The sequence below is a fragment of the Trematomus bernacchii genome, unplaced genomic scaffold (genome assembly GCF_902827165.1).
Source record: "Trematomus bernacchii unplaced genomic scaffold, fTreBer1.1, whole genome shotgun sequence".
In the NCBI taxonomy this organism is placed as follows: domain Eukaryota; kingdom Metazoa; phylum Chordata; class Actinopteri; order Perciformes; family Nototheniidae; genus Trematomus; species Trematomus bernacchii.
In genome coordinates this window covers 17,664,003-17,792,018 of record NW_022987689.1, presented here as the reverse complement: position 1 = coordinate 17,792,018, position 128,016 = coordinate 17,664,003, and the positions used below count along the sequence as shown (strand labels likewise).

At 42.1% G+C, this 128,016-nt stretch overlaps 1 protein-coding gene across 1 annotated transcript; it reads left to right on the top strand.

The window, feature by feature from the left end:
• Nucleotides 1-6,418: 6,418 nt before the first annotated feature.
• Nucleotides 6,419-86,566, top strand: LOC117488285 (cadherin-12-like). The gene is given in 13 exon segments (XM_034137105.1): nt 6,419-6,544; nt 6,546-6,722; nt 23,238-23,362; nt 25,253-25,422; nt 36,093-36,212; nt 38,118-38,285; nt 38,455-38,642; nt 43,342-43,595; nt 45,258-45,394; nt 47,815-47,936; nt 48,717-48,831; nt 52,781-53,032; nt 85,806-86,566. Coding segments are annotated over 13 exon segments (2,571 nt in total). The 3' UTR covers nt 86,423-86,566.
• Nucleotides 86,567-128,016: the final 41,450 nt, after the last annotated feature.

Sequence of the window (128,016 nt, the reverse complement as noted above, 5' to 3'; positions counted from 1 at the left end):
TCCCAATTTATTCCCATAAATTCCCATTTATTCCCGTGGAAAGTTTCCATCTTTGAAAATTCCCGGAATTTTGCAACCCTAATGGTAACTCAATTCACATCGACAGTAATTGCAAATTACTTTGGTCTGGTCGACAGAACCATCTGGTAGGGCTTTGAAGCTGAACCTTCCGTTTAAAATACCTTTTCTTGAATCCATAATATTAATCTCTCTGCTCGTAGAATCTCCCGCCATCTAACTAACAACATCAATAACAACGTTAATGCTTTGCGCTCTGAAACTACGGGGCGGCCGAGGACAAAAAATAAATAAATACACATGCGTTAATCGCGTTAAAATAATTTGTGGTAATTATTTTGTTATTAACGCGTTAACTTGACAGCCCTAGTATATACCTGAACACATTATTTTAAATACACAATGTTTACCTACATATAGATGTGGAAAATGCTAATTTATAAAGATATTGCCTGCAATTTTAATATAATACATACTATGCAGCTGTATTGCTCACTGTTGCCCCGGTGCCGATGGTTGTTGCTGTTCTCATTGCAGTTGCTGCTTTCCCTCACAGCCACAGGGGGCAGTAATGAGAAGACGATAGACTTGTCAGGCGTTTCTGTTACTTCTGGCCTCGAGTCAAATCACCAGAGGTGGGAGTAAGTCCTACATGTGCAAGTCATGAGCAAGTCTCAAGTCTTGACCTACAAGTATCAAGCAAGTCCCAAGTCACTGTGGTGAGAGTCAAGCAAGTCAAGTCAAGTCATTGCTCAGGTCAAGTCAAGTCAAGTCAAGTCATACGAAATTCTGATGAATAAGCCCAGTTTCCGCATTTAAATCAGTTAAAAGACAGTGGTTATGAAAATGGATTTAACCCACACTATGATCTTCATTACATACACAGTTCATCATTTGAAATCTAATTTAGACCGATGACAATCATATTAGATTCATATTAACCCTAGAACTGCAGACAATATAGCTCGGACTCAATCAAAAAGTCTGTTCAAAAAGGCAGAATTCCAGGTAAGAAAATCATATATGGCATTTACACATATTTAATTTAAATGTCTGTTAACACTAGAACCGCCAACAGCGTCAGCACCTACATAGATATCATTTTCAAATCATTTAATTTGTTCCTCTTTATAATTTCTTTATAAACTAAGTAGGACGATTTAAAACTCACTTAATTGGGTTAATTTAGAAATTGCTTCAGTTTATCATCAAAACAGATCAAAAAGTTCAGATTCATTTTACAATAAATCAAGGAATGATGCACTTCTACAAACAAAAACATCATAATTAAAACATTTAAACAAACTACTAAAAGTAGATGAACTACATTATTCAACAGTTTACAGTAACTTCTGATAATAACACAGGGGAAATAAACGAGGCATCTCTTTTCCTCTCTCTCTCTCTCCCTCTCCTGACAGCCCGTCAGTATCAGGGTTAGTACAAATGAATCCCTTGGAGGTTCTAGTGTTCATTTACCGTTTTGTCTTCTCTTTGCAATGCTTAATCGATTTGAAACCAAGTCTAACGTAGCTTAAACTTAACGTTAGCTTTCTAGCTAACACAACACATTCACGCACCTTTCTCTGTGGGGTTTTTTGTAGTGACGAATGAAGTTGGATGTTTTGGTGGTCGTGTCACTGATCTTTATGCTGCAGACCCTGCATACCGCTGTTCTCTTCTTATTAGCGTCATCGACAACATAATCCTTGAATCCAAACTTCACTATTTTTGGAGTAACGCAAGCCGCTGCCATGTTAACTGACAGTCCTGCCGTTTAGTGGGTTGCCAGGTTTGCGCGCACGGCGCTATAATCACCCAATCACGTTTTTCGAAAAAACTAAACGTAATATCTCAATACAAAAACAAACGCAAATATTTAATTTTAAACAGACAAGTCCTTTCAAGTCATCTGTCTCAAGCTTAAGTCAAGTCTCAAGTCATGAATACCAAGTCAAAGTCAAGTCAAGTCTTTTATCAATGTTAGTCAAGCAAGTCTCAAGTCAAAAAATATGCGACTCGAGTCTGACTCGAGTCAAGTCATGTGACTCGAGTCCCCACCTCTGCAAATCACACTGTGCTAATTTCCAAATCCAGTTTCACTGTGCAAGCTGAGAAAGACGCTCTACATGAGGCGGGCCAATCACCCATTTGCAAGTGGGCGGGATCTTACTGTCACAGGGAATACTCCGGGGCTGTATTCACACAAGTATCTTTTTTATATGCCCTCTTTATGATGGATGGATGGATCATGGATGGATAGAACAATGGATGGATGAATTACTTAATTTAGTCTATGATGACCGTCATCAAAATATGGATTGAAATGATCATTCTTTTTTTAACACAAATTGAAGTATACAGTATTACTGAAAGTGTAACCTTTCTCCGACTGGGGAGGTACTTTTAGTTCAACCTATTCTAGACATATTTTTGGGGTTTTCTAAACATGCATTTATCATGTAACATCTTAAAGCAGCCAGAACTCTTGTCCTTGTGTGTTTACAGTGGGTGAGGGCTCTGTATTTCATATTTCACAACACATTTTAAAACATGTGTTGGAATGGAAAACCATGAAAGACAAGAACAAAATAGATCTTATAAAGGAATTTAATAGTATGTCAATAAGCAATTAAATTACTTTTCACTTAAGTACAAAATGAAGGCAACACTAGAGTAACACATGGGTATTATTCGGATTTATCATCAACAACAGACTTGTAATGTGTTTAGAGAGCACATTGTTGTATAAATACTAGGGCTGTCAGTCGATTAAAATAGTTAATTGCGATTAATCGCAAATTAATCGCACATTTTTTATCTGTTCTAAATGTACCTTAGAGGGATATTTTTCAAGTTTTTAATACTCTTATCAACATATGAGAGGACAAATATGCTTTATATGTTTGTTTATTATCATTTGAACAATGACAAATATTCTCATAAATATTAAACACAACAACCTCTGAACATTACAAATATTCGCCTCAATTCAACCTAGAACCTCTCTCATACAATAATGTGTGTGTGTGTGTGTGTGTGTGTGTGTGTGTGTGTGTGTGTGTGTGTGTGTGTGTGTGTGTGTGTGTGTGTGTGTGTGTGTGTGTGTGTGTGTGTGTGTGTGTGTGTGTGTGTGTGTGTGTGTGTGTGTGTGTGTGTGTGTGTGTGTGTGTGGAGACACCGTGATGGATCGTTGGAGCTATGTGCAGCTCAAGGCATATATGCTCGAACGGGAGCTGCCTGGACGCTGCAATCATGTTGCGCGCACTATCCGTGCTGAGTGTGCTGACTTTTCGTACAATGTCCCACTGTCTGGCTACCTGCATAAAGTCAAGTGCTCGGCGCAGTTGTCGGCGAAATGTCGCTCCTCTGTTTTCATTGAAACAGCTCCTTTTATCCGTTAGCGCAGCTAGCTAGCACCAGATGCTAACAACAACAACAACACGTAAGGTGTGCCTCGCTCGCCCCACACATACACACACCCTCCCGGTCCTCCCGATGGCCAGTCCGGGCCTGCCGGTGAGCGTGGAAGTGTGGTCTGCCACAAGCGGGCGGCAGGAGCGGGGCTGTCAGCATCAGCTTGTAGATGGTATTTTAAACTCGATGCGCTCTGAAACTACGGGGCGGCCAAGGACAAAAAATACACATGCGTTAATCGCGTTAAAATAATTAGTCGCGTTAACTTGACAGCCCTAATAAATACATACATATTTTCAGCAAGAAAATGCAAGACACACTTAATTATATCATGATACAAAAAATGTGCTTTGAAGCCCATAGAACAACCTGCCTGAAAGTTCTAGGACAACGAAATCTGCAAGTAGGTTATCCACTCTGAAGTACTTCTCCACTCGCATTGTCCTTTAAAATGATTTTATTACTCTGTTAGGTTACTCGCCCGACTAGGCTAAAGGCTCTGTGGAGAACACACAGACACAGACACACACACACACAGACACACACACACACGCACACACACACACACACACACACACACACACACACACACACACACACACACACACACACACACACACACACACACACACACACACACACACACACACACGAGGCAGTTCACCGTCTCTTGTTCCAAGGAGCACTGATCCATGATGTTCTGCTTGTGTGATGCTGTAAGAGGCAGCAGCAGTATGGGGGTTATTCCTTATCTTTATTCAAGAGCGTGGTCTTTAAATTTGAGAGCATAATTTATTGACTTCACGTTCAGATTATGTACTTCTTTCCCTCAAACCCTGTCATCGCACTCAAATAGTGCCTTCTTGCGCTTAGATTTGCTGTGCTTCTGCTCAAACTGTACGCTTGCATTCAGATATATAGCTGCTTGCACAGATTTCCCGTGTTCCAGCTTAAAACCTTCTCCTCGCACTCAGGCTGTTTCTGTGCGCTCGTCAAATGTCTGCTCTCAGATTTCTGCTGTCAAAATCCCTCAACCAATAGGAGGCCAGGTGTCCTTGCGGGTGCGTTCGCTTTAATATATATTTTATATGTTTGTGTTATGTGTTATGTGTAACGTTGCTGCCTTCTTGGCCAGGTCAGCATTGCAAATGAGATTTTATCTCAATGTTTTTATCTGGTTAAATAAAGGTTCAATAAAAATAAATAAATAAAAACACCGTGCTGGAGCAGAACAACAGTCTGGAGGATCGCTGTCCAACATGGAGCAAAGTCATATCGTTTTATTTGCCATACTTTTTACGCTGGCAAGGGTGTCGTGAATCAACCACGTCAGGTCTTGCTCATTGACAGCTGCATGAACTAACATGGCTATTAACGTTAGCTTAAACCAAGGTGGTAATATTTTAAATGGCTCTTAAATACACGCAATATAGTAATCGTAATGTATGCTTCTGTGAGTTTCATTTTCCCTTCATCCATGGGTGTGTAGCACATGTCCTGTTTAAGTTTAATCAGTGTGGCGAAATAAAAGACTCACATAAATAATTAGGGATGCTCCGATCGATCGGCCGCCGATCGTTATCGGCCGATATTCACTCTTAATAGTGTGATCGGTGCTCTCTATAAAGGCCTACGGTACCTGGAACAACCTAAACTAGTTATAAATATGTTTATTTTTCACTGTCGGGTCACTCATTACTGGATCAGTGAGCTGCATGAGACGATACTGACAGGCTGTCAGGAGAGAGAGGGAGGGAGAGAGGAAAAGAGAGCGCTTCCGCTCATTTCTCTTCCGTGTTATTAGCCAAAGTTAATGTCAACTTGAGTAATGTACTTCATTTGAATGTAATAATTATGTTGGTTGTTTGTGGAAGCGCATCATGTATGGAAAAATGTATCTGAACTTTTCGATCCGTTACGATTATAAACTGAAGCAATATAAAAATGAGCCCCATTAAAGGTGGGGTAGGTAAGTTTGAGAAACCGGCTCGAGATACACTTTTTGTTATATTCCATGGAATGCTCTTAACATCCCGATAGCAATGAATATATTAAGTGCTTTGACAAAAAATCCATTAAAAAATGTCATCTGTGGAAGCCGTAATACTGTAAAAAGCACGACCAATCATTTTAGCCGGCCCGGCTAAAATAACTGGATGGCCTACCTGCCTGTCAGCCTTCCATCTGTGCACAAACTTATCTCGTGCCCTCATTGGTCATGTGCGCGTTCGTGTGTGTTGGAGGAGGGGCTCTATAAGGAAGTGGCAGATTTTCTCCGGTTGTGTATTTTCAAATTCTAGCGATCTCGAGCCGATTTCTCAAACTTACGTACCCTACCTTTAACTGAGTTTTAAACATCACTTTAAATGGAAGATCCCCATTGCCATGTGTTTAGATGTGCTGTATAATTAAACTTGCTTTACATTTAGAGCTATTTCGTTGTCGAACACATTTGTCTTTTTTTTTTTAAAGGAGCAAACAAAGCTCCACTCTGTTGTCGGATCACAGATAATAAGTCATATTGATGTTTTTTGTGATAAAAAATTGCTCACTTGTTTTGAAACTAGCCCAGCAGTCATCATGGGACAGAATTATGAATATTTGTTCATGTGATATCATTTTTTGTCCCAAGGTCAATTATGGACTTTCACACTCAACATTGTCTTCTCTTCAACTTTTCCTCTAGGTGTCTAAGCTAAGGACTGAGAATACAAGGTGGTCATCTGTCTCAAGAACAATCAAAGACGTTTTTCTTCAAACACAAATACATCAACTCCTTACTTCAAACGAAGGACTTTATCGCTTCAGCAAGGACGATGTAACAACAGATTCCTCTCAACAACTCGGGTCATATCGGAATTTAAACACCTTGTCCAATGCCAACCTTCAGAACGAATCTACTTTTGGATGCATGTCCATTTCTATGCTGGAAGTAGCCAGCTTTTCAAACTTGTATTTGCTTTTTTAACAGCGATATTCCCTGATGATCACAAGGGAATATGTCTTCCTGTTTCTGGTGGGAACCTGTTTCCTGTTGGACTACAGCTCCCAGACCCCCCTGCAAGCTGAGCTCCAAAGCAGGACTAAGGCTGGAGCGATGTCAGCCAGGGGGGGGGGGCGGAGGTAAGAGAATGAGGGCTTTGGGGGACGTCCCGTCTCTGGAAGACGGGACGAGGCTGGGGAGACGTGGGAGGTGGAAGCTCCAGCGGAACAAGAGAGGATGGGTGTGGAACCAGTTCTTCGTCCTGGAGGAGTACATGGGCTCTGATCCACAGTATGTTGGAAAGGTAGGTGCATATTGTACATTTTTAAATGTGGGTTTTTTTCTAACAGAGGTACAGTATGCATGGTGCTAGACTCAAGTGCTAATCACACTGTTACATACTAAATAAACCAACGACTCGACTCACCATAATGATTTTAAATGATTTAATTTCTTCTGGTAAGAAAAATGTTTTCCGTTCCTCTGCGTACCAACAGCTGGAACTGCGGTGCAACAACGTAACTTAAAATGTCCGCGGCACTGATGGAGGTTTTCTGTAGCTGTCCAAGTCTGTTCACATTTTCTTTTCCATTAACCAGTCTTTAAACACTGCCAGAGCCCATACCGGGAAGGTTTCTAATTTCTCTAATTTCCCCTCCTCGACTCCTCGGTCCTCCGGTAGTGACCCAGAAATGGATTTCAGCGCGCCATGTTGAAGGACATCTAATTTCTCTAAATGCACATCGAGGACCGAGGATCGAGCATCGAGGAGGCTCTCTGGAGGAGCTATAACCGAGGATAGGATACACTGATGGATCCTCCACGGCTCCTCCGCGGATGTATTTACGGCAACAGTGATGTTTAAAAGAGTCGTGACGCACGGCCGGACTGATCTCAGCCAATGACAGCTTTGCATGCATCCCCTGGATATTATTTTATTAACTGCTTGAATCACGACGCAATGTTTCCAGTGAGAACAGCTGTGAGGTCCGTGCAGAAAGCAGAGCAGTGTGTATAATATATATCACTTAGTATAACAGGCCTACATTACTCTCTTTATTGGTATGCTTTAGTTTAGTAGATATCTACAAACAAAGAGTCGATATTTTTCTAAAACCATTTAGTGCTTCACATAATAAAATACACAACGGCTGTAGCCTGATTATGCTTTAGGAGCTGTAGGTGTGTGTGTGTGGTAGGCTACAGTGTGTAGGTGCATGTTGTACTGTGTGTGTGTGTGTGTGTGCGTGTGCGTGTGCGTGTGCGTGTGCGTGTGCGTGTGCGCGTGCGCGTGTGTGTGCGTAGATGCAGCGGACAGACAGGTCTAAGTTGGTTTGGTGTCCTATGCTTACTTGTAATACTTGTAAATACAACTGTTGGCCCATAATAGTGTTACGCAGGGTTCGAGTTATAATCTGAGTTTTATGGGGTCTTTAAAACTAACGTGTGCGCGTGCGTGCAAGCATGCGCACACACACGCACGTACGCACGCACGCACACACACACACACACACGCAGCAGCAGCCCTCGACTTGCTACAAACTTAAATATGAAAAGGTGAAACTCCGCACACACACATCATCTCTGCTTGTATTGCGCACCTTGGAGGTGCAGTGTAGGCATATTGTCATTCAAGAGAGAATACGATGCGTAGTTCTTTTGGAAAACGTGTTTTTCTTTTAGCCTATTTACCTCGTTAACGTAAATAATACTCATTACATTGACACATGCATTATTTGTGATTAAAATAATGGTTGTTGGTAATGTATTAGCAACCCCCACAGATGTATGATTTCACCGCTTTCATGGGAGCTCAGCTCCCATTGGCTACCACATAACTCGAACCCTGGTGTTACGTTATTATGAGAGTGCTCTCATACTTGTTTGATTCTGAAATTGTATATATATATTTATATAAATAAAAAAAAATAAAAAAAATATTAGGGCTGTCAGTCGATTAAAATATGTAATCGCGATTAATCGCATGATTGTCCATAGTTAATCGCGATTAATCGCAAATTAATCGCACATTTTTTATCTGTTCTAAATGTACCTTAGAGGGATATTTTTCAAGTTTTTAATACTCTTATCAACATATGAGTGGACAAATATGCTTTATATGTTTGTTTATTATCATTCGCCTCAATTCAACCCGGAACCTCTCTCATACAATAATACAATACAAAGTGTGTGTGTGTGTGTGTGTGTGTGTGTGTGTGTGTGTGTGTGTGTGTGTGTGTGTGTGTGTGTGTGTGTGTGTGTGTGTGTGTGTGTGTGTGTGTGTGTGTGTGTGTGTGTGTGTGTGTGTGTGTGTGTGTGTGTGTGTGTGTGTAGACACTGTGATGGATCGTTGGAGCTACGTGCAGCTCAAGGCATATATGCTCAAACGGGAGCTGCCTGGATGCTGCAATCATGTTGCACTATCCGTGCTGAGTGTGTTGACTTTTCGTACAATGTCCCACTGTCTGGCTACCTGCATAAAGTCAAGTGGTCGGCGCAGTTGTCGGCGAAATGTCGCTCCTCTGTTTTCATTGAAACAGCTCCTTATATCCGTTAGCGCAGCTAGCTAGCACCAGATGCTAACAACAACAACAACACGTAAGGTGTGCCTCGCTCGCCCCACACATACACACACCCTCCCGGTCCTCCCGATGGCCAGTCCGGGCCTGCCGGTGAGCGTGGAAGTGTGGTCTGCCACAAGCGGGCGGCAGGAGCGGGGCTGTCAGCATCAGCTTGTAGATGGTATTTTAAACTCGATGCGCTCTGAAACTACGGGGCGGCCAAGGACAAAAAATACACATGCGTTAATCGCGTTAAAATAATTAGTGGCGTTAATTTCTTTTTGCGTTAACGCGTTATTAACTTGACAGCCCTAAGAAATATATATGTGTGTGTGTGTTTGTATATGTCTGCATCTGTAGCCTGTTATTGTCTCATTATACCACGCTGTCAATGAATTAAAAGTAAATATATAAGTGTTCATGAACACATCTGTCCATCAGACAGAGGGCTGCTGTGCCTCCTGTCATCACTAACGGACGTCTCTTTAAAATGACCGCTCAGAGGAGAGGAGTTCTCATTTCTCTAAACGCCTGCTGCTTCCCCTCTCTCCTCGGCTCCCCTCCTCGACTCCTCCGCTCGCATCTCCTGTGGGCGGGACTAAGACACGAGGAGGGGAGTCAAGGAGGGGAATTAGAGAAATCACCAAAAAAAAAAAGAAGCTCGACAGCAGCTCTTCTTCTTCCGCAGGCTGAGGAGGTTCAACATGGACTCCAGGATACTCTGCAACTTCTACAGGTGCACCATAGAGAGGATCCTGACCTTCTACAGGTGCACCATAGAGAGGATCCTGACCTTCTACAGGTGCACCATAGAGAGGATCCTGACCTTCTACAGGTGCACCATAGAGAGGATCCTGACCTTCTACAGGTGCACCATAGAGAGGATCCTGACCTTCTACAGGTGCACCATAGAGAGGATCCTGACCTTCTACAGGTGCACCATAGAGAGCATCCTGACCTTCTACAGGTGCACCATAGAGAGGATACTGACCTTCTACAGGTGCACTATAGAGAGGATCCTGACCTTCTACAGGTGCACCATAGAGAGTATCCTGACTGGCTGCATCACGGCCTGGTACGGCAGCTGCACCGCCCTCAATCGTAAGACTCTACAGAGGGTGGTGAAAACTGCACAGCACATCACCAGGACGGAGCTGCCATCCATGGAGGACCTCTACTCCAAGCGGCTCAGGAAGAAAGCCCTCAGGATTACAAAAGACCCCCATCACCCCAGCCAAACTGTTCTGTCTGCTGCCGTCTGGCAGGCGGTACCGCAGCATCCGGACTAAAACCACCAGATTCAGAGACAGCTTCATACCACAGGCAATAAGACTGTTAAACACCTGAACTGTTGAAACATCCATAACATTCATCTGGTTGCTACTTAGAAATGATTTATCTAATATATCATATTCCAATAACTTGCATTTAGACTCTTATTGCACTATTTCACTTTTTAACGTATTTTTCTTTTTGTATTTACCATTTACTATTTACCTGCACTATATTTTTATGTTTATCTGTTTTATTGTGTTGCACTGTTGGAGGAGCCTGTGACCTAAGATTTTCATCATCATAACTACACTGGAGCTATGTACGCATGACAAAATAAAACCTTGAACCTTGAACCTTGTGCCCTTTAGTGTTTACGTCCTGTCTGTCTTCTTCAGGAGTTCATCGCAATTGATTATTTCGCCTCCTCCTTTCCCTCACTGTGTGTCAGCGAGAGACACGAGGAAGAGACGCGAGGACAGAGGAGTCCTCAGGTATTAATTGGGATGTCCTCGTTCACTCCAGCGTCACCATAAACAACGCCCTTTACTTCTGGCGTGCGCGCAGTTTTATCACCTGTCACTGGACTTCCCTCCACATAAATCCCTTCAAACCTGGGATTTAGTTTCTCATTGAAATTATTTCGTCCATCCATCTCTTTTATTATAGTTTTCTATGTATTATTTTCGGTCCTATATTTGTTTTTCCAGCTATAACATTTAATTTAAGTTATAATTATAATCATAACAATAATAATAATTGATGGATTAATTTCATTATGGTATTTGAGCTTGTTTCAGATCAACTTTTGTATTGGATGTTGTTATTTCATTTGTCCTACAGAAGAGAGACACAAATCACAAAAATATGTATTAGTTATGCTACCCGTATTTTCATATATCCTAAATGTTTGACGTTCTGTGGGTCTACCACACATGCATCAAAAACCACAGGTAAGAACTGTAAGTTATTATTTTATAATCAAAACATTATTATTTAATTTGTAAGTATATTTCACACACTTTAATGTTTTTATAGCGTATGATCTCCTCATTCGTTTAAGAGATGTATATATTTTACTCTTATTGAAGCACTTTAAACATGCCTCTGATCCTCTTTTAACAGTCAGAACAGCTGCAGTGAGCAGAGGCTGTGCAGCTGGGGGCGGAGCTTTGATGCGCGAGTAGTGAAAACACTTCTGCGTAGTCTACTCTCGTGTATCCTCGCTCTCGTCTCCTCTGGAAGCCTCCTCCTTCCCCCCTCCTCGACTCCTCTGTGTGCATTTAAGAGATTGGGACGTCCTTCAACATGACGTGTCTTGATCGATTTCCGGTTCAAGTCCCGAGGAGGGGAGGAGAGAGGAGTCGAGGAGGGACATTGAGGGTGTTTCTCAATGTCGAGGACGCTTCCTTGGTAGGACTCTTCCGAGTCAGGTCCTTCAGAAGCGAGGCAAGAATCCTTCCTAGCCTTGGAAAACGAAGAATGGTGGAACAGGTGTGCAGGTGTGCGTCATATGCGAGGGCCCGCCTTAAATGGAGCGCGATTTCCGCCAAAGATTTTGGAAATTGGTCCGTGCGCAAAGCATTGTGGGGATTTTAAGACGGCGAAGGATACACATGTGCAGCCTAGAAATGTCCTGCAACGAAGGACGCCGGCCTCGGTAGAATTCCAAGGATCCTGGACATTGGAACAGTCCTTCGGCGGGACTCGATGACGTAGCATCCTTGAAATAGTGGCTCTGGAGGAGCCTACCTCGACATTGAGAAACACCCCCAGATGAACCTCTGCTGTTCCTGTTATTGTTTACTTCCTGGGTGTTTCTCAATCTCGAGTAAAGCTTTCTCCAGAGCCACTATTTCAAGCATACTATGGGTGTTTCTCAATCGCGAGTACGCTTGCTTGGTAGCACATGTCTGCCGAGCATCTTGCTTCAGAAGCGAGGCAAGAATACTTCCTGACATTCGGAAAACAAAGAGTGGAACAGGCTAGCAAGTGTGCAGCTGTGCGTCATATGAGAGGCCCCGCCTTACATTTTCCGCCACAGATTTTGGAAATTGGTCCGTGCGCAAAGCATTGTGGGGATTTTAAGACCGCGGAGTCTACTCATGTGCAGCCTCGATATTTCTCCAAACGGAGTACGCCGGGCTCGGTAGATTTCCAAGTATGCTGGAGATTGGAACAGTACTTCGGCGGCACTCGATGACGTAGTATGCTTGAAATAGTGGCTCTGCAGCAGCTTTACTCGCCATTGAGAAACACCCTATGTCATCGAGTGCCGCCGAAGGACTGTTCCAATGTCCAGCATACTTGGAATTCTACCGAGCCCGGCGTACTTCGTTTGGAGAAATTTCGAGGCTGCACATGTGTAGACTCCGCGGTCTTAAAATCCCCACAATGCTTTGCGCACGGACCAATTTCCCCAAATCTGTGGCGGAAAATGTAAGGCGGCCCCTCTCATATGACGCACACCTGCACACTTGCTCGCCTGTTCCACTCTTTGTTTTCTGAATGCCAGGAAGTATTCTTGCCTCGCTTCTGAAGCAAGTGACTCGGAAGACATGTGCTACCAAGCAAGCGTACTCGAGATTGAGAAACACCCCCTGTCTGTCTTCTTCTGCTGTTCCTGTTAGTGTTTACTTCCTGTCTGTCTTCTTCTGCTATTCCAGTTAGTGTTTACTTCCTGTCTGTCTTCTTCTGCTGTTCCTGTTAGTGTTTACCTCCCTTTCCTTCTTCTTCTCCTAATTTCTCTGATGTCCAGCGCTCTGTATTTTCTTCTCTTGCGCGTTCGTTTTTTTCTGTTCTTGGGACACAACGATTTCCCTCCTTAGCAGCGGTATGTTTGTGAAAACAGCCTCTGAAATGTCCAGATTGACCAATCAGAATCGAGTATTCAGCTAAACTGTGTATAATAAAGGTGGATATTAGTACAGATATAAGATTGACAAGACAAACCATCAAAAACAATTCCAGTAACATATCTCTGTCCATGTACCATACCTGCAAAATAGAACAGAACCAAATTAAATCTAACCAACCGATTACTTTTGACCAAGTATTTTCAGAAAAGAGGAGTCAGAGTGTTTTATGTCATTTTCTGACACTAGGGCTTTCTCAATTAAAACAAAATGTGGCCGTTTTGTGGAAAAACGTTGGAGTCCCACAATTGGTGCGGTCCTCCACTCCAAAACATTTGCACACGTACCAGTAAAAACACCGAATAAAACGATAGTTACGTATGTAACTACGGTTCTATGAATACTGGATGACCGCCAGAGGCGGTGCTTTAGCACTGGATATCTTCTGTCTCGCGCATGCGTAGGTCGAATATTTATATCAACAAAGTCACGTGTGACCCCGTATGACACCGGAAGGCATAAGTTCCGGTGCTGACAACGGGCTCAGTCCTATGGAATCTTCTCGCAGAAACACGAAATTCCGAGTGACCAAGAACTCTGGCGGTCATCCAGTATTCATAGAACCGTAGTTACATACGTAACTATCGTTCTATTTCATACTTACTGACCGCCAGAGGCGGTGCTTTAGCACTGGATGACCTATATCAACAGAGTCACGAGGAAGTCTGAATACTCACCTATAAGGATGGCCTAGACGGACTCTGCAGGAGGACCACACCCAGCGGGTGAGGGGCGGCAACATTCACCCTGTAATATCTGGCGAATGTGCTCGGAGATGCCCATGTGGCCGCAGCACATATGTCCTCCAGGGGCACACCTCTCCAGGTCGCCCATGATGTGGAGACACTCCTGGTAGAGTGGCACTTTACTCTAGGTGGCAAGGGACGGTCATTCGCCTTGTATGCCTGGGCAATGACGTCCACGATCCAGTGGGACAAGCGCTGTTTTGAGAGCGCACAGCCCCTTCTAGGACCACCGTAACACACAAAGAGCTGCTCAGACTGACGCATGTCAGCGGTAGTCTGGACATAAGCTCTAAGGGCCCGCACCGGGCATAGGAGTCTCGACCTCTCTTCCCCCTCTCCTGATGGGGGGTCAAACCGTGCCAGCTGGATAGGCCGATTAAAATGAGAGCGTGCCAGCACCTTAGGGAGGAATGCTGTGTTCAGCCATAAGGTGACACCTGAGCCATCTGAATTCCACCTCAGACACGAGCTGTTCACAGACAAGGCCTGAAGCTCGCTTACACGTTTTGCTGAGGTGATGGCAAGAGGGAAAGCAGTCTTAGCTGAGAGCCACTTCAGTTCTGCCTGTAACAAAGGTTCAACAGGAGGCAAGCATAGGGCATCCAGCACCAAGGGCAGGTCCCATGTAGGGGCCCTTGGGATATTCGGGGGGCGAAGCCTCAGAGCTCCCCTTTAAAAAGAGGGATACCAGCCTATGGCTCCCCACTGTGCTGTTGTCAGCCCTTGCGTGTTGAGCTGATATAGCAGCCACATACACCCTGACGGTAGCGGGACACCGGCCGTCGTCCAGGAGGGACTGAAGGAACTCAAGGGTCGTAGGTACCGAGCAATATGCTGGGTCCTCATTTCGCCCTTGGCACCAGTCAAAAAACAGTTTCCACCTGTTTTCGTACTGCCTACGAGTAGGTTGTGCCCTAGCATTTGAGAATAGTCTTCCTGACAGACTCTATGCAGTCGCTCAGCAGTGGGTCGGGCCCAGTGGCCAGACCCACAGCTGGAGGTGGCAGGGGTCGGGGTGCCACATCCGACCCTCCAACTGAGACAAGAGGTCCTTCCTGTTGGGGAGACGCCAAGGCGTCCCACAGCAGAGTCTGTGCAGCAGATGGACAGGCCCGCACCTAGCTGGGTTAAACAAGGAAGTTTAATAGGACAGCCTAGCCAGGCAGCTGCTGCTAGAATGAAGCAGCGCGTCTATCAGGAGCGGGGGCGAGAACACCGCCCTCACTGGTTGAGTTAATAACGAATGCCAGATGCAGCGTAGGCGGGAGCGGGGTGCGACAACACAGCCTTCACCAGCTACCTGCTGAACGGAAAGAGTAGAGCAACGCTCCTACTCGCCGAACACAAAAGGAATGTAACTACACCCATGTTACCAGCAGAGGGAGCGGGAGCGAGAGCACTGCCTTCACCTAGCTGGAAAAAACAAGAAGTTTTAGCAGGACGGTTTATCCAGTCGGCTGCTGCTAGAATAAAGCATCATGTCTACCAGGAGTGGGGGCGAGAACACTGCTTTTGCTGGTTGAGTGACTGTGTCCAGAGCCACCCCAATGAAGGTTAGGCTCTGAGAGGGGTTCCGACAACTCCTCTCCATGTTCACCTTGAGGCCTAGCCGGGCGACATGAGAGAGAAAGAGAGCCGTGTCCTGGATCGTCTGTAACCGGGATGGTGCACAGATTAACCAGTCGTCCAAGAGAGGGAGAGTCCAAATGGGAGCACCCTGAACTGGAAATGACGACCTCTGAAGGCAAAGCGAAGAAACTGCCTGTGATGAGGCACAATAGGCACATGACAATAAGCGTCCTTCAAGTCGACGGACGTGAACCATTCCCCCCTGGCCACAGTACGAAGAACGTCCGCTGTGCTCAGCACATGGAAAGGTAAAAAATCCTTAGGAACTTGTTGAGTCTCCTCAGATCGAGGATTGGGCGAAGTCCACCGCCTTTCTTCCTTACCAGGAAGTAGGTCGCGTAGAAGCCCGGGCTGTGAGATGGGGTCCACAGGCTCGATTGCACCCTTGGCAAGGAGGACTGACAGCTCCTGGTTTAGGGCGATTTATTTTGCCGGGTCGCTTATGGTGGTCATTTTGACCCGGCTGAAGACTGGGGCCAGCGTCGGAACTGAAGCTTGTACCCTTGATTTAAGAAAGCGCTAAGAGCATCCTGCTGCAGGGAAGCTGAGAGGGCGAGCATGAGGTGCCTACACGGCCCATGCGCGCCGCTGCATCGTAAGCCTTAGTGAGCAGGTCATCAGTGACCCGACATTGGAGTCGAGGGCACCTGGCCACCGACCTCAGGGCTTCGTCAGGGGAAACTATGAGGGAAGCAATGGTAGGCTCAACAGCCGGCGTGTGGTCAAGGCCAACTCTTGCCGCATCCTGCATGGCTACCAAGGCTCGGCCATCGGACGTAAGACTGTAAAGAGCCTTAGTGTCCCTCCAGCATGCATGTAACTCCCTCAGATACTCACAAGAGGGAGGAACAGTGCGGGTGGCGGGTGCCGGAGTGCGCCTAAAGAACGCACTGGCAGGCGCTGTTTCGGGAATGGAGAGCCAAGAGGAGTGACCTCATCTGGGCTAGCTCAGTAGTGAGTAGGTCCACCCTGGAGGACAGCCTATCAGGCTTAGTCCTCTTCTTGGGCGGTGCACCCGCAGCCTCTGCGGCCCAACGCCTAGGATGGGTAGGTTGGGCTGGAGTCGACTGTGCGGGGGAAAGGCCACCCTCAGTCAGTAGTTCAACCTCGGCAGCTCTTACCGCACGAGGCATGATGGTGCAATTCATGCACGGGTCCTCCGAAAGGCCCTCCCTCAGATGCTCGAGGCCAAGACAAGAGGGGCAAAGGTCATGGCCATCCTCTGGTTAAGAGGAGCCATACAGGTGTTAGAGCCGTTAGACCTAGCGATAGCTAGAGCACTCAGCTGCCTGTAAATAACTGGCCAGGAAACAAATATGCCGTGGAGGGGAGTGAGCACAATAGTAGTTAGCTTGAGCGTGAGCACTCTGCTAACTGGAGTGAGAAAAAATGAAGTCAGTTAATGGGTTTATGCCGTGAGAGGAGAGCGGAATACTCTCTCCACTAGCGCCGTAGCGAGTTAGCCTAAGCGAGAGCACTCTGCTAACTGAAGGCTGGAACGGGCATCCAACTGTGTGCAGGGAGAGGGGAGCGGATTCACTCTCTTCACTAGCGCTGTAGCAAGTTAGCTTTGAGCGGGAGCACTCAGCTAACTGGAGGATGGAACAGGAACCAACTGTGTGCAGTGAAAAGGGGAGCGAAGACACTCTCTTCACTAGCACTGTAGCAAGTTAGCTTTGAGCGAGAGCACTCAGCTAACTGGAGGATAGAACAGGAATTAATTGTGAGCTGTGAGAGGGGAGTGAAGACACTCTCTTCACTAGCGCTGTAGCAAGTTAGCTTTGAGCGAGAGCACTCCGCTAACTAGAGGATAGAACAGGAATTAATTGTGAGCTGTGAGAGGGGAGTGAAGACACTCTCTTCACTAGCGCTGTAGCAAGTTAACTTTGAGCGAGAGCACTCAGTTAACTGGAGGATGGAACACTTTATGTGTCGTTGCCACTCTTTGCATATAATGTATATATATATATTTCCTTTTTTTTTTTTTTATTTATTTTTTTTTTTTTTTTACCCTGTTTGTAAAAAGTAATTTCCTTAATGTTTTATGTGAGGGAATGGAAAATAGCTCAAAGCTAAATCTGGCACTGTTACGCTTGACACCTTTAAATGTTTTAAGTGTTCATTACAGTGCATTGTCCCTGTCAAATAAACGATTAAATAAAATAACCAATTGTGAGCTGTGAGAGGGGAGCGAAGACACTCCCTCACTAGCACTGTAGCAAGTTAGCTTTGAGCGAGAGTACTGAGCTAACTGGAGGATAGAACAGGAACTAATTGTGAGCTGTGAGAGGGGGGCGGAGACGCTCCCTTCACTAGCGCCGTAACAGTTAGCTTGAATGAAACCACTCAGCTAACTGGACGATAGAACAGGCAAGGAACCAATGTATGCAGTGAAAGGGGGGGCGGAGACGCTCCCTTCACTAGTGCAGTAGAAAGTTAGCTTTCAGCGGGAGCACTCAGCTAAGTGGATGATAGTACAGGTAAAGAACCAAAAGTATGTAGTGAGGAGGAGGGCGGAGACGCTCCCTTCACTAGTGCAGTAGAAAGTTAGCTTTCAGCGGGAGCACTCAGCTAACTGGATGATAGTACAGGTAAAGAACCAAAAGTATGTAGTGAGGAGGAGGGCGGAGACGCTCCCTTCACTAGTACAGTAGAAAGTTAGCTTTCACCGGGAGTACTCAGCTAACTGGATGATAGTACAGGTAAAGAACCAAAAGTATGTAGTGAGGAGGAGGGCGGAGACGCTCCCTTCACTAGTACAGTAGAAAGTTAGCTTTCACCGGGAGCACTCAGCTAACTGGATGATAGTACAGGTAAAGAACCAAAAGTATGTAGTGAGGAGGAGGGCGGAGACGCTCTCTTCACTAGCGCAGTAAAAAGTTAGCTTTCAGCGGGAGCACTCAGCTAACTGGATGATAGTACAGGTAACAGTAACAAATTAGCGAGAGCCCTCGGTTAATTTGTACACAATTATCTCATTAGTTTGAGAGTATATAGATATAGCACAATCAGCAATAATTGGTAGCGATCTCACCGGCTGTGTGCAGGAGCGTCCGCTCTTTACCGGTCCGGAGCTCCTGGGGTCCGGGCGGTGAACACCGCGGTCCTCTCCCTTGGGAGGACGGACAGCTCGTCGCAGCCTTTGGAGGGCGAGCGTTTTTCCTAGCCCGCAGCTCCGATCAAACGATCGCAAGGCTACAGGTAGCGATGAGCTAGAATCCCAATTTTCAGTAAGCTTAGCTTGGCTTCTACTCATAAGTAGTAACCTACGCAGCGAGAAGATGAAAAAGGACTGAGCCCGTTGACAGCACCGGAACTTATACCTTCCGGTGTCATACGGGGTCACACGTGACTTTGTTGATATAAATATTCGACCTACGCATGCGCGAGACAGAAGATATCCAGTGCTAAAGCACCGCCTCTGGCGGTCAGTAAGTATGAAATAGAACAGTCAGAAATAGCTTTAACGAAAAGAAAAAGAAGAGCTAGAGAAAATAATTCAAACCCTGCTTATTTTTGTATCCCCACAAAACTGGCCAGAGGCTGTGAATGTTGCAGAATTGGTTTTGAAAACAAGTCAAGCCGACACAGCCCCCCCTAATGAGAGGGTGTAGCCAGGGAGTAATGGATTATATTTAACGGGATTACATAGTCAGGATACCAAAAGAATACAACTGTATTCCCTTACAGTTACATAAAAAAGAAATCATCAGATTACTGTTACTCTTCTATATTTTTGGGATTACTAGCAGGATTGCAATGTTAAAAAAGGGTATAATACTGCTGCGTTTAGAACTCTGTCCTGTCAGAGCCGTTGTGTGAATGGATGGGGGGTCAGCTCAGTTAACCTCTAACAGCTGGGCTTCATACAGCTGCTGGGGGGGGGGGGGTGCTGCAGGTAGTGAGAATAATGGCCTTGCTCTGTATACAATGTCACACTGTCATACTCTCATAGGACTAAACTAATATACTGTAGCTGTAAAATAAACTGATGGTTGAGTGAGAATGGCATAAATGAGAAATCTGTGCTGTACCAGTGGTGCAGTGGCAGATTAGATCAGATTCAACTTAATTGTCATTGCACAACAAAATGCAGTTCTCATCCAACCAAGTGCACAGAGTACATAACATGCATGAGGTTACAGTATATTCACATATACAGTAAGGTTCACAGTAGTTACAAATGGGGGGCAATACAAAGACATATTGGTATAAATAAAGCCTATATAAGTAAGGTGCCGGGTTTATGCATATATAGGTTGAAATAAATATTAAAAACAGTTGCAATAGATATGTGCACAAGGCAATGTAAGGTCTCTGAGTGTGATGCACTGTGGGTTGAAGCGACATGAATATGTATGGGGCGTCTGCCCACTGTGCATTCTTTAACTTTGGTTTTTCAACAACTTTATTGTCATTGTAATGGCACAACAAATGTATTTGCTGCTGGTCCCTCAGGTGCAACATATATACATTTAAAATAACAAATGGGACGGAAAGAAATGAAACAACCATTACAAATGTAATAGAGAGACATAACAAGCTATACAGCTACATAAAGCCTCCCTGATGGAAGCAGGGCCAACAGTCTGTAGTTTGGGTGTGAGGGGTCCTTGATGAAGTAACCTGTTGTTACTCCTCAGGAAGAACCAAACTCTGGAAATGCATCTGAATAACAATTCTTGGGTTGTGTCCACATGGTTGAATGCAGTTTTTGTGGTTTTATATAAACGTATTAACTAGTCAAATGTAATCTAATGATTGCTTCCTTTAATACAACTTGAAAGCATAATTTCATGTATAAGTAGCAGTGGTGAAAGGTTACTAAGTATATTTACTCAAACACTGTACTTAAAGGGACCTTTTATGGTCGTTTTCAGGTTCATATTTGCAAGAATAGGGCCTCTTTAAGTACAACTTTCAGTGACTTGTACTCTACTTGAGTATTTCCATTGTATGCTACCTATACATGTACTCCACAACAATGATTGGGCAAATATTGCCCTTTTTACTCTACTACATTTATATAAAGCAATATCAGTTCCTTTGGACCTTTATGTTATTAATAAAACATGGTAATCACCTAAATGAATTATGATGTACAATTAGGAATTAAGATACCTAGCAGTACAAAAGTCACAAAAGTTTGCAAAAACTTTTCTTGATGCGACTTAAAATGAACACATTAATGCATCACTTTAATCCAGTGATATAATAAATATTGTTCCACATTTTATTTTTTATTAGTTCTTTAAGATTTGGTAAGTTTATTTGGATGCTAATGCTTTTTTACTTTTAAAATGTTAAATGCAGCACTTTTACTTGTAACAGAGTATTTCTACACTGCAGTATTGCTACTTTTACCTAAGCCAAAGTACTCCTACCAACAGTGATTAGTAGTGTTTTCTACAACAAAGGTCTCTGAGCTCCATGGTGTTACTACACACACGTGAAAGGCGGTCAGACGTAGTAATCTTGTGCCCCTGGTAACCTGCTGCTGGTGCTAATAGCAAAGCTCACAGCTTGATGAGCAGCGGGGGGGCAGGGCTCTGTGGAAGACGGGTGGCAGGAGAATCAGATGACCTTCCTCCACTCTGAGTTTTAGAGCTAAAACCTCTGTTGGACCTGAGAAGGCAGCTGGTTCAGAGATTATGGACTAACACAATTACCCATTTCCTGTATCAGGCAACAGGCCACCTGATGTGATCGACTGCACCACTCCACTTGAGCTCCACCTGAGCTCCGTCTGTCTCAGATGATGGAGTGGAGCAGTGATGAGCCTCGACAGAAAGCAGAAGGATTTTTCAATTTGATTTTGGAATATTGCAGAAGATAAGCTCTGTGGCAAACACAGTTGTGTGACACTTACATGTTTTGTTCAGCAGTATATTATATTAACACCACGTTATTTTACTTTATGAGGCGTAAATTACGAGAAGAAGAAAAGCTAACTTTGGGCTATGAGGGAAGTACATCATGGGAGCATGGCTGTGAATCACCAACACTAGCTAAAGGCGGCTAATGTTTGTTGGTTGACGTTTAGTTTGTTTAATGAGTATAGTTGATACAGTTATGTATACAACTTCCCCACACTTTTATGAACATATGTACTATGTTCTGTTGTGTAATGGAAACTATTGTTTAATTTCTGGGTATTTGGAGGTGTGCAGAACTATTGTTTTAATGTTGGAATGAGGTAACGTGCATGAACACAGAGTGAGGAAAACAAGTCCAGGAAAGAACAAATTTAGAATTTCTTTTAAAAAGCAGGGTTTTTTGTTTATTCATGCAATACAAATAATTTGAATCTACTTGTTTCTAGTTTTATGTCTCCTTTGTTTGACATCAAGAAATCTATTCAATATACCTAAATTAAGCTTTTGGGGACACCCTGACCTAAAGTGGTTTTAACTGTTCCCATGACGACTAGGGAGCTTAATTGGAGGTCTTCACTGGTCATCTGCGACAAATAAAGGTTATTTTTTGCACAACGCAGCAAGCAGGAATGTGTGTGTGTGTGTGTTTTGTGTGTGTATGTGATCTGTGTTCTATTAGGTATTATTTCTCAGTAAGGTTGAAAGTAAATTATGTGTGTGTGTATTGTGTGTTTTCCCCCCAGGTCGCACTAATATATTTAAAAAAAGCTTAAATGTAATAAATATCTCATTCATCTTTCTTTATATAATTAGCATCAAATCGTCGTTGCCTTGCTAATACATCTTTTGCCTTTAAGGTTTTCTGAAGAATCTTTAGTAAAGAAAACAAATGCTGAAAATTACCACAATTCATTTAGAACTCATTAAAGACCCTAGGGTCTGGGAAGACCTCACATGGAGGGGCAGAGTGTTCCAGAGCCTAGGGCCAGCTGCTGCGAAGGCTCGGGTTTTAAGCCTGGTCTTGGGCACTACCAGCAGCAGCTGGTCAGCCGACCTTAAGGCTCTGGCTGGGGTGTAGCGCTGGAGGAGTTCAGCTATATAGGCGGGAGGCGTGTGGCGCAGTGGGTAGAGCCTTGGTGTTGGGAACAGGTTCAAACCCCACTGCAGTCAGCATGTCGTTGTGTCCCTGGGCAAGACACTTCACCCCAAATTGCTCCTGTGGGGATTGTCCACAGTATTGAGTATGTAAGTCGCTTTGGATAAAGCGTCTAACAAGTAACATGTAAAAAAAAATATATATAGGCAGGAGCCAGCCCATTTAGTGCTTTAAAAACAAATAAAAGGATTTTAAAATCAATTCGGAACCGAATTGGAAGCCAGTGTAGTGAGGCCAGAATTGGGGTGATGTGGTCACGCTTTTTGTGGCCAGTCAGAAGACGTGCAGCTGCGTTTTGGACTAGCTGCAGGCGCTTAATTGAGGCCTGGTCCATACCCACGTATAGAGCATTGCAGTAATCCAGTCTCGAGGTTACAAAGGCGTTAATAACCCTTTCTAAGTCTTTAAAAGATAAATACGACTTGGTTTTGGCCAATAGTCTTATTTAAAAAAAGCAGGATTTTACTACGGTGCTGACCTGCTTGTCGAATTTAAAAGTGCTTAAAAGTAAACAACATATGTTCTATTTTCAAATGATAACTAGTGATATTGAAATGGCAATGATTCATGTTTTATTGTGACTGGTTCCTGCTGTATTTGGAGCGTTAGGAGCTCCATGATATGATTTAATGTCCTGTTCCTCTCTGTTTCCCCCCCGCTGCAGCTCCACTCAGACATGGACCATGGAGACAGCGCAGTGAAGTACACTCTGTCAGGAGAGGGGGCGGGGTCTATCTTCAACATTGACCAGATCACAGGAGATATCCATGCTCTGGTGGGGCTGGACAGGTCAGTGCCCGTCTATAATGATAACAATGCAGTAATAATGTAGGTAATAGAGCGGTGCAGTAATGAGTCACACAACCCAGAAATGAGTTAGTATTTTACGACCTCTGTTTCCCTCGTCTCAAAGTCAATGGTTTTTAATGTGGGTGTGGTTAGACACCTGCAATAAGGTCTGTGGTTAACACAAGCTGAAGAGATGTTCACATTTTGTTCTACGACAATAAATATGTAATTACACCACTCGTTCAAAGCTTCCATGTGACTTAAAAACAGAGGCTAAATGACACTACTTAACGTCATCACGCCAAAGATGAGCCACCTTTAGCTTAGCGGTGGTTAAATAAAGTCATCTCACCGTGATGTAGTTTGTTTATAGCCCAACTTTAGCTATTTACTTCTGCAGATTCAAAAATCACTAAGTGGTGTAAATATGAGGAGTTTAATCTGCTAAACTTAATGTGAAAAGTATCTTAAACATGTGTTGCCCACATATCATTTTTCTACAAATCCAATGGGAAAAGCTCACTGCTTTTTGTCGAGGGAGCCCTTGTGATGCTAACATCAGATTCAGCTTTCAAAAATATGTAATCGCCGCAGCACTCCATGCGGTACCACATATAACCCCTCTTCAAACATACAGTACAAACTATCCCTTGAATTCAAGCAGAACATCATCATCGGACCCTTATTGCTCAGAATAAAAAGCAAGCTATCTAAAAGAGAGAAACATACATGAATGGCCATGTAGGTGAACTGACATGTGTGTACTCTATTGAACCAATTACTGACTTTAGGGGAAATACTGAGAGCTTTATATAGTTCTAATGGACTATTCACATGTGATATAACGCTGATCTAAAGTGTTTCCAATTAAAATTATAGTTAAATGTTCAATTATTATTTTTATTTTTTTATTATGGGAATGTCTGTTTTCTTTAGTTATACTTCGTGCAGCATTTTCACTTTATAAATAAAAGTAAATGCAATGGTCCTGCTGTCTTAAACACAAGAAAAACCATACATATTTAAATAAAGAAAATAGGCCTGAACAAGAGAAAACTAATTTAAACAAAAGATGTAACGAAATTAAAATTAAATTAAAATCTAACTTGGGTTGCCCAAAGGTTTCTGTTACATAATAATTGGTTGAACAGAATGGGAAATGTGCCTCATCGGTGTCTTCCCCTTTTTTGGCTGTGGGACTTGTAGTCCTATATTTTCTATGGAATACACAGGTCAGCACTAGGTGTTTATATTATCTACACACACAAAAGGAAGCTGTCTCTAACATAATGTACTAAGATCTCTGTTAGCACTTTGGGAAAAAACACACAGTTCCATTATTCATGCTAACGTAGCACTCGGTATCATCTGTCGAAAGGCTTCCTCCGGTTCAACGTTATGTCACCCAGCAAACGTTCCTCGTACATCACTTGATGTACTCTAATGTGAAGGCATAGTTGTACAGTTTACCTTACAAATTGTATTGACTTACTGTAATAGGAGCTACATTTAAATTACTAGCATGTGTATCATGTATAGCTAACCTTGCCATTCTTTCACATTGAGGTCATTTAGCCAGCTGGTGTAATAGAGCTAACATCAGCTCTTGTTAATAGAGCGTTCTTTTATGTAATAACTGTCGACAGCTGCTGTATAATTCATGATCCGGAGTAGAGGCAGAAAACACACAGCGCGCCATCAAATGACCAAGTCATCTCTTATCAGTGTCCTTAATTACTGTTTTAAAGTCCTGAAACCCACATGGGTAAGAATAATTACATTTACTTAACAGAAGTGTGTGTATGGTTAGTGTCGTTAGTTTTCAGTGAACAAAGTCTCTCTATTGGACATCAACATTGGTGCATTTTTTAAATATGTGATATTTTACAGGGAGGTAAAGTCGTACTACACACTGAAGGCCCAGGCGGTTGACATGCACACAGGCCTCCCTCTGGAGCCTCAGTCTGAGTTCATCATCAAGGTGCAGGACATCAACGACAACGAGCCACGGTTTCCCGACGCTCCCTACAGCGCAAACGTTCCCGAGATGTCTCCAACAGGTGGGACATGAAGCCTCTCTGAACATATGTTACCTTACCATCTGCATAAAACAAACATTTAATGATGTTAGTCAATGTCCAAATAGAAGGACTGTAGCCAACTGTACTTACGTACTTGGTACAGCAACTAAACTTCAAATAAATGATGACGCCAAGAGGCTAAACATGGCTCATTGCTGTGGTGTGTTCCAAAAAATAGTCTGTGCCGAATTAAAAGTTTCACTATTTTAAATACATTTTATCCACACACATTTGACAATTGCCACAAGTTACCAATTACAAATGTGTGAAGCATTTTGGCTCTGACACTTGGTATTAGACCTGATCATCAAAACTGGAATGAATTGATCTAGAATACATCCAGCATCCAGAGTACACTCTTGTTTGGTTACCTCAGATAATATATTTGGAATAAGGTTCAGTGTCTAGATGGTGTAAACATGTTTGTGGACCTGCTTCTTCTCCCTTCTCGTGGTTTCCTTGCGTCTCTCCATGCTTCCCTGGTGGGAGGGACTAAGACGCAAGGAAAAGACGCAAGTGACGGACGCAAGGATGGAAGTTAAGAGAACTGAGACGCAGCTCATGTTCCCTTTAGTGTTGACTTCCTGTCTGTCTTCTTCTGCTGTTCCTGTTAGTGTTTACTTCCTGTCTTCTTCTGCTGTTCCCTTTAATGGTAACTTCCTGTCTGTCTTTTCTCTTGATTTCTCTCACATCCTTTAATGGGGACAGTATAGCCATCATGATTCCAACGTTTTGTGCTCTCCACAATTGTAAAAATTAATATCTAAAAAGTATTCCACAGTGTTTTCTGACGGATGAAAACTAATGTGTGTTGTCCACAGCTGATGTTACATTTACCAGACGTCTTTCTGCGGATTGATATCACTGCACATAGTCTCTTCGTTTTTATTACGAAAAAATAACAGACCTCTGGATTGTCCAAATTGACCAATCAGAATCAAGTATTCAATTTAGCCATGTAACAAGACACTAGACAGATTTTAGTTTTAAGACTTGAGGCCTGTACTACGAAGCCGGATTTTCGCTTAGCGGGCTAACTTCAGGGAAAACTCGGGGTTTCCGGTCCTACGACGCTGGTTCTCTTTTTAGCGGGCTAGATCTCCATGGTAACTTATGCTGAGCGGCTAACCTGCTCCGGAGCAGGTTAGGTTGCAGGCTAAGAGATCAACTCAGTGAAAGCACCGCCTGCTGACCAATCAGAGCTCCGTGTGCGGAGTTTAAAGCTATCAAGTCATATTACAGGATAGAGGAAATACAGAAAAACTGCCGTTGCAGGAAAGACGGCCGGCAAAAATCAACTGACTGTGTGAACGTGAAAATGAATAGAATATCCCCTCCCATCTTCAGAGCAATCTGACTATTATAACATTAGCGTTAAGAAAGCTTACTTAAATATCTGCCACAACATAAGTAACCGGATCAGAGTAACATTAAGTACAGTCCGCGGCACTGTGAGTGCAGACGTCGATGTGTCCCATTATCATTCATATCATATCACATCATAATGTATCATATATTTCCTTATTTGAGTCAGCTTCTTGAGCCGTATCTGGCCGTACAACACTTACAGTGTCACATACTGTATGCAGAAGTATTATTTTAAGCAACACATTAAGTTGACGAAACACTCGAGTCAAATGTAATTAAAGTCAGATCCACTCGTGTCTTGGACGGGGCAGTGATATCATAAACCTGTTAATTATACGCATTCAAACGCTTTTTCTTTTACCAGCTGTATTCACCTTGCAGGTGCAGCTATGTGGCTTTTATCCTGGATAAAGTGTTTAAGTCATGGATGTTTAAAGTTTAACTTCTTCATATTTGACTAATATTAAAGTTCACTTTTCATTCAGGAAGTATGACACTGCGCTGTCAGTACGCTTGTCCATGTTTGTGATTGGTCGAATGCTCCAAATACCACCCCTTTCATGTGAACGCGCACCTAACTAGATAGGACACGGCTGGCTTGAGCGATCCACTTGATAACCAGCGTCGTAGGACCGCTTAGCGAGAGCGCGTATGTTTTGGATTAGGCCAACCGGCTAACTCAAACATATCCAGGTTATGTTGAACCGGCTTCGTAGTACAGGCCTCTGATCACATTCAAGGAAAATGCTAAATGACTCCAGTAAGTTATTATGAGTAAATCAGGTTGACCATTTTCTCAAATCTGTCTAGTAGATCTTGTTATTAAAAAATGAAAACCAAAAGTGGCCTGAATGTGCACCCTGGCATAATTCAAAAAGTAGCAAAACACATTAGCATTCATGTCCTGGGGCCAGCAAATGTCCACAGCAACTTCCAAATCAGAACTTTGCTGTGCAAAAGTACGAAAACGTTTGACACCAGAGGAAGTAGAAGCATTAGCTGTTGTCAGAATATGTTTTTGCAATGGTAGCATTAGATAAAAGGTCAGAGGGTCACCAAGAGCATTAGAGTGTATTCCTTGGGTCATGAATATAATACGTATCGTGGCATCTGGCCGGTATTAGTTGTGGTATAATACTTCAGCATGTGTTAGATGGACTAAAGAGATCACATCATCGTTCTGATGGAAATATTGTGAACAATGAAAAATCTAACTGCACAACATTTGAAAGTGGATGGACTTTTTTCATGTTTTGAAAGTAAAAAGAGCTAAAGAAATGTCATCTGATTTTGGTTTGTCTGACAAAAATAACGTCAGACAGAATCGTGTTTCCTTAGGGTAAGGGTTAGTAGTTCAGGAGGATAAATTAAGTTATATCTACACACACACACACACACACACACACACACACACACACACACACACACACACACACACACACACACACACACACACACACACACACACACACACACACACACACACACACACACACAGTGCACTAAGCCAGACTTAGTGGGCCATCTGTCTGCTAAATGCCATTACTGAGAGGTAATTTAACAGTCAAGGTCTTTAGGCTTTAAGCTGTTAATGCTTCAGCTGAGGCCCAAAGTGCTCTAAGAGAACAGAGTGTGACCCCAGTGTGTCTCTGTTGCAGTGGAATAGAGAAACAAACTCTATAGCAGATTAGCTGAGGTAGCAAACAGAACCCGAATCCATAAAACATAATCCTATGAGGAATCGTCTGCTAAGAATAAATGCAGACAAACATATTTCTCTTTTCCTGACTTATATAGCACTAGAATAAATGCTGCTCCAAAAACAAGTAAAAAATCATAAAAACACTCTTTTCGCCTGAAATAAGTAAGAAAAATGTGAAAATGTGCTTGGTAAGATTTATAAGATGGGATATTTATATCAGATCTTGCAATTAGCTTGGAAAACTTATTTTGAACTAACTACTTGTTACAAAATAAGCCACAAAGGCTCAAAAGTTTTCAGTTTTCTGATGTTCAAAAAATGTTCATCTGAGATACAACTGAAAATAAGACCCTTTCAAGAGTGTTTGACTTAAAAAGATACTCAAGACCCTATATCTCACTGCATTGTTTCTCCTTAAAGGGGACCTATCATGCAAAATGCACTTTTTGATGTCTTTTATACATAAATATGTGTCCCCGGTGTGTCAGGGAACTCACGCAGCGTCAGAAAATAAAACCCTCTCTCTTTTCCTCCGCACCCAAATCTAAAAAAACAGGGGTACAACGGAGCTGATCCAGATTGACGTAATATCGGAAATGTGGACCCGCAGTGTCAGTACCATATGTGTTCGGCCTACCATATGTGTTCGGGGTCCGTCGCTTACCAATGACGTCACGCATTGTGATTGGCTGTACGGTAATCGCACGCTGATTGGTGTAACTAGGGGCGCTGACTAGGGTATACGGGGTCTGATCAAAGGATGAAGCTGTTAATGTGCTGCTACCATAAACTGGCTGTAGCCCACAAACTGAAGCAGAATGATCTAGGGCTGTCCCGAATACCATTTTTCGGGCTCCGGATATTCGGTAGTAATGCGGGGGGGCGTAGTAATCAGCAGCGAACTGCTTCAACACGTCTATTTCGGTGTATTCACGGCATTCATTTTGTTATTCTACAGTATTGTTGTTTTATAGTTATTTGTTAATGTAACCCAATTTGTGTTCTTTGAAATTGAAAAGGATATTGCATTGTGTTTGGTACTTTCGTTGCAGTTGTATACGTCTTAAGTGTAATTTGGCTTGGTTTCCTATTTATGGACATGCTTTTATTTTGAAGGAGAGTTAGCGCACTTGACAGGAAGTTGTTGTTGCTTTGGAAACAACGTGACAGAGTTTAACGGAGAAAAGTAATATCTACATATAAAGACGGAGAAAGTAAACGATAACGTTTATGGTTAAGTGTTAGCACCCCCCGAAGAGGCACAAGCTCTTACGCTGATATTGGAGATTTCAATAAATTCAATTTGAAAAAAAACGGGGAAAAAACAAACAAAACGAATATCCGAATAACGAAATTGAAACCCGAAATAGTACTCCAACGAACGGATATTCGGATATTCGGGTACAGTAGGGCTGTACCCGAATACTATAATAAAGTTATAGTAAATAATAACAAACTCCAGTGTTAGAATTCCATAATTCCATATTCATAAATAAAATGATATGCAAATAACATTTTCTTGGCTGTGGACTTGTACTATACATAATTATGTTGAGCTCATGGTAATCTAATTCAATAAACAATAACTGCAATGAACAGATAGCATTTTCTGACTCGTAAAATGATTGGATATAGTGTAATTTGGTAAATGATTCTGTGTTGAAAAATGTATATCTTTAAAAACTGCGTTGGTGTATTAGGGCGGGCCATACTATTTTTTTGTAAATCGATCGAGAGGGGTGTTCAAATAACGTATTTTGGTGTGTAGAACACACATCTATTTAGATTTATTTATTTTGAAGTTGTTGCTATGGAAACAACATGACGGAGAAAAAAGTAATATCTTCTACATATAATAACGGACAAAGTAAAGAATGAAGTGTATGTTTAAATGTTAGCACCCCCCGAAGAGGCTCAAGCTCTTACGTTGAGTCTGGAGTTTCAATACATTCGGAATTTGACCGTGTAAAATGTCCTCTTGGGTTACCGTACAGCCAATGCGTGACGTCATTGGTAAGCGTAACGGACCCCGAACACATATGGTAGGCCGAACACATATGGTATTTACACCGGCACTATCAGAAAGTTGCTATCAGAAACAATGCCCGACGTAATATGGTCGGTGTTTACATTAGCATCGCTAACACTCAGAGCTAACCTGTACTAGAGAGAGCATGTGTGTGAAGAAGCTGGATATAAAAAGGAACTCACCTTGTGGTATAACCGGCAAGAGAGAAAGCCTTTGAGCTCCATACTGTTTCAGAAATAATCCTTGATAATCCATGATATGGCGTTTAAGGTTTAATTATTGAAAACTTGTATGCTAGGATCCTCACAACCGTAATCCTAACATGCTAATAGGTAGCAACAATATTTATTGTTTCAGTTTGTTGTGTTAGCATGCTAGCAATTTAATATTAGCATCAAAGAAGGTAGTTGAGACTGATATGAATTTCTTTGGTTCTGCAGGAAGACCGACTTGATTCAAGTCTATCTTGTGAAAAATTACAATTTTGAAAGAAATAATAGCAATCTGTCTAATAGCTGTTGAGACATGTTTCTCTAGTGACATTAAGGTCGGGCTGCTGCTGGAGGAAAGAGTGTTTAATGAAAGAGCAACTTTCAGCCTGTTTCAAATGGAATATTTCCGAAATGTGTTAAACTTAAATCGGAAAGCATGAAATTCACTTTGTTATTTTGTCTACTTTAAAGTAACAACACCCTGCTACTTAGCGGTATTGCCATGACAATACGATGCTAACACATGCTAACTCTCAGTGTCCAACAGAATAACCTTGGCCCTATTGTGTTATTAGGCGCTTTCACACCGGAGTACTTTTCCCAGGAATAGTTCCGATAGTTCCTGGGATTTTGCGTTCACACCAAAAAGATCTGGAACTAGAACTTTTTTGCGCACCTTTTCACCCCTTTTCAGTCACTGCTGGAGAGCAGGGACTTTCCTTTGGAGAAAAAGGTTCCAATTTCTGATTGGCTGGGCGAATTGCAAACCAGAACTCGTAAAACTCTGAAACATTTTTATGAAGCCGCCATTTTATTTGCTCGCATGAGCATTATTAGCATTAGCATTAGCCCAGCGCACCAACGGAGAGAAACTAACTTATGGCAACACAAAAGAAAACATGGGAGCGGTGGAGTAATGAGGAGGCGCTTCTGGCGATTTACTCTACTGTGGGTTTTTTGAGACTCCCCTTTCGGTCACCCGATTCGTACTTGTCATTTTTTCTATCTATAGCCAATCAGATGTCTCCTCCATTCTAAGCCAATCACATGAGCGTGCCCCCACGAGGGTATGATTTCTTGCGTTCATGATGTAGCGCTTCATTTACACATTTTGCGCTGTCCAAAACCCACGAATGCACAGCGATCCATGCACAGAAAGCGGTTTGTGTTTGCAGGTTCAGCGATTTAAACAGAAAACAAATGTGTGGCTCAAAAATACATATGTAAAACTTTTTTCTGTATTTGGATTTTATTTACATGTATATGAAACGGAACACATTTGTGTGTGCATTGATAAACACAAGTGTGAATCCTTTTGCGGATCATAAAATACAAGTGTGAATCGTTCTGTGTGCATTTGTGTAATATGAGACTGATCTAAGCCCATAGTTATAACGTTTTTTAAATGTGATGTGTTCTATTAGTTTGGACTGAGTTTTCATTCACGCTGGGGTGGTATGATCTGCAACACATATGGAAGATAATCAGATTTTCTCTAAAGCTCATTGTGTTCGCATCAACCCAAGCTGTCATCTGAACCGTGTAACAGATATCTGAAAGCCAGTTGTAGTGGGAAATATCATGATGTCATCAGTCCCCTTGTGTTCTGTGTGCACAATGGTGCATGATATTATGAGGACTCTGGAGCTAAGTTCAAGTTTTGAGCCTGAACTTTGAAAAATACAATAGGTAAAGGTAAGTATTTGAAAGGTTTTTTCAAGTTCGGTATATTTATACGTTTCTGTTTTCAAAATACCAAACAGATCATGCATTTTAGCCATGCCTCATTTCGCTCTATGTCCTGTTTGCTGTCTACGGGTCTGATTCTGCTGACCACGCCCCCCTGCAGGAGAGGTGAGCCGTGCTCTGATCAGCTGCTGGGCTGTCAGAAGAGGGGGAGAAAAAGAGATCTCTGTCCTCCGTGTTTTATTATATAGAGTCGTTATTCATTTGTTTTAAAGCTCAATCAATTTAGAAGAATAAAGATTTAAACTTTAACGGACATCTTGACCGGCGAAAGAAACTGAAACTGAAACTCTGCCGCATGGTCCCCTTGTTCCTTGGAAGAGGCGGAGAGGTGGGTGTTTGTCATCTGCTGGTGGACTAACCGGAGAGAATTACAGTGCTTGCCTCGACGGAGAGGGATTGCATTGAATTAAAGCAGCGGGAGCAAACGCTTGCCTCGGGGAGGGAGAAAAAAAGCCACAGCGGAGAATAAACGGAAGGGTAACTATGGGCGGGAAGTCTTCTTCGCTGCTTTTGTGGCAGACTACAGCGCCACTTACAGGCCTGGCATATGTACTACAGCGTCTCCAGCGCTTTCGAGCGGCAATGGCCGGCCGTGGCCCAACCCCACATTCCCCTGATAGGTGGAGAGTTGGCCCAATAGCCGTAGCGCCACTTCTGTGACGTCATAGAAGTGTTCAAATCTGGATCAGTCTGTATCAGATCCGTTGCAGCCCCTTTTTTAGAGATTTGGGTATGGAGGAAAATAGAGAGGGTTGTGTTTTCTGACACTTGGTGAGTTCCCTGGAACACCGGGGACACATATTCATGTATAAAAGACGTACAAAAGTGCATTTTGCATGATAGGTCCCCTTTAAATAAATGTTAGTAATTGTATTATTTATTTTCATATTTCACATTTATATATATTTTGATATTTGGGTCCTTTTTTTCTTTTGCAGATTTTAATTTTTTGATTTAGCTCCATAGGACACACAATTAGCCACTTGGAAAATGTGCACATCTTAACAATGCTGCAGTATGATACACTAAAGTTTAGTGTATCATACTGCAGCATTGTTAAGAGTAACAGTACAGAAATGTAGTCATTAGACGCTTTCACACCCGAGTACTTTTCCCAGGATAGTTCCGAAAATGTGCATTCACACCAAAAAAATCCGGAACTAGAACTTAGTTCATGAGAACCTTTTCACCCCCTTTTCAGTCCCTGCTAGAGAGCAGGTACTTTCATGGAAGAAAAAGGTTCCCATTTCTGATTGGCTGGGCGGAAGACTCCCAGCTGCTTCTACTGAAGCCAGTCCCAAACTCCGGGGACTTCCGGCCGGGGACTTCGGGTGGCAGTATACGCCGTGAAGTTGTTTGCGGCCTGCCAGTAAACCCAAAGCAGAAGAAGAAGAAGTGACGTCAGCGGCTTCATTTGCCTAATCCTCCCTCGGGGACTTATTCCGGTGTGAATGCGATCTGCTCTTTAGTTCATCAGAACTAAAGAGTTCTGAACTAAAGAGTTCTGATGAACTAAGTTCTGATGAACTAAGTTCTGATGAACTAAGTACTTGGTGTGTAAGCGCCTAATGGTTTTGCAGTTGGGGTCATATTACATGAAATAAGAGTCAAGGCTCATGCCAAAACTGTAAAGGAAACAACTCTCAAAGATGAGCCCTTTGAAGTTCTCCAAAAATGTAGATATTTTGTGACTGTTTTACTGATATGTCCATTGGGATTGGCTGGAAGGACAAATAATTACAGAAAACAATAAATCAATATCTTTAAATTAATTATGGTACTCCCCCAAATCCAGTCTGTATAATCCATTAATTCAATTTTCTATCAATGTGGTTAAATCTGTACAAAGGAGGCTAGGCATCACTGGTATTTCCCTCCCTTCATGCCCATTATGGAAAAATCCAATATTCACAGCGGGCGGTAACCCATTGAATAATATACATATGCAAGCACATGACATACAACACATTGGGCAAATAGTAAAAAACAATATCATAATTCCGTTCACAGTGTTGATGGAAGATTTTAATCTGAATAAATCCCTCTTCTTCTCCAATGCAATTACAATCAAATATTAAAAACTTAACATCAAAAGGTATAAAGATAGGTTGTCATGAACACCTTGATATGAACCTAAAAAGACTTGCAAACAAGAAAGGAATGATTTCAGGTATATATAAACTTCTCCTCACCTCCTGCCAATACTAATCTGCAGTCACAGAAAAGATGGGAGCAGGATTTAGGCAGTTGAGTGGGTCGAACTCAACATCAATCTCCAAGTGTGTCCGGTTTAGAGCAATACAGTTACAAATCCTTCACAGAGCATACATCACACCCTGTAGACTCAAAAAGGTGGATCAAACACTCTCGGGCCTATGCTGGCATGGTTGTGCGGAAGTGGGTACCCTTTTACATTGTCTTTGGTCCTGTCCGGCTGTAAAATCTCTATGGGACGTAGTTGGAGATACACTCGCTGAGATCCTGAACATAGAGATACTCTTAACTCCAGCTACATGCTTGCTGGGATCCCCGCTCAATGGCATAACATCAACATTTGCAAGTAAACTTATAGCCCTAGCATGCCTTCCAACTAAACGCCTCGTTCTTATGAACTGGAAAGTCAGAAAGCCCAAACTGCTTCAATTTAAATAGATGGCTGGAGGACTTCCTAAACATCTTAAGTATGGAAGAAGCTGCTTTCTCCCTGTTATATTTGGTTAAGCCAGACAACAGGCTTTGGGATAAGATAAGGGCTTTCCTGGACGCAAACCATCTCGGCTGCCAATAATAATTATACTAATTATAATAATATTAATAAATAAAGAGAAATAAGCTATGAAGAAACAGAAAAAGAATGGTAATAATAATGAAAGAAGTTACATTAAATGGGAAATGGATGAATAGGTGAATTAATCAGAAAAGGAAGAGATGTGTATGTGTGTGTGTATATATATATGTGTGCATCTATTTATTTATTTATTTTACTATTTATTTATCTATTATACATTTTTGTTTTTGTTTTATAATAATAATGAGGAAACAATGAAGTATATCTATATTATGAAGCAAATCATGAATAAATACAACGCCATATGCATGCATAAAATGTAACTGACACTGTAATACCCCTACCCCCCACCCTTCATGTTATTGTCCTGTCCTATTTGTGATGTGTGTGAGCCATGTCCTTGTCCGTATGTTTTTGTCTTTGAAAATGTTTAATAAAATATAAATGTTAAAAAAATCTATTGTCCATTGTACGCCTGAGTATTCATATAAGCCCACTCAAGTTTCTTTGGTTTTATTCAAGTTTTAAATGAGGTTGAGGCTCACAGCAGCCCTTTACATATGGCATTTACTCTGGGTTTTACTAAAAGGATCTCATTATCTCTAAAAAGCAATAATCTTTGTTGTAATGAACTAATGATAGAAAAAAACCTTGAATTTTTTCTGATGAAAACAAGATAATGATTTTCTCCCCAAGATTATAACCTTGTGATCTCAATTTCCAATACAAAGATGTGTTGGTTGGTTATGTTGAAAAGGGAAACTTATAAGCATGTGTGTGTTTCTGTGTGTGTGTTTGTAGGAACCTATGTGACCCAGGTGACAGCCACAGATGCAGATGACCCCACGTACGGTAACAGCGCCCGCATCGTGTACAGCATCCTTCACGGCCAGCCGTACTTCTCTGTGGACCCCAAGACAGGTGAGACGTTGTAGCCCTTCTACATTACATTTTTCATGACGAACCCAGAGTTAATCAAACAGATGTGTGACTTTAGTAACCCACAGCTCACACTCCCTTCTGTCGACAAAGCAGACTCACCGGGTCATGATGCTGAGAGGGGCTCTCAGAGTGAGTCCTGCACCGGAATTCTAAAACATGTTCAGAAAGGCACGTTAATATTTTCAGTCCTTTAACAGACAACCGATCAGAAATGTTTCTGAACATGGAGTGTCATGTTGGATTTTCAACATGAGGAGCAGCATCCTGGACTAAGGCAAGAGACAAACTATACCTCTCTGCTCAGAGCGGTAGCATGTTGGAAGCAAGCCCCCAGGAAGTGAGCCGGCAGTTAAAGCAAATCTTCATAGTGGCCAAATGGTGGTACAACAACTTCCGTATCAGTCATTTAACGTCATTTGGCCCAAAAATACTATTTTTGGAAAAGACATGTCGGTAAATCATCGTATGAGTTTTCTTTTAGGTAGATCAACTACCATGAATCGAAACGTGTGTAGTCGTCATTTAAATCATTAGAGGCTAAAAGTTGTAAAAGTAGCTAAAAGCATAATCCAGAGCTATTTTCCCTCTCTATTCATTTGACTGAGCCAAGACCGGCCATGATGGAGTGGATTAGAGGGCCAAATGGCCTGTATCCATCCATCCATCCATCCATCCATCCATCCATCCATCTATCTATCCATTCTTCGTCAACCGCTTATCGGCAAAGGGGCATGGAGGTACAGTAGCAGTTCTGGAAGGGGTTCCCAAACTTCTCTTTCTCTGGCCACGTTAACCATGCTCTGTCTTGGGAATTCCAAGGTGGTCCCAGGTCAGGGTGGGGATATAATCCCTCCTGCTGGTCCTCGTTAAGTTATTTAGTATTCAACCAGAGAGGTTGACCAAGCTTTCTTCAGCTAAACACTGAACAACTCAAACTCAGCGAGTTCCAACAGTTGCGACTCTCTCAGCAGAACTGCTGGGTCCTCTGTAACAGCAGCAAGAGGAAGTTCTGATGGTCCAGGATCAGCAAATAAATGGTATAGAATAGGGGCCAGTGCCCCTATAACACTGAGCTTTGCCCATTGTGTAGAGCTTGTTAATATCATGTGTGATTGAGTTGGAGCAAAGACTGTGATTTAACTTGAGCGGCAGTTAACAAGAATGTGTTTTGTTTAGTGTTTAATTATATCGTAACATTTTAACCAAGTTACTCACAGAAATTCCAATTGTGTTTTGTTTTTTTGTACGTCATTTTTTTATACTAACCTCAAGATGTTAAAATCTCTAACCTTGTATTTTTCTTATTCGTCCCGCATTGTGCCTCTCTAATTAAATAATTATCCATAGCACGGCACCCTCGATGCACCTAAATGAAAGAATTACTTTTGTGCTAAAAAGGGTTTAAAGGATATTTCCCTTTCAAATGGATTTTCACTTGATAATATAGTTATCCTCATTTAATCAAGTTTAAAACTAGAACATGTAAAGCACCACAGGTCACCTCTCTAACAACTGAATCACAGCAGGGAATCTTTCCTCCAAACTTTACTAAGTCCTTCACCTTGCTTTAAATACTTTAAGGACACTTTCAGTTCTCTGTCCTTCATCTGTATATTTAACCGCCCTTGCCCTAATCACTTCGTTTTTTTTTACTCTTCAAATGGCTTCTCCTGATTTTTTAACTCCATGCCAGTTCATTCCTGATCAAAGGCTGCCAACAGAGAGGCAGGGGGCATTTAGGCCTAATTAGAGCTTCATTAAAGTATGAAGTACCATAACATTGTGTCCTAATGAAGGTCAGAATCCACAGTATATGTCTGTCCTTCTATATGGGAGGCCATTACCATAAGGAGTACCCGTTTCAAACCTCTCCTCTTCCTCCAGGAGTGATCAGGACTGCTCTGGCCAACATGGACCGGGAGATAAAAGGGGACTACCAGGTTCTCCTCCAGGCCAAGGACATGGGAGGTCTGCTGGGGGGGCTGGCCTCCACCACCACCATCAACGTTACCCTTGGAGACGTCAACGACAACCCGCCTCGCTTCGCTAAGAGTAAGACCGTCTCCACAATGAGGCTGATGGGTGATTGTTGGATGGATGAAAGGGCTCTTTGATTGTTGTGACTGATTAGATGATTGAACAAAATCAGACTTGATGTTCTTTCTTGAATAACCCTTAATTTATTTTTGCCCTTTTCCCCTCTCTTCTTCCATGACCTCAGGTATTTTCCACCTGCGGGTGCCAGAGTCTGCGTCCGTGGGCTCGGCAGTCGGAGGGATTCGAGCCTACGACCCGGATGCTGGTGCCAATGCAGAGGTGGATTATACCATTGTTCCAGGAGAAGAGGGCAACATGTTTGACATCATCTCTAGTGGCCAAAGTCAAGAGGGAATTGTAGTCTTGAAAAAGGTACTTTTGTCATCGACTGTTCATTAACTGCTTTTGAAACAAATACATTTACTTCACTAGCTTGCATGGTGATTCCCAAAAAATGTCCAGATCTCCAAAAACACACTGGCGCATTTAGGTGGAATCCTTTACCAAAAATGTAGAATAACGTTAATTTCCAAATAACTAATTCCATCAGTACAACAAGAGGCACATTAGCGTTTTTTAGATTAAGTAACTTTAAGAAACAGCTGTCAAATAAGGTTCCTTCCAATTGATGGTAAGGTAAGAAGAACTGAAAATGTGTAATAACCATGACAGCTTGAATACAGCTCTGTTCTAATGTGATAAAACATCTAGACATTCACCCTGGATACATGGAGAACACTCTCTTTACATCAGACAATAATGTTGCGATAATAGCAACCTGTACATCATTCAAAACACTTAGAGTGAATAATTAATATGGCATACGTAAACCCGGTTAATGTCCCGCAACATAAAGTTTCATATAATGTGTAATGCATTTTTAATACAAGTATTATTAAGTTTCTTGGTTCTTAATATTGTCGTTGATAAGTCAGACTGGCTTTGGTGGCTATGCTAACATCATCCATGTAATAACAGAGAAACTTTATTTACGTCACTATGTTGCCAAAAATGTTGTGGAGATTCTCCTGCTGAACAAAACGTGTTAAGTATCATAAACATGACTTGGCTAGAGAGTTTATTTTCTAAAATATGCCAGAATCCAGTGGCAAAATCCCATTGCTTTTTGTCAAGGGAGCCCTTGCGATGCTAACTCTCAGGTCGGCTTGGAAATACATTATCACTGCACCACTCACCTGTTTTATTGTGATTTTATTGTGATACTCACGCTGGCATTGCTGAGAAAAGCAGCTACGTAAACACTGACGTCATGACGGGCTACTATTAGTCAGTTAAGAAAGGTTCTTAAGTGGTTCCCAAAATGCTACAAAGCTAGCACCCGCACGAAACTAGAAAGCAACTTATTTCAGTGGAAAAACGGCTAAACTGTAGCCAATCTGAAAGCATAAAGCCAACATTGTTTGATGGATGTGTTGTGACTTTTCTAAATGAGTCACCAAATAGCAAACAAGAACCAAAGGCAACTTTTGCAAACACCAGCATTTGGTTATTGATTCGAGAGTGGGAGGAATGTGCTGATGTGGCTGTGATCCCATTCTTCCTCTTAACCTTCCATTTTACCAAGCTTTTCGGATAAATAACGTGTTATACATTCATGCATGCAACAGAAAACGTTCCATATTTTGCAGCCATTGTATTTTAGTGCTGATTTAAGTAGGAAGAATAGGGAAGGGAAAAGAAAGAGGAGGGAGTAGAGGGCATTAGAAGGAAAACAAATAAGGGGGGAGATCATTTGGATTTCTAAACTTGAACATAAGACACTTGCCTTAGGAGGATCACGGCAGTTTAAAAACAAAATCAGATCTCAGAGCGTTCTTTCAAAAGGAGTCATCTGAGGACTAAAGAAAACTTCGTAGTTAATGCTGCGTCCAGAGGGAAACCACGTCCATGATCACACACACACACATGTCACATCAAATCAAGCGCTTTAACATAGAGAGCAGAGGCTTTTATTTCAGACTGTCCTCTAAATCAGAGCCGACACCTCAGAGTCTGTCTGAGCACAATACTACCAGCTACTGTTCTTATTTTTTAGATCCATGAATCTGTAGTTCTCAGAACATTCTGTCTCTGCCCGTTGTTTGAGACAAAGAGGCATCTGTCAAGGTTAAGTTCATTAAAATGAGATGTGCTGAATAATATATGGGCTAAGCTAGCACACATTGCCTTAAAACAGTCGGTTCAACTTCACATTCAGTATCATTTCGTGTTAGCAAAGTGAGTGGGAATGTTTAAGGTCAGGCCTTTGGATGAGATAGTGTTCCTCTGAATGCATGATTACATTTCTGACAGGGTTGACTAGGGACTAAAGTTAAAGCTAAACGTAGGTGTTTAGCTCAGTTAAGCTGCCTTCATAGGATATTTAGCAGAACCTTACGGTGAGAACAGCTTGTTAAGATTTGCTATGGTCACCTCCCCTGCTAGCTTGCGCTGCCTCAGACAGCTGTTATCTGATTGGTTGCGCATGTCAATCGAGGTCAAAGATTAAGTCATTTGAACTTAATCTTCCAAATACCTTGTCCTGGACATAGTTTCTACAGTATAAACTGTGCAACAGTACAGTAGGCCCACACAAACTGCAGAACACTGGTGCTTTGGGAACACTCAAATAATTTAATTCCCATTTAAAATCTGGAGACTAAATACGAACGTGTGTGTGTGTGTGTGTGTGTGTGTGTGTGTGTGTGTGTGTGTGTGTGTGTGTGTGTGTGTGTGTCATACTTGCCAACCCTCCCGATTTTCGCGGGAGACTCCCGATTTCTGACAAAATCCGATTTACTCACGACTGTTTCCACTCGGACTTTAATACAGCTACACCATTGTTTGGTTTCCATGGTAGGGCGTCTCTTTAGCAGCGCGCGCAACTCAAAGTCTGAGAGGGTGAGGAAGATAGTCACAGAAAACTGAACAAGAATCGACAACTCGACCCTCTGCTCACTCCTTTCCTGTAAAATACAGGTCCAGCCCACACATATGCTCCATGGTGCTACAGGCATTGCCCTTACAACTACAATAAGCATGTAAATGTTAATCTACAGCTCCGGCGATCCACTAGCACCCGGAGTCTCCACCTGCAGACGCAGCCATCCTCATCAACTAACTACTGTAGCGTCACCTTGGATACGAGTCCAAACAACTCACAGACTGCATTGGGCGCTGAAATTACCTATATGCCCTATGACCATCAGATCTGACGACGCTGATTGGCTGAAATTATTTTTTTCTGCGGCATAGTTTACAGATAGCAACAGTCAGGCTGCTGCTGCACTGGCTGAGGGCTCCTTTCTTACCACCCGGACGAGAGAGGGTAATGATACACGCTGCGGCCAGGCAGGAAACATGTGACTTATCAGTAACTTTAGACATCGTAACACAATTTTAAACGAGATTTTATTGTAGATTATACATTTGACTGATACCAACTATATAATATTTACCTTGTTCATTAAAAATAAAAATAAAAATAATTTTTTTCTTTTTTTAAATATATATATATATATTTTTTTAATGACAATCAAACATGTGGGAAGAGGGGGGGCACTATGGGCCGGCCGACACTGGTCAGTACTATCTTAGACCTTGAAGATCAAAAGTTATTAAAAGCTTTGCTCTCCGTCAAACGCCCTCCCAGTCAAACAGGAAGTAGCTCTAACTCAAGCATATATTCTACAATATGCAAAAAATGTCTCATGAATGACAAGAGTCTAGGCCTGAAAACATCTACACGCCAATATTCACTTATCGACATATGCTACCTACTTGTAACACAAAGTGTTTTATAAATCCTTGCTAATGCTATAAAATGTAGTATTAATGTGTCCGGTACGTGTAACATCACCATATTCAACTAATTAATATTTATATATTTGCACGTTTTGTACTCCCTTATACATATCATCTGAACATTTGTGCAAGCTTCGATGCAAAGGCGTAGGGTCTTCAAAATACAACACATGCTAGTTATTTCTTTACATTATCTTTTAGTAGAGGCCGTTGAAAGGGGGGTGTTTGTGGGAAACCACAATATGTGTGTTTCCCACAGGGCTGCTGGGAGTGGATGAAAGGCGGAGTCGTGTGTGTTTGTGTGGGCTGGAGACGTGGTGGAAATGATTTAATTTTTTTTCTCCGGTAGTATGCCTGGCAATATAATAGCCTGGTGCTTGCCTTCTAGAGAATTCCTCCACTTTAAGAAGAAGCTTCTTGCTATGCAACAATAAGGCAGGATATCCTGGACTCATGCTTGAAATGCAGGAATGGAAATATGTTTATGGGATGTGGATGAGTAGTGTTCTTCGCTGGTCGCTTTTTGTCAACATGCTCTTGTACTGACAGATGGTTGGATCATTGCAATATCTTTTTTATCTGGTTAGTCAAATTAATATAGGCTTCTCCTTTGGGGGGGGGGAGGAGGTTGCTCTTTTTCAGGTTGGAGCAACAGCCCCTCAAAAGGTCATCCCTGTGGACGAATAGCGTCTTTGTCAGATCTGCTCTGTGTGTGATTTTGTGCCTCAATATTCACATGTTTTATTCAGAATTCAGGATGGCTAGCAATACTGTTATTTTGTGGAACTCACCTAATATTATTAAATAGTAATAATTGATAACCATTCAACTTTTCTCATAAATCCTAGTACACGATGTAATGTGTGAAATTATGCCACATGTATCATATATTTTCAGAAATCTAACTTTTATTACAGATATTACTGTTAAAAGGAAGGGGTTATCTTTTCAATCTAAATGTGAATTCAAATGGTTATGACATCCACATTATACTATATATGTAGCACATTTAGTAAATAATGATTTAACAGAATGAGGTTAAAGTGTTTATCTTTATTAAATAGCACAAGCAGCACATCAGCACCAGCTTGCTTTAGTCCTCCATTTGTGTCACAGGATTCGTTCAGGCACAGTATTGAGTGTAGCTCACCCACACAATAATTTTTGGTTACATGCATACAGCTGAATAAAAGAAACTTAAAAGAAACGGTAAAGTATGAGTAAGACAGAAGGCATTAACAGCTGCATTCTGTTTGTGTTCCTGCAGACTCTTGACTATGAAACCAAGAAGTCGTACACCTTCAAGGTGGAGGCGTCCAACGCTCAGCTGGACCCCCGTTTCCTCCACCTGGGGCCCTTCAGGGACTCTGCGACAGTGAAGGTGAGCGTCCTGGACGTGGACGAGCCCCCTGTGTTCGTCCAGCCGTCCTACTCTCTGGAGGCGTACGAGGACACGCCCCCAGGGACCATCGTCGGCTCGGTGACGGCGCAGGACCTGGACGCCAGCAGCAGCGCCGTCAGGTAGAACACAAGTACACAAGAAAACATAAACATGGCTACATTAAGAGGATTTACATTCAGTATTATGAGAAGCAGGCCAATCAATTGAAAACATTTATTGATTTAATCGCAATAATAATCTATGATTGATCATGATTAATCACAAGTTTAAATATTAGTATTTACTTTTATTCTTTCAAAACATAGTTACAAAGTGCTTTCACATAAAACCGAACAACGGTAAAATCATAGACTGGTATAAATACACGAAGAGCAATTTACCTCAAACTGAACTGTACTACAGTAAACAACAGCATCTAAACATAAAAAGACAGAACAGATACATTATTCAACAAAAAACAATACTTCCATAATACTAAATAATATAAAAATGAAATAAGATCACATATAAGCAATTTTAGAAAAAAGTTAGTTTTTATTAGTAATGTCTGGTGTGCTGTTAATCTTAAAGTAAACAAAATGTTCAACCTGATTTAAAATATTAAAATATACAACAGTGATATAATGAGTGTCTTTGTGCAATCACAATCACTTCTAACGCACACATTGAGAAGTCAAATCAGACAATTATGCGACGACACAGTCTCATCACAGGGTTTGAAAAGTCTGGAAAGTACTCACTCACAGTACTAACATGTATTAATCCTTGAGAACTTTGTCTACTGAATGCTTTTATGATCAAAGGCTCCTGAACTCTTACTAAATGACAGAGACATGTGAAAATCAATTGACTTTGTTGGGGGATCATTTAGTGGACTGTCTACAAATGTTGCAGATTTGTTCAAGGACAGTTCTTCAGTGTGGGTCACCCACGTTCAGAGACCAATACACAACCAGTGTAACCGGTGTGTAAGAGGAAAACACACCTGGAGCCTTTAGGAATGCCTTGGTTTGCAATTATATTGTATTCCTCAGGTAAAAGTTGAGGTAAAATGTGGGTCAGTTACGGGAGTTAGTACTGCAGATACAGGCACCAAAATGTCCACATTCATCCCTTTGGGGTCATTTATTTTAAAAAGCTCGTCAGGCACTGAATTTCCAGCGTAGGAAACAGGATTTTACCACCTGATTTTAAACACTGGATCAATTTTGGTGATTTTCCTATTGAGTTATATGTTTTAGACTATGGGGAAGTCAAATGTACACTTGTGAAACTTCTTCAGAGCTTTTTTGTATCATTTTAAACACCAAAGGGAAAAAGGAAAACTAAAACACTGGATTATTGCAAAATTGTTTGTTTGTTTGTAGCCTTTATTTATCCAGGTTAAAAATCCCATTGAGATCAACGATCTCTTTTACAAGGGAGACCTGCGGTACATATATATATATATATTATGACGGTTTTTAAACTCCAACAGGAACTATATTCTTATTACCATGTTTAATAGAAACATTAGATAACATTGACACAGTATGATGTATTCACTGCAGTAAAGAAACAGTAAATTGCTTAAAAGACAAATTGAGTGCACCATCTTCTAATATGTCCTGATATATTCATTTATCTGCAGCACTAAGTTGCAAACCGAAGCACAGAACAGCCTATTCGTCAATGTGTTGCTTAAACTGACTGTGCCCGACTGCAGGAGTGAGAGCATTTCTCTAATGTTGGCCCGTAATTCCTCTCCTGTTTCCCTTCCATGTTTCCTCTCCCCTCTGCAGGTATTCCTTGGAGTGGCAGACAGAGTCCGACAGCTGTTTTGACATTGACACTGTTGAAGGAACCATTTCCACCAATGACTTTCTGGACAGAGAGACAGCAGATCAGCACATTATCACTGTTGTGGCAACCAAAGTCAGTAAGTATTCCACGATGCACACAACCTGTATCTGACACAGGGGACAAACAGCCCGGAGCTCATCGTCCACAGAGGAATCAATGTGTTGTGTGACATCACATTGCTAACTTTTTTGCTATAGCCGCACAATGTACCCTGGACTTCTCCATATGGGCTGGATAGAGGTTCACCTCCTATATTAGCGGTTGTATTCTTTAAAAAAAAATCTGAAATACACGTAGAGTCAGGACTTTTACATTCATACTCTGTGGAATTTGTTGTGCTTTTTGGGTTTTTCCCTCTCCTCTAGTGTGTTCTATAGGTTTTTGTGCATGTAAATGGTCTGCAAAGGCTAACATCCCTGTTTTCCCTCCAGAGGGAGTTTCTCTCCCACACATTTATCAAAAGTCTGATTTGCAGCAGTAGAGTAATGTGGGATTTCATATGTCTGTGTCTGTCACTCATACTCAGACTTGTACATGAAAGGAAAGGTTTAACCCATTTGTTAAGGCTTGAAACATTAAAACATTTGACATATTATTGCTAACCTGACCAGTGTCGGATCTGTTCTATTGTCACACAATCCAAATCAATTCAAAACATTATTGGGAATAACAGTAGTGAGAGTCCACAACACACACATTTTTGAACTACATTTAGGCCCCTTGCATTACAGTGGCATTTTTTCCTTTTGAACTTTTGTAAACGTACACTATATGCTCTGTAATAGTCGTTGACAGAGCAAGGGATCTACTTTAAATATTATATTATCGGGGCATGATGGAAAACACACCTTCTGGACTGGATTCAATCATTTAGCATCATTTAGGTACTGTATTGTTGAAATCACCCTAATCCCTTTGAGAAATAAATGCAGTCTAAACGAGGCTTAATACTGAGATGTAACAGTAAACCCCAACAAATTAAGTTATCTTCCGTTGTAAAACAACATTCTGACAGTAATCAAAAGGTTTTAGATCATTTTGATGTCATAGTCTGGCTTGTTGAACTCATATTGTTACCTTGTTGCACATTGAGACTGCTGTCCTGTTCAATTAATAGGATTTTGAACACTATCGAATACAGTAGATAGTTACAGTGGTTCTTCTTGAGTGTGTATTCTTGTCTCACAGTTGCTCTGCTCATCGCTCACAGACACACACACACACACACTCTGGAATCATAGCCACATGTCCCTTCATCTGAGTCCAAACTGTGATTCTGCACTGTTAATGTTAATGTCCACATGTTAAAGGGTTGTTGAGCAACGCATTCAATGGTGATATAAATATTGTGATCTCCCCACATCACAGCCTCTCCAGCCATCATCACATTTAAAACAACATTTAAAAACGATTCTAATCAGAAACATCTGCAGATAAAGAAATGACAAGTTATTTGAAGTTTGGCATGTTAAAGCCATTTATACAGTTGAATAATGTTTTTATGTTGTTATAATAATACGTGCACTATTAAGACTATCTTTATTATTAGTATCTGATACACTGAACTCAGCTGTATGTCTGTACAGGCGGCTTTAATGTAATGTCTGGTTAGTATCTGGCTCCATCTGGTGGCCGGAGGTTGTTCAGTAAGCTACTGCTGGAACAGATCGGTTTAGAAGTAAAAAATTGAAAAAGATATAAATAAATATTACTTCAATTATGTAACATATAAAACATTTTCTACATCCTCTTATGTAAAGTGTGTTGTCAGGAAAAACTAGTGAGTGGACCAAACCATTTAATAATTTATATTAGAAAACAAATTAAAAACATCAAAGCTGTTTCAAAATGTGGATGTCCAGAGAAACAAATCCACATGTCCACTTTCAAAAGTTAACATACTCATAATTGAGGGAGAATGTTATTTTGTTATATTATCACATACTATAGAATATCACTCTGATCTCTGCTTACACTAATAACATGTACTGTAAGCAGAAATGTGATGTAGCTAGTTGTGAAGTAGCAAACTTCAAGTATTTTAAGGTATTTGATGATACAATTATGCTTGATGTTTTATGGTGTCATTATATAGGAGGTTTTCAAAATATTAATTTGCAAAGGAACTTTGGCTTCAACGGTCGAATAAATGTTGAGGAGCAGAGGTAGAATGTAGACACTGCACAGTGCAGCAAGGGAATTATACCTGCTAAAACAAAAACAATAATTAACACATTTATTCTTCTGAGTGAAATAATAATGTGCTTTATATGAGTAAGGCATTTATGTTATATGACTTCCTGTCATCATCTTTACACACACACACACACACACACACACACACACACACACACACACACACACACACACACACACACACACACACACACACACACACACACACACACACACACACTTAATGTCTCTAAGTCCTCTCTGTAGCGTTAACTTGTGAATGAATGTGTGTCACTGACTGTATGCTTCCTGCCCTCACAGGTAACCCCACGCTGTCCACTAAAGCCCCGGTGACAGTGGACGTACTGGACGTGAACGAGTTCCCCCCCGAGCTGGCCCCCCCCTCACAGACATTTGTGTGTGAAGACTCCAGAGTGGGACAGGTAAACTGCTGATAGTATGTGAAGAAAAGGAGAAACACGTGTGTTACTTAAACCTTTTTGATATCTGAGTTAGGTCGTGTTATCTACTATGAGTCATTCAAACTGGGTGTGCATAACTGAATTCCAGTGGTGGGAAGTAGTGGAGTACAAATACTTTGTTACTGTACTTAAGTACATTTTTCTGGTATCAGTACTTTACTCCACTACTTATTTTTCTGACAACTTTTTACTTTTACTTCTTACATTTTCAACACAAATACCTGTACTTTCTACTTCTTACATTTTCAAAAGAGGCTGGTTACTTTAGTTTTAATCTGTGTTTGGTGGCGTGATAATTATTATTTAGAGTCATTGCGTGCCTATTGATTTTAACATGATCCGTGTATCCATCATTTCCTGGTCTTCTCTAAAGAAGAGGGACCAATGAAAACGTTGTAATTTTGCCGTTGTTCAGCATCGAAACATTCATTAGCTAACAATGACATTATTATTTTATTAATATAAAGTGAGGTCAGGTACTCTTTAAAACATTTGGTAGTTATGGGTACTTTCTACTTAAGTACATTTCGAAGCCCATACTTCTTTACTTTTACTTGAGTAAAGAAGTTTAGTCAGTACTTCTACTTTTAGCAGAGTATTTTGAAACACGAGTATCTGTACTTCTACTTGAGTAAAGGATGTGTGTACTTTTGCCATCTCTGCTGAATTCTATATGAAAACTTGACACCATCACCATGCCCCTGTGCGCTGAGTGTGATGCAGCATGTTGTGTGTGAGCAGGTGATCCAGACGCTGAGCGCCCTGGACAGAGACCGCCCCCCCGTGGGACAGAGGTTCTTCTTCAAGGCCCCCAAAGAGCTGCGCAACAGGAACTTCACTGTGCGGGACTTTGGAAGTAAGTAAGAAGGGGATTAATGTTAAATAGAGTCATATATATCACTCTTTTAAGCACTTTACATTACAAGTCAGCATTCACCAGGGTTGGGAGGGTCACCTTAAAAATGTAATCCGTTACAATGACTAGTTAGCTAGTCACCAGTGACCTAATGTATGTATTACTATTTATAAGTAATGTAACCTGATTACTTCAAGTTACTTTTGTATCACCACAGTATCAAATATGTGTGTAAAAAAATTAGGCCTGCCGAATAGTATGGTTTATACTTGTCGCCAATGTTAATTTTAGATTTGTATTATATTTGAAAAAATTTAGATCACTCCAAATTTGTCTTAAATCTTAATCTCTACATTTATGGCAGCCATTCCATTCCAGTATCTGTTGAATTCCAGCACAGAAAAATCACTAGTTTATCGAACAAAATGAAAGGGGACCAATCATGCAAAATGCACTTTGTCATGTCTTTTATACATAAATATGTGTCCCCGGTGCGTCGGGGAACTCACGCAGCGTCAGAAAATAAAACCCTCTCTCTTTTCCTCCTTACCCAAATCTTTTAAAAACGGGGGTACAACGAGCGGATACAGATTTGCCCACAGAAAGTTGCTATCAGAAACAATGCCTGACGTGTTTTGGACGTAATCTCGTCTTTGTTTACATTAGCAAGCCTCGCTAACACTCAGAGCTAACCAGAGGCCTGTACTACGAAGCCGGATTTTCCTAACCGGGATATGTTTGAGTTAGCCGGTTGGCCTAATCCAAAACATACGCGCTCTGGCTAAACTGTACTACGACGCTGGTTATCAAGTGGATCGCTCAAGCCAGCCGTGTCCTATCTAGTTAGGTGCGCGTTCACATGAAAGGGGTGGTATTTGGAGCATTCGACCAATCTCAAACATGGACAAGCGTACTGACAGCGCAGCGTCATACTTCCTGAATGAAAAGTGAACTTTAATATTAGTCAAATATGAAGAAGTTAAACTTTAAACATCCATGACTTAAACACTTTATCCAGGATAAAAGCCACATAGCTGCACAGCAAGGTGAATACAGCTGGTAACAGAAAAAGCGTTTGAATGCATACATTAACAGGTTTATGATATCACTGCTGCCCCGTCTAAGACACGAGTGGATCTGACTTTAATTACATTTGACTCGAGTGTTTCATCAACTTAATGTGTTGCTTAAAATAATACTTCTGCATACAGTATGTGACACTGTGAGTGTTGCACGGCCAGATACGGCTCAAGAAGCTGACTCAGATAAGGAAATATATGATACATTATGATGTGATATGATATGAATGATAATGAGACACATCGACGTCTGCACTCACAGTGCCGCGGACTGTACATAATGTTACTCTGATCCGGTTACTTATGTTGTGACAGATATTTAAGTAAGCTTTCTTAACGCTAATGTTATAATAGTCAGATTGCTCTGAAGATGGGAGGGGATATTCTATTAATTTTCACGTTCACACAGTCAGTTGATTTTTGCCGGCCGTCTTTCCTGCAACGGCAGTTTTTCTGTATTTCCTCTATCCTGTAATATGACTTGATCGCTTTAAACTCCGCACACGGAGCTCTGATTGGTCAGCAGGCGGTGCTTTCACTGAGTTGATCTCTTAGCCTGCAACCTAACCTCCTCCCGAGGAGGTTAGCCGCTCAGCATAAGTTACCATGGAGATCTAGCCCGCTAAAAAGAGAACCAGCGTCGTAGGATCGGAAAGCCCGAGTTTTCCCTGAAGTCAGCCGGCTAAGCGAAAATCCGGCTTCGTAGTACAGGCCTCTGTACTGTGTAGAGCACATGTGTTTAAAAAGCAGGAAATAAAAAAATAACTCACCTTGTGATAAACCTGCAAGAGAAAAAGCATTTGAGCTCCATACTATTTCAGAAATAATCCTTGACGTGGTTTAAACAGGATAGCGTTTTATCACAAACAAATGTAACTGTATCTCCGGTAGAATTCTGATCAGGCATTAGCTCCGCCTCCTCTTCTTTCTTTTTTTCAAGCTAAGGACCCGAAATCTGAGTTTCTCTAACAGGGCTTCAAAAGAGGGGTTTGAGCAGTATGAGGGATGACTACAATGGGTGATCTGTTCCACTTTAAATTAAAATTAATTTGACTTAAACACATACCTATAAATAGAAAAACCAGAGAAACTGATAATGCTGCAGTGGTCTCTTAAAGTGGACCGATCATGCTATATTTTAATAATATAGTGTAGGACCATTCCTATGTAAGGCATATTTATACTTTTTTTTTCTCCAAAATACCAAACAGATCATGCATTTTAGCCATGCCTCATTTCGCTCAATTTGCACTTTTTTAGCCCTGTTTTTGCAAGGGTTGATTCTGTGAGAACAGCATCACCTACAGGCCTGGCATATGTACTACAGCGTCTCCAGCGCTTTCGAACGGCAATGGCCGTGGCTGTCTCCTCCTGATTGGTGGAGTTGGCCCAATAGCCGTAGCGCCACTGTCCTGACGTCAGGACAGTGTTCAAATCTGGATCAGTTTTGATCAGATCCGTTGCAGCCCCTTTTTTAGAGATTTGGGTATGGAGGAAAATAGAGAGGGTTGTGTTTTCTGACACTTGGTGAGTTCCCTGGAACACCGGGGACACATATTCATGTGTAAAAGACGTACAAAAGTGCATTTTGCATGATAGGTCCCCTTTAAGTTTCACCTATAATATGTCGATATTTTTTAAATAATGTATTGTAACAATGCAATCCCGTTAGTAATCCCTTTTTTTTTTTTTAAGTTACCAGTAATGTGATAACGTCTTTTTTTTATGTAACTGTATCCTTTTTTTTGTATCCTGATAACGTAATCCAGTTACATGTAATCCATTACTCCCTGACCCTGTGCGTTGTGTTTAATAAATGAGATTTCCAGTTTCAAGGCGGTCCTGGGCCTTGTTCATTTTGTAGTGTATAATCCCCCAGTAGTTTATTTAATGGAATTCATTTTTTTCAATGTTATCTTTCTGTGAAATGGCAGCTCATATCCTCCGTGTGCTGCTTTTTCAATGTCATGGTACCAGAGATGTTATTGCAGAAACAAAATGAAAACACTTGGTGATCTTTAACGTTTCCCCCATGCCCACTGAATGTGTTTCTTTTGCTTTGGCGCTGACATTTCCTGATGCCCTTCAACACCTCACCAACAGGCACTGCTACATTTCTGATGTTTTTGTGTGTTTGTACTTATACAGTCAGCATCACATCTGATAGAGTCAGCATCACACCAGCCTGCAGCCACCACGGGAACTGGAGCGTGTGTGTGTGTGTGTGTGTGTGTGTGTGTGTGTGTGTGTGTGTGTGTGTGTGTGTGTGTGTGTGTGTGTGTGTGTGTGTGTGTGTGTGTGTGTGTGTGTGTGTGTGTGTGTGTGTGTGTGTGTGTGTGTGTGTGTGTGTGTGTGTGTGTGTGTGTGTGTGTGTGTGTGTGTGTGTCAGGAACAAGGTGCCTTAATGGTCTCTACCTTGTCAGGCTGCATCTCCGTACAGCAGGGTGCAGAATGTATCTTTTCTGACACACACACACACACACACACACACACACACACACACACACACACACACACACACACACACACACACACACACGCACACAAGGGGTAGCAAGTACAAAGTAAGGAACAGAGGAGGAGAGGCACAACATGTCTACGTACATGCACTCCCTTAGGATAGGGTGAGGGAAAAGAGTAGGAACTAAGATGTATGCTCCACATCTATACCATGAGCGCATTGCTCCTAAAAAGTTTTTCTGACACTGACACCAATCAACAGTTGTGACTCGACTCGGCAGGGATCAAGGCACGTGTATGCCTCTCCCTGTTTCCACCCATTTTGCTTCTCCTGGTGTTCTCTTCCAGAGTTCGTCAGATCTGGTGTGACAGTAAAACTAAATGTAACATTCCCGTCTGTTGGTTTCCAGACAACACGGCTGGCATCGTGACTCGACGCTCGGGCTTCCAGCGGCGGCTGCAGGAGGTTTATGTTCTTCCTGTGGTGGTGGAGGACAGCGGGTACCCTGCCCAGAGCAGCACCTCCACCCTCACCATCAGAGTGTGTTCCTGCGGGGCGGGGGGCTCGCTGCTCGCCTGCTCCGCCGAGGCCGTCTTCCTGCCTGCGGGTCTCAGCACCGGAGCTCTGATGGCCGTTCTGTTGTGTGTGGCTCTGCTGATCGGTAGGCTGAATTTATTCATTTACGTCATCAAAATGTAACACTGTCCATGTTGCTTAAACCACATTTGACCATTTATTGCCAGCCCAGGATCAGTCTCTGATTATGATGAGATCTATAATGTATTTATTTTAGGTCACTCATATTTTGGTTGTTGTTGCTGACTGCTATGCTCATTAATCTAAGTGTTGTGTGTGCAAAATACCTATATTTACAGAAGCATTACTGTATAATCTACTATCAAAATGTGTTCTCTAGTACATTGTTTATGTGGATGTTTCACATGAAGATACTTATTTCAGTCATATTCAGGGTGCAGGGCTTTTTTCTTATGTCTCTGTTTCGCAACAACAAGTTCAAAGTTAAAGCACTCCAGAGGAAATTGCATGGTTTTCAAGCCAATCACTTGTATTCTGTTTTCACCAAGAGTCTTGTATTATTTTGCCTTTGCACTTTGTTTCTTATATTTAGTTGTTTTTGTATTTATGTTTCGAGTTCATTTGAGTCCGAGTAATGTGTCACGATCCTGACACAGAGTTGAAATTGTCATGTCGCGGATTTACGCCCATATTGGAGGTTGTCGTTTCTTCTGTATTATGAGCGGCCCTCAACTTGGTCTTTCTGCAGACCCGCACTCCTATATTCAGGTTGTCAACTACTTTTTCCCTAGAGCAACTGCAGTTGTCCTCTTTTCTTTCAACCAACAATTTTCTGAGACAGTTCAGGAGAATCCTCTTTCTCCTGTTCTTGCTGTGGTTTTCTACACTTGTAAGGCTGCATCATTTCTGAATTAACCTGACTTTGAATCATATTCTATTGTCCACTTTGCCTTTTTTTAGCTCCAGACTTCTTGATTTGCCTGATTTAAAAGCCTGTCCCATGTGATGAGTTTCTCCAAGCCGCCCAGCATCAGAGTTAAAATGGCCTGTGAAGGCCCATGTTGGTGATTGTCGTTCCTTCTGCATTATAATCTGTCTTCAACTTGGTCTTTCTGCAGAATTGAACAGAAGAGCAATGGCTACAATGAGCAGGGCACTAATATTGTTCACCCGTTGATAAACCACAACTCTAGTCTTCTTATCTGTTGAGTTATCCCCGACAGCGAACCTAATTTGGATATTTTCAAAGTAGCCCTGCAAGGTTTGTCCAATTTCCTCTGGCAGGTAGTATCTCCGCTTTGATGTGGTGATTTAGGTGAGATAGAAACATTTACATTTGTGATGACCCTGCCTGTGTCTTTCTAATGAAGTCTTCTGATCAGGTTCTGACGAGTCAAACTCAGCCTCTGGTGCCAAAGAGTTCTTCTCTCGCAATGCTTTGGCACTTACGGCCCTACACACGGCGGCGTGCGTTGACGCTTGGCGGTGGGCGTGTCTTGAGCTTGGGGAGTTTACGCGAGCAACGCAACCAACAACCAATCACATGAATCTCATGTTATTATATAATTACATGTCACACTTTATATGATGAACATTTATGACATTAATGTCTATGGTGCTATTTTACGCAACATTCCATGCTGGCTAAATATACTGTCTATCCCTCCTAGCTGTCCATTCAAACGAAGTACACTGGATATAAACTCCTCAAACATGCGAAAACCTACCAGTTTCACCCACTGTCTCTGCCACCTCCCTCCATGCCTGGCTCCTCCGGTTTGTATCACAAAAGGCACTTCAGGGGCCCCCTCTTCCTCCTGGTCCTGCTCCTCTACACTTCTTAGGCTGCATAACTTCTGTCGTAATGTTCCACGCAACTCTGTTCCTTCCTGCTTCTTTTACATTTTGGGGTTTACTGCTGCCATCACTTTCTCCTGTCAACGTGAGCACTTAAGAATATAGTTAATATGTATTAGAAGTTTCACGTTCTTTATATGGGCCTCAAATCTTTACAGCCCTAAGGTGTGAGCTTCTTTTCCATAGGCCCAGCTTGAGTTGTTCACAGTACCATATCCAGGTCATTGACCTCACTTTCATTTCCCCTCTGGCCACCTATTGTAGCCGTTCATGTTCCCCTTTTGTGCTGTTGGACACTTCTAAAACTTTGGTTTGATTTCTGGTTTTTCTTCCCTCTCAACAAGGGTTTGCCATGTGCGTGTTGCCTGTATTTGTGTGAAAAGTTATTTTCATCTTAATGTACATTTCTAAAATTCCCTAAAAGATTCACATCTTTAAATTAAATCAGCCACTCAACACATATTGTATGCAGTGTGTTGTGACTGTATGTTATTAACTTACCCTGCAGTGTTATTAGGGTTAGGGTCTAAACATTTCTTTATGAGGGCACAATTAATATTCTTTAATCCAGATCATACTTTTTAACCTGATAAAATACAACATTAAGGTGGCTTGCAGCTGATAATGAGGAGAGGCAATTTTAGTGAGTAAATGCACATGATGTAACACTAGAGGGGGCCAACCACCAATCACAAGCCTCCAATTATCACAGTGAGGTGTGGAATTACACTCAATTACTTGATTCTCGCCCCTACTATTACTGTTTCATTTTCCATTTCTGCCATTGTTATGGGAAATTGTAGTTACATAACAACCTGCTCAACCACAGTGAAAACACACAGAGCCACGTGTGCACATCTCTCATTGTGTGTGTCTGAGGCGTAGGCTCCACGAGGACGAAAACGGGTTGAATCCGCATATTTCTCATGCGTATAGCCCTTTAAGCTCGACGACGCCGTAACAGAAACGTAGAAACAGGCCCCGCAAACGACAACGGGTCCAAAGGTGGATAGATCTGGGAACGGAGCGCTCTGGGGGGTCCAACGGGGCCGTGGAGTCGCCTATACGGTCATGCGTTTCATAGCCCCGCCTCTCCCCACCTCTCCCCACCTCTGCTGCTCACCCCCGCAAAAGTACACTGCACACTGAATTCAGATTATTTATCTTTATCTCGATATGAACATAAACGCGAGTGAAGTCTAATCTGACAGGACGGAGACACGCAGCTCCTCCGGCTGTGAAGCAGCGAGAGCAAAACACACACTTCAAGTCAGATCATCACCCTTAGCTATTTTAATTACCTCTCAAACTACCTAAACTAGTTATAAATATGTTCATTTTTACTGTCGGGTTTACTTACTGGATCAGCTGCTGCATGAGGAAGCATGAAGATTTAAACTTTAACACACATTGACCGGCGAAAAACTCTGCGCGGTTCCCTCGGCCCCCACCGCGGAGAATAAACAGAAGTGCAGCCATGACAACCATTCTTCTTCGCTGCTTTTGTGGAGGAAGTTGCTGCTTTTGTGGAGGAAGTTACAGCGCCACGTACAGGTTCGGCATATGTACTGCAGCTTTTCCAGCGGTTGGATGTAAACGGAGCCGTCTCGTGGAGCTTGACACAATCCGGTGTATATTGCGTGTGGTCGGAAGGTTTTTTGCGGTTGCGTTTGCGTTACTCCGATGCGTTTTGCCGTATTTGTCCTCGTGGAGCCGGGGCCTGAATGTGTGTGTGCATTTATAGCGTGTGTTACAGTTCTTTATTCTGCTCGCACAACTGATTCACTGTGTGTGTGTGTGTGTGTGTGTGTGTGTGTGTGTGTGTGTGTGTGTGTGTGTGTGTGTGTGTGTGTGTGTGTGTGTGTGTGTGTGTGTGTGTGTGTGTGTGTGTGTGTGTGTGTGTGTGTGTGTGTGTGTGTGTGTGTGTGTGTGTGTGTACTGACTGATAGCATGTCAGTAAAGAATCACACCCCCTCCCCTTGAGGACATCCTGCTTTCTTTATTGGTGTCCTTTGTATTCAGGCAGGAAGGCTGAAAAGGGGCAAGGAGGATGGGCTAATAGCTGCTAACACATAACATCCACCTTTCTCTCCTGCCTGACCGAGAGACATTTCCTCATATTAATCAGGATGGCAATAGAGTGGTGCCGTAATGAGTCCTAAAACCCGGAACTGATTTAGCATTTTTTCACTTACGATTTGTGGTTAGAAGCCAAAAATGAAGTCTTTGGTTAACACAAGCTGAAGAGATTTTCAAGTTTACGAAATATTAAACATCAGTAAATGCTTCACTCATGATATCTGAAGCTTCTATGTGTCATAAAAACAGCCTTTACTAACAAGTGACTAAATAAACTACTAAATGTCATCACACTGACACGAGTCCACCTTTAGCTTAGTGGTGGTGCAACCTTGATTTAGTTGGTTTATAGCGTTATGCTTTTTATTTACGCAGAATGAGTTAACGCTTCAAACAAGTGCTGTTGATATGTGGAGATTATCCTGCTGAACAAAAGCTTATTTTCTGCAATATACCGAGCCCTTGTGATACTACCCTCCGGGTCTGCCTTCAAAATACATAATCACTGCACCACTCTATAAAGCAGCATGTATAATTACCCTAATGTGTGCCTTAAATTAGTATTGTCATAGCAGGTTCCATGGAAAAGATACAAAGGAACACGGAAAATAAAATACAAATGTATTTTATAAAGCTTTATGTCTGCCTGGGGAAAGGCATCTCCTGTTGTTTTATTAACCTCATGTTCGCTTTCGTTACCTTCAGGACAGAAAACCCAAGAGCAGGCTGAGGAGAATGTGTGGGAGAGAAACTCCCTCTGGAGGGAACACAGTAGGCTCATCTCAATTGAATATTTCACCTCCTCCTTTCCCTCACTCGCGTCTCTTCCTTGCGTCTTAGCTCCGCCTCCGTAAGATGCGAGCGAGAGACTCGAGGACAGAGGAGTCCTCAGGTATTAATTGGGACGTCCTCGTTCACTCAAACGTCACTCTTAAACGACGTCTGTTAATGATGACATGTGCACAGCTGTATCCCCTCTCATCGGGCTTAACTGAATAACCTTTAGAACCGGCCCATTTGTTGTTAAATATTTATTTAAATGATGAATCTTTCTGTTGTTAGTCAAGGAATTCAATGTATGATGGTTGGTCCTGCTTTTGTGTTCCGTTTTGGTGTAAAATGCACATTTAAATAAAAATATAATTATAGTAATGTGAAAGCCTTTACTCTGAAAATGTGTCCTGTAGATCCCCACATTCACCACAAACACACATTCAGGACTGTGCATTTTAAATAATTTAACTACTCAATATTTTAACACAAAACTATAAAATAATTGTTATTTATTTTAAATAGCTTTCTTAATAGCTATGTTTTAGTGACGTTCAAGATCATTAAACATGACTTAAATTGTTAGTATAACCTTAAGAAATGAATTGCACATAATAATTCCCACAGAGCTGTGAGCACTTCGATTTATGTGACGCTTTTCCACTCATTCTTCCAGTTCTCCGTTTTCCTGTGTTGAAATCGACCAGCTGTGAAGGTGGGGGCGGGGCTTTTATACGCGAGTAGTGAAAATACTTCCGCGTAGTCTGCTCTCGTGTATCCTCCCTTTCGTATGAAGCTGCAGCGTTGGAGACTGCAGTTTCAGGACCGCAGTCCTGGGACCGCACTCACTCCTAGGACCCTAGTTGTTTTGCAACATCGCCACCTAGCGAATTGGATGCCCGCAAAAGTACAACCAGCGAGTATTAGCCGCTTTCACACCAAGTACTTTGCCGTACTTAGTGCCCAGCACTTAGTGCCAGCACTTAGTACCCCCATGGAACTAAGTACAGATTGCGTTCACACCGGAATAAGTTCCCTGAGGGAATATTACGCAAATGAAGCCGCTGACGTCACTTCTTCTTCTTCTGCTTTGGGTTTACTGGCAGGCCGCAAACCACTTCACGGCGTATACTGCCACCCGAAGTCCCCGGACGGAAGTCCCCGGAGATTTACTCGGAAGGCTTCAGTAGAAGCTGCTGGGAGTCCCAGCAGCTTCTACTGAAGCCTTCCGAGTAAATCGCCAGAACGCCGACACCTCCTCATCTCCACCGCTCCCATGTTTTCTTTTGTGTTGCCATAAGTTAGTCTCTCTGCGTTGGTGCGCGGGGCTAATGCTAATAATGCTAATGCCAGCAAATACAATGGCGGCTTCACAAAACTTTTCAGAGTTTTACGGGGCGTGGTTTGCAATTCGCCCAGCCAATCGAAATTGGTACTTTTTTCTCCCCAGGATAGTACCACCTCTCTAGCAGGCACTACAAATGGGGGTAAAAGTTCTCGGAACTAAGTACACTTTTTGGTGTGAACGCAAAATTCCAGGCACTATCGGAACTAAACGGGAAAAGTACGGGTAAAAGTACTCCGGTGTGAACGCGCCTATTGTGTCCTGATTGAGTCTCATACACAGCGAGTCTCTTTAGACATTGTAATACTTGTTATTAACGATCTAAAAATGCATGAAAATATGTTTTTCTTCCAGAAATTAAATAATAATTATTAACAACAATTTGTTGTTATTATGTTTTTGTTTTTTAATAATAAATGTATTTTGTATGTCAGATGTAAAAAGATAGTCTTTTATATTTGTCTTATCAAATTTGACATGCAACGTAAATATATATATATATATATATATATATATATATATATATATATATATATATATATATATATATATATATATTGTAGTAAGAATGATATAATCTATTTATAATTGTAAATGTATATTGTATATTGACATACATTTAGATGTATATTTTGTTAAAAGAAAACAAAAATGTTAATTTAGTTTTTGGGAGAAGGGGTGGGATTAAATAAGTGTAAACTCCTTCCCACGCCTTTTCGGATGTGTAATTAGGTAGATCATTTGTTTATATATAATTTGTAAGTCAATAATATTTGGTTTATCAATTTGATACTGCTTACGTTTCTACAGTATCATAATTCTCTTGTTTCATTTCATTATTATAATCTTTTTTTTTTTGTATTACACGTTCGAAATAAATCAAATCAAATGTGTCTTTGAAGAGGTGCTTGATTACTCAAAAACAAAAACAACTGTTAGTGTGTTTATGCACCTGGCTGCAAAAGATAAACATGCAGTTTGACCGAGAGGTATTTCAGTGCAGAATCCATTTTTATTTATTTAGAAGACGGGCACAATTTCCACACTGAGGATTCTTCACTGGGGTGAGGCGGGGTCTGTTGTTCCCTCAGCCACCAGAAAACAGCTCCAGCTGCAGTACCCCGGGAAGCCCTCTTCGGAGTAAAAACCCTCCAAGATTCCTCGCCGTCCACTTCCCCGGTAGCCTGTACCAACGTCCTTATAAAGATGGTCGCATTGAAAGCACCCGGTTTCATTAAACAAATAACAAAAAGGCTAACAGTTGGTTTTGCAGCGAGTCATCATAGGCTAACAGATGACTCAATACACCAGAATAGTTGTTAACTTTAAACAAACAACACGATTCACATTACTCACACTATTACTGTAATTAGTGATTAAATCAACAATTAATGTAGGACACCTGGTTGGGCTAAGTGTTTTTAGTGCCTTTAATACAGTTAGAAGCTATAATAAGCTAACAGATGATTGTTTGTATTGCCTTAAGACTATCATAGTTAACGTTAGCTAATCACACTTCATTTCAAGACACCGGAATTGTTATTAATGTTAAACAAATAAAACTTTAAAAGCACTTCACATTACTCACACTCTGTGCGTTGTCGTTCATATTCATTTCTCCTACTCGCTAGGTGGCAGTGTCACGAAAAACGATGGTCCTAGGAGTGCGGTCCCATGACTGTGGTCCTGAAACTGCAGTCTCCGACGCTGCAGCTTTATGCTACTCCTTTCGTCTCCTCTGGAAGCCTCCTCCCTCACCCCTCCTCGACTCCTCCGTGTGCATTTAAAGGAGAGGTGTCATGCTTTTCCGGTTATTACCCGTCCCCTTGTGTGTTATGAAGGTTTTTATGCATGTAAACGGTGTGCAGAGTCAAAACCCTCAAAGTACACCCTATAGCGAGTAAAACTCTAACACAGAAAATACCTCCCCAAAACGCCTCGTTGGAGATACGTCATTGTCCATTTGATTCTTCCGGGACGGCATGATGTCAAGCCGTACCCGGAACGAAATGGACCAATCCGTGGAGCCGTTACGTTACGTCCGCGGAGCCGTTACGTTAAGCCCCCGCTGATTGGTCCAAATTGACCAATCCACGGACTTCCTCACACACACATCTGTGTGCAGGGAGCAGGCAGCTCAGCTGATTTCTCCTCCCTGGCTGCAGGCTGATAACAGACAGTTGGGATCGCGGCGAAATTCTCTCTGCAGACCCATTCTCACAGCGTTTATCAACCTTTTTCTTACTCAATATCAAGCCACACTTATTGTTTTTACTTCGGCTGTGACTTTGTGTGTGCTCAGGATGAGTTTGGCTGTGTTTCGCTATGTATCCTAAACAAGGAAACCACACCTCCACGGAGCTCAGCACGATTCACAACGTCCCGACCAATCAGAGCACACTGTGCTCACAGGGAGGGTGGGGGCTGGAGCTTTTGGAGCTACAACGAGCCGTTAAAGGCAGAGAGTGAAATTCAGTGAATACACGTAGTTTACAGAGATGCTGTATGAGAAACCAATGTGAGTTTGGAAAAATGCACAATATAAATCTATTTTAGTATACCTCAACAATGGAATTATGATCAGTGGAAATGGCCATGACACCTCTCCTTTAAGCGATTGGGACGTCCTTCAACATGGCGTGTCTTGATCGATTTCCGGGTCAAGTCCCGGAGGAGGGGGAGAGAGGAGTCGAGGAGGGATATTGAGATGAACCTAGTGGCTGCTTCTCAAAGTCGAGGACGCTTCCTTGGTAGGACATGTCCTTCCGAGTCAGGTCCTTCAGAGGCTAGGCAAGAATCCTTCCTAGCATTCGGAGAACGAAGAATGGAACAGGCTAGCAAGTGTGCAGGTGTGCGTCATATGAGAGGCCCCGCCTTATTGAGCGCGATTTAATTGAAGAATCATAACTGATTTGCGAAGATCGAAGATGTAGCCTACTTGAGTAACTGTATTTTTTCAAATGATCATCTCTCCAGGACAGAACCACTAAACTAACAAAAAACGTTCTCCTTCTGTTTGCAGCCTTGAAAAAGTCCTGGAGGATAAGCAGCCATAATAAAATCATAAAATCACCATCACCAATCAATAATAAAATGTGTATTCATATATCATACTTGATGTCTGCAAACCTTTTTTACACATATTGGTGCACATTGTAGCATAAACCAATATCAACAAGAGGCAAAGTCAAAACAAGGTTCATTTTAATTATTTATTTAGGTGCAAAACGCTCTAAGGTCTCATTCAAACCTAATAGTCCGCTTCTCTGGTGCGCACCAGACGACAGTTTGTTCCATTGTTTCATTTTTCAGAAGGTTCGGTTTGCGTTCACACGGGCAAAACTCAAACAGACTATAAACTTTAAACACAAGTCATGTGCAAATTTACTACGCCACTGAACATACTTACATTTAAATGTGTACTGCTTGGATTCAGCCATTTTCCGCCAAAGATTTTGGAAATTAGTCTGTGCGCAAAGAATTGTGGGTAATTTAAGACACATGAGCAGCCTCGAAATTTCCTGCAATGAAGGATTCAGTCCTCGGTAGAATTCCAAGGATCCTGTACTGTAATCCTTAAATGTGTCATTTTCCGTAACTAACATTAAAAAAAACAACCCTATTCAGTACCAAGTGATATACAACAGAGAAAAAAAAGCAGCAACTCCCCACATTGGGGAGCCTGAGATCAGTAAATGTTTGCCATTTGTGCGTGACCTAAAAAGATTCATCTATAAGCAAAGCCCATTCAAGTAACATCAAGCATGAAATAGAGACTAAAAAAGGGGGCTACAGTAGAAAATCCCCGACAGTTAAAATATTGGATATATTAAACTTGAACAGAAATGAAAGAAAATAATTTAAAAGAATGTTTATAGCAGGGATTTAAAAAGATGACTGGATGAATGTGGCCCGGCAGTTAAAGCTGATTAATTCATCTTTTGTTGTCTTTCAGGATTTTGACAAAGCTAGAAAGATGTTCTCTATGACTATAGAGAGGCTACTTTAAGGCTTATAAAGGCTCAAAGGGTTGAAGCCGGACTTTGCTGACCCTAAAAGACTTGTAGCATGGCCATTAAAAGCAATCCTCGAGTTAACAGGAGGCCATTGTAGGTAACCCAGTTTCTGGCCTCAGTCTTAGTTAGAGGCTCTGCAGCTCTTTGGGCGACAGAGTTACATTAATCCAAGCGTAAAGAACTGAGCCAAACATGACCTTTTCCAGAACAACAGAGGAGAGGCAAAGTTGATTTTGAGGTCTTTATGAGCTAAAGGAAACATGACTAAAAAACCCTCTTGACTGAAATTTAAAGCTATAATAGAATCGAATAGTACTTCAAAGATTTAACAGATTTTATTCACCTTAAGTTTCACCCTTTTCACCTACCAGGGCCCTTCCACATTGGTGTATTATGTGTTGGTACTTTCTGTTAAAGCGTTAATACTATTTATTTATTTTTGCATAGTGTTGGTGTAACAGGCCCCGCTATGCAGGGCGCGATGACAGATAATATTCCTGCAAAACAGGAGAAATAATGAACAACCAAATTCTTTGCTGCTCATTTGGCGGATCTTGCCAGAATGTATTATTAATTTGGCACACACACAATTGTTAATGCCCTTAAACATTTGACACAACACACACACAATTGTTAATTATCCCGAAAAAATACCTTTGGTAACAATGTTGCTATTGCTAAACCGGATAAGCGTAACACATAAGCGTTTGAACCTAGAATGGGAAAAGGGGAAGGGCTACATAAGGAGACATAAGCACTTTACAAAGTAAATTAAGGCCTTATAACCAGGGGTGCACATAACTTTTTTGCCCTGGTTCTCAAAGGAGCACCTGGAGATGTTGCTTGGTGCGCATCCTTAAAATGAAATAAACCGTACCTTTTGAGGGGTTCTTGACTTTATGAACGGGGGAGGTGCGCTAGTGAGCACGCTCATGAACTGTTCGCCGGAGCCTCGCAGCGGGGTTACTGTGTGGAGCACATAAAGCAGACCCTTCACGCAATAGCGAGGGGTAGAGCGAGGGATCGCAGATGCCGTCGTGCTCGCGGACGGATACAAAAAATTAAACCTAAATGGCTCGCGAATTATACTTTGTAAAGTCTATGTGTGGGAAACCCTGCTATCTTACCAGTTCTTATGCAACTCGCAAATCTCTCTCTCTCTCTCTCTCTCACTCACTCACTCACTCACTCACTCACTCACTCACTCACTCACTCACTCACTCACTCTCTCCCTCTCTCAATGTTGGTGCGCAAATGCGCTTTTTTTCAAATGATCCGGTGCTCTTTTTTTGGCGGGGGGTGCGCATGCGCACCTGCGCACCAGTTATGTGCAGCCCTGCTTATAACTAATTCACCAGCACTTACTACTGTATGACTTGCTGGAAGTGATCATACAACCCAGTTTCACGGCATTTCGTGTTATAGTCACGACATTTAATCTATTGGTTCATAAAAACATCTTCTTACTCAATATCAAGCCACGATTATTGTTTTTATTTTAAATCGTATAATGTCAGACTTTCTTTGCTGTCCGCGAGGAAAAAAAATGGGGCTCATTTTTTTCCTTCTAATTTGTTATTCTTTTCTAAATAACGCACTGTTATTTACTCAACAATAACACACAATTATCCTTGTTTTAATTTATTTGTTTAATTCTATAATCTCTGGCTTTTTTGGCGTCTGTCAGGAACTGAATTTCAAAATAAAATAACCGGAAACAGACGTATGCCTATATGGGACATTTCGAGCATCATTGCGATACACACCCACTGAACTGATTACCCAAGATCCTCAGCTATGGTTTAAGCTCGGTGATTGGATGTTTTAGCCGCAATGCACGTTGGGATATGGTGTTAATGCGATATGAAATCCGAAAAACATTTCGGAGTTTAGGATGGCCGAAGACACTACACTAATCCTCAGCTATCGTTTGGGACTACAGTCCCTTTGCTTGACAAACCCCGTGATTAATCTTCAAGCTCTGGGATTGGATGTTGGAGTGGCAGTGCGCCAAGGTTACGCCGAGCGTCAAACAGCACTTTGAAATGGAACGAAACCACGGCAGACTATCCAAAACTGGACTCGAACGGGACCAGCCCCCCCCCCCCCTATATTTCTATCATTGACCTTCTACTTTCCCCCTATGAAAGTATGTACTCTTAATATTTTTTTCATCAAATATAACATATTTAAAAAATAATTCAATAAAGTGCTTTAACCACTAGGCGTTGCACACAAGGTACACACAGCATACAATGCCATAATAACTTTGTATTATTAGTGTAGGACACTTATGTATGTATAACATCTGAAGATGTGTAGTTTTATTCATGTTTTCACATCATTTTACAGGATATTGCTATATTATTTCACATGTTTTACTTCTACACATTAATATCTGATTTGTAAAACATCACAGACAGAAAGGTATATCCGTCATTTAATGGTAAGCTATTGAAATTCTTAATCCATAGATGTGTCTCCCATCACCCAAAACCCCTGACTATTCTCTCAACTCAGTATTTACATTCTTATATTCAAAGAAAATCAGTAATATCTTTAAAAACTACAAGTCCTTTTATATCAGCTGTGCACCGTTATGGGGTAAATACAGCCTATCTACCAATTGGATCAAATATAAAAGTCAGCCGAATTAGTATTGATACTGCAAGGAGACGTATTGTGTGAAGAGAAATTGAAGATGTTGTTTAATTGCTGATATATTTATGATCCACGTCACATATTCAGTTTCGGCGGCAGTTCTTCCTGTTTGTCCAGAAGTCTTCTCATCAGGGCTCCATAAATAAATAACTACGGCAGATGTGTAATATTTAATACAGCCGAACCGTGTATTACAATGCCGTTATGTGATGACTTCCAAAGAGAAAAGCAAGCACACTCAGATTAAAGTATTATTATTATTTATTTTTGAATGGTTTTCGGATTTCATATCGCATTAACACCATATCCCAACGTGCAAAAAAAACAATCCAATCACCGAGCTTAAACCATAGCTGAGGATCTTGGGTAATCAGTTCAGTGGGTGTGTATCTGTTTCCGGTTATTTTATTTTGAAATTCAGTTCCTGACAGACGCCAAAAAAGCCAGAGATTATAGAATTAAACAAATAAATAAAAACAAGGATAATTGTGTGTTATTGTTGAGTAAATAACAGTCTCAGTCTGGGGCTCACCTGATCAGAGCAGCTTGTTGCAAGTCGCTATAGCACACCTTAATTCTGTAGTGATTATTTCAATCAGTGATTCCACCATTGTACCCGCCAGTAATTACCAGAGGTGGGAGTAAGTCCTACATGTGCAAGTCATGAGCAAGTCTCAAGTCTTGACCTACAAGTATCAAGCAAGTCCCAAGTCACTGTGGTGAGAGTCAAGCAAGTCAAGTCAAGTCATTGCTCAGGTCAAGTCAAGTCAAGTCATACGAAATTCTGATGAATAAGCCCAGTTTCCGCATTTAAATCAGTTAAAAGACAGTGGTTATGAAAATGGATTTAACCCACACTATGATCTTCATTACATACACAGTTAATCATTTGAAATCTAATTTAGACCGATGACAATCATATTAGATTCATATTAACCCTAGAACTGCAGACAATATAGCTCGGACTCAATCAAAAAGTCTGTTCAAAAAGGCAGAATTCCAGGTAAGAAAATCATATATGGCATTTGCCATTACACATATTTAATTTACATTTCTGTTAACACTAGAACCGCCAACAGCGTCAGCACCTACATAGATATCATTTTCAAATCATTTAATTTGTTCCTCTTCATAATTTCCTTATAAACTAAGTAGGACGATTTAAAACTCAGTTAATTGGGTTAATTTAGAAATTGCTTCAGTTTATCATCAAAACAGATAAAAAAGTTCAGATTCATTTTACAATAAATCAAGGAATGATGCACTTCTACAAACAAAAACATCATAATTAAAACATTTAAACAAACTACTAAAAGTAGATGAACTACATTATTCAACAGTTTACAGTAACTTCTGATAATAACACAGGGGAAATAAACGAGGCATCTCTTTTCCTCTCTCTCTCTCCCTCTCCTGACAGCCCGTCAGTATCAGGGTTAGTACAAATGAATCCCTTGGCGGTTCTAGTGTTCATTTACCGTTTTGTCTTCTCTTTGCAATGCTTCATCGATTTGAAACCAAGTCTAACGTAGCTTAAACTTAACGTTAGCTTTCTAGCTAACACAACACATTCACGCACCTTTCTCTGTGGGTTTTGTTGTAGTGACGAATGAAGTTGGATGTTGTGGTGGTCGTGTCACTGATCTTTATGCTGCAGACCCTGCATACCGCTGTTCTCTTCTTATTAGCGTCATCGACAACATAATCCTTGAATCCAAACTTCACTATTTTTGGAGTAACGCTAGCCGCTGCCATGTTAACTGAAAACTCCTGCCGTCTAGTGGGTTGCCAGGTTTGCGCGCATGGAGCTATAATCACCCAATCATGTTTTTCGAAAAAACTAAACGTAATATCTCACTACAAAAACAAACGCAAATATTTAATTTTAAACAGTCAAGTCCTTTCAAGTCATCTGTCTCAAGCTTAAGTCAAGTCTCAAGTCATGAATACCAAGTCAAAGTCAAGTCAAGTCTTTTATCAATGTTAGTCAAGCAAGTCTCAAGTCAAAAAATATGCGACTCGAGTCTGACTCGAGTCCCCACCTCTGGTAATTAGAGATGGGCGAGTCCTGATTCATCCGGATCATTAACCCGGATCCTAGAAATGAGCTGGTCATGACGAGTCTCCCCTCTCCATTAACCCGAGTCCTTGAGTCCCACACTTGGTGTGACGTACAAATTAAAACTATAAATTGCGTCACTCGCTACTCTCTTTATAACATGTAAAATCACATTACAACGTACCCCAAGTCCATCTACCTACCCTTTAGCAAGTATACAGTCACAGGATAGCTGCCAGAAGTGATCGTTTGGCTCAGGGGAGGGGACGCGGATCAGTGAAACTTCCTGCAGACTCGTGGGGACTCAGAGGAGCCGACGGCTCCAACAGCAGACTCGCAGATTCGCAGATTCGCAAATCCTGACTCGCTGCAACACACAGCGGATCAGACTCGTGCGGACTCGGAGCCGTAACCGTATAGCAGCAGATCCAGAGATCCAGCAGACTCGTCGTCATGCACGAGTCCACACAGCAGACTCGGATTCGCAGATTCGCAAATCCTGACTCGCTGCAACACACAGCAGAGCAGACTCGTGCGGACTCGGAGCCGTAACCATATAGCAGCAGATCCAGAGATCCAGCAGACTCGTCCGTCATGCACGAGTCCACAGCAGACTCGGATTCGCAAATCCTGACTCACTGTGTGTGCAACACACAGCAGAGCAGACTCGTGCGGACTCGGAGCCGTATATAGCAGCAGATCCAGAGATCCAGCAGACTCGTCCTCATGCACGAGTCAACAGCAGACTCAGATTTGCCAAATCGCAAAATAACCCTTTTTTTTGTGATCAACATTTTTTATTAAAGCAAAATACACTGTGTAGCGGAGGTTAATATAACGTCAGTTTAATAGATAGATAGATAGATAGATAGATAGTACTTTATTGATCCCAAATTGGGAAATTGTTGTTGTTACAGCAGCATAAAAGGCATTTACAATAAAACAAAACTACAAAATATACAAGAATAGAAATAAAATATAAAATATACATGTCGAAATAGAAAATATACATGCAGATATTATATATATATATATATACAAATATATATATATATTCAAAATATATGGAATAATAATATGCTCGTGAAATGCAACAACTTTTCGGTTTCACCAATAGGATTTCTACGGTCTTGGTGATGCTGACTCATATGACTCAAATGACTCGTATGATCCGGATCTCTTCAATGACTGACTCAGAAGACCCTGAGTCCGTAAAATGATCCGGATTTGCCATCTCTACTGGTAATTACAGTTATCCAGGATGGTGAAATCACTGTAACGGTACAACGGTGAGCAGCCATCAGAGCAACAGATTACCCAGATTATCCGAACCATTTCTTTAGTAACTGAGATGGAGGATTGCAACACAGGGAGGAATCTGTTTTACTCTCTACCTTCTTCCCTGTGGGGTTTGTTGTACAAGCTGGTTTATTGTGTCTTTGAAAATCGTCCATCTGACTTCCTAATAGGATTGTGTTCCTTGCTCAAAATAATGATCTAAAATCATCCTAAAATTCCTTTTTACTGAGGTTGATGATGGTTAAAAGTGCTATCCAAGTTCATATTAACCGTATTAGATATATTCTAGATGGATTCTTTGAGTAGAATAAAGGTAAAAAATAGTTTAATGTGTCTAAAAAATGTTAGACACATGAAACAGCTGTGTGATTGCTTTACAATAGACACGGCTGTGCCATCATCTACCAATCTGAACTGTGTGGGTTCGACTCCAAAACTGCTGTCAACATGTCGATGTATCCTTGTGCAAAATACTTAATGCCAAATTGCGTTGAGTGTGTGGGAATTTATTCAGAGAAAATGTTCTTAGTTGGAACCAGGAACCTGGAAGACTTGAACCTCAGGTGCATGAATGACTTTCAAAAATAAGAGGTTTAATTCAAAAGAGACCTGAGGACTGTCAGTCTTTAAAATGTTTATAAATGTCAATAAAGTGGAGGAGATCAAACCCTAAGTGCAATCAACAACACTAGCAGGAGTATAGTTTGCCACCAATTAACCCTGTCGGTGCTGCAATACATAGAACACAGTTCACATTAATTCACAGTTCACTCCTCAAAACCCCGTTTTTACAGATCATATGACAAGAGACTTTATCCAATCAGCTTATATATAGGGATGGCATCATTGGAACCCTGCAGACGGGAGGTTCTGGTCAGGTCACAGTTGCAGGCACTAAGTGGACCAGGAAGAGTTCTAACTGAGAGAGCAGGCCCCTGTGACAGCCCCAGGCTTGGAAAGTAATAGATGACATGTAACAGGATAACATCATTAGGTTGCAATAAAAAGGTGTGTGAGCTTATCTGTGTGTATTAAACTGAAACCGAGCATCTTCTGTTGGCTCAGATTTTATTTCTGCTTTTTAAACTGCTCATCTTTTCTCTTTTATTATTTTCTTCATTGCATTTGATATTGAGGTAATTCAAAAGTAACAGAAAGTAAATGTCATCATTCAGGTCATTTATTGTACACAGAATTCTGTTTGCAGCTTTACAAATGTAAGGACTTTCAGCTTATCTCGATTCATTTTTTATTAAATTGAATACAGTTTGTTGCTCGAACTTAACGAGGCATCTTAGGACTTCACCTTGGGAAATCTTAACAGCATTTTTCATTTCATTCTGATGTTTTTATAGACTAAATGACTTATCACGATTTACGGGAATCTGAAAAAGACATCAACAGATAAGCAAAAAAAAAAAAATGGCAGCCCTAGTTTCATTTATGGTGAGCTGCTGGGGGGCAAATGCATTCTGTTTCATATGTTTTTTGACTTTGAGTTACAGCTGTATGTTTGTCTGCACATTACAGCATGGAGAGACTTGAACATGAAATACCTCTCTCGATAAAAACAGCATTATTCTCCCATCTGCTGCTGAACCTGCACTAACTAATGTATCTTCTTAAATTATCCTGGTCTTTTTATTTTACTGTATTTTTGATTGTAATGTTCTCTATATGGTGCTTTTTCTTCAATAGTAACGATTTAAGGAGGCACCTTTACAAACAGATGATTGTATGGTGGCCGACAGATGCAAAGGCGCTATATCGGGCCAGAACATTTCCATTAAGAGAAACGCGCTGCAGTATAAAAAACAATGCAAATATAACAACACAGTCTCACGGCATTTCGTGTTATAGTTACGAAATTAATCTATTGATTCGTGTTCACCAACACGATTTCGCCATTTTTTTCGTGTCACACAGATCGATTTTAAAAGCAATGTAAATAATAACAAATTAGAAGGAAAAAGACATTTACGTAAAAAAATACAGATTTCAGTATTCTGACACAGAACGATTTTAGAATCAATGTATTTATATTGGTAGTACACTCAAAAAAATAACTCATTGGATGAACTCAATTCAATTGTGGGCAGGATTTCCATCCAATAAATATGCGTAGCCCCAACTGAAACTAAGAACATCCATTTAATAAAATTGAATTGTGTTAGTCCAACTCATTTTTATCAAATACAGCTGAAATGAAATGATTACGTTAAGTAAATTAAATTAATTTACATTTGTCCAACTCATTTTTATCAAATACAGCTGAAATAAAATTATCACGTTACGTAAATTAAATGAATTTACATTTGTCCAACTCAAACTAATATAATTAATTGGTAAAGAAATAATGTAAAATAATTTTTTTTTTCACTTTATCCCCCATTAAGACACTCTGAGACAAAACCTGGTTGAGATATTTTTATTGAAAATTCTCAGATAACAATTACACCTTGAGGTGGATAGCCAATCCTCACCTTTACTTGTGTAAACAGAGTGTCACAGCTCTCTGTCAGAGTTATTTGTCTGTCTGCATTTCTTTTTTTATAAAACATATCAATAAACAGACTGAGCAGGAGATAAAAGCAACTCAGAAAAATAATAATAACACCAATCATGGATGAGGAAGGTGACAGTAATCCTCAATTCAACATCAATATTTATATACACAGCTCAATATTAACTTTACTTGAATACACAGAGCAAGATGTACAAATATGTTTTTTAAAGAACAATTTAAGAGTGGTGCAAATAGCACTCTCGTAACAGTGCCGAAACTGGTGAAAAGTGAACACCCAGCTATTCTAGATCTCCCAGTGCCACAAACAACAAAGACACTATTAAAGGTGGAGGCTTTGCACTGCTCTCCAAACAGGGAATATCATTGGGTGGTTTTTATAAAGAGTGCACTGCACAAACCCTACAGTATATTTGGTAATTGAATAAGTGTAGTGTAGCCATTTGCTTTGAACCTACAATTACAAAAAAAGCAAAATATTTGTTAAGGAAACTTGACAATACACTTGTTCACATGTTGTTCACCTCTTATGCAAACAGCTTGATTTTCAGCTGCTGTATTTTTGCATTCAGCTTGTGCCCATCCAAGTTCATTACGACCTTCTGTAGAAACTTGAAGGTGTACTTCAAGTTGTCCGGGAAGCTGAGATCAAGGGCATACATGAGCCCCAAGAGCATGATGAGTCCCACAATGACGCTGCCTACGTTTTCCATGCCTTCGATAACAATTCCCACGTCCTCTGGCCCCCCATCCCCGTTTCTTCGGATCGTGTCAATCCCCATGACTGTGTTGGAAATGTCCCTCTCTGCATCGTCAGCGCGGAGGCCTGAAAAACAAAACAAACACACAACACTTATGTTAAGTTAAAAGCTGAACCCCACAAACAGAAAACTGTATGAAAATATAAATAAGCATTCTTAAACCATCTACTGCAGTTTAGAGAAGCAGATTTGCTTGTCTGGCTGGCCTAATTGACCAATACTGCTTTAAACTGAGATAAGGACCTCCAACCTTATAAAATACAGAAATAAATAGTTGTACAAAAATGTAGAAATAAATGTATTTCTGTATTTATTAATCCATTTACCTACTTATGTCTATATGTATTTCAACATTTATTTATTCGAGAATTTATTTATTTCAGCATTTATTTATTTCTGTATTTATTTATTTCTGTATTAATTGATACTTTATTTATTGCCTTATTTATTTATGCATTTACCTACTTATTTCTACATGCTTAAATGTATTTATTTATGCATTTATTTATTATTTTATTTATTTATTTCCTTATTTATTTTTACATTTATTTATTTATTGATACTTAAGTAATACACGCAAGTCAGAAGTTGACATTATAGACACCTAGCCTTGGGTATGGATATAATATATATGTATATATAATATATGCCATTGTATTAATAAGTTAGGGTAACACTGTTCAACGCTACATGGGAAACATATTGTATAAACTTACCAGATACTCCTTGAAGAACGAGTCTGGATCTTCCTTTAGGTATATTACAAGGCTTCTCAGGATGCACTCCCTCCTGGTGTTGATGTTGTCACACTAAAGCAGGGTCGACAAATCAAGACAGAATTTAGTTAATGTGGGTGCGACAGAGCGGTTGTCTGAAGACTAGAAAGGTTGTATCAGTCGAAATGTCCCTAAGCAGGACATGGTATCTGAAGAAAAATGCATTTGTACTAACCGAATCTGTGATTGCAAGGGCTTCCTTCATCTTTTTCCCCTTCACTCCTGCTTTGCTGGTGAAGATTTGTAGCAGCTTGTCGGAAAAGTGGTCAAGCTGATACATGAACTTCGATTGCAGTGGCTTGGTGGTGATGCGCAAGAACTCTGCATTCACCTTAAAAATATTATTGACAAACAAAATACAACAATGTGTTACTTGTTTATCAGAATTACTACCAAATTGGGATGTAGGATAATTGGCAAATTGCGATTGTGGAGCTATTAATCATTATGGACAATAATAAAAACGGTCAACACATACAAACATACACATTTATACTATAATTATGCTAGGTGTTTATGTTGTTAAATTAAGCATATAGTTCCACTGTAATTACCTAAGAACATACCGCATCTCTGTAGTAATGACACCGTTTGAATTGGATCAGGTCAGTTTTTGTTTGTGTTGAAAACAGTTTCAGAGAAATAGCGTAACTGTAACCATAGTAACTCAATCTCACTCGTGCCTGTGTTCGCACAGCGCCAGAGGGGGAGACGCGGTGCTGAGACCCCGCTGAGTGAACAGCGAAGGAATCAATTACAATATAATAGATTGGTGTAGATTTCCCACTTTCCCCCTGATGATCTCAATAACTCGCTAGTCGCTTTTCAGAAATAAAGTCGCTAAGAGGGTCTGAAAAGCTAGTAAGTCCAGCAAGAAAGCAAGCAGTGTGCGTGTGCTTCAGTGGGTAGAGTAACTGTGGGTCTGCCGTAACTTTAAAGTAATTTGGAGGGGGGGGGGGGGCTCTGCCGCTGCAGGGGGGACGCGCATGCTGCAGGACTTCCGCCCCGTGTAGTGGGTGTCTGCAGGATCAGTATGAAATACATCATTCAATGTTCTTCGGAGGCCGTATTTTATATTTATGACTTTGTTATACTGCTGCTACTCCCGTTAACTTCCAGAAACGTACTACGGCTCGCTCAACTTCCCTCTCACTCGCTCTACACATGCACGCGCCACACATGTATTCCCCCGTCTCTGTCTTAAACGGACAAGGCTGCCCCAATCAGCATAAATGCTACTATTACATTTGACATAGTAAAACATTGCATGCATCCCTAGTTAGTTTGAATATTAACATTACAACAGAGATGGGGGGGGGGGTACTAGAGTAGTACTAGTATTAGTTTTAAAGCACGTTAAACCGTGTGCTACTGTTATTAACATTTTCACAGAACAGAAGACACACTGGAGCCCGCTGCACTGTACGCTGTAAATACTTCTGTATAAATTAGCTCCTGCCTCTTTAGCTTTATTACAAGTTGGAGTTCTGCGTTAGCTTTAGCATTAGCCATTGTGTTAAGTGTGGAGACGATATAAGGGGGCTGCGGTAGAATCACCCAAATCTAACCAATTCAAAGTGATGACTCTTTTTCTAAAGGTTTACCTCAAGTACGAGCAAAAAGTATGCAGCATTAAAACTACTCTGAGAAGTCAAATGGAATCAAAAAAGTAACTTAGGCCTACGTTTCTGCACAATTGTGGGTGCCTGCTTGTGAGTGAGGTTACCCATAAAAGATTCAGCACATATATTATCTCATTATTTATATTAAATATTTGGCAGTAAAAAAAAGACCAGTGCCTAAACTCAACTGAACTCCTACAGAAACGAGTGGCTTCACCTGTCCTCCTCTGCCTGCCTGCACTAAGGCCAGGAGAGGTGGACAGACCTGCAGAGCTTTATGATAGAAAATGGCGGCGCTTGCAGGGGCATGCATGCTCTGCCCCCTATACTGTTACCTCATGCACTTTAATTACTCTTTGCATTTCTTTGGTTGGATATAAACTGAATTTTGGTGTAGGCCTACTGTGTTCAATGACAATAACATTACATCTAATATAATACAATCTACTGATCTCCATTATCCAGCAGGTATTCAATGCTACCCACATGTAGCAAGCTAGCTTCTAGCTACCAGTTATCTGGCTAGCTATAGCTAGCTTGCCGTTTAGACCCAACTAAAAAGCAAAATATAACACGGTGATTTCAAATATTCTTGTTGATATTATGAAAAGGTATTACTTGGAAACAGGGTACGTTCTAAACTACTACACACTACTAAGAAACTACTAAAAGAAATACTTACCAAAGAATAGACTTTCCACAGTCAGTTTCCACAGTCAGTGTCAGACAAAAGGCGGTAAAAGACAGAACGGATGTTGCGCATGTGCAAAGGGGATGTGCAAAGGGGCGGTCCCCAGATGAAAACAATTCATTTTGAGTTGATCTGTCCTAAATACATTTAATAAGTGAATTGATTAATGTAATTTGTGTTACACTAATGAACTATACTTAGGTTTATTTCTTAAATAAAAATATTTAATAAAGCGAACATGTGTTTATTGTGTCAAGTCTAAGAAGGGCTTGAATCGTTTTTATGAGTGTATGTTTCGTGCCTGCACCAAATAATGACAAATTAGAAGGAAAAAAAGATGACATAAAATACAGATTTCAGTATTCTGAGGCTCTGAGCCATTTCTTTTCCTCACTGACGGCAAAAAAACTCAGACATTATACAATTTAAAATAAAAGGGATAGGGTTAGGCTTAGGGTAAGATATTGAGTAAGAACATGTTTTTATGAACCACACAGCTTCTGGTCTTCCAAGACCCGACCGGACAAAAAGACGTGGTGCAGGCACGAAACATACTACCAATAGAAATACATTGCATTTAAAATCGTTCTGTGTGACACGAAAAAAATGTGAAAATCGTGTTGGTGAACACGAATCAATAGATTAAATAAATTTCGTGACTAATAACACGAAATGCCGTGAGACTGGGTTGAATATAAACACACACATTTGCCAAAACACATGCAAAAAGAAGAAACATCTTCACAAACTTGACAAAACATGTGCAGCACTGCATAAACAAAACGCTGCAAATAAAAAATGCTCAAGGAAGCTCAAAACACAACAGAAACCAGGGGAGACTAAAAAAGTGATGCACAGCTGACCGGATTGATGTTGATGTTTAGGGATTATAAAATTGGCCATCTGTCACTGTAAACTTACCTAAAATGTTACATTTACCTGCTTATTTTTAACAATGTGATCGCGTTATTCGTTTCGATATTACTATTTTAGCTAGGTTACCTCGCCCCGCACGTCAAATAGCACTCTGGTTCCTTTCCAGGATGTGTGCATCACTTTAAAAAAAAAAAAATGAGCATTTTGTTTATGCAGCACTTTGAGTAAATGCTGCGCATGCTTCTTCAAGTTGGTGAACATGTTTTTCCAAAAACATGTGTTTTGGTGTTTTTATATTTTCTATTGTTTCTGAAGCTTCAGAGGCTTTGTCCTAATGGAAATGTTTCGAACCTTTATAGCGCGTTTGCACCTGTCGGCCACAGTATAATAAAGAGAACAGTTGATAGATTTCCATTACACAGACTGTGTCTTCTCATTTGAATTCCCCTCTGACCTACTACAGGGCCTCTTATTAATTCTGGAACCGTGTTTATCCCTTTTTACAATCCTCGGGTGTACCATACTGTACATTTTTCTTTCCTCAAGCAGCAAGCAGTTCACCGAAAAGCCCTGATGCATACACAAGACGGTTTTCTATTAAGTCTCCCGAAGAGCTAAACATGCTGAAATGTCAATATACTGTAGTACATAACGGAAGCTTCTATTAACCCAGCTTCTAGTCTGTGCTATGACCTTGTTTGGTTTCGTTAGCGCACACCCTGAGGGGATGTTGTTGTGTTTCCTTCTCTGTGCACTGATCTGCCTCACAGATCAGATGACTGCTTCTATAATGGAAGGCAGAGGGGGGGGGGGGGGGTTTGATGGACCTGTGTGGTGGAACTTGCTGCTGAATGTAAAGACATTCAAGTTAAATTAAAGATCATATGGATCACGCAATCTTTGATGTCTCTTGCGGCTTTCACACCAGTGCATTTCCCTTTCTAGCTCCTAGCTAGAGCTTTTCTGGTTCAGCTCCGGTTTCCCTTTTCAGCTCCCGCTCTGTTCACACCGCCCAGAGCTGCCGCTGCTGCGTCATGACGTCACCGTTTACATCGCTGATTTTCTCCCCAACGGAGCTCACAACAACAACAACAACAACGGGGGGGGGGACTGCGTCGGGTCGATGATCGTGTTGCTTTTAATCATACGAAGCCAGATTAAATTAAATAACGACTTCTCCAACCTTATACTTTTCTCCAGAGTGCCGTGGTTCATTGTTTATTAATGTGTTTCAGCGGCATTTACCGACCGCTGCAGTGCTGGCTGCTCTTCCACGGGAGTTTATTCTCCCGTTAGCTCCGGGTTAGCTCACACGGCTCTAAAGTATTCACTGTCTGACTGTCACACAAGCAGCTGATACATATCCCCAGTTCCCCTTAAGTGAATGTGTGTCAGTCTGAATTGACGCTGTTATGAAAGTTTCTCTGGTATAACATGGGTGATGTTAGCATAGCAACCGAAGCTAAACTGACTACTTGCTAAGCCGTTTTCTACAGGCACATTTTACCGGCGTATTTTTCATTATGATTCTACTTGTGATAGTCGGACATGACAACCTGTGCAGCCCATGTATTGATTCCATCCGATAGCTGCTATAATAACAAACAAAACGTCTGCCTGCTCTCCACAATGATCAATAACAGCGAACGGATGGTCAAAGTAAGGTACAAATAAACAGAATCACACGAAGCCTGGTTAGTGTTGCCTGACTTTATAAAGTGTGTTTTTTTTTTATAAGTGTGTGGTTGCCTTCTAGTCACTTTGCTCAGCGCTACTGTTTGTAGGCAGGCATGACGAGACTCTTCAGTCGACCCATGTTCAGGGGAGGTGGGTTTAGTTTCCTGCACGCCTCGGCGTAAGAGAGACGTAAGCGACGCCGCCTCTAGCTCCGAAGCTCTTGCCTCTAGACCGACAATTTTTTGGAGCTGGAAGTGAACCGCATTCCGGAGCTATGAGGCGGCGCCGCTGCGGTGTGAACAGGAAAAACCGGTACTTTTCAGGCTCCAGCTCCGAGCCGGAGCTGAAAAGGCACCGGTGTGAAAGGGGCATAATACACGCTTTCCTAAAGATTATGTAAGACAACAGAACAATGTGACCATAGAAAAGAAGAAACCAAGATATTTAGGATCAAAAACGATTTTATTGATTCGAAAAGCTGTCTTTCATTCAGCATATTCAGGCAGCAGCCTATACACCAACACTAAAACACATGAGCACATACTACAGTTTAAAAAAGCAGAAATAAAATCTGAGCTGACAGAAAACGCTCCGTTTTAGTTTAATACACACAGTTAAGTTCACACACACTATTTTATGAACATATAGGTTCACCTGCTGAATTAAAAACAGAACAAATGAACCAAAGAAAGTGAAAACCATAAATCAGATTCAGGCAGTAGGCGTATAGATTCACGCTTAAAGTATTAGCCGACAGAACAGCATCGCTTACAGAGAAAAGATGACATGTTTTTTAAATGTAACTTTAAGGGAATACAGTTACATGTTTTGTATACCCTGATTATGTGATACTGTTTCTACACAAGCCTCAGATTATTTTGAGAAGTAGGGTGAACACAGAAAGGTACATTTGGAATTTGGAACATACATTGACCTAATTTGAACACAATACACAGCATCGTGGGAAATGTGGGCCAACACATTTTGGCTCGAGCTGGCATCAAGCGCATCCAGAGAGCGTGCTTTCAGCTCCGCTGGTTGGCTCTCCAAATAAATTAAATCCTGGAGCTGTGGACTCAATGCATCCAAACACTAAGCTACAGAAGACAGTATATCTCAACAGCACACTCCACTACACTGTTTGCAGAATACACACAAATATTATCCAGTGCCTTTTATTGGGTATCCTCTTGCATTTATCACATATTGCCAAAAAACTGACTTAAAGCGCAAATAGTTTAGGTTGGGATTACGTGAGACACAGCTGAGATGGAGCCCTGCAGGAAACAAAAATAAGTCAGACACATAGCTTCCAATAGTCATAGAGAAACAGCATTAAAGCTCTCCTATCATGCAAAATGCACTTTTTGATGTCTTTTATACATAAATATGTGTCCCCGGTGTGTCAGGGAACTCACAAAGTGTCAAAGAATAAAACCCTCTCTCTTTTCCTCCGTATCCAAATCTCTAAAAACGGTGGTACAACGGAGCTGATCCAGATTGGCTGCCGATATGACGTAATATCGGAAATGTGGACCCACGGCCCTATCAGAAACGTCGCTATCAGAAACAATGAGCTACGTGTTTTGGACGTAATATGGTCTGTGTTTACATTAGCAAGCATCGCTAACACTCAGAGCTAACCTGTACTGGAGAGAGTATGTGTGAAAAAGCAGGAAATAAAAAATGGAACTCACGTTGTTGTAAACCCGCAAGAAAAAATGCATTTGAGCTCCATACTGTTTCAGAAATAATCCTTGATGTGGTTTGGAACATGATATGGCGTTTAATCATGGCAGCATTTAGCTGTATCTCCGTAGAATTCTGAGCAGGCACAAGCTCCCCCTCCTCTTTTTTTAAGCTAAGGACCCAGAATCAGCACTTCTCTAACAGGGCTGCAATAGAGGGATATGAGGGATGTCTAAAAATAGCATGATAGGAGATCTTTAAAACAACTCACACGCAGTAAAGTACCTGTATCTGGACAGCAGTGTGTGTGTGGATCAGTCTAACAGGGCTGCAGTGTGTGTGGATCAGTCTGACCCCTCGATTCCACCGGGTCCGTCTGCGTCGAGTCACGGCTGCGCCGCGGTTTTGATCCGGCCTCCTCCGGCGTCATACCCTACCGGGCGCGTTTCAGAAGCATTTCAGAAGCGGAGCGTCTTGCCTGCCGGCTCGCAGTTTTTGTTGATTTGGGCATATTTCCTGGACAGGCTACTTTGTACAGACAAAGTTAATAATAACTGTAATATTCCAGTTATAAACGACATGAATCAAAAATGTGTTGCTGTATTTTAGTGGTAAAAAAATGCATTCATCATCATAATTATTCTATATATATAATTTACACAGTGCCTGTAAACCGGAGGAGAACGCTGGCATTTCTCCTCCTACTTGAAAGACTACGGAGGGATAGGGTCTGCAAAATTAGTTTATTTTGGGGATTGACTGGATGCTCTGACCGGTCCACTTCCTGCCCGGCGCCTCTGCAACGCCTCGCGTTGAAAATAGACTTGCATCCTATTTTGAGCGGAGCCCAGCGCCAAGACGCTTCTGGGACGCTTCTGAGCCATAATGCGGCGCGTCTGGTGGAATAGCACCCATTGACTAGAGTGGCCGCGATCTTTGCGAACGCCGCAGCGCAGCCGTAACGCGGCCGTAACGCGACCGTAACGCAGCCGTAACGCGGCCGTAATGCGGCTGTAACGCGGCCGTAACGCGACGCAGACGGACCCGGTGGAATCTAGGGGTGACAGTTTGTGTTGTCTAACAGGCTGCAGTGTGTGGCAGGAAGCAGCAGCAGCATCAGTCAGGCAGAGCGGCCTCACAGGGCCCTTTATACCCACAGAGTGTCTGGTTAAAGCAGCTGCCCTTCCTGCTCCTGATGATACAGCAGGAGACGGGACAAGGTGTACACTGTTGTGTTAACAAACTGAAAGAGAGAACAAATGAATGAGAAATAAGCAGGAAAAGAAAAGAGGAAAGAGCAGAGAGCCTCTTCATATATTGTACCACCCCCTGTACACTTTTATACGAAGTTCTCCGTTAAAAACCTTTCACTTGCAGAAAAATAAAGACATTTGGTAAAAACTTGGTACCTCATGTCTGCCATAATAGAGTGGCAAAGTGTTTTTGCTCTATCTGTATTCCAATGTTTCGTTAAAGAGGCCGATATATATGCCTTTTGGGGTTTTTCCCTTCACTGAGGCCACTTTATTAAATAATTATAGACCCATCTCTAAATTGCCAGTTCTGGCCAAGGTTCTTGAAAGCCTATTGAGTGAGCAGGTAAAGGTGTTTTTATGTAAAAATGACATCCTATGTAAACATCAGTCAGGTTTCAGAAAGCAACATAGCACCATCACTACGACAATGAAAGTGATGAATGATATTGCGGGTATCTTAGACAAAAAGCAGAGTTGTACAGCTCTGTTTATTGATCTTTCCAAAGCTTTCAATACCGTCGACCATCATATCTTGAAGCAGAGGCTGGCCAGTATTGGCATATCCAGCCATGCAGTGGGGTGGTTTGTGAACTACCTCTCTGAAAGGTCCCAATGTGTTCATTTTGAGGGGCTCACTTCTGAGTGGTTAAACATTTCAAATGGTGTACCACAAGGTTCTGTTTTAGGTCCACTATTATTCTCCATATATATCAACAGTTTAGGTCAAAATATGGATGAAGCAACTTTACATTTTTATGCGGATGATACCGTGATGTATTGTGCAGGTCCCTCCATTAAGGAGGCTGTTGTTAAATTACAGGCTGTTTTTTATATTATTCAGACGCAGCTCTCTGAACTTAAGCTTCTTTTAAATGTTGATAAAACCAAGGTAATGCTATTTTCAAAAGCCAAAAAGACACCGGCTTTGGATATTGTTACTGCTCAAGGAAAAGTACTCGAAGTGGTTGCCTGTTATAAATACCTTGGTATCTGGCTTGATGATTGTCTCACTTTTAAACTTCAGGTCAATAACCTGCTTAAAAAGCTGAGAGTGAAGCTAAGTTTCTTTTTCAGAAACAAGTCCTGTTTCTCACTTGAGGCCAGGAAAAGGCTAGTCACTGTGACCTTTTTACCTGTGCTGGACTATGGTGATTTGATATATATGAATGCACCTGCCCATTACCTGAGCAAGTTAGATGCCGCCTATCACAGTGCGCTGAGATTTGTTACTAACTGTAAAGTACTTACTCATCACTGTACCCTGTATGCCAGGGCAGGTCTGCCTTCACTTACTGTTCGGAAGCTCAGTCATTGGTACATATTCATCTATAAACAGGGGTGCACATAACAGGTACGCATGCGCGGCAACAATCTGAAATGCGTACCGTCACTTGTGTCAGGAAGCGCATTTGTGTACCGACGTACTTGTGAAGCTTTTCCAGAAGGCGGTTAGATCACCGGACGACAGAGTCGGTCTCCGTGTGCACAGACAGGGCTGCTGTTAAAGTCGGTCTGTACAACGGAATTGTGCCAAAACTACGCCAACCGGCTGCGGAGGGAGACTCCCCCCCTTCACTGGAGAACTGCGCTAAAACAGCTGATCACAACGTTCACACTCTGTGGTCACGAAGTACTCCACTAGCCCCCCCCCCCCCCGACTTTCCTGAAGTACTCCACTAGCACATCCCCCCCCTGTTGACGTTCGCGATACAGAGGGCTTCATCAAATAACTTTGAGTGGAGAAGAAGTTGGAGTACCAAACACAGACTCCAGGTACTCATCTGAGTACCTCACTGAGAAAGTTATGTGCACCCCTGTCTATAAAGCCATGTTGGGTAAACTACCAACTTATATCTGCTCTCTGATCTCACAGAGAGTCGCAAGTAGCTATTGCCTAAGATCTCAGGATGTGTTTTTATTACATGTGCCAAGTGCTAGGACTGTTTTAGGTACTAAAGCTTTTATGTGCGCAGCTCCTCTAGCTTGAAACACTCTGCAATTTGTTTTGAAACTGAGCATTTTGGTTCCCCTGCATCATTTTAAAGCTCGGCTGGATGAAATGCTATTTGATACTCTTGGTACCTGTCATTGTGAATAGGTTTGTAAATTGTACCCCTGTAATTATGTTGTATGACGTCCTTTTTGTTTTCTGTTGTTTTTCAGTTTTTCATGTGTAACCAATGTGCTGCAGTTCTCCCTTGAAAAAGAGATCGTTGATCTCAATGGGATTTCACCTGGTTAAATAAAGGCTACAAACTGTAGTGTGTTTTGTAGGTTTGTGTGCATGTAAATGGTCTGCAAAGGCTAAAATCCATGTGTTTGCTCAAGAAGTATTGTCTCTCCCAAAACCCCTCAGAATAACCCCATTATACGATATATCCCCTTAAGGGGTTGTGTATTCCTGTCAAAATGCGAGAAAATGCATTAACAGGTAAGATAAGAAAAACAGCAGAACTTAAGAGAGAAGTCTAGCAAGAAAGTATAATCAATGTTTTGCCCCCGAGAGGAACTGTGAGACTTAAGAAAGCAGAGGGGCCTTCTCTCATCTTCAAAGTTGTTCCCACTCACCTTAGGCTGTTTGTATCCTTAACATGTGGAGTCCAACTGAGAGCAGAGAAAATTATCCTTGATCTGTTGCGTCTTCTGGGGTCAAATAAATGTATAAGTTGACCGTATAAATTCTGGATAACTTAAAGGTCCCATGTCATGGCCATTTCTACTGATCATAATTCCATTGTTGAGATATACTAAAATAAATGTATATTGTGCAATTTTCCAAACTCACATTGGTTTCTCATACAGCATCTCTGTATAGTATGTGTATTCACTCTCTGTCCTAAACGGCTTGTTGGAGCTCCTGCCCCCCCCCCCCTCCCTGTGAGCCCAGTGGCCGTCTGCGAGACAGCGAGACACAGCGAAACCTAGCCCGAAACACACACACACCCGCAGCCTGGCTGGGAGTTTGTGTGTGTGCTCAGGCTGAGTTCCGCGGTGTCTCGCTGTCTCGCCGACCCCACACCAGTGAGCCAGCTCACAGTGTCCCGCTCCTCGCAGCAGCGAGCCTCGCAACGTCCCGCCGAGTGTGTGTGTGAGGAAGTCCGCGGATTGGTCCAAACATAACGGCTCCGCGGACGTTACGTCACTATACCCGAAATACATCACTAAACCCAAGAAGTAAACAATGGAAAAAGAGAAATCCCCAACGAGGCGTTCTGGGGCAGCATAGACAGGTCTTTTCTGTGTTAGAGTTTTACTCGCTACAGGGTGTACTTTGAGGGTTTGTGACTCTGCAGACCGTTTACATGCATAAAAAGCTACATAACACACAAGGGGACAGGTAATAACCAGAAAAGCATGACACGGGACCTTAAAGAAAGGGACTGGGGACAAGCGCCTCAGAGATGGACTTGTTTACTTGCATGGAAAACCAGGATAAGACATTTCCCAAAACTTTAAATTCAGTTATTACATAACTTACATCACTCCCTGTTATTGACTCCTTAGAGACAGTGTGTCCCCTTATTTCTCAGAAGTTAAACGATGGTGTTAGAACTGTTCTGATTTGCTTCCTGCAGCCATGTCATATTCCCGAATTTGTTCAAACTATTATTCCAAATGTGTATTCGCTGGAGTGAGGTTTGCAGAGAAGTTACTTGATAAAGACAGAAATATATGACAAAGATATATGCATACTCAATATAAGATATATTCATACATATACTGACATACATTAATAAACTAGTATAGACCTAACCTGGGAGTGAAGTGTCATGATGTTAGATCTGCTATCAGGATACACACATCAGCTTTTCCATGTTTCTGCTAGCATAAAAATATGTATTTCAATGATATTTAAGTGTTCTTTTTAAATCAGAGCTTTTTATTCAGAACTGGTTCCCATACAAAGGCAGTACTGTTTGAATTTAGTTCACTTAAAACATTTTTTTTTCCTTTTGCAATTGTGAACCTTTTTATGTGCAGGGCCTTAAAGAAAATATTAAGATTCCTTCTCTCTAAACTAACCGTGAAGGAGGCCTTCAAAGCGTAAACAAGCTATAGTTGTAGGACTCACTGAACCCACTGAACCCACTGTGAGTCAGATGTAGAACATTTTGAATTTAATACAAATTGTGTTAAAATTTGCCGCGAAGCTCTGTGACCTGAATGAAAAAGGACAAAAAAAGCTAGGAAAACGTAGGGTCTTCAGGTCCCCACACATCACACACGTAAGTAGTGTGGACTGGTAGGGGTTATAAGCTGCAGGAGCCACTCACGTTTGTATTTGTATCATTGACTTGCCCTATTCTGGGAATACTTTATTTGTTTTAAGTGTATCAGAAACTTTTTTTTACAACAGATGGTCAAAGAGAAAATGCTGCACCTTGTCTTTGACACTTACATATCATAGAAAAATCACATAAATACAGTTGTTAGTGAAATGGGCCGAGCCTTAAAAGGGTGTACAATAACAAATGCTTGGTCATGTTTTTGAATGTGACACCGCAACTATTGTTCAGTATTGGGTCATCCATTAGAACTAGCACTGCCAAGTTACATACCAGACTCTCATGGCCACATTGATCAGCTGTACCATTTAGTCAAAGACGCCAGCAGATTAAAACAGTAACACACAACACTGTGTTTTTCTGGTGGCAGTCATACTGTGGTTGAAAAGACGTTCACTGCTCATGACCAACTGGATTTAAGTTACCACCCTCAAAAATAAATCATCCTTTGGAGGGAATATGCAGAAGCATTTATTTTATTATCATGGATATGACAGACTGTATAGTATGGGGGATAACTGGTGCTAGTCTTTAATGTATATGTTTCACTTTGTATGGTAAAAAGTCTTATTCACATCATCTTTTGAGTATTGTACTAAACTCTATGTACAATGTTAACTACCTCTGATGTGTATTTTTTTGTGTCTTGCAGTCATTGCAGCATTATACATGGGCCAGAGACGCCGCAAAGAGAAAGAGACTCTGATGACATCAAAAGAGGACATCCGCGATAATGTTATTCACTATGACGACGAAGGTGGCGGCGAGGCTGACACTCACGCATTCGATATGGGCACTCTGCGCAACACACACTCCCAGCGCACCAGCGCTCACAGCAGCATCTCCAAGAAGGAGAAGAACGGCTATGGAGACGGCGTCCTGCTGCATCTCAGCAGCCGCGTCGACAACGTACGGTCACCTGACATCCACCGTCAGACAGCCAGTGTCATCGCTGCCAAGAACAACAAGGCGCCGCCAACCCCTCCCCGCGGCAAAGTGACTGAAGGCGATGCTATAATGATCAGGGAGTTCATCACACAACGGTTGGAGGAGAGTGAGCAGGGTTACGCCGCCCCACCCTATGATTCGTTGGCGACATACGCCTACGAGGGTTGCGGCTCGGTGGCTGGCTCGCTCAGCTCCATAGAGGAGTCCTGGGTTATTGACGATTCGGGGGAATTTAGCTCCCTTGGTGACTGGGGACAGCCGTTTAAAGCCCTGGCTAGCATCATGGACATGAAACCGTCTACTCTGACTGAGGAGAGCTGAGAGGGAGCTGCATGGCAAAGACAATTTGGGAGGCCGGGTGGGAATTAGCTTACTTTTTCTAATCATGTTTTTTACTGTGACAGGCACTGGCTTTATAGAATATGTTTATGTGAAGTTGTGGACTGGCTCGAGAATTTAGCTACAGGTGGGTGAAAAGGTAAATGTGATAGTGCCTGAGGTACTATTTGTTTACATGTGTTAATTTATGTTAATAAAATACCTTCTGACGTTGGGATCATGATGTCTTTTCATAAAATGTCCCAACAATGATTGAATCAGAAAATCAAATGCAATGTTGGTCTTTAGTGATAGTCTCAGCTATTTTCTCAACACCTCCATGAGGTCATTTTGGTTCTAAGTGTAATATATTGGTGCATTGCTGATGTCTTTTTGTAGGCTGAGAAGAAAGTGAACAAAAAGCAATGGGATTTGTCCGTTGGATTTCGGCAGGAAATAAGCACTGTGGCAAACATTTGCTTATGGTACTTCACATGTTTGTTCAGCAGGATAATCTCCACATATCAACACTACTTTGTGAAGTTTCAATGCAATTGCCAAAAGTAAAAAGCTGTCATGAGGCTATTGACAAACTACATCAAGGTCGCAAGACTACATGACACCACCGCTAAGCAAAAGGGGGCTAATATTTGGCGTGATGACGTTTCGTAGTTACTTGTTTCGCAAGGTTCCGCCATTTTTATGATTCATAGAAGCTTCGGACATTCACCATTGGGATATTTACTGACTCATTTGTATATCATATAACAAAACGCTTGTGTTAATCAGACCTTTTTAAGTCATCTGACCACTAATACATACAAAAAAACGTTGACTTCAAGACGAGGGAAACAGAATTGCTAATATGCTAACTCACTTCCAGACTGATGTCTCCGTCAGGATGAATCATATGAACATTGGTGATCCTTTCCTCAGTTCTGCGAAAGGGCAACATTTGAACATGAGCGATACTTTGTTTTATGTCCAAAAACGTGCAATACAAGTTAAATCCCATTCAGCATTAGCTGTACTTTGCGTTAGCGCTAGTTAGCAAATGTTACTTTGTTTATATTTAGAGACCATGGTAAACATTAGCATGTTAGCATTGTCACTTTGAGAACAATAAAATGTGGACGTTTGCATTTAGTAAAGCCTCACAGAGAAAGTCAATTCTTGTTTCTTCAGGTTCATTTTGACATATTTTCCTTGATCACATTTGATATTGGGTTTTTGAACACATTGATACGTATCTCTGGCACTCCTTTTCTATGTTTTGCACTTCAGTATTGTTATGCAGTTTCTTTCGAAGTCTAGCCAACATTTTTGAAATAGGCAAAACAATAAAAATTGAATATAATTGAAAAGAGGTGACTTATTTGATAAAGTCTGAATCATCAGTCTGCTCAGTCACATTGGTTGCCTATTGTTCCTGATACTGAGCCACGAGTAGATTTATAATGAATCTTAGGCACCGTCCACACGGAGACGAAACGAGGGGTTACGTATTGTAACCCTAGTTCTATAAGCACAGGCGGAGCCCTCTACTGGACTTTATCGGTACTACTCTCATCAATGATACGCGAGCGTTCACACACTGAAGTTGTATAAACGTAGCTGGCCAATCAGGGCGAGCCTACCTGAATGCGCACGCATATAAGGCAGCTACACCTCCTGACTGTCATCCTACAAGGTTCAAGGTTCAAGGTTCTTTATTTGTCAAACGAACATAGCTACAGTGTAGTTATGTCGATGAAAATCGTGTGTCACAGGCTTCTCCAACAGTGCAACACAAAACACAGATAAACAGAAAAATAGAATGCAAGTAAATAGTAAATACAAGAAGAAAATAGTTTAAAAAGGTGAAATAGTGAAATAGTGCAATAAGAGTCTATATGCAAGTCATTGAAATATGATATATTAGGTAAATAGATAAATAATTATATATAAATAAATAGCAGCCAGATGAATATTGTGGATGTTGTTTAAACAGTTCAGGTGTAATCCTACACCCTCTTCAGCGAGCGGCATAGGAAAGACAGGGCCCCTAGGTAGAGGGCTCCGCCTGTGCTTATAGAACTAGGGTTACAATACGTAACCCCCCGTTCTATCTCACACAGGCTCCGCCCTCTACTGGACTCTATGGGTACAGTGGGTGGAGCCCCGATGGATAAACGCCCTGTCCCACCACACTGCCCCTGACCGGCCTTTGGTTAACAGCCACCGCACCCCAACTTCCTATCATCCGGTTGTGACAGTGGAGAAGTCGGGCCGCAGCTTACTTGGCTGGGTAGAGCCTAATTGGTCTGAATAAGCCCATAGCTCCACCCTGCAGGTGCCAGCGCAAGTGACTATACACTGCACACTACGTTTCCCAGGTCCCTAAGGAGCATGGGGAAAACGTACACGTTTCCCAGGTCCCTAAGGAGCATGGGACAACGTAAGTGCATTCTGTCCCTGGGGGTCAGATACAGCTTACTGACCCACAGCCCTCCTCCTTTCACCAGTCCTGTGTTGCCCCAGCAAGCACCGACGATGAAAAAGGAGCCAGACATGTCTAAGAGATACTTACCTTATGAACAGGCCTGGCATAGACCAAGACGCCGCCGTACATAGGTGGACGACTAAAGCCGTCTAGCTGTATAACCCTCGACCTGGAAGAACTCCTTAGGTTCTTGGGAACAGAGGAGGGGTTCGGTCTGAGTGTCGCCCTGCTACGGTCACCACGAACCAGAAGGCAACTCGGGTGCACCGATAGAGCGGTCAGTTCGCATACTCTCTTGGCAGAAGTCAAAGCAAGCAGCAAAGCTGTTTCTTTTTGCTTCTCTCTCTCTCAATGATAGCGCCTACATGGTGGAGAGCTCCAGAGGCTCAAACGGTTCTGTAACCAAAGCCTCGAGCACCAATGGCAGTTCCCATTGCGGGGTGGAGACATGCACCACTGGACGCTGTCTCCTGATCCCCTGCAAAAAACGCTTCATAAACGGTTGGCTAAAGACTGGTCTGCCGCCAAATCCCGCATGACAGGACGAGATGGCTGCTGCATACACCTTGACTGTGGCATGAGCAAGCCCCTTGTCCACCAGTGGCTATAGCTAGGATAGAATAGAGCCCAATGTACCGGACAGAGGCTCTAGTCTCCCTTCCTCGCACCACGTCTGTCTGTCCTCTGACAGAGTGGCACGTAGTCTGCCCTCCTTCTTGATGGGGCGTACACCTCGCTCTCGATGGGGGCGTACCCCTCGCTCTCGATGGGGGCTGCATTTAGCAAAATCCCCAGATACCCCACCTGCTGGTGAGGTATGGGACTGCTCTTCTTCCAATTGACCGCAAACCCCCAACTTGGTTAGGTGTAGGATCAATTGGGCTGTGTGGAACATTGCCCATTCCCTGGACCTGGCCATGACTATGAGGTCGTTGAGATAAAATAAAACCCTCATGCCATGGTCGCGAAGCGGCTGGAGCGCTGTGGTCACACATTTGCTGAACGTGCGTGGGGATAGGGAATAGCCGAACGGTAATCTGTTGTACTCGTAGGCTATCCCCTGGAAGGCAAAACGCAAATACTTTCTGTGCTTTGGAGCAATTTTGACATGAAAGTAAGCGTCCCTCAGGTCGATGGTTGTGAACCAATCGCCCGGCTGCACCAGTTCCAGTAATTGTTTTATGGTTAACATATGGAACTTTTTGTGCTGATTCAGGATGCGAAGATCCAGAATGGCTCTGAATTCTCCTGTCTTCTTGGAAACCAGGAAGTACATGGAGTAAAGGCCCTTTTCTCTGTCCTGAGAGTGCACAACAGACACAGCCTGTTTTTCCAACAGGGCCTGAATCTCTGTTGAAAGGAAACCTATCTCCTCCTGGGATGATAGATTTGCCTCTCTTATGCCCCTGAATGGAGGAGGGACGCTGCAAAACTGGAGTGAGTAACCCAGTTTCAGTGTCCTGTCCATCCACTCTGTCAGTACACAGCTGAGCTTCCATTCCCCATAAAACTGTGTTAGGGGACATGCAAGCAGCTGTGGAGCCGCAGCTAAGAAGCTGTGGTACTCTCTGGTGGCCCATTCCGCCGCCAAACCTTCCATAAAAGGAAGTTTGGCCCATGGGGAGCTGGCACAGAAAGGGCCGATTTTCTACTGAGGTCCTTGAACGCACCGCGGCACGCTCTCGCGGGGCAACACACAGGCCATAATGTCCAGCAGGGCAGAGGTTCTCCGCCCAGCCTGCTGCCTGTGGGAGAAGACGGGCTGCCAGGCTCTCATCAAGGGGGGGCACGCCGGGACACGCTGTGTCCGTGCGGCCCTGCACCCTGAGGATCCCCACCATACCAGCCACTGGAGCCTTCGCCTTCAGTGGCTGTCGCCACGACGCCTCCACACACTGCCATATATCTCGCAACGGGGGCGAAACGACGGCTGGCTGCGCCGGGCGGACCGGGCCGTAGAACCCCTGGCGGAGGCGGCTCACCGGTTTCGGCAGCTGCCTTATATGCGCACATTCAAATCAAATCAAATCAAGTTTTATTTATACAGCACATTTATAAACTATTTTTGGTCGAGCCAAAGTGCTGTACAAATAATAAAAATCCCCTACAGTAAAGACATTTTACAGTAAATACAACAGCACAGTTTGTTCAGAATATCAGTATGAGAAAAAAACGACACCCTCTGTCCTTAGACCCTCACATCGTACAAGGAAACACTTCTGGAGAAAAACCCACAGTTTAAAGGGAAAAAATGGGAGAAACCTCGGGGAGAGCAACAGAGGAGGGATCCCTCTCCCAGGACGGACAGACGTGCAATAGATGCTGTGTGTAAATCGAAGAGATAATACGTTTTAGAGCGTAGGTAGGTAGACCGAATGTTAGGAAATGCATGTGTCTATAATAAGAAGATGAATCCACGAGGATGTCAACAACAATCCTGTGGGAGCCTTCAGGGAAGCAGCATGACGAGAGCCAGGCAGGACCGCAGAGACAGGCCCAGCCACGACCCGAAGTCCACAACTTAATCCAGAACTCAGGATAGAGGATCCAGGGCACAGGACCACAGCAAGAGGATCAGCCTCGACTCCCGATCCCGGCGACAACAACAACAACAATGGCTTATCACAGGGTTGCGTTCGTGCTCCAGACGCTACTGACCATGCTACAGATGTTAGTGCAAAATCTACAGCTCCTCTACCACAACCATCAGCCACAAGTGGACATGGAGAACTACATGTTGCTAAAATGTAGTTTTGGTGTATTTTGTGGCGGAAGTACAGCGCCACTTACAGGCCCGGCATATGTACTACAACGTCTCCAGCGGTCTCGTGTGGACGGACACGTTTCTTGAGCCGATTCCATGTGGACGGAAGATTTTTTTATATCGACCTCGGTTCGTTTTCGTCTCCGTGTGGACGGGGCCTCAGACTCAGCCCTGTGTCTTGTAGGAGTTATCACAATTATGAATGTCCACATACCATGTAGTGCTTTTACAAGGCTGAACTCCTGTCTATGGGAGAAATACCTTTGTTTCTACTAACATACCAGGGTGGTAATGGTTATAAAATGGTACAAAGGATGATATACCTGAACTATGTGCATACATGAATGTGAGAATTCATGCTCACACTGAAGTTTGAAATGACTTAAAACCTGTTACGCACCGCCCCCCCGGTACCGGGCGGATAAACGCGTCATTTGCAGGAAACAACGTCTAAGGAATCTTAATATTTAATAAACTATGAATGTTTTATATCCATGTAACGGGAAGAAACTTAACTAACTGATCTTTTTTTTTTTTTTTATCCAAAAAAAAAACACAATGCTAACACTCAGCCTCTGAATTAGCCACGAGCGAAAAAATGTAACCTATCACTGCACCTAAACTCACTCATAACTCCCTTATTACTTATCCTAGATGCACAGCCAACCCCTCGATTAGCATCTCCTGGAGACACAGAATCTGTGGGTGCCCACCTCAGCACTCAGTGATAAACATTTGCGACGCTATAAACGAAAGCGTACATCAAAACATGTGGAGCTAGGTAGCTACAAACGCTAACATGGCTTACCTTGGTCAAAACTGGTCTTCAATGGCATTAAAACGATAAAAAAACGATGCTGCAGTTAATCCATAGGTTAATCCAATGTGTCTGTGTCCTCTTTGAAATGATTTCTGATAATCCATAAGCAATAAAACTGCTTTTTCGTTTCCAAATGTCAGAGCGAGAGATCGCTTCACTCTGGTGCAAACCTGCATGCGGGAAGCCCCCACCGTTTGTTTTCACAACGAGTGTGTGTGGGGGCCTCCCCCTTCGATTCTATTGGCTCTAACGGTCAGAAAGAGGTGTCAACCATCAAAATCGACCAAGGGGGGCCAGAGATATGAAGAAAAAAAATTGTTTTCACCCAAATCACCTCAGAGGTGGAGTGGTTTTGGCTAAACCTCTCTAAAAAGGTCAAATGTCACTTGTTTTGCATCAATCTTGATACAGGGTACTTATTATATGTTGTACTTTGGATTCCTAAAGCTTTTAGTCTACTAACCCATCATCCAAGGGTAGTTTTCACTATAAGTAAAAAAGAATTTTTGGACGGACACTATAATTTACAGTTTTTTACTATGTAAAATCTGAATTTTCTTTAAAATAAAAAACATCTATATTGATTCTGACACTTCGGCATCCAACTCACAGATGTAACCTTGCTTTGATAAAAGAAATTATTCATATAACCCTTTTAGAAGTTAAGTTGTAGTCATTTGTTTTGGGCATATCATTTTCGAGCCTGAAACATGAAAAACAGGTTTGGTGCTTAACAGGTTAAGAAGGAAATAATTGCGCAAAAACTAAACAGATTTAATTTCCCAACTAGCCTTGCAGGTGCAGATTGAAAAAACCTAAACAAAAAGAAAAAACATTTAAGTAGTCCACAATCACTGGTTGGTTGTTTACTGGCCAAACACGTCCTTCCCTCAGGACCCAGCCTACAGCACTCTGTCTATCACTATCAGGCAAAATCACTGGCATCAGCACACTGAAAAAATTGTTATGTTGAATTTACTTAATTTTAAGCAAGAACATTTGACCCAAAAGCAAAAACAGGCAAAAAAAAGAGTTTAGTCGAGTCTTTAAACCAAAAAGGCAAAAGTATACAGGCAAAAAAACAGACAGCTGAAGCAACGAATAAACAACCAACTAAGTTAGTGGAAAAAACATCACACTGCTACAACTATGACTTACACTATGGATTCCCTTGGAACGCTTCCCACTCAACAGAAAAGACGAACTGACACTGACCAAGGCAACAGCAAGGGAAACACATCAGGTGAGGGAGTGAGGCCAGGGCCAGGATGTGACAATCACAGGTAAGTATGAACACTATGATTACTACATAACAGTAGTAACAATGTGTTACTATGTGTTTTTTTCTTTAAAAGTAGTTGTATATGAAGGTCGTTTTGAATGCATAACGCAACATTTTTATATATACAGAACTACAGGTAGCTGCTACTGTTCTACACTCACAATATAAAGTGAAAGTAAAGGAAGACATACACTGACACTTAGAGAACAGGAACTGCAGTTAGAGTGAAACATACAGTAGATGCTTTGTGTTGCCTAACGGCTCTGATTTAACACAATCAGTTTTAAATAATGTGTTATTTGAGATAAATTCCTCATTTACTCTCTTGTACTCAAGTTTACAGTCTCTAGATGCTGTTGAACATCACATAACTGTAAAAAATATATATTTGTGCTTAAGGACCAGGGCCCAGACAGATAAAAAGGGTTTAACAGTTGGCATACCGTGTTTGTCCTTCGGAAATTGTATAATCAATATCTGTCTATGTGCATCAAATCCATCTTCTCCTCCTCGGCAGCTGTGATGGAAAATAGATTTTGTTGATTGCTACGGCGTAACACAGAGCATCAGACAGTACTGATGACCTTCACTTTATCAAAGTCCTGATCTTGGATCTGACAATAGACAACAGAGGGCGGGACGGGAAGGGGCCAATTCACACCCGGCTAGATTTTGATTTAGAAGGTAAATTACATTCGTTCCAATCAGAACATGCTAGGATGGGGAAACTTTGATATATGGCACGTTAAATCCCTCTGGATTTATATTGAATTCTGGAAATGTATTTACTTAATTGAGGAGTAGAAGACGCACGAGGCACCCGGCTGCACTCTGATGAGAAGGAGGTGTTCGGATTTGCCAGATATATTGGAGCTTAGGAATGTTTATTTCTCCATTCTTAGGAAATAATCTCAAAAGAATTGCCCCCGCTTTTGGTATTGTGCTTATTGAGCAATCTCTTTCATGATGTGAAATGCTGCTGCAGAGCTTTACCATGGACTAAAATAACCTTAGCTTACCTGAAAAGCAAGTCTTCCAAAAAGCAGCACTTCACAGAAAGCAAAGTTCACAGAAGCACTCTGAATCACTGACTATACAGTAAGTAGTTCAATCTACACACAATGCAGGGCGAAACTGTAGTTGTGGTTCATTAGTAACTAACATGTTTAGTTTTGTATCAATTGTGATAACAATGTACATCCCAAGATAATTGCTGGAATCTTCGGACATTGCAACATCACTAAAAAGAAGGGTAAGTAAACAAAAAAAACACAAGCAGTCAGAGAAGGTGAGGAAAAAAAACATGATAGTCATATAATTCAACATTTATAAGTGAAATGCACCAATCTGGTGAGATCAACATAAATGTTGGATTGAGATGATAAACAATCTTGAGATCTAATTTGCTGTAGGCTTTGAAGGATCATAAGTCAGTATAAAACACGGTTCAATAAGGGTTGGGGGGGCCTGCCGATACTGTCACAGACCCCTCGCGCAAGTGGTGCTCTCACACTGGACATGAAGCTAGCTTTCATTCGGCGCGATTACATGTTAAGTCAATGCCATGATGCAAATAGATAAAACTTTGCACCAAGCGATGGGGATAATGCGGATTTCGGGTCACTACTTTAATTTTGTCCATATGACGCTATTTTGAGTGTGGATGGAGCAGCTCCATCGGTAGCTTAGCCTAGCCTGATCGCCTAGCCTGATCCATTCAGAAAACTGGCATGGCTAGTGGTGCTGTGAAGCTCATGTTCGGAGCCAAGCGACTACAGCAGGTCGCAGGGACTGAAATGTGGCTCGCCGAATGTCCGTCAAAACGTCCCAAATGCTAGCTAGCCTCCGGCTGTTAGTTTAGGGAGCGGTTGTTTTGAAGCACAACAGAGCTGAGCACTTATTTTTTTTTAAATTCAGTAAACATTTTTAGAGACCTACGAGTATGGAGCGTAGGCCTGTGTGCTAGCCTCGCCAAAATTAAACCATATCTTATAACAGTATTGTCGTTGGCGGTGCCTGTGTTCTGCCCACCAGGAGTCACGTGTCACCACCCGTGACCTCAGATCCTATTGGTACAGTCTCAAACATCCACTAGCTTCAGAATGGACCACCAGAGGAAACGTCCTGACACGTTTGTCTTTCTTTTATTCAGATTCTTCTTTTCTCTTTGGACATTGTTTCCTTGCAGCTGTTCTGAGTCTATTTAAATACAGACTTTCAGGGGTCGCAGGGTGAAGGCCATCGCTGACACTGATGCTGTCTCATCACTAGAGAAGCACTGCAACTCCACTCAAGGAGGGAGATTAACAGTGTTTGCAGGAAAGAAGTGCTTCACTATGAGTGGATGAGGGGGGTGGGGGTTATTCTGCAGAAGGGAGAGAGTGCTAAGAGATGAGTGGAAGAGGTAGCCTATGAAGGAATTTGGGCTAATGAACAAAGGATGAATAACAGATGTAGGGCACACATACAAAGCTGATGGTGCCTGAGGGAGGAAGAGAAAGGAGCTAAGAAGGAGCAGGCAAGGACAGAAGAACCCCCTCCCCCCCCCCCATTTTCAATCTTAAGGCTCGTAATAAACTGTTTCAACACGTAGAAGTTAAGATGAACAAAATAAAATCATGATTTACTTGTTCAGCTTTAGGGAGCTTAAGACACTTTTTGGTTTAATTTCAGGGATTTGATTGATCAGCTGTACCCGCACACACATTCAACAGATGGAACGTTTTCATTTAGTTTCCGGTCCTGTTGTAAAACTATAATTGCAATTATAGATTTATGAAGTGAGACTACCAACCATCTTTCACATTTTCAGAAAACCCTTGCTGTAGATGAGAATAATCTACTCAACAGATGATTCTTAATGGATCATAAAAACATTGGGACTTAATACCAGCAAACCGTTGCTTCCTGTTTAAAAGTCAACATTGTTATGGATTTTGTTTTATTATTTGCACAAAAGTACAATTGCAAATAACTGGACGATGCCTCTTAAACCTGATGTGCATATAAAGTGAAATGTATCTTTTAGGAAACATTATTATGGTGTGGTCTTTATTCACAGGCAACACTTTAAAACTACTGGAATAGATACAGTTTGAAACTAGCCATGCAAATGTCATCAGAATAACTATCAGAAGTCCTTTATTCATCCAATTGATGTTGTAACAGCAAAGAGGAGAACACAATAAGCGGGGCTTATAAATACATCTTTAAAACGTAATAATTGGTCTTAAAAGTTAAGGTATAGACCTGTGCTGTGTCTCAATTTGGACACTGCCCTTAGTGCATTACATGTCCACTTACATTTTGACTTTTGTCTCAAATATTGTTCCAAAGCGTTCGCAAGGTCACTGGAAGTAAAACCGCCTGTTAGCTAGCAATGTTCTGGTTCGTGGTGGCAAATCATTACATTCTGCCGAAGAGACCTTTTAAAAAATGATGGCTTCTTTTCAACACCAGTGTAGTGATGAAATACTTGAAAAATACATGTTTCACTCTTTTGTTATGCTGCTGTGTTTACCGCAGCAGTCACAGCTGGTCACGTAACTTCTGTTAAGTGGCCAAGATGGCTGTCGTTGAGCAGTATCTACAGTTTCACACTCAACCTTTTGATTTGATCATTATGATAGCACCGTGGGACCCATTGGGATGCACTTATGCACTCTAAACAGCAAATCTAATCACAGAAGTACGCAAATTGAGACACAACACTGCGCTTTATGTGTCCTAAAATAACTTCTGTTACGATTTTGTGCACTATAAATCAAAAATAGTCTTCAATTGACCACTTTATATATTGAGATCTGATCTTCATGCGAGCTAAATTAAGATTATAAGAACTGACATTAATATTCATGTTGCTTTAAAGATTCCTCATGATTTTATTGAAAATGTTCTCCATTGTCAGTACTAAACCATCCATTGTTCTATAACATATCTCTGATATAGCTTATTTAGGCAGTGTGTTAATATAGCAACATCTAGGTAGACCAGGTATTTTACTCCCCTGTAGGAGCCTCCCCCCCCCCCTCCCTACCTGGCTCTCTCTCTGCCTCCATCCCTCCACATTTACTCTTCATCTCTCCCACTCTGCTCTTCCTCCCTCACATTCCCCTCCTCTCTCACTCATTGGGCATCTTCTACCTCTTCTTTCTCCATTACCCTCCCTTGCTCTCACACTGCTCACCTTCTCCATCTTTTATCCACTTCTCACTTCTTGTTTTAGTGAAGACACTGTCAATGTTTAAGCCGTCTTTTTAGGAGGCGTGTGGCGCAGTGGATAGAGCCTTGGTATGGGGGTCAGATGGTCACAGGTTCAAACCCCACTGCAGTCAGCATGTCGTTGTGTCTCTGAGACACTTCACCCCAAATTGCTCCTGTGGGGATTGTCCACAGTATTGAGTATAAGTCGCTTTGGATAAAAGCGTCTAACAAGTGACATGTAATGTAATGTATTTGATTAAATTCTCTCAGAATCTCGGTTATTCTGTAGTACTCAGGTGTAAAATTGTATGTAATGAGGTTTACACACAGTCATTTAAGTAGGCATATTTATGTGTCTAATATGTCTAATGCCTTTGAATATAGTATATCGTCTTATTTGGACAATGTAACTGCTAGCATTTGGTGATAATGGCATTGAATTAATTATGCATCTTTTTCCCAAAATGTTAATTTTGTTTCTGTTCTGAGAGCAGAAGCACATTAACCTGAGAATCATGGGGAATTCACTAAAGTAAAACATCAGCTTATGCAGCACTGAGCCTTTAAGGTTCCCAACCTGACTGCTTGAGCATGATTAATTAGAGAAAACAACATTTATAACCTAAACCCCTTTTACTTCAGAATTTCAAATGTTTAGCAATACAACCTATACAGTCTGTTCATTTCATAATTTAAAACAATCCCATTGAATACCAAGAATTGCCTGTATTGATCAGCCTAGATGAAATCTTTTTTTGACTTTATTATATTTCTCTGTAAACAGGTTAATAGGCTGGGTATTATATTCCCCAGAAATATTCAGAGTGTCTGTTTCATGCACTTCTACCCTAATTCATCAAGGTTAAATCTGTTTTACCAAAAGCAATTGTAGGGTTAATGTTGTGTCCCGTCAAAAGTGTTGAGTTCAGTCATGTTTCATGTTTTTGTTTAATCATTTTTTGTCTCGTCTCCCACTTCCTGTTTTATTTTGATACTCACCTTTTTCATCAGACCATGGTAAAGTGGCGTTTATCGTGTCCCATTTAACGGGAAGAGCTGCAGCCTGGGCTACTGCAGAATGGTCCAGAGACTCTGAGCTTTGTTACTCATTAGCCGACTTCACAGACACTATGAGTCGCATTTTTGATCACTCGTCGCCTGCTACAGAGGCCCGCAGAAAGCTTCTTCAGATGCGCCAGCACAACCGTCAGGTGGTTGATTATGCCATCGAGTTTCGCACGGCGGCAGCGGACAGAGGGTGGAATATTCTGGCTCTTTGTGACGCCTTTATGACTGGACTTTCAGATCCGATAAAGGACCAGCTGGCTCCTCTGGAGGTGCCACGGGACCTGGAGTCTCTCATCGCTGTGTCCATCCGGATCGACAACCGACTTCGGGAAAGGGAGACAGAGCGCCTGGACACCCGTGACGGACATCCCAGTTTCCAGGGCTTTCCTCGGAGAGCCGCTCAGCCGGGGGAAGTTTTCCAGCCCGCGGCTTTGGACCGTCGGAGGACAACGCCTCTGCTTGACTCAGACGAACCCATGCAGTTGGGTAGGACCAGGCTTTCTCTGGAGGAGAGGCAGCGCCATCTGCGAGAGGGCCGCTGTTTCTACTGTGGCCAGCTGGATCACCAGCTCGCCTCATGTCCGGGAAAAGAACGCGCTTACCAGCCAAGAGGAGGGCGCTGGTGAGCAAGCTTCCCACAGACTTTCCTCCTCGTCCCGTTACCCAGGTAAACATTTGTATTAATAATCAGGTCATTGACCAAGGGGTGCTAATAGACTCAGGAGCTGACGAAAGTCTTATGGATTGGGGCATAGTCAAACAGCTTCGGATAAAGACTGTTCCTCTATCTCGCCCCATTAACGCCAGTGCCTTAGACGGTCGTTTGTTGTTTACAGTTACCCACTGCACAGAACCTATCCAGATTACTGTAAATAAGGACCACACTGAAATTATGCAGTTCCACATTTTTGAATCTGCTCAGCATCCGATTATTTTGGGTTTTCCGTGGCTAAAGACCCACAATCCACACATTGACTGGCGTTCCGGGAAAATTAAAGGGTGGGGAGAGGATTGTATTAACAGGTGTAAACATTCACGCTCTGTTAATGCACCAACTGATCCTGGCAGGGTTATTATAGATCATCCTGATTATCCTGACCTACAGAAAGTACCTCCATGTTACCACGATTTAAAGGAAGCCTTTATTTAATCGAAAGCCATGTCGCTACCTCCTCACCGATCTTTTGATTGTCCCATTGATCTCCGACCGGGAGCTCCTATTCCCAAAGGAAGACTTTATTCTATCTCAGGACCAGAGAGAGCAGCAATGGACGACAACATCTCTTCTTCACTCAAATCAGGGATTATCCGTCCTTCATCTTCACCAGCCGGGGTGGGGTTTTTCTTCGTGGGAAAGAAAGACGGGTATCTGAGACCTTGCATAGACTACAGTCCTCTCAATGACATTACGGTAAAAAAACGCTATCCTCTGCCACTCATGTCCTCTGCTTTCTAACTACTTCAGACTGCCAAGATATTCACCAAGTTGGATTTAAGAAATGCATATCACTTGGTTAGAATAAGGAAGGAGGATGAGTGGAAGACAGGATTCAACACTCAGAGTGGCCACTATGAGTATCTGGTAATGCCTTTTGGACTGTGCAATGCACCGGCTGTGTTTCAGGCTTTTGTGGATGAGGTTTTGCGGGAGTTTTTGAATGTTTTTGTGTTTGTGTACCTTGATGATATTTTGATTTTCTCACCAGACTCTAAATCCCATGTTAACCATGTCCGTCAGGTTCTGCAGAAACGGCTTGAGAATCAACTATATGTCAAGGCAGAAAAATGTGAGTTCCATGCAGAAAAGGTGTCTTTTTTTAGGATACATAATCTCACCAAATCAGATACAGATGGATCCTACCAAAGTCAGTGCAGTTTCCAAGTGGCCAACACCAGACTCCAGGAAGAAGGTCCAGCAGTTTCTTGGGTTTGCAAACTTCTATAGGAAGTTTATAAGAAACTTCAGTTCTGTTGCTGCCCCTCTGCATGTTCTTACTTCTCCTAAGGTTCCCTTCAAATGGACTCCCCAGGCTGACGTCGCCTTCCAGCGCCTCAGGGAAAGGTTCACCACAGCTCCCATACTCACCATCCCGGATCCCCAGCGCCAGTTTGTGGTCGAGGTCGATGCTTCCAATGAGGGGATTGGAGGAGTATTGTCTCAGAGATCCGTCGGAGGACAACAAGATGCACCCGTGTGCCTACCTGTAAGTTGACAACGGCAGAGAGAAACTATGATGTGGGAAATAAAGAACTGTTAGCAGTTAAAGCGGCCCTCGAGGAATGGAGACACTGGTTAGAGGGGGCAGAGCAGCCTTTCTTAGTCTGGACAGACCATACAAATCTGGAGTACATTAGAAAAGCTAAACCCCTCAACTCTCGCCAGGCCAGGTGGACACTATTTTTTAGTAGGTTCCACTTCACACTCTCTTTTCGTCCCGGATCCCAGAACCGAAAACCTGATGCTCTGTCTCGCCTATACGACCCAGAACCACTTGCCATAGAGCCCAAGACCATCTTTCCACTGACTAAACCGTGTGGTCGGAGCATTTTTCTGGCAAGTAGAGTCAGACGTGAAACAAGCAAATGTTTTGAACCCGGCACCTAGCGAGTGTCTAAACAACCTGTTGTTTGTCCCTGTGTCTCTCCACCTCAAGGTCATCCACTGGGCTCACACGTTTGTGCTCTCGTGCCATCCTGGTGTTAAAAGGACCATGTTCAGGATCAAACAGCGGTTCTGGTGGCCAGCCATGAAGAAAGATGTGGCGGAGTACGTAGCGGCTTGTCCTGTGTGTGCTCGGAATAAAACCTTGTCCCAGGTCAAGATGGGCTTGCTTCAGCCGTTGCCGGTTCCCCAACGTCCCTGGTCACACATTTCCATGGACTTTGTGACAGGACTCCCATCATCCAGAGGCAAAACGACGGTCCTGACAGTGGTGGACCGGTTCTCCAAGATGGCTCATTTCATTCCCCTAACCAAGCTTCCCTCTGCCAAGGGTACCGCAGAGGTCATGATGAACCAGGTATTCAGGATCCATGGGTTTCCTAGTGACATTGTTTCCGACAGGGGTCCACAGTTTATTTCCGCATTCTGGAAGGAGTTTTGCCGACTCATAGGCACCACTGTCAGCATGTCATCAGGCATGACCCTCAATCCAATGGACAGTTGGAGCGTCTGAACCAAGAACTGGAGACTACGCTACGCTGTCTTGTCTACCAGAACCAGACCACCTGGAGCGACCACCTCACATGGGTTGAGTTTGCCCACAATACTCTCCCCACAGCGGCCACAGGTCTCTCTCCTTTCCATTGTGCCAATGCCTACCAGCCTCCGCTGTTTTCAGTCAACGAAGGAGAAGTAACGGTACCATCGGTCCATGCCATGATTAGACGCTGTCGCGGGCTGGTGCTCGCCAGTCCCTACTCAGAAGTTCGGCTCGGATGAAGGCTGTAGCAGACGTCCATTGTAGGGCCGCTCCCCTCTACAGACCGGGTCAGAAGGTTTGGCTTTCCACCAAGGACCTACCTCTTCATGTCGCCTCCAAGAAATTGGCTCCGAGGTTTGTGGTTCCATTCCCGGTGTCCAAGGTCATCAATCCTGTGTCTGTGCGCCTACGACTTCCCAGGTCTATGAGAGTACATCCCACCTTCCATGTCAGCAAGATCAAACCAGTGTATGAGAGCACATTTGTTCCCGCCTCCAAGCCCCCTCCACCGCCCCAGCTCTTTGAAGGTGGTCAAGTGTATAAGGTCCGTAAGCTGCTGGAGGTCCGCAATAGGGGTGGACTGGGAAAGGTTACGGTCCCGAGGCAAGATGCTGGGTACCTGCATCATTTATTGTGGACAAGACCCTCATTCAGGACTTGTATGATCAGCCTGGGCCATCATGAGTCGGCCCTAGAGGGGGGGGTACTGTTGTGTCCCGTCAAAAGTGTTGAGTTCAGTCATGTTTCATGTTTTTGTTTAATCATTTTTTGTCTTGTCTCCCACTTCCTGTTTTATTTTGGTACTCACCTTTTGTGTTTCATTCCAGGTCCCTTCACTCCATATCCTTGTGTGTGTCTCCCGCTCTCATCAGCGTCAGCCCCGCCCCTGATTGTTTCCACCTGTGCAAGTTACCTTTTGTTTAAATTCCCCAGCCTTCCCTTCCCTTGTGTCAGTTAGTCATGTCCTGTCTCCATGCCAGTAGTCTGCGTACCAGTGATCACTTATCTTGTCTCTAGCCTGATTGTGATTTATGCTCCTGTATTACTTTGTACGTTTTGTTCCTCACTTTTTTTTTTTGTAAACCTATTTGGAATAAAGTATTTTACTCATACTTTACCTCTGTCTCCCGGGTCGTGCATTTGAGTCCTTTACCTTGTGTTTCCAAGTTCGCAGTTAAGATGGGTTGACTTAAAGCTTTTGTTATTGTTTAACTTGTCTCTGGTGCTGGCGTTTGGGTCCTGAGCCTTGTAACAAACAACTATCCTTTCCAAGTATTTAGGAGGTACAGTAACATATATTTATTTGTAATATTATTACATTTACAGTGGGACTGCAGTGTATATAGCTGTTGCACGTTAAGAATGGAAAATAGTTCTTTTAGGCAAAATCTAAATCGTGTAATGTAATTTGTAAAACTGAATCCTACTTTCGTAATGTTAACATTATTATTCATTCAAAACATGTTCTTATTAACATTAGGTCAGTAATAAACATTTAAAAAATCTAACTTTCAGGGGGGTGGGGGGCTGACTCTCTCCATCTATACTGCACTCACAAGGCAGCTCCACAGCTGTGACTCAAACTCTTTTACCCAGATTGGCTCTTCAGTACACAAATTTGGCACTGAATGATTTAATGTGACTCTGTGGTACAGATCAGTTGTAACCGTTAAAAGTACCAAATTTGGTATCCAACCCTATAAATAACTATCCCACTACAAAAACGTAATTGGAAAGGCAACAGAAAAATGTGTAGTTTCACGACTTCTTTACATATGGCAGTACATGAAAATGTAATGAACAATATGTCTCCACACATTATATTCTAAGCATTTATTTGAAATGATATGAGGCTGTGGTGGCCATACAGAGTCGTTGCTGTCCTCTGTCTCTGTCCTTGTGAGCATGTATTGGATTTGCTGTTAGTATTTATTGCTGTGTCTGTATTTATTTATTTATTTATTTGTCTTTCTTTCTGTCTCAGGAGTCACTTGGCCAATTACTGTGACAGCGTACTCAGCATACAGTCTGAATCCACAGAGCCATGCCTCCCAGACAGACGCACAGTATCCTGCTGCTTCAGCAACAAGAACAATTGTGTTTGGCATAATGTAGCCAATGATCTGAGAGGATGGTAAACGGTGTTCAGCACTCCTCGCTGATTAGAAAAAATGAATTTTATGTTTTTTGTAGCACTTGCACAGAGCTGAGGTGGACTGTGTGTGTGTGTGTGTGTGTGTGTGTGTGTGTGTGTGTGTGTGTGTGTGTGTGTGTGTGTGTGTGTGTGTGTGTGTGTGTGTGTGTGTGTGTGTGTGTGTGTGTGTGTTGAAACACCAATTATATCAAAGCGTTGGCGGACAGAGTGCTGATAGAGGATAATTCCGCAAAGCCCCAGGCTACATTCAATAAGTGCATTCAATTAATTATTTATTCCTACACTATCTAGATGTCAAGGTTGGGGGGAACGCTCCTACACATACGCTTCACATCCTTACTTTGCACCTTGGTACCCCATTATGAAGGGCTCAAGACTTCCTGCATCACTGAACATTGGTCGTGGATTAAATAATGCACTGCAGAATCATCAAGTAAGGACATAATTACTAGAGATTTTTATAATTCTTGACTGATGACAAATGAGCTTCCAGGAATCCATTTCTCGCAACAAATCATGTGGCGGTTTTATGCATCCATTCTTTTAATTGAAACAGTGTCACGGAGTAGGTAAGAAAGACAACCCAGATGCTACTACACAAGAGGAAGGCAGGTATAAACAACAAAAAGTGAGCTTTATTAAAAATAAAGCTGGTACCAAAATATAACTAAGAGGAGCAGGCAAGGTAAAACAAAACAAAATAAAACAGCGAAACAAAACTATGAATATATCTGGAAGACTTGGAGAACACGGGAAGCAGAACCAGGAGGGAACACAAGGAAAATCAGGAATCTGACAAACAACCCGAACCACATCGGGAAAACGTTGACAACGAACTGATAGAGGACACAAGGGAAGACAGGTGTAGAGGCTAAGCCAACGCTTTAAGCCTCTGAGGGTCCGCTATGTTGTCGTAATTGACGCACACAAAGTTTGAAACAAAGTTTCCAGTTCAAAACAGTCCATTTATTGCTTCTTTCCATCATTCACCACACGATATTACGGTTCACACAATACCTTTTGCATTTGTTTGTAATCCCGTGTTTGTGTGTGTGTTCCGTGTGTGTGTGTTCTCCGTGTGTCGTCCGTGTGTGTTCCTTGTGTGTGTGGTCAAAAACTGTATGGCCTTCCGGCGGAACCTCTAGCCAACAAACATAGGTTCCTACCTTTATACCCACAGTGTTAATTGGCTTCTACAACAGGCATGCTGTATATATAAACAGAGGACTCATTACAAGACAATACACAGCTGGAGAGGGCAGGCAAAAGACAAGGGTAACAGGTGAAAGGAATCCGAGAATCAAACAGGCGGGATTACAAAAAAACAGGAAGTTAAAAACAAGACAGGACAGGAGAAAATAAGTTTAAAAAAAGAAACAGGAAGCAAAGTAACTCCAGGATCATGACACACAGCCGATCCCCTATATGACATAAAAAAGGACTTAATCACAAATAATGAAATGTTGAAGAGGCCCTATTATGCTCTCTGGGGTTTTCCCTTTCCAGTAGTTCTAGAGGTTTTTGTGCATGTAAACGGTCTGCAAAGACTAAAATCCCTGTGTCACCTGCCTGAAACGCCTCTATTGAACTCATTTGTTTACTTCAGTAACATATTGACATCACTATGTAGCACTAGTGCTTTAATTGGCTAGATCTCCAATACATTGTACATAATAGGCTAAGGGATGGGACAGCTCTAAGCGGTTGACCAATCACAACAGAGCCAGCTGGCTAACCCATTAGAGCAGACTGGGCTCTGGTTTGAGACAGAGGGTGAAAAGAGGTGAAAATTAAAGCATGTCAACATGTCACAGTAGAGGCAAATAATACAAATATGAACCTGAACATTTGCATAATGGGGTCCCTTTAATAAAGATAAGGCAGGGATATTCAATTAGAAATCAAAGAGGTGAAATGTTATCACCCAATGGGTCAGAACATTGTAATAACTCAATGGCTTATATATCAAAGCAGCCGTTGTGTCAACGTGTTTATGTAATGCAGTGCCTGCTGGGTAGCCCTATCATTGCTGTGATGTAAAAGATACGCAAAAGAAAAATGTGGAAAATCAAGGTCATGAAATAATTATTTCTCATGCCAGAGAACAGATGCTTTGATATCTGCTAGTTGAGCCACCCACATAGCTCAGGCACTATGTCCAGTAACTCTCAGAGCATCCGTTCATCTGTTGTGTTGAACTGACAGAAGGTGGCATACAAAGCATACTGCTCTGCAGAAGCAGCTGCAGCATGGCCATTAGATTCAGGTGGGTCTTCCTTCAACTGCAACCATGGCACATTCATTTTCTGCTCCTGGCAGATCCAATATTCTGTGCTGCAGCAACTCTTCTTCAAATAGACTGAAGTCTCTCTGGCTCCTGTAGGCAGTTATCAGTTGAAATAACCCGCACAGAATTAAAGGTGATAATGTTGGGAAATGTTGGAATGACGGAAATACATCTGCATAATCCTCTGGGCTTTCAGGCCATGTGTTGAATTTTCCCCCAGTTAACAATGAATGTTGCTCAGCCACCTTGAAATGAAAATACATTGGAATACAGCGGCCATTAACACTAGAACCGCCAACGGGTCAATTTTACCCGCAGCTGTTTTTTGATTGTATGTAACTTTTTTTCAATCAAATATTCAAGTCTCCCAGTCCGTGACTTTCCTGAAAGTTTGTTATGTAGCACCCTCTGTTGTTAAAAATTGTCAATATGAAGTCAGATTGAAAAAATCGTCCATTCCATTTATACCTATATCCGCCAGCGGGTAATATTTACCTCATAGAAAATGCAGCGTAAACATGACATGTTACTATAGCAATGCCTTTTGTCTACTGCGGTTCCTTATAGATAGAGAGATAGATTGAGAGATAGATAGATAGATAGATAGATAGAGAGAGATAGACAGATAGATAGTTATAGATAGATTTATAGATAGATAGAGAGAGAGATAGAGAGATTTGTACCTAAACAAAACACAAGTCTAACACCAAGCGTTTAAATCAGCACTGGTAGAAATATTTTATACTTCATGCTATCTGCACAAACTATATTATATGAAAAGCTGAGAGTCCACAGGTTATATTGGTATAAATGTCATCCCTGTGCGATCAAAACTCACTGTTCTTGTATGATAAATAAAAGAACACAGATATTTACTCACTGCTGATTCAGAAACCTGTGTAAGTTCTATTTTTGTTTCTAGACCTCTCTGTTTCATTCATTCTACTCTGTAAAATTGTTCTGTAGTTATTCTGGCTAAAATTGTGTTTTGAAATCTCAGAACAGCTAAAATACCTGTTTTTCAGGCAGAAATCTGGGTAACTTATTTTTGAGAAATCTTAAAACTGAACCATTTGCTTGTTAGGGTTCACTTTGATTAAATTATAGTAGGGTTAACTTAAAACCTCTGTAACAAGGGTTTATTCTGACATTTGTCTGTAAAAAGTGCAGTACAATAGCCTGAAGGCTCAATCTGATTGTGTGAAGTCACACAGTTTCTACTGGTGCCCATCAGCTGCAGAGAGTTAACTAATTAAAGGGGTGTGGGCCCACAGCTGTGACAACTCAGCAATCAGGACTGGTGTCCATTTTAGGCAGCACTTTCCTGGAGCGTCAGCTTCAGTGTCAGAAACCCAGGTCGTCGCACGCATCTCTGCTTGTCTAGCGGACATCTCTCAGTGGATGTCTGCTCACCACCTCAAGCTCAACCTTGACAAGACTGAACTGCTTTTTCTTCCAGGAAAAGATTGTCCCACTCTTGACCTAACAATCAATCGGCCCCTCTGTTGTTTCCCCGACTCAGACTGCAAGGAATCTGGGTGTGACCATAGATAACAACCTGTCCTTCACCGCAAACATCGCTGCTACAACCCGCTGCTGCAGATACACTCTTTACAGCATCAGGAGGATACGTCCCCTCCTGACCCAGAAAGCGACGCAACTTCTGGTCCAGGCTCTCGTCATCTCACGCCTAGACTACTGAAACTCCCTCCTGGCTGGTCTACCTGCATGTGCCATCCGACCTCTGCAGCTCATCCAGAATGCAGTGCACTTATAAAAAAAACACTTTATAAAGTCAGGCAACACTAACCAGGCTTCGTGTGATTCTGTTTATTTGTACCTTACTTTGACCATCCGTTCGCTGTTATTGATCATTGTGGAGAGCAGGCAGACGTTTTGTTTTGTATTATAGCAGCTATCGGATGGAATCAATACATGGGCTGCACAGGTTGTCATGTCCGACTATCACAAGTAGAATCATAATGAAAAATACGCCGGTAAAATGTGCCTGTAGAAAACGGGCCACAATAGGATAGCAACAACAAGTAGTCAAGATATTCAGTTTAGCTTCGGTTGCTATGCTAACAGTCATAGCAACCGAGTAATTTACCAAAATAAAATGAAAGGTGACAAGATATGAACACAAGACAATAAACTAGAAGGATTCTAACGCTGAAACCTTACAGTACCCCCCCTTTTACGGACGGCTCCAGACGTCCCTGAAGCCTGAGACCGTTGTTTGTCAAAGTCTGTAATTAATTATTTGTCCACAATGAAGCTGCCTGGGATCCAACACCTCTCCTCTAGTCCATACCCTACCCAGTCGACCAGGAACTGTCTACCTCTACCCCTCCTTCTTTCAGACAGTATTTTTTCCACTGTATAGACTTGACCACAGCCGACGATCCGGGGAGGAGGAGGGGGTGTGGAGGCGGGGACCAGTCTGCTCTCTTTGACTGGTTTCAGCTTGCTGACGTGAAACGTGGGCTGGACCTTGATGGACTTTGGGAGACATAGGCGGACAGCAACAGGATTAATCACTTTGGATATGGGAAAAGGATCAACAAACCGGGGAGCCAGCTTCCTGGAGGCGACATGAAGAGGAAGATCCTTGGTGGACAACCACACTCGTTGTCCGGCCTTGTACTTGGGAGACGGACGTCGTTTTCGGTCGGCCATTACCTTCATGTGTGTTGCCCAGACCCGGCGGCAGTGGCGAACCAGAGCATGGGCTGATGGTACAGTGACTTCCTTGGATTAGGCGACAAAACTCCTTCCAGAACTGTGACACGAATTGTGGGCCTCGGTCTGAAACGACATCATTAGGGAAACCATGGATTCGAAACACATGGGACAACATGGCCTCTGATGTTTCTCTGGCAGTAGGTAACTTGGACATGGCGATAAAGTGTACCATTTTAGAAAACCGATCAATAACTGTGAGTACTGTGGTATTACCTGCCGTAGGTGGCAATCCTGTCACAAAGTCCAACGCAATGTGAGACCATGGTCTGTTGGGAATGGGCAGAGGTTGGAGAAGACCGGCCGCAGCTTGACGAGAAGTTTTGTTCCTAGCACACACAGGGCATGCTGCCACATATTCTGCAACATCCTTCCACATAGCAGGCCACCAGAATCTGTGTCTCACCATGAAGAGGGTCCTCTTGGTTCCAGGATGGCAGGTAAGTACAGATGTATGGGCCCAATGAATAACCTGAGAACGAAGTAGCACAGGAACAAACAAGCGATTCTGAGGGCACCCTCTATGGACAGGATTCTCGCTGTTTGCCTGTTTTACCTTGACTTCAATGGGCCAGGTCACACTCCCTATCACTCGGTCTGGCCGCAGAATGGGTTCTAGACTCTTGGGGACTGGCTCAGGATCATACATTCTGGAGAGTGCGTCAGGCTTTCCGTTCTGTGAACCAGGTCGATATGACAGAGTGAAACTAAATCTGTTAAAGAATAAAGCCCACCTGGCCTGCCTGGAGTTCAAACGTTTGACCTTTCTGATGTATTGCAGGTTCTTGTGATCCGTCCAGACCAGGAAATCCTGCTCCGCTCCCTCCAACCAGTGCCGCCACTCCTCCAAAGCAATTTTCACAGCCAACAGTTCCCGATTTCCCACCAGAGTATTTTCATCAGGAGAAAATATGAGAATATCATCGAGATACACAAAGCAAAATATATTCAGGAAATCTCTTAACACATCATTGATGAGTGCTTGGAAAACAGCAGGTGCATTTGAAAGTCCAAAAGGCATAACCAAATATTCGTAATGTCCTGTAGGTGTATTGAAGCCTGTTTTCCACTCATCCCCCTCCCTGATGCGCAGAAGGTGATAAGCATTCCTTAAGTCTAACATGGTGAACATCTTAGCTCCTTGTAATAGTTAAAATGCAGTAGAGATGAGTGGAAGGGGATATCTGTTCTTTACCGTGATCTGATTAAGTGGACTGTAATCAATACAGGGCCTCAATGAACCGTCCTTTTTCCCCACAAAAAAGAAACCTGCTGCTGCTGGGGATGATGATGGCCGAATCAAGCCAGCTTTGAGTGAAGAACCTATATACTCTTTCATGGCCTCCCTTTCTGGACCAGAGAGAGAGTACAACCGTCCCTTGGGGATTGTAGAGCCCGACAGAAGGTCTATGGGGCAATCATACGATCTATGAGGAGGCCACGAAGTAGCTCGTGTTTTGTTAAACACCTCCTTAATGTCAAGATAACACTCAGGAACTTTGGACAAGTCAGGAAAGTCAGAATGTTTAGAAGAAGTGACACTGTCAATACCTGGCCCCTGTTTAAGGTTACTAGATCTGTGCAATCTACTCAAATCTGTAGGAGAGGTTAAACATGAACGAGAGCACTCACCCCCCCCACCCTTTAACCTTTCCTGTCTGCCAGTCAACGTGAGGGTTATGCAGGGTTGCCAACTCTCACGCATCTGGCGTGTGACACACGCTTTCACTCTCAATCTCACGCTCTCACGCTGCCCAAACTATTCTCACGCCAAAAACAAGAATACCGAAGACTAGAAACGGTTTTGAAAACTTTTGTCACGTAGTGATCGTCTTTTCAATAGAACATCTTTGATAATGTCTTCTGGCCAATCAGAATCACGATAACGGCGTCGTGTTGTTGCAGGAAGTCTCGACGGAGAATACTTTTGCGGTAGTACATCTCTATACATCGATACAACATTACGTGTTGATATAAATCAACACGTAATGAAATAAGACCCCACGGTTTGATGATTGATAGGTGTGTGGGCTGTCTTTCATTTTGACACACAGAACAATGGGGGCTATCCACCCTTATCCACAATGTAAAGTCATTCACACAGCCTCTTCCCTCCTCTCTCTGTGAGGAGCAGCAAGTTCAGCTTTCAGAACAAAGTCACAAAAAACTAATATGGCATTCATTTTTTTTAAATGTGTAGTAATAGATTTATTTATTTTTCTTCTCAAGAGAGTACCAGAATGTGTATTTTATGTTAGTATTTCAAAAAATCTCCTGGGGGAGAATCCCCCCAGACCCCCCTGCAGGGGTTGGGTTTTCAGCATGTCAACTCTTTCACCTGTGGGGAAATTGCAGGATTGGCTCCAGGTCACCCTTTTTATTTACTACAAGACAAATGTGCCTTTTTATTTCATACAGTTCAATTTGGATTGAGACAGGGAAATAATCTAAACCTCACGCGTGGCGTTTCACTGTCGGGGGGAGCGTGTATGTAATTACATTGCAAATACTGAGCCCCACCACAAGGGTTAGCCCTACCATAGATTACCCAACAAAAATACTCTGGAGCCGCAACTGCCGACCCGTATTGCGCATGCGCAGATCTAAGATCCAGTAGAAATGATAAAAAAGTAAAAGTCTGCTGCTTATTGTTCTACTAGGCCAAAATAGAGTCAAAGAGTATATGAGAGTGAGAGTGTGTTAATTAATATATTTGGCAGTTTGGAGTAAGTCTGTAGATTTGTTTGTGTGTGTGTGTTTCATGTATAGGCCTCTCACGATAATTCATTTTGTTGGATACATTTTCCCGGAAATTATTGCGATAAACGATAATATTGTCGGCACCGTTGTATGACCATTTTACCACTGACATAATGATAATATATAATAATAATTCAAGTACATCCTTTCAAACTGCTAGTCACATCCTCATGTAAATGGCAATTTATCGAGGTCAGAAAAGTTATCGAGTTCATTTTTATTTATCGTATGATAAGTCAATTAATTGCTTATCGCGACAGGCACACAATAAAACAGTGGAAACAAACATGTTTGACTTTCATTAGTGAATGAAACTGTGTGCCCTTTATAGTCTGTGTCCATTATTGTGTATTTGTATATATTGTATATATATCCTATATATATGCTAAGGTCCCGCTGCTGACACGATAGCAGTCATTTTGTGCGCATATGTGTAATTAAACCGAATGAAACCCATGATATCAAAATCTCACTCCAGCCAGGTACCCAAAGTTGGCAACCCTGGGTTATGTTTAACAAGCCAAGGGTAACCCAAAATGAACGGATGTTGAGCAGAGTTAAATAAATGAAAACTAATATGCTCACGGTGTTCCTGATCTATGACTATTACTATGGGCTCAGTGCGATGTGTGACTGTACATAGAAGGCAGCCGTCCAAAGAACTAGCCTCTAATGGCTGATCTAAAAGGACAATCTTTAAGTTCAAACTTTTAGCCAGCTCCCAGTCTAACAAGCTCTCATCAGCCCCAGAATCGATTAATGCATCCTGAGTCACAGTTTTATCATTAAGTTTCATTTGTACCTGAATCAATTTTCTAGAAGGAAGGTCGAAGGAAGTCACTCGGCTCACCAGCGTCCTCCTTCCTGCTGATGAGCCTGATCTTTTGCCGAACAGGCTGCCAGAACATGACCCTGCTGGCCGCAGTAAAAGCACCGCCGCTCCCGTAGGCGGCGCTGTCGCTCCTCCGGGGTGAGTTTGGCTCTTCCGAGCTGCATCTGTTCCTCCGCGCCGATAGGGGGCGCTGGTCGCTCTGGAGATGAAGTCTGGGAACTCCTCCGCCAAGCGTAGTGCTCCCTCTGTAACTCCCGTCTGAACAGTGGAGTGGATACTGCATTCCCTCCTTTCTCCCGATGTCTTTCAGCTAGACGTTGGTCCACCCGGATAGCCATGGCGATGAGCGAGTCCAATTCTTCAGGCAGCTCTAATGGAGCTAACTGATCCTTTATGGGATCCGCTAAGTGCTAACCCATGCAGGAACGCGTCAAAAAGAGCCGCCGAGTTCCACCCACTCTCCGCTGCCAGGGTCCGGAATTCGATAGCGTAATCCGCTACTCTCCTCTGCCGCTGCTTGATGTTCACCAGGGCTCTCGCTGACTCTCTCCCGGGTGATGTCTGGTCAAAAATCTTGCTCATGGTATCCATGAATAGCCTTAACCTGTTACGCACCATCCGCCCGGTACCGGGCGGATAAACGCGTCATTTGCAGGAAACAACGTCTAAGGAATCTTAATATTGAATAAAACTATGAATGTTTTATATCCATGTAACGGGAAGAAACTCAGCTAACTGATCTTTTTAATTTTTTTTTTAAAAAAAAACCCACAATGCTAGCACTCAGCCTCTGAATTAGCCACGAGCGAAAAGATTTTACCTAAAACGGCACATAAACTCACTCATAACTCCCTTATTACTTATCCTAGATGCACAACCAACCACTCGTTTTTGGTGTCCTGGAGACACTGAATCTAGTGGTGCCCACCTCAACACTCAGTGATAAACATTTGCGATGCTATAAACGAAAGCGTACATCATAACATGTGGAGCTAAGTAGCTAGAAACGCTAACATGGCTTACCTTGGTCAAAACTGGTCTTCAATGGCATTAAAACGATAAAAAAACGATGCTGCAGTTAATCCATAGGTTCATCCTATGTATCTGTGCCTTCTTTGAAATTATTTCTGATAATCCATAAGAAATAAAACTGCTTTTTAGTTTCCAAACTCCAGAAGGAGAGAATCTCCCAATCTGCTTTCATTTCCAGACGCGCAGCCCTCACCTTTTCTCTTTACAATGAGTGTGTATGTGGGCCTCCCCCTTCGATTCTATTGGCTCTAACGGTCAGAAAGGTGTGTCAACGATCCAAATCGAGCAAGGGGGGGCAGAGATAGGTCAAATCCACCCAAATGACCCCAGAAGTGGGGGTTTTTGGCTAAATCTCTCTAAAAAGGTCAAATTTCACTTGTTTTGCATCAATCTTGATACAGGGTACTTATTATATGTTGTACTTTGGATTTCTAAAGCTTTTAGTCTACTAACCCATCATCCAAGGGTAGTTTTCACTATCTGTAAAAAATAATTTTTGGACGGACACTATAATTTACAGTTTTTTACTATGTCAAATCTGAATTTTCTTTAAAATAAAAAACATTTATATTGATTCTGACACTTCTACATCCAACTCACAGATGTAACCTTGCTTTGATAAAAGAAATTATTCATATAACCCTTTTAGAAGTTAAGTTGTAGTCATTTGTTTTGGGCATGTCATTTTCGAGCCTGAAACATGAAAAACAGGCTCGGTGCTTAACAGGTTAAAGACTGGCAAATAGGTGAGTCTCGGGCCCATTCCGCTGTTGCCCAGGCTCCCGCTCTGCTCGTCAAGTGAGACAATATGAAAGCAACCTTAGCTTGATCTGTGGGAAATGCTGCGGGCTGGTGTTTGAAATGGAGATCACACTGTACCAGGAATGGACGACAGTTTCCAGAATCTCCGGAGAACTCCTCTGGCAAAGCGAGGCGGAGTGTAGACGATGGCATGGGTACTTGAACGGGGATATTAGCAGACCCGACCTCCGCTGGACCGGAAAACTCTGCCGCAGGAACTGCAGGGTAAGCCACGAGGTGTGTGAGTATGTCGCGCATCTTCTCAGCCAGGTGGTTTATCTCTGTTGACACTGTAGACTGGAAGTTGTGCTGACGGGCATTTAAGTCTTGGACCCCTTGGTTAATAGCTGACAGCTGTCCCTCATGTTGGGTTAGGGTTAATTATTATTCAGTTGTAAATGTTGGTAAAAGTAGATTAGCGCAATGGTCTTTTCTTCCACTTTTGTGTTATAATCAAAAAGGTGTTTTTTTGGCTATTTGTGAGTAGGTTACTTGTAAAAATATATTTTTGATTGTGTGACCTTAATTAATAAAAGGAGGAAGTGTTATGGCAGATTCCTTATTACAGCGTATTTCTCGCTTATTCATTAACCTGTTAAGCCCGAGAGACCCCGGTACCGGGGTACTGCCGCAACATCTTGCAGGAAACAGTGTCTGAGGGCATGTTCATTTAATAAAACTATGAATGTTTTATATCCAAGTAACGGGAAGAAACTCATCTAACTGATCATTTTTATTTTTTTTTCAAAAGAAAACCCACAATGCTAACACTGAGCCTCTGAATTAGCAACGAGCGAAAAATGCTAACACCTTACTGCACCGAAAATCACTCACAAAACCTTATTATTTATCTTTTCACCACATCCAACACATCGTTTCACATCGTGAGGTGACACAGAATCGAAGGACACCGACATTACCACTGAATTATACGTATTTGCGACGCAAAAACGGACATCAAAACAGGTGACGCTAGGTAGCTAAAAATGCTAACATTTTTACCTTGGCTCTGTAGTCTCTCCAAAGTGGTCTTCAATGGCATTAAAATGATAAAAACGCTGCTGAAGTTAATCCATAGGTTAATCTAATGTGTCTGTCTCCCTTTGAAATGATTTCTGATAATCCATAAGCATTAAAACTGCTTTTCCGTTTCCAGATGTCAAAGCTAGAGATAGGTTCACTCTGATTGAAAATTACATGCGCGAAGCCCCCACCTCTTCTCTTCACAACGTGTGTGTGTGGGGGACTCCCCCTTCGATTCTATTGGCTCTAACGGTCAGAAAGAGGTGTCAACCATCAAAATCGAGCAAGGGGGGCCAGAGATATGGAAAATCCACCCAAATGACCCCAGAAGTGGTTTATTTTTGCTAAATCTCTCTAAAAAGGTCAAATGTCACTTGTTTTGCATCAATCTTGATACAGGGTACTTATTATATGTTGTACTTTGGATTCCTAAAGCTTTTAGTCTACTAACCCATCATCCAAGGGTGGTTTTCACTATAAGTAAAAAAGAATTTTTGGACGGACACTATAATTTACAGTTTTTTACTATGTAAAATCTGAATTATCTTTAAAATAAAAAACATCTATATTGATTCTCACTTTTCTACATCCAACTCACAGGTTTATCATTACTTTGAGAAAAAAGATTATTAATTTAACCCTTTTAGAAGGGAAGATATGGTCATTTGTTCTGGGAATGTCATTTTCGAGCCTGAGACCTGAAAAACAGGCTCAGGGCTTAACAGGTTAAGGTAACACAGGTCAGAGAGGCCCCATTGTCTCTTCCGCAATTACCAAGGTCAGAGGAAGACCAATGTATCTATCTATCTAGTATGCATGCATGTACCATGGCTGAAGACCTGTTGGGTAAATAAAGATGTCCCATACAGATGGAGCATCTTATTTCAGACAGTTTGAAACGCGAGGGTCGTGATTGGCTCGTGCACGGTCCGTGATCGGCCCGTGATCGGTTCGTGATGAAGAGCTGGCCCCCAGTCTGACTTGATACCGCCCCCGTGATAAATACATTTAATTATTGTGAAGCCAGCTGCAATGGATCATTGATCCACCAGGGGGTGCAGTGGGGTTCCACACTGGAGCTCATGTGAAATCAACTTCGATACAGTAAGCTGGATGTACAGTATGTCTGGTACTAATGTATAGCGGATCTTTGTTAAGATCCATATGTCACGGATAGGATCATAGTCTGTGCTAAATAAGACATGTAATCATTTACAAAACATCACCATGTTGTTATTTAACAAAATAATGTTGTTTAGTCGAAAAAAACGAACGAGAGGAAATGCAGCCGGCTCTCCCGATTTTTAATCCTAATTTAATCATCATCTTCACCACGATCATTTATGTTTATGTTCGCCGAATTGACATGAAATCACTGACAAATATGAATATTCTGTATTCAACTTCATTAAAACAATCAGGACCCTGGGTGTTATTTTTCCCCACAATGAGAAATAGTCAGAAAAGCAGAAAAAGAACACTCAAACCGAGAGATGAGTTATTATTACAACGTGACTTCACTATTATTTAACAACTGTTTTTATTGGGTTCTTTTATTTGGGGTTAAGTATAGGTGAATTGCACTAATGTGGGAAAGATCGTGATGTCTCCTCCGATCTGCTTTATGATCTTCGTTCTCCCGCTGTGTAGATTGGGGGACCGCCGTCCTCTGTCTTCAATGTTCGACATCGCGTGAAACAGAGGATTTTGACATTCTGTATTCCTTGCTTACTTCCTTAAACCTTTTCTCCTCCTTATCTCTTTCATGACTTTTTATTTAATGCTTTATAACAGCTGTAATAGTTCGTTTAGAAATCCTAGAAACACTTTTACGGCAGCTCTCATTTACGGTAACTCCTTCTGACGTCATAGCTACCCACGTATAATATATAAACAAAGTCTTGGCTTTCAGAAGATGAAACTTTTATTTCCAAAATCACACGATAAATACATTTGTGAAGCTTGTAAAGGGAAGATGACAGGCACCTCTCACTCGCAATCTGCTCCTCCGCAGCGCCGCCCACCTCCCTCCGGCTGAAATTATGAATGTACAGTAAGGCATAGTAATCATAGATAACACGGCAGGGTCCGTTACAGTTTGTTTTCATCTGATTTCAAATAAACAAAGTCTTGGCTTTCAGAATATTAAACTTGTTTCGGCAAATTTAGATGATAAATACAACTATGAAGCTTGTAACGGCATAATTACTTAAGCGGAGAACGGAGTAATTTAACGTTACAGCAGGCATAACAACAGCCGGTGTTTATTTTATTATTATATATAGTTGTTATTCATTTGTTTTAAAGCTCAATAAGGAAGATTTAAACTTTCACACACGTTGACTGGCAAAAAACTAACCGGATATGAAGGATTTTCAGAATAAAAGCTTGGCATTGAGATTTTATGAGAACTTCCGGGTTTTTCACAATAAAACAGCTTTTAAACTGACGGTATGTTTTAGACAAAATAATGCTATTAAACATTAAACATTTTAATTTCTAACATTTTGCATTTCAGACTTCTGGAATATATTGCGATATGAACAGGGTTGGGAAGGTTACTTTGTAAATGTGGTATTGCACATTTAGCTTTCAGTGTTACTGACCTGAGATGTTTTTATTACATGAATTAAGGTGACTGAGGCTTTTTAACATAGACTTTTCAGTGTCCCACATACCCACATACCGTTCACCATCCCCCACCCCCCTACTGTATGTTGATTTTTGACTTTGTTTGCCTACATGTAAATGGGTGGCATTTAGTACCTACCCCCCTCTGAGTGAATACCTGTTGTACCTGTCCGGGGCTAAGCCCATAGGACGATGCTCTGATGTCATCACCCTCGCACATTTGTCATATGTTTACAAAAAACGATGTTAACACTTTCTCGTTCTTAATATATGCTATATTTAGGGTCGATATGTGTTGAATTTACTTTAAAATAGCAGATCACTGTGACCGGATATAGTTTTTTCGGCTTAGTGAACGTGTGTCTCTTCCTCCGCGGCTCCTCCGTGCAGAGAGTTTGCAGTGGTGTGTGTCAGCAACGTGCAGTCAGGGGAGGCACGGATTGGCCGTCGGGAGAGTCGGGACTTATTCATAGGCCAGCTGTGAGTTCTGGAGAATCACAGAACGGCCGGACGCCAACGGCCCGGTTCGCTTACGGCCCGGTTCGCTTACGGCCGACAACACCCCCCCCCCCCCCCTCCGTTGACAATTCACGAGCGTCTAACTCTCTCCCCCCCCCCCGTCGCACCTTCTAACAGAGCCCCCCCACATATCAAATCCCAATTTAACCCCTGGCCTCTGGAGCAGAAATGAAAGAGTTTTAAAAATGTTTACGTTTTGGTACGTTTTTAGGGAAATGTTGTAATATTGCAACGTTGGCCTTAGGTGGGAGCAGAATTTCTGTATTTCTACTCACATTGTCTGAATAAATATATTGAACAACTAAGGGTTTATTTGCAGGATTGATTGCTTACTTAGCCCTATATCAGTATATAGCATGAATAATAATCACACATCACTCATATTTGTTATGAATAATCATTTATAATTTATTAAATAGTAAGTCGCTTTGGATAAAAGCGTCAGCTAAATGCAATTTATGAAAGCCTCACTCAGGATTTTTTTACCAAGTGTTTTTATTGCTCTCTATAAACAAGATTTTAACTTTAGTTTTTTATATAATATCTGCATTTTCTCTTGTGAAAAACTAAGTCTTAGTTTGGCCATAGTTATTTCATATATAAAGACTATATATTATTGAATTACAAGATTAGATATACTTCATTTGATCTAAAATATTGATGTGTTCGAATGCTCTTCTAAACAAAACTGAAAGTCCATGAAAAGTTGTCTTCCTGTTTTTGTGAAGGAAGCGCCATCTCCTGGTTAAATCCTGAAATTGAAAATCTGGCAACGCCCTCTTGGAAAATAGTGGGAGGGCTTAACATTCCCAGATACTGGTCTTTGGCAGGTCTTAGGCAGGTAACTGGCAGGTAGTAGGCAGGAAGCAGTAAGCTGGAGTCTGAAATAAGATGCTCCATCTGTAGTAGGGTCTACGGCAGGGGTCGGCAACAGGCGGACTGCGGTCCGGATCCGGACCCAGACGCCGACCTATACGGACCCGGACCTATAATCAATACATTAATAGGGGATTTCAATTTTGACGGGGCGATTCTATTTTAACCGCTGCCGACAGGGGGCGAAAGAGATGAGTGAGCGATACAGGGAGAGAAACACAGAAGAAGAGACGAGAGAGCGATACAGGGAGAGAAACACAGAAGAAGAGACGAGTGAGCGATACAGGGAGAGAAACACAGAAGAAGAGACGAGAGAGCGGCAGATAGAAGCGGAGAGGAAAGTGAGTGAAGAGAATCATTAGCGATACAGGGAGAGAAGCGGAGAGGAGAGTGAACAGGCGTGTTAGCGGCAGACAGGGAGAGACAAATAATTACACATGGCGCTCTCCAAGAAGAGGAAAGTGGACAGTGAGAACAGAGCTTTTAACCCTGAGTGGACGGACTCATTCATGTTCATCCTGCCCACTGGGAGCACAGAACCAGTGTGTCTCATTCAGAGACCGTGGCGCTCATTAAAAGTGCCAAAACGCCACTATGAGACAAAACACAAAGTGCTTGACCAAACATTCCCTCTCAAGTCAGAACTGAGGTCACAAAAAATAAGCAGTCTCAGAGCCCGATATGATCAGTCCACCAGGATCAAAAGTAAAACTAAATATCGTTCCAGGGCAGGCTAACCGAGGCTAACCAATGAGCACCTGCATGTGTGTATGAGAATGGCACTGACACCATTTCAGCCCAGATTTAAACTCCTGGCAGGACAAGCTCAAGCTCAATTCTCGCACTGAATTAAAAGAAAGTGAGTGAGGGACTGCAATATAAGAGGGAAAGAAAGAGAAACTTTAACCTGTTAAGCCCTGAGCCTGTTTTGCAGGTCTCAGGCTCGAAAATGACATTCCCAGAACAAATGACCATATCTTCCCTTCTAAAAGGGTTAAATTAATAATCTTTTTTCTCAAAGTAATGTAGAAAAGTCAGAATCAATATAGATGTTTTTTATTTTAAAGAAAATTCAGATTTGACATAGTAAAAAACTGTAAATTATAGTGTCCGTCCAAAAATTATTTTTTACTTATAGTGAAAACTACCCTTGGATGATGGTAAGGTAGACTAAAAGCTTTAGGAATCCAAAGTACAACATATAATAAGTACCCTGTATCAAGATTGATGCAAAACAAGTGACATTTGACCTTTTTAGAGAGATTTAGCCAAAAACACTCCACCTCTGAGGTTGATTTTGATGGTTGCCACCTCTTTCTGACCGTTAGAGCCAATAGAATCGAAGGGGGAATCCCCCACACACACTCATTGTGAAACAAAAAGGTGGGGGCTTTGCGCATGTAATTTTGTATTAGAGTGAAGCTACATTCTAGCTCTGACATCTAGAAACGGAATAGCATGGATTATCCATTGTATTGCTCATGGATTATCAGAAATCATTTCAAAGGGACACAGACACATTGGATTAACCTATGGATTAACTTCAGCAGCGTTTTTATCGTTTTAATGCCATTGAAGACCACTTTGGAGAGACTACAGAGCCAAGGTAACCTTGTTAGCATTTTTAGCTACCTAGCGTCACCTGTTTTGATATCTGTTTTTGTTTATAACGCCGCAAATTCGTATAATTCAGTGATAATGAGGGTACCCATCGATTCTGTGTCACCTCACGATGTGAATCGATGTCATGGATGTGGAGAAAAGATAAATAATAAGGTTTTGTGAGTGATTTTCGGTGCAGTAATCTGTTAGCATTTTTCGCTCGTTGCTAATTCAGAGGCTCAGTGTTAGCATTGTGGGTTTTCTTTTGAAAAAAAATAAAAATGATCAGTTAGATGAGTTTCTTCCCGTTACATGGATATAAAACATTCATAGTTTATTAAATGAACATGCCCTCAGACACTGTTTCCTGCAAGATGTTGCGGCAGTGCCCCGGTACCGGGGTCTCTCGGGCTTAACAGGTGAAAACTGTTCAATTGTTATGTGTAAAGACTTGTAACGATCAACTATCAAAAATAGCTGTGTTAAATAAACACACAAGGGGTTCTTGATATGAAATAATATATTAAAGGTAAACAGAACTGATAAACGGACAATCTGCTCTTTCCACAAAATAGTCCCCACGGAAGTGTATTTACTACAGTCTATATGCACACATTCACAAAATAAACAAAGACTGGTTTTATACGTTATTCAAGTGTATTCACAGTTTTCGAGCCAAACAAAACAAACAAAACCCAACAAAAAGTCCGCTCTGCGATAAACCGAAATTGTCTTTACTGCCTAATCCAGGCCATAGTTCATTGACAAAAAAGGCTGTTGCTCCTGCACCCGTCGGCAGCAAAAAACTGGAAATGTTTGTAGGCCTATTTAGGCTATAATCCACAGAAAGAAAAATACGAAGATCGGCGTGGCACAAAGGAGCGATCTCACCCTGTGTTGGAGAGAATCTCTTTCTCTATCTGTGCGCGTCCTCTCCACGGAGACGTGCTTCCAGGTCGGTCGATGCAATATTCACAATCAGTTACTTTCAGTTACTTCCCCGTTGCATTTTAACATATGTATACATGCTGAGGAAACTTAAATATCCCGCTGAATACCCACATTCGCCACACACACGCTTCCTCCTCCCGTGAGAACCAACCCCTGGCATCCTGTTGACGCGCCCACTAAAAAGGCCCCGTGCGCGCTGCGACAGGTGAATATGTAGATGAGGCTTAATGACCCACACCCTCAAACCATACATAAAAGTGGACATTTAACAACTGTAGTTGCGAGGATAATACACCTGTATCATAGTTTTTATTTCATTTCAATATAAACCACATGCCTTAACCTTTTCCCCTGCCACTACAGTTTATAAGAAACACTTAGATCAATCTGCGACCGTCACAGACTGATATTGTTTTATAATCGTCTGAAACTGTTAAGTCATGATGTGAAACGGTTAACAAAGAAAAAGGGAAACTCAAGCTGCTGCTACACTTTATTTTATTTATCTAAAATTAAGCACTTTTAAGATGCACATATTTTCAAAAGCTATTTTATTTATTTTCTCCTATTTTATTTTTAAATGCAGCCCGAGAGGAACATTACACATATCCACAGTATTTTACTGTATATCTGTATAGTTCAATGTTAATTGACAATAAATATTGTTGTTTATGAATTGTACTTTATTTGATTGGCAGTCAGTTGTTGATTACATGCAGACGTTGATAAAGCTACAGGCTACTTCAATATATATCACACTAATTCATAAAGCAAGTTAGACATTTTGATGTTCCGGACCTTTGCATGGGGAGATTTTCTCTAACTGTACCTCGTTGAATTTTAGTTGAATACCCCTGGTCTACGGATACCTTATTACACTCCATGACCTGCGGTCAATTATATAGCATAAAGGACTATTACATGGTGTCAGAAGTCGGTCCAGTTCGTCATTTTGTCGGAGGTAAACAGATGAAAGTTTTGCTAGCCTAAAGCCAAGCTAACAGGTGCGGTCCCCAGAGAGCGGGAGTCGCTATTTTTTTTTTAAAGAAAGAAAAAAGAGAGAGATGGATCGATTCTAATAACCATCCCCACTGGTATTCACTGGCAACTTGGGAGAAAACTCGCGACGATGAGAGACAAGAGAGGAGGCTCTTGAAGTTTACAACACGCTAGACATCGAACATGGTGAAGATGAAGAAGATGAAGAGACTGTTAATGATATTCTAGCAGCAATCAGAGCCTACTGTAAGCCTAAGAAGAACACAGTGTTTGAGAGACATCAGTTTTGGGCACATCCTATGTCAGGTAACACCACGATTGAGAAATATGTGACAGAGCTCAGGCAAAAGAGCAAGGATTGTGAATTTGGTGCCTCAGCAAATTACATGATCAGAGACTGAAAGAGAGACTTTTAAGAGAACCTAATCTCCCATTAGAAAGGGCCATAGACACCTGCAGAGCTGCCGAGACGGCCAAAGTTCAAATGCTAGCTATGAATCCAGCAGCCCAGGAGAAGTCTGTACTTGCAGTGCACAAGAATAGTCGAAAAGACAGTCGACAAGGACAAAAGGCACACACACCGCCTATTCAACGTGCACAAGACATGGGATAAAGGCATGAAACATGCAAAAAATGTGGTAATTCACACCAGCCAGGACAGTGTCCAGCATACGGAGTATCCTGCCGTAATTGTGGAAAACAGAACCACCATGCAAAAATGTGTAGGTCAGCTAAAGCCCAACATCACAACACAGTGCATGATGTTTCTCCGGAAATAGACACCCTATATATTGGGACAGTGAACATTGATCAGCTAAAGTCTAAAGGTGACAAGTCGTGGCATTATAATGTAAATGTTGACTGCATGTGTGTCAAGTTTAAGTTGGACACAGGAGCAGAGGCCAACGTCCTGCCACTGAAAGTATTCACATCGATGACCCGAAAAGCCAGACGTGAAAGGAGAACACACCTCAAACTAAGACAGTGCTGGTGGCATATGGAGGGATGAGATTGAAGCCGGAAGGGGTGATCACACTCAAATGCTCCACTCCCAAAACACAGGCAAGTCTGACATTTTATGTATCCAGGCACTCATCCATACCCATATTAGGAAACGAGGCATGTGAAGAACTGCGCCTGGTGAAAAGAGTGGACATTGACTCATTAGAAGTGAAACATCTCACAACAAAAGAGGAGCTCATAGCTCAGCACCCAACTGTCTTTGAGGGTTTAGGTGAGTTTGCTGGAGAATATCACATCCACACTGACCCCAAGGCCACACCTGTCATACACGGCTGTAGGAAAATACCACTGGCAGTAATGGACAGACTCAGAGCCACCCTCTATGACTTGTTACAAGCTGATGTTATTGTACAGGTAACTGAGCCTACACCATGGGTTAATAGCCTGGTGATCACAGAAAAAAAAACAGAAAAAAGTTACGGGTTTGCTTGGATCCCAGTGACTTAAACAAAGCTATACTCAGGCAGCACTACTCCATTCCAAGGACCGATGAAGTTCTGTGCAAACTAGCTGGTAAGAAACTTTTCACAGTGCTGGATGAAAAATATGGATATTGGCAAGTAAAGCTAGATAAAGAGTCATCCCTACTGTGCACATTTAACACACCATGGGGGGGATACCGCTTTAAACGTCTTCCATTTGGGATCAAGTCAGCAAGGGAGGTTTTCCAGCAACGCAACTCTGAGACATTTGGAGATATCCAAGGGATCCACATCATTGCAGATGACATGATAATTGCTGCATCGTCAGAGAAAGAACACGATGAGATATTACAGAAAGTGATAGCCAGAGCAAAGGAGGCTAATGTGAAGTTCAACAAAGAAAAGATACAGTACAAGGTGGGCAGTGTCAACTACATGGGCCATACTGTCACTTCAGAGGGTGTTAAAGCAGACAACGCTAAGATCAAGGCTATCACAGGCATGCCAACACCAACTGACAAAACAGGACTACAGCGATTGCTGGGCATGGTAAAATACCTAGCTCAGTACATCCCAGGTGAGGCCACCATATCAGCACCACTGAGAGAGCTGTTGAGAAAAGACAGTGTGTGGCTGTGGCAGCACGAACATGATGAAGCAGTCAAAAAACTGAAAGATGCTCTCATTACAGCTCCTGTACTCAGTTATTTTGACCCAAAGAAACAGCTCATCATACAGGCAGATGCATCCAAAGATGGTTTGGGGGCATGTCTAATGCACGAAGGCCACCCAATTACCTAGGCATCAAGAGCACTAACACAAACAGAAAATAACTATGCTCGAATTGAAAAGGAACTGTTAGCAATTGTTTTCTCTGTTAAGAGGTTCCATCAGTATGTGTACAGATCGAAAGTGAATGTGCAGTCAGACCACAAACCTCTGGAAAGCATTCTGAGAAAGCCGCTTGGAACAGCTTCTTCCAGACTACAACGAATGCTCCTCCAGCTGCAGCGATATGACTTGAATGTCATCTACACACCTGTAACAGGCATGCAATACTCACCCGCACAAATGCTCATGAGTGCTCAGGAGCATCTTACCGAGCTCCACCGTGGTGCTTCAGCCTGCTGTGCCTAAGGATGTTCACTCGACTCTCGAGAATCTACAGAAGAGGCAGCAGCAGTATTATGACAGAGGAACAAGGCCGCTTCCTGAGCTGCAACCAGGAAGTACTGTTCACATGGAGACTGAACGGGGTTGGCGTCCAGCTTTGGTCCCTGCACAGAGAGACGAGCCACGTTCCTATGATATTGTCACATCTTCAGGTCAGCACTACAGGCGCAACAGGAGAAATCTGAGGAAAACAGCACACGATGCCCAAATGGACCCAGAACCTGACTTACCTGAAGACCATCAACTATGCAAGCCAGATGCAGACACATCAGAGACTGTTGAATGTGAAATGTCATCACCGCAGAGCACAAGAAAAACCAGAAAAAACGACTTATTCGACCACCTGAGAGATACAAACATTTCCTAATTAGCTCAGCCTAAAGGTTGTGCTAAGACAGAGTTAACACGTTAAGATCCTTACTCTATTTGCTAAAAAGGAAAAAAGAGAGAGAAGAGTAAGGTTGTATGTGTTGTTTATATACAGGATTCATGTTTATATGAGGATGTTGGAGTGATATACACTGATTCTAAGTTGACATGTTAATGTTCCAAAACAGCAACAAAAGGAGTTTAAATAAATACAGTAAATGCATATATAGGTATATCCTTCACTCATACAAAATATAATTTCAGGTATTCTTATGTTAACAAGTGAACAATGTTAATATTGAGACCGTTATAGAGTGTTTACTACAGCAAATGTGATATGCAACTTTCATTGTAAGAAAGGCAGATGTAGTATATAGTGCCGTGCACATATACTATCAGGATGTTACTGATGTGGCGCGGAGTGATACTGAGTGTGTGTATGTAAGCCCGCATCTAGTATGCATGGAACACCACCACTAGTGTGCCCTTGAGTAAGGCACTTAGCCTTCAGTTACTCCAGGGAGAATGTCCCTGTAATTGGTAATTGTAAGTCGCTTTGGATAAAAGCGTCAGCTAAATGAACATGCTGAAGACCTGTTAGGTAAATAAAGATGTCTCATAGAAAGGTCTACGGATACCTTATTACACTCCATGACCTGCGGTCAATTATATAGCATAAAGGACTATTACATGGTGCTTGATTAATATTTAAATACTTTTTAAATCTAACTCAATTAGTTATTTTAATATAACCTCTTCTCGAGTACTTGTTTTTACAAAGCAGCTGTGCTTTTACTTGATCACTCCACCTCTGCTCAGGTGCTGGTCCCCATGCGAGCCCACTCAGCAACAACATGTAGGACAGATGTTGATGTGCACTGACAGAGAGTGTGTCCTCACACCACTTTATAAATGTCTGGGCGCTGCCTGTCTGTCGGATCAGATGTTTCAATGACAGGAACCACATTAGGGAAACGTACATTCATTTTTTAAGCCTCTTCACTAGAAAGGACCATGCAACAACAATATGAAGGTTATACATGAAGTTACAGGAGATATTGAATGTAACGCAGCATCCACACGGCGGCGTGTGTTGAAGCTTGCCGGCGGGCGTGTCTGAAGCTCGACCAACAACCAATCACATGAGTCTCCCGCCCCGGACACACAAGCACGCGGTTTGATTGGCTAGAGCTTGTACTGGCTATGATTTGATTGGCTGACGCTTCCGTCGAAGCTTCAAAAGTTGATCATTGCTCAACTTTTGAAGTGACTGGGCAGAAGCGTTGAAGCTTCAACGCACGCCGCCGTGTGGACGGGCCGTAAAGGAAAGGGGGGGGCTGTGGCTCGGGGGCTGTGGCTCAGTGTGTCGGATAATGGGAGCACCGGTTCAATCCCACCCTGACACCACTGCAATCAACCTGGGCAAGACACTCACCCCTAATTGCTCCTGTGGGGATTGTCCATATTGAGTCTATTTCGCTTTGCGTAAAGCGTCTGATAAGTAACAATGAAATGTAATGGTTGAAGAAGGATGAGGGATGTTTTCAGTCAGGCTGGCCTGGAGGGTGAACTGAAGTC